A 144,179-nucleotide genomic window follows, 5' to 3' on the forward strand; every position below is an offset into this window, starting at 1 on the left:
TGAGAAGTACAAGGCACAAGTAAAGACCTGTAGAGAATTCTTACAGAATATCCTTGTTTGCCCTGGTTGTTGCCCTGGTTGCCTTTTTTTTGTGTGTGAAATCTGTAACCGATGAAGCCTCAGAGTTTTTGTCTTCATTGGTTACAAAAGCTCTGGAAACACTGAAAAACTGAGCAAGAAAGAAATGGACAGTGAATGACTAAATGATGTTCCAGTTTATGCCTGGCCTCTATCAACATTTCAGATTTTGCTTTATTGATAAATTCATTTTTACAAGCTAAACATTGATGATTAGTCTAGACTGCTAATTAGAAGCTATCCTTTTACACAGAGGCTTGGATTAAAAGCTTTTGTGATTTCGTGGACTCTGGTTTGTGTGAATGTCAATTTGATCCTTTTAGTGCGTTTATGCTAAGTATCAATAAGCTCCAGGGATTTGTGGAAGTGCAGTACTGAACCTCTCAGACGCTAAGCAACAGCTGGGGTGCTGCTTCCGTTTGAAAGGCTTTTTTCTCTCCTCACTAATGGAGGATCAAAAGTCATCCCTTCAATTAAAAACTAAACTCCTGCCTAAAAATAAAGAAAGAATCCCATTCTTTGGCATTTTGTGTCTAATTAAGGATTTTAGTGGGAAATGTACAGTGGTGCTCACTGATTAATTTATCAAACACAAAAATCCCCCTTTCCTGTACCAGTCCAATTAGCCAGGCATTTTATATGGCTGGGAGACTGAAACACTGCTACTACATGGAAACCAGAGGCTCTTTGCATTTGAAATTGCATGGTAAAGAGACTGGAAAATTTCTCATCTAATATCGTGCATATTTAGGGTCTGATCCTGTGAATTATTGAAAATCCCTGCTAAAAAATGTATGACCTACTGAAGGTCCATTCTGGTATGATATTCAATACCCTGAACACACAGAAGCATCAGGGGAAAGCAGAGGATGTTGAATGCCTTGGAAAATAGAGCGTTTACTGTATAAAATGCCCAAAGGGAAGCATGGCTGCTGCTTAGAAGATCTCAGGCACTGTAGAGTATAATTCACATGTAAGCTGCTGCCTTCTTACCATGTGCTGAGATCTTTCCACATTTCATAAACTGGGATTGATCTCTACTTCCACAAGCCACCTGTCAGAAGCAATGTGGAAATATATTATCAATCATTTGTCATTCTCCTCTAACACAAGGATCACGAATCGTACTCCTGTTTGTCAGCTCATGTCCCTTGACTATACATCAGTAGGGGTTATTACCACCTCACTGTTCCTCTGCTGAGAGCAGGTGTGTTAGCCACAGCATCCAGACCATTCCCCCTGTTGCATGAGTGTCTCCCAGAAGTCCACTAAGAAACACAAATAATATCTTTCATATGCTTTTTATTTGCTTATCCTGCATCCCAAGGTGGTGTTTGGTGGAATGTTTTGTTTTGTGGTATATTCTTATTTTGGTGGGTTTTGTTTTGTTTTGTTTTTATTTAGTTCTGATATTTGACAATGTTGTTGTTGTTGCTGGCTTGTTTAATTTATTTTGAAGAAATATGTTGTTGCACTTTTGTTATGGAAGGTGAGATCAAGGGAACATGCTCGGTGTTTTAAATGGATTTGATTTGAATAGCTTTGGAGCATGATGATGCTCAGTAGACCTAGCCTTGACTAAAGAGGCAGTGGGCAACAACACGGCTCTGATCAGACCAGCTGGGAGATGCTGTGGTCACACACAGAAGGATGGATGAATGAGGTCATACCCAAACAGCTTGCAGTGCAAGCATTAGCACTTTTACATCAAGAGCATGCCCTTAAAGCAAACCTCCTCCTTCTTTCCACTTAGTGCCCTTTGGTTTGCATTGTGCAGAGGTCCCAGAGGGCATGAGTTGGGTTCTTTCCAAATGAAATTAATTGAAAGATATGAGTCCTGGCCCTGAGGGCACAAATGGGACATGCTGGCCCTGACCTGCCTCACCTGGTGCCTGTCACATCCCTGCCCATGGAGGCAGAGGCCCCACTTCAGTCCAGCCTGAGGCTGTCAGTCTGTGCCCCATGGTCCTGCCCAGCCATGCCAGGCTGTGTCTGTCCTGGTTTCCCCTCACCAGGCCTGATGCTGACTCCTGGTGGTAGTTAACCTTGGTTAAGGGCTAAGGGCTTCCTCACTGTCTTTCCTCATCAGCACAGCAGGAGAAAATAGGATGAGAAAGCTCATGGTTCAAGGTACAGAGAGATCACTCACCCACTACTGTCACAGGCAAAGCAGACTCGACAGAAAGATAACATAAACCAACACCTTTCCTCTTCTCTTCCCCATTCCCACCTTCACCCCTTCCCTCCCGACTCGTGTCCCCCCCGAGGGGCGGCGCAGGGGCTGGGGCCGGGGGTTGCGGTGGGTCCCCCCCAGCCCCTCTGGGCCGCTCCTCCCTCCTCCCACGTCTCCCTGCTCCAGCGCGGGCCCTTCCCCGGGCTGCAGTCCTTCAGGGACAACCTGCTCCCGCCCGGGCTCTCCACGGCCGCAGCTCCTGCAGGAAATATCCCCCTGCTGCGGCCCCTGTGGGGCCCTCCCCGGGCTGCAGGGGGGGTCTCTGCTCCAGCGGGGTCTCTCCAGGGCTGCAGGGGATGGATCCCTGCTGCGGGCCTGCACCGCCGCCCGCCCTCCTCCTCCTCCTCCTCCTCCTCCTCTGCCTGTGGCGCCTTCGGCCCTTTCTGGAACCTGTTTTCCCCATCTTGGCTGAGGGGCTCAGCTGTGTCCTGCGGTGGGGCCGTTGGAGCCGGCTGGGACCGGCTGGAACCGGCTGTGTCCGGCACGGGGCAGCCCCGGCCTCTCCTCACACAGGCCGCCCTGCAGCCCCGCTGCTGGCGCCTGGGCACGGACAGCCCGTACACCCCCCCCGTGTGCTGATGCCCTGTCCCAGCCTCAGCTCCTTCCCACCCCCAGGAAGGTGCCTGTTCCCTGGGGCTGTAGCTGCCCCTGGCTGCCCCCCAGAAGCGCCATTACTTAGTGCTGCAGTATGGCAATGGGCTCCAAGAACGAACGCAGCAGTTTCTAACCACTAGTGAACCACGACATCCGTGGGATTACAATGGAGTTTGTCTAAAGACGCCCCCCACCCTGAAAATGCACAGTAGGGCCATCTTAGGTCTATCCCCTAATGTACCCAACAAAAAAAGGAAAAAAAATTAAAATCCCAGCCTGGATTTACCACTGTTAGGCTGCACTACATGCTACCGCAGCCTCAGCCTGCTTTCTGACCAGCTGGGCACATGAACACCCTGGTGCAAACATGCTTCCCCATTTAGCAAGGCACTGCATTTCTCTGCAAAGCCTGTTAGTCTGGGCCCATGTAGCTATAATGTTGCTTCTAGAAAGGATCTTGTGGCAGCTCTTCAGGTTGGAAGGCAGGTGAGTTAAAATATGATAAAGGTCTATAAAATCATGAGTGACAGGAGAAGATGAACAGGGAATGACTGTTCACTGTTTCTTCCAGTGCGTGCTGAAGGAGTCATCAAATGAAACTAGCAGATTAAAGAAAGAAACCGAAGTAAACTGCTTGTTGCCATAGAATGGGAGCTCCTTACTGTATTGTGGATGCTGGAAGTTAACATTGCTTCAGCAAACAGCTGGACAAATTAATAGAAGAAAAAATTATCAAGGACTAGGAAATGTAAGGATGCTGGCTCAGGCAGTCTAGGACTGCAAAGAGCTAGAGATTATAAGAGTGTCCTGGGGAGCATTGTGATATGCTGTCCCTGCATGTCACTGGATCTCTTGGCCACTGCTGGATAGAGAATATTGGACCAGACAGACCTTTGGTCTAACCCAATATAGCTGTTCCTACACTTTCACATTATCCTCACTCTTAAAAGCATGAAAGGGCAAAATCAACCTTGGATCTGCCAGTGTTCAAGGCATATGTGCTGCCCCTTGCAGAGATACTGCCATTGCCTCATCTCTCACTGGTGGAAGTTCTGTACCTCCCACTGCACAGATTAAGCTCTGGATGGAGTGCAGGGTGCCCAGAGAGACATTATTTATTCATTTCCTAATCTACTCACCTACACAGCACAGGGGAAAAGTGTGCTAACATGATTAAGTAGGAGGGGTTGGGCATTTTACTAAAGAACCCTTGATTCAGGAAGAAATAATAAAAATAAATTATAAACTTTCTCCCTGCACAAAGAGAATAAAAAGAGGGACAGTAATTTGGATACTTTGAAGAATTTACTGGCAGGGGGTAAAAGAAGTTGACGGGAGAGATTAGCAAGGAAGAGAAGATTATTTTGTTTCTGGAGCAGGAGGTCACTGAAGAGCAAGAAGAATAAGGCCTTATGAGGACAGGAAGAAACAGATTCTACATTTACATTGGCAATTTTGTGAACTTCACTGCTTACTGAGCCAGTTATGGTAGGACATCCACAACATGATTAAAAAGCCCTAGATAACCATGCTGGGGCAAAACTGGAAGCCATGTTGACACCATTGTTCCACTTGCCCCTCCAAAACTTTGTATTCTATCAACTAACACTAAGGACATGGTTTTGGGGGGGCTGTATGACCCTTTCCTTTGTAGGTCATCCCTCTGACTTTCCTCTGCCCTGTATTTTCCATCTCCATGAATAAATGGTTGGTAGTCCATATTTGAACTCCAAGAAAAAACAGAGTAGTAGAGTCAGGCACATTTAGTCTAAATACATCCAAACATAGGATAAGTTAAGGAAGGCTTCTCATGTCTATACCACTGTGGTACTAGGAAAGCAAACCCATAACTAATATGTAGACATATTCAGGCTGGAATTTGGGTCCTAATTAACTCAATTTCATCTCTGTCTGCTGGAATTTAAACTTTAAAGCTCTGGCGGCCGCAGAAGGGAGAAGTTTAAGGATAACTCATATTTCAGCAGCATTTGGGAGACTAAGAGTACCTGTAGTCTACTCCCACAGCAACAGGAATAAATTGTCAATAAAAATACTCCATCTGGACAGGTAGCAGATGAGAAAAGAGGATCTGTCATCCTGGACATGGCAAATCTCTGCATTTTCTATTCTGGTCTACATCTTTTTTGTACATCCTGATGTACAGGTAAGCTGCAATGGCTAATGCCTTCTGTGCAGAAATAAATTCCACCTGGGGAAACCACTGAAGGGTTCTCTTTCTTGCCTCTGTACATATGGCAAACATGCCTTGTTTTCAATGAAAGACATACCTGAACATGGAAGAAAGGCTTCATGTTAATACTTCTCACAGATTAATTTCTTTGTACAGTAGGAAAGTGATCTCGAAGGGTAGAAATAAATATCTAGACACAAAAGGAGAAATTTTACACCCAAGAAATATGCACTTTGACAACTAAAGAGCAAGACCAGTTCATCTGAATTTTTTATGCAGTCCATGCTCTTCAAAAGCTCTTCCAAAACTGTCCAGAGTTTTGGAAATTTCTATTTGTGGTGAGAGTGCCTGAAACTTCATCTGAATATATTCAGGAAACACTGAGTGTTACAAGGCACATACATACCTCTTTATTTCCAAAGGCTAAACAAGCATGACTGCGAACCCTATCTGGCACACAAAAACGTGAAGAGTCACACTGTAAGAGACACTAATTCATGACGGAGGATACTCTGATGTCAGAGTGGCAGATTGGTCTTTTTGCAGTGTGAGGAAAAGATAAGCATACTGACATTGCCTCTTTTGAAGTATCCATCCACTCTGCCATGGTCTCCTCCCTTCTTCTTGATTCCTATTGATTATCTCTGCACTAAAGTTCAGCTGACCATTTGTATTTCAAGTGAGAAGGAGGGAGAGCTAGAGATTTAAAACCATTTGAGCACCTCTTGCTAGAGTCAATGTTTGAATGTCATCGGCAGTTGTCAAGACTCAGGCAATGAAATTCCTGAGGGTGGTTCATAATGATTCAATTTGTCAGCATTTCAGGCAGAAACATGCAGGTCTGATATTCCAGTCCAGGGGGTATAAGCACAACCAAAAGAATGTGTCTGTATGTTACTCACCAGTAAAATGCAAAAAAAGTACATGATAACACAGAGCTACATGTACAAGTTTGACTGATTGTATTGCATGATAAATTGGGGTTGCAGAGACAGAGGCTACTGAAGCATCTCCTTTTTGTGAGAACTTTCTTTATCTGTTGTGTTACTCCCTCTTGCAAAATATACACTTTGATACAGCAATGCTGTGCACATGGGTGCAGGATGCTCTGTGAATCATGTGTAAGGGTATACATGCTCTTTTACATTCATACATATATATATGACCTATGCTCTGTTTGTGTGTGTGTTTTAGGCTTTAAGAGGTCTTCAATAAAATCTGCAGTCACCTTCTGCAGGTTTTTGTGATCTCATTTTCTTATTTTCTTAGAAATGCTGGAAGATCTGCACAGACAAGAGGGGAAATCAAATTACCGCCAGACAGTACAGGGTACTGACTATTCACCATTATTCAATTCTGACATCTCTCCTGTTGCCTGCTTTGTCTTTCCAGACCACGTACCTGGTACACTTTGTGTTGTACCTGTGCTAAATTTGAGGTAGGGTTTAATTTTTTTCTTTTTTGTTCAGTACACTAGGTGATAGATTGGTGACCCAAGGTGCCCTCACAGTGCAAACACATGGTGAAGTGTTGTTAAAAGCACAAAGCAAACAGGATAACAGGAAGGATATTTTAGTTTCTTGTCTCCTTGTGTAAGGTCAGATTTTAGGTGATGCATGCAAGAACAGCAGGTTGAAAAATCCTAAAAAAAAAAGAAAAAGGCATTCCTAACTTTTTCATAAGTGCTGATGTCTTAGTTTCAACTACTTATGATCTACTATCTATGTTTGCTGAGGTTTTTCATTAGACTGTGTCTGCAGGCAGGTTTAAATCTGTGATCTGAGAAACCTGATGGTTTGATGGACTACTCCTAAATAGTATTCATGAAAGGAGACTAAAAGAAGTCAATCTATAGTTTACAAGCTTAAAGTCACTCCTAAGGATCTATGTTTTCTCCCATGGAAAGCACAGCTGTTTCCTGAAATGGAAAAAGTCTTAAAAATTACCAGTTACAAAAACTGAAAGGGTGAACTGGAAACTAATCATATAGACCATATCTGGTCAAAACTTACATATTGAACCCTGTTTGGAGTGTCTGTATACTGAAGTGAAGATAAATAAACATGGACTATATATATGTGAAAAATAGTACTTCATCTCCATTGGATTTTAATATTTGTTTATCTATGAGAATCTTCTATGTCATTTAATGTAATGTGCTTCTCTGTGGTACGTTTTTAATAAAAGTTTCAATATGCTGCTCCTGATACAGCTTATTCAAATAACTGATTAATAAAGCTGCACAAAAAAGAAAGAACAGATTTTCTTTTACTGTGGTAGGATGACTCTGTCAGTGTAGAACCTTTATGCAGCTTCCACTTCCCTTTCCATACACTACTCTCTAATGATTTATTTAAAATGCACAAATTAAAAATAAATTTAACCCAAAACACTCATAAAGCTTGAATCCTTCTACAGATGTGAAGCTTATTCTAGAGCAATTTTACAGGGCAATTTCATTAAAGGGCAATTTTATTAGCTGCTTCTGGCTGATTTTTCAGGATGTAGGAGACTAAAACTATTTTGAAATCATACTAAACAGAGATCTGGAAAGAATGGTCCATGAGGACAGACTAAATGAACTGGTACTCTTTTGTCTATATAGGACTGAGGGGAAGCATAATAACAATGTTAAAATCTGGAAAGAGAAAGGATGGGATTAGAAATACTGAGCTTGAAGTGCTGGAAGAAAAAAAGTATGTCAGACATAAAGAAAAAATTCAGCAATGTTCAAAGGATACAGAATTACTATAAAATAAATATTTATCCTATAAGTATAAAGCAAAGTCCATAAATATTTGGATTCTATTTCAATTTGACACATGTTCAGTAACATTATCTGCTATCATTTTTAAAGGAAGCAGGGCATAATAAACAGAGACAAACTTTAGGCTCTGAAATGGGTAAAAGTAGATCTTTAGTCTCTATAAAGATACAGTGGAGTAAAAGGAGGAACTTAGACACAGGGAAAAGAGTTCCAGAGTTTTAGTGCCCAATTTTGAGAAATACTAAGACACAATGTCATCTTTGATAGAATTCTCCCAAGCTAGATGCTTAAATAAGGCTTTGCCTGTCTGTTTATTTTTCTTTGAAATTCACTTTTAAAAATTCCAGAACTGGATGTTGCCAAGAGCATCTACCACAGAGATCAATAATCTCAGAAAACAGATATTCCCATATATTACATCTAGTTATTTTTTACATGCTGTCATGAATATTATAACATCTTCTCCTTGTACTGCAATAATTAAGGTGGAGATGACATTTCCATTAAAAAGATCATATAACTCAGTGGGGAAAAACTAAATGTTCCAGCTGGGCTGAAGTTCAGCTTTGGATGTATGTTTCCATCAGATTTGGATTTTAAATTGAGATCTGTGTAAATGAAAGTTGTAGAAATTTGTTTTTAGACACTAAAATATCTGTTAAATGCTATCAAGAGAAAAGCATTCTGAGGCAGGATATTTGTCCAGCATAGCTCTTGACATGGAAATTACTCAGTATAGGCCATAATTCTCAGACTTGGGTAGAAATTCCTCTCCTGAACAGGATGAACAATTCCACAGTGAAATAATTGGGAAAAAAGCATTTTAATTGAGATGGTGACTCAGTTATCAATAGATTTGGGCCATTAATGGCTTAAAAAATGCAGGTGGTATTTGAAAAGAAGATCCTGCACAGTTCTCCAGATATGCCTTGATGTTTCCAAATTTCCCTTTCTCCTCCTCTCTTCAGACTGAAGCCAGGCCATGTCTTCCTCGGAGACACTACAGCATTTTCTTTGGTAATGCTTAGTCTAGTTGCCTCTCTTCCTGGCTTGTCCTCCCTCAGTATCTCTCTGCTAGAAGGCTGAAAAAAGGGACATAGCAAGGGATTGGTTTTAAGGAGCAGCGTGACACTCAGGTAGCTCAAGAGCGGAAAGCAGAGAAATCCTACAGCCATCCCAGACCCTCACAGCTAAAGCATCCAATACGTGTAGATTAAAGAGAGTGTGAGCCCCAAACACCCAGGAAGTTTTCTTCTACAGTCATGTCCTGATGGTATTATAAGGAGCAGAAAACCAAAATGCAATCAGAATGGATCTTGATACATTCATGAGAGACAATAAACGATATGGCACTTGGGATAATAAGGCCAGGTCCCAGTGATCCTACCACAGTCTTCCTCAAGAATGATGTAGTTTGGTTCTTACTCTGTCCTAAGGATCAGCCTGGTTAGAGCTGTGAGCATATGTGATTTGTGAGATACGGACTAAGACTAAACTACGTGTCCCTTGGTATGAGATTAAAACAATGACTCATAATCTTGCTGACTATTCTGACAACAGCACAAGGTCTTCTATTATCCCAGATTTTCATCTTTTAGCAGACTACTTGTTATACACTATTTACTTGACGAGCAAAGCAGCCAGAAAGTTTCTTTAATGAGCACAATAGATTCTGATCTCTGCTCACTCCTCATTTATCTCAAATCCATGTTCCAAAGTCAGCAGTGAGTGCAAGAAGGGGAAGAAAAGGAGGAGGCATAAGGGTTAGCTAAAAGAGACCAAACCACAAAGATAACAGAGGCCAATAACACATATGACAAATTTAGACAAAGGAAAACAAGATTAAAATTATGTGAGAGGATCTAATGTAGTCAAATTAAGGCAATCCAGAACAACGGCTGGCGCTTTAAGTCACATTCTGTCTTCATTTGTGTATGAGTTGGATGGGATATCAGGCAGGGCAGAGTCTGGCCATTCATTAAGTACTCTGTACCATACACTGGAACTGCTTTATTGTAGCCTGGTCCTAGTTTTGATGGCAGGTACAAATGTACATAACACGTAAATCTAATATACTTTCTAAATGCAAGCTGGAGTCTAAAATACCTTGTCTGGATTTTGTGTGGTTTTTTTTCCTGTTAAATTTTATGGAATTTATATAGAAATAGCCTCTTCACATCATGTCTTTTAATTTAAATCATTATTATCATTGCAACTTCAGGAAAACTTTTCTTCGTGATACAGAAACTCAGCTGTTCCTTTGTTGTTGTTTGTCTCACAACAGTCTAAATTTTTTCTTCCCAACTCAGCATAAAATTAGCCCTAATGGATATCTAGTTAGGATCACAGTTGTTTGGTTGGATTTTTTTTTTTTCTTTTGGCATCTTTCTTTGCACTTCGCCCCTCTAATAGTTCTCCCTGAATCATTATCCACTTATGGTATATTGTCAAGCTTCTCAGTTAAAAGAGCAGAAGCAGAGATTAAATGTTACTTGTTCTGTTTGCACACTTCTCAGTTTTCATCAAAACACATCATGATAGGACCTAAGTGGTTTTTGCCTGAAATACAAGCATACACACTGAATGAGATCACTAGGGGAGACTGGCAGGAGGGTGTTTGAGGCAGGTCGAGCTAGTTTGTAGCTCCTGCTGCAGCAGAGGTCTCCGTACACCCCTTGGGACACAGCCCTGTGCAGCATCTTATGGAAAGAGCGATGTCCCACTTACACTGGTACCTCTGTGCTGGTTTTGCCTGGGGTACAGTTAATTTTCTTCATAGTAACTAGTATGGGGCTATGTTTTGGGTTTGTGCTGGAAACAGTGTTGATAATATAGGGATGTTTTTGTTATTGCTGAGCAGTGCTTACACAGAGTCAAGGGCTTTTCTGCTTCTCACCCCACCCCACCAGCGAGCAGGCTGGGGGGGGCACAAAAAGTTGGGAGGGGAACACAGCTGGGACAGCTGATCCCAACTGACCAAAGGGATATTCCAGACCATATGATGTCATGCTCAGCATATAAATCTGGGCGAAGCAGAAGGAAGGGGGGCGACATTCAGAGTGATGGCATTTGTCTTCCCAAGTAACCGTTACACATGATGGAGCCCTGCTTTCCTGGAGATGGCTGAATGAATGATGGTAGTGAATAAATTCCTTGTTTTGTTTTGCTTGCATGCATGGCTTTTGCTTTACCTATCAAACTGTTCTTATCTCAACCCATGAGTTTTCTGACTTTTACCCTTCTGATTCTCTCCCCCATCCCACTGCAGGGCAATGAGCCAGCAACTGTGTGGTGCTCAGTTGCTGGCTGGGGCTAAACCATGACACCATCCGAGGCAGAAACCTTTCCTGCTTTTATTTCGTGGCATTTGAACAGTAAGAAAATCCCTTTGATGTCACAGAGTTAACATGATAAACAAGCTGGGGAGATGCACATCCTCTCTTACTAATGTGATATGGGCCTGGATCTTCTCCTGCAGTTTTTCCTGCACCTCAGAATTTAACAGGACCTTTAGGCAGCTCTGGCTGAAATAAGGCCCAGGAACTCTATATTTTAAATCAGTTGCTATGAAATAGTAAGTGTGTTGGCAGCCTGGGGAAGAGATACGCATGCTTCTGCCTCCCTCGCCCGCACTAATGTTTGTTATTATATAGCCACTCATCACAGCTTTTAGCTCCAGCTAGAGCTCTCATTAATCACCACCTGGGAACACCACACACAGAGCAGGCGTACGTGAGCTTTTGTGAGAAAAAGCAGAGGGGAGGACGGCTGCGTGTCGTGTGGGGGTGTGAGTGATGATTTTGGGGTGCAGAGTGAGAGACTGAAGTAAGGAAGAAGTAGAGCGTGTAGGAAGGAGGAAAAGAACACTGCAAGAGCTGTTTGGGGAGATGGAGAGAATGAGAAAACACAGAGGGAAAAAAAGACAACCCTATTTCAAAGAAACTGGGCAAAGGCGGAAAGAGCGCACCACTAACAATAGCCCATTTAGACTGCTCTTGTGCCACAATTACTGTCAAATTCTAAAAGACAAAATTGCAATTAGGCCAAGACCATTTGCCTGTAGCAAAGATGAGGCCAGGAGGAACCCTCCCCCCAGTTCTTCCGTCCCTGCCAAGACTTTCATCTAGAGCTCATTATGAACAATTTTCTTTTTGGTCTTAATTTGTGCTAAGAATGGCTCAGAAAGTATCCCAGGGCAGGCATCTCTCCCATTTCCTGTGAGGTTTTACTCTGATCTCTGGTAATTGGTAGACTGCTAAAAAGGTTATTATTATTTATTATGTTAATTACAGTCATGCCTAACAATCAACAAACTACATGGTTTTCTTATATTAAGTGCTCTACAAACACTTAGTGGTAGAAGGTCCTTGCTTCAAAGAACTTATAGTCCAAACAGAGACATGGGTGAGGCTAAGAGTTTAATGCACGGAGAGTGAAGAGAGTGCTGGCAGCATATAGCATATGGCAATAGCTCCGTGTTTTTATTTCACTCACATGATGAGAGGAATAACTGCAGAAAAGAAATCTTGATGTGCAGAAAGGAAAAAACAAGATGCGTGATGTGATGCCAAGGAGCTCTACGAGTACAAGACAGGTCCATTGAGAGCTACAGATAGGTCTCTCGAATTCCACAGTCCCCTGGAATGGAGGATTCTTCATCCCATTGCTTAGTGTCACTTAATGGTGCTTCTCTACAGACTTTTTTTTTTCTTTTCCTTTTTTTTTTTTTTTTTTTTTTCCCCCTGGGCAAAAAAGAGCAAAAGACCCTACTGCTTGGTAAATTAAGACATGGGAAGATCACCACCAGTTGTTTGCAGGATAGAAGACATAGTCCAGCACTATATTAAGCACAAGGTGGCCAACTTCTCTGCTGCAGATGAAGGCCGATGCTCTTGCAAAGACATTTTTCAGTGCTCAGTCACTTTGCTACTGTTTTCCAGAGTATATATAGCAATATCATTGAAGCAATGCATAAAGAATGGAAAATTCTCTAGTTCTTTACTGATTTGCAGACAAAGAATATTTTTCTTCTGAAATGTAAGGAATTTGTTTTTTTCTCTAACTGGAAAACTGCGTGAAATTGTTTCCTTAAGTCAGAGATACTGTCCTCCTACACATTTAATGCCTGTGACATGGTCCCTCACAACATCCTTCTCTCTAAATTGGAGAGATATGGATTTGATGGGTGGACTGTTTGGTGGATGAGGAATTGGTTGGATGGTCACATCCAAAGGGTAGAGGTCAATGGCTCAATGTCCAGATGGAGATCAGTGACAAAGTGGTGTCCCTCAGGGGTCCATATTGGGACCAGTACTGTTTCATATCTTCATCAATGACATAGGCATTGGGATCGAGTGCACCCTCAGCAAGTTTGCAGATGACACCAAGCTGAGTGGTGCAGTTGACACATCTGAGGGATGTGGACATCCAGAGGGACCTGGACAAGCTTGAGAAGTGGACCCATGGGAACCTCATGAGGTGCAACAAGGCCAAGTGCAAGGTCCTGCACCTGGGTCGGGGTGGCTCCCAGTATCAATACAGGCTGGGGGATGAAGGGATTGAGAGCAGCCCTGTGGAGAAGGGCTTGGGGTACTGGTGGATGAAAAGCTGGACATGAGCCAGCAATGTGCACTTGCATCCCAGAAAGCCAACCATATCCTAGGCTGCATTAAAAGAAGCGTGCCAGCAGGCCGAGGGAGGTGATTCTGCCCCTCTGCTCCACTCTGGTGAGACCCCACCTGCAGTACTGCATCCAGCTCTGGAGTCCTCAGCACAGGAAAGACATGGACCCGTTGGAGTGGGTCCAGAGGAGGGCCACAAAAATGATCAGGGGGATACAACAGCTCTCCTATGAAGCCAGGCTGAGAGAGTTGGGCTTGTTCAGCCTGGAGAAGACAAGAATCCAGGGAGACCTTATTGAGACCTTTCAAAACTTAAAGGCATCTTATAAGAAAGATGGGGACAAACATTTTAGCAGGGCCTGTTGCAATAGGACAAGGGGTAATGGTTTTAAACTAAAAGAGGGTGGGTTTAGACTAGATATAAGGAAGAAATTTTTTACAATGAGGGTGGTGAAACACTGGAGCAGGTTGCCCAAAGAGGTGGTAGATGCCCCATCCCTGGAAACATTCAGCATCAGGTTCGACGGGGCTCTGCGCAACCCGACCTAGTTGAAGATGTCCCTGCTCATTGCAGGGGAGGTTGGACTAGATGGCCTTTAAAGTTCCCTTCCAAGCCAAACTATTTTATGATTTTATGATTACAACTTCCATCAATGCCTGGAAGGTTTACCTAAAGGGGCTCAGAGATGTGGGTACCACTTAACTATGATATAGAACCATGTGTGTAATTCCTCTCATTATGGACAGAAAGTCTATATATCCACTGATAAAGCAAGGGCCTGTGTTTTGGCTGAGAGGACAGATAGCATGGCACAGCTCACATCTGTCTGGATAAAGTCTCTTCCTCTTCTCTTCTCTTCTCTTCTCTTCTCTTCTCTTCTCTTCTCTTCTCTTCTCTTCTCTTCTCTTCTCTTCTCGGTGACTTTATCTATACTAAGTAACAGGAGGAGTCCCTGACCAATGCTATTCCCAAAACAAGTTGGGGAAAAGTGCTAGCTGGCACAGAAACAGTAGGACATTGAAAAGTGTGGATGAGCATGGACCAGCTTTGTGTCCATGTCTTGGCCATCTATAGTCTATAGTATAGACAAAACTGAAAGCACCAGTACTGTAAACCTGTCATAATGAAGCCAGGCAATCTCTTTTCAGTGTAGTGCTTTTATTTCACATCGTCTTTGGTGACTGTGCCTTGACAGAATAGTATTAATTTTTTTTTTAAGGTGATAAATTTGTCACTTATTTTAGATTCTCATCTTTGAAACCTTTGTCTGAACAGGGCATGCAAAATGAATGGCCTTTGCTGAGAATAGTAGCTCCACAATCTGGAGCTGGAACACTTTGATCCTAGATCCTTTGCCTTTTCTTCTATTTCAATCCAGTTGACAAAATCAGTCTAAACCATTTCTGTACTTAAAGCTGCTCAGATGCTTGCTGGATCAGTATGCGAGTCATATTCTTTGACAACAGGGAATGTCAGACTAGTGTGACATGTTGTGTTTCCTTTTAGGTAAAGCTGGCAGTATCTAGCGGTTTGGTGATTGTGGCGGTTTCTGTCTGATTTGTTCAGCAGATGGCTTTGATATGCTGGAGCTCAGTCCTTTGCTTTGAAATACATAATCCTTGGCTAATTTTATGATGCAGAGAGACACTGTAGGACACAAAATTATATACCTTTTATCACAAGTGGCATTACACATTGGGTGGTATGGTGCCAATTATGCATTTCAGGATGTCTTCAAAAAATCGGTATGTGCAAAGTTTTAATTTGAAGGGAAAACTTAAAGATAAATTATTACTCTCTTACTTTCAGATCTGTTTCTATGTTGAATGTTCCATACCACTTGAGTAATGAGATTTCTGCATATATATCATAATTTTCTTTTGAGCTTCGCTGTCTAATTTCATTGCTCATTAAGATTACTTATACAGAGCAGTTCTTTTTTATAATTGGGGATCATCTTTAGTTAGCCTTTGGACCACCTTTATCAGCATGATATCTTAAAGGTAATATATTCTCTTATGCTTTTCACCATTCTAATATCTACATGGTCTGCAGCTAAGGCCACTTGTCAGGTTTTCACCACCTGTTTTCAAGAATCAAATGTTGCCATTCTGTTGTCTTCTGAAGTGGAGGAGCAGACACAAACTCTGCAAAGAAGATTTAAGATTTGGCTTTCTGTACATACAGTCTTTAATGCATACACACCTTCCAGCATTTTTAATAATATCTTTAAAATGGGAAAGGAAGTTATACAAGGAAGAGAAATAGTTGGTTTGTGCTGCTGAATAATTCTTCAGCTCTTAACTTAAAATGAAGATGTAGATATGGAAATGAAAGAGAGAAGAAAACAATGTAGGAGATACAGAAACTCAGTCGTGACTAGGAACTACGAGCCAATTATTGCACTGTAATTTGGAAAACAGAGTAGGATTTTTCTATACAATGCTTATTTCCAGGCTGACAAGGAAAATGCACATTTGCCTTTATCACAAAGTTGTGAGGTACATGTGAATCACTTGTAATAGGATTGCTTAAGTAAGGAAATTATATTTGGTTTTATGCTTATGAACTTCACAAGACCCATAATTAAAAGTTAGAAGGGAGAGTGCTAGTGAGATGTTTATTAGGGAAATGGTAGAATAGAAAGATCTTTGCATTTTTTCCAAGTATGATGGTTATTTTCATCTTTTATTGTAGATGCCTATGAGCAGCTCATAACAGTACAAATCTAACTGATAGTCCCTGCTTTTATTTGTGTTAATTATTTGTGTTATGATAACATTTAGAGTCATGGGCAGAACCCCAGTGAGGTAGATGCTCTCATTCAGGGAGTGGACTGACGTTCCAGCTCTGAAGAGAGTATTTTCTGCTGAGACAAAATTAACTTGAAGGACTGGCGCAGAAGTTGTAGAATAGTTCCCACTCTGTAGAGCGGAGCTGAGGCCCACACTCATTAAGCTATGTGCTAAAAACCATTCAAGAAGTCTGGGAAAGCATCTGGTCAGAGGAGCTGGACTGCAGTTGTTGCCCTGTCTCTACAGTATGACAGTCTGCAGGTACTCTTGGGCTCAAAATGAGATGGCTCCTTCCAAAGCTCAGCTCTGGTATGTAAAGTGGGCAAGGCATAGCACTCATCAACTCAGTAAAATTATGTTTTGGCTCCCTTCCCAGCAACTGTAAGGATAAATCCACTTATAAATCAGTTGACTTATAAACACCTACAGAAGTACTTGAAAGTTAGATAACTTAAAGTAAAGTACAACTACAAGGAGAAACTAACAAAAAATATCTCTTGGTGGTTTTGGCAGTAGACCTCAAAAGAAGGCTTCCAGTATGAAATACAGAAAAAAAGCAAGTACCTGACCCTCATATATTGTCTTCACCTATTATATTGCAAGTAGGACATCCAGGAATACAGATGTAACTGGAGATGGATTTTGCTAGCAATGATAAATATGGAAAGATAATGGTAAAAATGTTGGAGGAAAAAAATAACGCTTAAAAGAGAAGACACATTTGTAATGTTTGTGCCCCAAAGTAAGAATATATAGGAAAAGTATTTGCCATTTAGATATAAGCATTTATCTTTCATAATATTTTATTTTAGTACCTCTTTGCAAGTAAATAATCTTATTGTGGCAGAATGAGAAATATTCATCCACTGCTAAATCCAATAAAATACTATTCAGTTTTCTTCCAACCCTTTATAGGCAAACTTGTTAAAATTTAGTGCAAGCTTTGTGTAAGTGAGAACTTCAGAATTTAGCTTATTTCAGAGACAAATTCATTTAGTAACATGTTCATTTAGGCTTTCATCCTCTAACCAGGTACTTTGCTCCTCTATGTATAAAATACATCAAATTAATTGGATTTTTCCATGCATTGTGTGGGAGCATTGTAGAAACATTCTGAAATTCTGTATCTCATTATTTGTCACCCCTAACTTTTTCTTTGTGGCTGATTTAGGTATATGCATGGGTATGACGGGATCTGAATTAAGTCAGACCTCTGAGATGGACTGAGAGCACACCACAAACACCAAACAGGCTCTCCATCATCACAAATGTGCTTATGAAAACACAAGAAAGAAGTAGCTTTGACAGTGGAATTTTAAAATGAGTGTTCAAATCAAAGAACTCTTGGATTAAATACAATAGAAATAAAAGAGTTTGTAATCAGATCCCCTCTTCTTCAGAGGGTCTTTTCAGGTCTGGTTCTTTCTTACCATGTTGGGCTCCGTCCAGTGTTTTTCAGTACCTTTCTAGGTTGTAACAAACACCATATGAGTAGGATGCATTTGGTCCCTGGAAAAGTCTCTTTTTACTTGTTCTCTAGAAGTTTACTAGTCTCTGGCTTTGCTACAGGTTTTCTGCTGCCCTGCCCCTGCTCTGCACTCCAGCTACTTCACTCAGGTTGCTGTCAGGAAGGGAACAAATTCCCCTGAGTCCAGAGCGTACCGCATCATGCAAGGAATATCTGTCAGTTAAGGCAGGCAAGCAGCTCTCCTTCCTGCACCCCTTTTCAGCAGAACAGAACATACAGTAAAACAGAGCAGACTGCAAGCGAAGAGATTAAACAGTTGTACAACCCATCACCATATCCTTCCTTAATACCGTCTCCCTCATCAGACCTCTTTGAGTTCCCTGCTACTGTTTCTTATATTCATTTGTTTGGTTTGCTGGAAATAAGATTTTGAATTCTTTTGAGCTCAGATTTTATTTTCTTGAGAGTCTGAACAACTCCTCACACAATAGAGCCCAATATTCTTTCACCCCCTTGGCCTCTATCAGAACACAGAATATAAATTATAATTTTAGTATGACTGGGCTGAATACTTTTGGTCCTTTAATAGTCCTTCGTTCTCATCCCTGCTTTGTGTTTCAGAGAGGTGCTTGGTGATAGCTTATAGCAGATTGTGTTGCATGTATGTTAAGAGTGCTAACAGAGGGGAGATAAAAGAATTCTTGTTGAAAAAGTGGCCACTGTGCTCATGGGTCAATGTGCAATATTCATTTGCTTTAATTTCAATTTCCAGTAAGCTGTCCAATACATCTCTGTTTCAGTGCCTATTATATCTGTGTCATCATCTACCCTCAAACTAATAAGAGTAATTTCATTAGTCTGGACATTGAAAAAAGCAAAACTTTTGTCTGAAATTAATAACTCCCACAGATTAATCAAAGGTAATTATATTAGGAGAAGTTATGTCTTCTTGTATCCTGAGTCATAAAATGAAATTCTCATTAAAATTGTATTACATTCATTACCCATGTATACCCAGATTCCCAGAGATATACATTATATAAGAATCTCCATTTCAATATTGCTTGCAAAACTCATTTTGATTCAGGCCAGAGTTTCAGTACAAGAGTGTTCAGTCTGAGGAAACCATACAATTCCTACACATGCAACTTAGATTGTTCTGCTGTAAATAAAAATTGCTGCACTCAGCTTAGCAAAGGCCATAATGTTCACTTTGTCCCCCTGTAAACTCCAACTGATTTCTGACTACAGCTATCAACTGCTGTTTCAGGAGGATAATTAAGTTGCCATTGCACCTCTCCTCTTTTAGAGGATAACCTAAAATCACCAAATTTTGTGTTACATGGTGTTTTTTGTGCTATAAGGCAGCACAGCAAGTTGGGTAGAACCCTAGGTTAAAACTCGTGTGACGAGTGCTATCTTTTGCATTTGGTTTGAATGCACCCCCATTCTGCCCTCTGTCTTTCCTTTCTATTGAGCTTTAAGCAGCAACTTTCTCCTTCCATGAATCTATGTAATGCCTAGCACAATGCAGCCCTGACCTTGGTTGGGACACTGCAGTATTGTGAACAAGAAAAATATTAATTAACTGCTATGTCCCAGCCAAAACATTTGCCCTTCAAAGGTGCATGAGGATTTTGCTCTTCCTATTGGTTGCAATAAGGACTGCCAACTATGTGCTTTTGTGGTGAAAAGCACTAGAGATATATAGTGTTACCTTTTTCCAAGGCAAGATAACTCTTAGCAACGTTGCTCTGAGTAAGAGACAAGGTTGTCTAATCCTTTTCTGAGGCCAATAATATATTAATTACTTGGACAAAGAAAGAAATCTCAAGGAGGGGTATTCCTCTTTTAACTTTGCTCACCATCATCAAGTCATTTAATGATGTGTTTTTCTACCTTATCTCAGAAAATTCCATAGCTGCCACTTTCTTTTGACTCACTTGTGCTCCAGCAAATTGCCCCTGAAGTCCATTTTGCTATTCAAAATACCCCGATAAAGGCTACAGTCCATGGGAGTTGTCAATGAGAATAGTATGGAAACAATTAGTAAAAATGAACTTGGAGTTTGGAGACCTCTCATGTTTCTTAAAATCACCCTATTCTTTCCTTGAGAAGTCCCATTTTCACAGAGCACTGCTGCTGCCTTTCTGCCACCAGCTCCGGTATGAAGTAAATCAAAGAATCAAATTGTTGTTTATTTTGCTAATCTGAAAAATACCAGATTAAAAAAAAGGCAAAACCACCAAAACCAAAGCAATTTTTTTGAAAACACCAGAACCTGGTATTAAGTGGGATCTGTAGTGGTTTATGGAAAAAGAAGCTGTTCTTTACATCTTCACTCATTCTTTTTGGCCAGATTTAGTGCTTGGATCAAAACTGGACACACACTCCAACCTTCATGAGGGGCAGCTCTGGCTCTGGAGCTCTAGTTTTGGTGCATTAGATGAGACATTTTACTTGGGAGTCCTGGTCCTAGGGCTTACTGGGGCAAAGGAGCAGTCAGAAATGCTCCTTACACGCTAAACCAAGTGTGACTGAAAACATTTCACCAGCCTGGAGGTATATCATGAATAGCAAGCTATTGAAACAACCCAAAACTAAACAAGAACAAGCCAATCTGTTCCTGTGATACCGAAAGTTAGGCAGTCCTTTTCTTGTAATGTTTTTTTTGTGGGTTTTATTTACAGATGCAGCAAAACATGCAAGTAGAGCTGATTCAGAGCTAGGAGGCAGAGAAGGGAAGATGAGGCCGTGCTGGGCACCTGACTGCATCACTGCCGTGCCAGCGATAGTACTTGCACTTCCAAGGTGAGGTAGCAGAAGTACTATTGGTGGGATGTAGTTAAAGGTAATTGTTTGTATGCTTCTAATTTGGACAAGATGCGACCCATTTCTTTGAAATGCAGTGAGGGAATATAGTTGTACTTTTAGGTTACCACCACGCCAGGATGCAGAGCCCTATGCACAGATGAAAGAAGACAAGAAATAGAGCACATTTACCACAACATTCATTCCTTTCTTGGCAGGTTACTGCATGGAGTAACTTTTAGAGAAGACAGTTCTATTAATGACAGCTGCTTTTGTAACTCTCAGACATAATATGGTCAGTGGGATTCTGTTGTCATAGGGGTCTTCAAATGCAGTAGAAACATTTCATTTAACTACTCAGTACAGCACAGGACACTTGCAAAAACATTCTTGACAAGAGCACAGGATAGGAACAATCTTGTAAGGAGCTCCTGAGCAGCAGAAGTGGCAGCACATCCGTGACCAGCCTGTCAGCTATAATAGACTGTGCAGGGAAACTTTCCAGGATGCCTTTCGTGACGACAGGCACTGACTGTACGAAATACCCAAACCTGCAGCCTGCAGCTACAGACAGCTAGGGCTGCAAAGGCAGAGACCGTGTCAGCAGCAGCAGGTGTGAGGACATGAGTCAGTCATGCAAACAAGTGTGTATTGCTGTACTGGCCACCCGGGTTGTGAGTTACACAACAGAGTTGTGCTGGAGGCAGGGTTTTGCTCTTCTGTTACAGCATGAGACATGCCAACGATGAGTCTGGTTGCACCTCTCTTGCTTACACCCTCCTTCTTTGTGCTGACCTTGAGATGCTTTCTTTCAACTCCTCGTGTGTTGGAACACATCCCAAGCAAATTCTCCAGAATTTGGCAAAACTAGCTCATGCAATTTATGGCTCGATGTCAACTGGGCTTATTTTTATTCATAGGGAAGCTCGGGGAAGGTGTTGTCAAAAAAGGTGTGGACAGAAGGACCATTTCTACAGATCTGAGAAACTAAAAGTGTGATGGAACTAGATAAAAAAGAAGATGACAAAACTGGGCAGATTTCAGTATTGTTCCCAGCAGCCTTCTGTGAAACACTAGATGGCAACAGCAACAAGTCAAGGGATAATGAAATGGGCATCTTCCTCCTTTATAGTCACTCCAGTGTATCAGAACCTTGTGGGAACTACCTCTGTTAGACTTCTCATTTGTTCCCCAAAACATCACAGGACGTCAAAAAGGTGGTGGTGGTGCTTATTATTTCTTTAACTCACTTCTACCAGTTGAGAACATATTAATCCTATTTAAGAGAGTAACTTTAGCTGTGTAACAGAGAAGCTGAAACTTGCCTAAGTTCATCTCTGCTGTGAAAACTACGGGTGCTTTAATATATATATTTTGTTGCATTCTGATCTACTCTAAATTTATTTAGTATTTGTATTTAACCAAAGCAGGGAAATATCTCATAACTATCCTTTAAAGGAGGGTATCATTTCTACTGAGGCAGGGTGATTTTTTATGATTTACCCCAAGACCCATAGATCATCTTTTAGAGAATGTGGCCCTGATGTGGCCCAGTTCAATTTTCAACCACAAGATCATCTTATGCTAAAGCAAATGATAGCCATCTGACATATCTGAGTCTGTGATCTTTCACTTCTTTTCCCTAGCTTACACCTAAAATACACTTCTGAAAACTGCTTTAACCACTTTTTAAAGCTCATAAACCCCTGACTTTTTTTTCTAATTTAGTTTGGCAGTGCTCGTTCTTCTAAGGAAACATTTGCATTATAGTACCAAAGAACTGAGTAAAATTTGTAATTAAGAAAGGAATCTTCCAGCAATTTTATGTGCTAGATGAAATAATTTTCCAGTAATAAAAGCTTTATTTGCTATCTGTAGCATGATTTAATCATAAGTTACTAAAAGGGCGCTGTGATCCAGACAGCCTTATGTTCACTCTCAAGTATCGAGTCTGTAACACTAAGAACTTTTCAGGCTTTGTAACCTTATAAATAAATGCATGTTATTACATATGAATTAGTTATTGTTGAGTCTTTTTATAGCCTAATCATCAGTTTGGCATATACACCTCTTCCATTTCATTGGAGCATGGGCAAATACAATTTTTTCTAAACCTCATTTCATTTCCAGAAACTTTGCCTTGTTGACAATTCCATGCCTCTGCCTAAATCAGAATAAATTTCTCTGATAGAGCATTATGATAATTATTAACATTAGCAGTAATTGTTAACTGTAACAATAATTATTATTTTCTTGCTTAATTGCCAGGAAACCAGAAATCTCTAGAATGAGCAATTTACCCAAACACAACTTTGGATTAGTGGCAGAATACATTCAAGAATGAGGTCATTAAAAAAAAGATTTTTCTCTACTGTTTTCTATGCTGGATTAAAAGTATGGCTTTGTACCTTCCCATCCAAAATCATTTAGGTATTTTATAAATCAAGTATTGTCTTTATCCTAATTTTTTATGACCTTTTAATGATGTTGAAATAATTTGTTAACCAAAAACGTATTTGCCAGTTTTCGCGATATTTTGAAAAACTCTGATGTGTAACTGATGCACTTGAGAGTAGTACAGTGCCCACTACAGTAGTACACAGTGTCCTCAGCCCATCTTCTACTTAGTTGATGCTGATTCCTTACCACAACTGGCTCCAGTAGCACATTAAGTGATCTGACCAGCTCCTGACATTCACAGTTTGCTCTTTCATGCTCTCCTCAGCAGTGAGTGAAATGCCTCATTTGAGAGAGCCCTTCTTAATTGGTTTCAATATACGTGTTTCTGTGTCTTTATGTTAGTGAAGGCACGGACATTGCAGCTCTAGCAAAAGCTGGTGAGGTTTGTGGTAGTCCTCCCTCAAGATCATTGTCTCCAGGTGGTTATTTAGGGAGAAAGCTAATCCCGTGTGACTCTCTGAGTACTGCTGGGCTGTCTTTGGTACTGTGCCCAGTTGTGAGCCCACAAACCAGTTGTGCTCATCCTGCCTGGTGCAGTGGAATATGAGCTTGACCAAGTTCCCCCAGTCGTGTGTCCATCCTGACAAGCCAGTTGGCATCTTTTGTGGCAATAGCCAACATGCTGGCCCATGTCAACAGGAGTGGCTCTGGGTGTGAGCCTGAGCCCCGTGTCAGCATTACAATACAGATTAAATACTCTGAAATCAGTGCTCAAAACCCAAACGTGATTTGATTTGGTAAGGTGTTAGTGTAGAGGGAGGAGAGTAGTCTTGATATTGTCAGTGGGGAAACGGTTAAACTGATAAAGTTCTCAACCATCCACGCCTCAGTGGCACAGGCCATCTTAAGCACTTTGCCATTTGTGAGGCTGTGGATGATTTGTTGCCCGCCCTTCTCATAGTGATTGGCATCAATTTCATCCCATGTTGGTTGGGGGCATCTGTTTCTATCCTATGCCAAGGTGGTGGCTCTGCCTGTCATGCAAGTGTTAAGTGTCTGTTGTGTGGAACCTGAATTATCCCTAGGCCATTTATTTTCCATTTTAAGTTTTAATAGCAACAGATAGTTCTCTGCCATGCTGTAGGAGAGTAATGCTCTTGCTTGATTCTCATTTGTTACTTTATTTGTTGTTGCTTTATACCTTTGTTCCAATAATGAGTTTATTTAAAATATTTTTCTACTATTCTGTCTTGTTACTTTGTATAAATGACATCTTTATGTTTAGTGACACTAATTAGACCATAACTGACCTAAGAAATTACTAGAAAACAAATTCTACACAGAGGTTTCTCTCTCCTATTTCAGGGGTTAAAGTATTCTGATGAGGCTGAGCTGTCGAAGGTGGGAACAATTTGAAAACTTTGCAATAGTTTGCCTTAACCGAGATCTTTCTAGCAGTCCTACTAAATCACTGTAGTTTCATCAGCGCTGAATTCAGACCTTTATGGAGAATTGAGGACAGTTTGTGTAATGGAAAAATAAAATGCAAGAGTTTATGAAGTTACTTCCTACAAGAGAAAAGGGGTGAAGTTTATAGCAATGATATGATTTCCTCTGCTTTCATAATAGTAGCTGCTTGTTGCAAATACCCTTGCAGTTAAATAATTTTGCCAGTGGATTCTCACGTGTGTTTCAGTACATATGATCTGTGCAGCAGTGTAAGCTTCGGAGGACCCAGCCATCAATCTTGCTTAACAGGGTTGACTAGCTACATTGCTCCAGTGAGCAGCATCCGATGTTTTGATGTCCAAGGACCCAAGTTGAACCTGAGATTTCACAGCGCAGGGTGAACCAGGCTGCTTCCAGGTATACACCATTCACTCATTTACAAAGTGACAGATTATGTAGGATCTTTCACATGCCGGCAGCAGATAATTGAAGAGATGAAATGGGAACAATGTGACATGGTATCCTTTTCCATATGTACGGTTTTGATTAAGTCAGTGGCGCAACTCATGTGACTGAAGAACAGTAGGGAAAAGACTCATAGAAGCAAGATCTAGATCAAAGGCTATTATAAGGGCTCCAGTCATCCAATTAAGAAATTCAGCTCTCAAAGTGCATTTGTTTTTATATGCAGCCACATGGTTTTATGATTGAAACACCCACCATGCATAAAACTTTTGTGAGGAGCATGTGGATGCACAGCTTTTTTTGGAAATGACTGTAAATAAATAGGTGTCTTAATTCTTTCTACCTGTGACAATTTATGGGACAAGGAAAATACTTGAAATTAATAAGAGTGGGGGTCCATTTTCTTAAGCTGTAGAGGAAAAAGTTATAGAAACTTAGCAGTCAATATATTCCTTCACTGTGCTGAGTAAACAGTAAAAAGAAAATGTAATTTGCTCACAGGCTATTTCATTGTAGAAAAAACTGTGGAAAGGGTATATTTTTATTAACTTATAAATATATGTGCATATATAGGACAATTTAAAGACTGGATTTCAAATACTGATGAATGTGCAAATGCCATGTCTATATTACAATGAAATGAATACACATTGGAGAGGATGAAAAGTTAACTTACACATTTCCAACAGTTGCAGTCCAACTTTTAATATAAATATAACACTAATGAGAAGAGGCATTAAATAGTTGGTGCTGAGGGTGTCAAGGTAGAGGTGTTAGAAACACCGTCTTTAAGGAGAAAGTGTCTTTCACCCAGACCCAGATTTATGCTCTGTGCTAACATTTCTGCAAAGTGTTGGAGATAACATGCAGTTAGAAGTGCTGGTCTCCAGATGTTGCTGGAAAGCAATGTCCTTTCAAACTGTCTCCATTTTACATGGCTATTGCTGATCCATGGAAAGTTTTTAGAAAGCTCCGTAGTATCCTGGGTTATCGGTATTCCTTTTCTCCTGAAAGTCATGGGCACCACTTAAGGCTTTGACAAGCTAATGATGAACATTAAGTTATGTTCACAACGTTCCTACACAGGCTTTTCACTGTGGGGTATGGAGAAAAGTATGGTTTACTGCAGAGATTGAACAACTAAGTCATGGGGCTCTCCTTGAGCAAAGTAAAGTCTAACAGCAGAGAAAGCAATTCTGACTCATCTAGTAGAACTGGCCGAAAGGCTGAGAGGGTTCATCAGTATTGGTGGGTAGTTCCTTGCTCGTAGTGCTACAGCTGCCAACTGCCTTCTCCAGCTGTAATACACTGCATAAAATTCTTGTGCCTCCACTAGTGGGCTCCGTGTATGAAACTCCAGAGCTACTGAATTTTGAATTTCAGCTCTAAGTGTAGGACTGTGAAGAGGGCGGGAGGGTCAAATCTTCTGATGCAAAGTATTGCAGCACCTGACTTTCAGGGGTCTGGCCAGCCACGGGAACATTCAGCATCCAGGTGAAGTATATTAGGAGTACCACACATTGCCTGGGAAGACTCAGACCCCTAATGGGAGGAGAAGACATTGCTATCCACTTTCCTCACCCAATAACTCAACACCTAGGGCAGCCATCTAGCTAAAGGGAGATTTGACTCTGCCTGAAGGGGTTTGGAGCCACATTCTCCATTAGGCAAGGTAGTCAGCTACACAGGTCAATTAAATTGCATGTACAACACAAAACAGGGTGAATTCAGGTCAGGGCTGGACAGGAGATCATAGATCAGAACTTGAGACAAGAATGTCATACCTGTAGAGTGAAAAATATCTTCCTCCCTACCTGCTGCTGAAACATCTTAACTTTTTTTACTTGAGGGCATGATCTGAGTAAAGTGAACCTAGACATTCCTTCTTTCTTCTAATTTTCAAAACCACTGTCCCAGTTTCCACCCCCCATAAATATGAATAACTTGGTTAGGAAAGATGGCAAGGATGAGGAGAGAAGCTTATTATCCTCCTCCCCAACAGTGATTTTTGATACCAGCTGCCACTGTGACATTGACACAGTGGGATCAAATATGATGAACCACAAGGTGCCACTTTAACTGTCACTTCAAATTCCTGGAGTCTTCATACATTTAGTCATGTTTATTTATAAGATAAATTTCCTGTTTCTATATTGGCACTGATTTTAAACTGCCTGCAACTAAGCATTGCCTGTCAGAATGTGTCTCTCTTTTCCTAAGTATGTATCATGGTGAATATCATATTCATAACCCAGAAAATGATTCTTTCCAGCCTATGGAACCAAACATCTATTGTAGTCTCATTTACTTTCCAGCCCAATCAACAGCCCCATCTTTTTTCCCTTTTCAATCTAGCAGATATTCCTTCATGTTGCTGTGAGCTAATTTCCAGATTTCCTTGAGTGAATTTCAAATCACCTGACCATCTGTTTCAAATTTAAGCATCCCAAGATGCAGTCAATCTAAATATGCAAGGTATGTTGTAAATTATGTTCAGAGCTACCCTTTAAATTATCTGGGTTTTTTTTGTTGATATTAACTATTCCATATGTAGGGCTATAATTGACTTTAAAATCTGTAACCACTTTATTATCTGGAAGAAAAAACTCAGTGTTGAAATAATCTAGATGAGAGCAGCAAACAAATCAATGCCTGAAGTAGACTCACAGACAGAGTAAGTCCAGAGGGATCAATTAATAGTACCTCACTCAGAATAGGTGAGATTGGTAACTGTGATATTCCAGCTAGAGCTGTGGCACATGGGGGATAATAAACAAACCATGTCCATGTTCCATAAGCAGCAGATCAGTTCAAAAGAAAGAATAAACCTTAACCTGGTGTTTGTGAGTAGGTTAGCTTCTGTTAGGTGTGTTATGTATGAATTAGGATCGTCGCTGAGCCAGACGATGTTAAGTGCCTTCCAGAACTTCCTGTCTAGGATGCTGAGGTCTTCAGTGGTCAGAAGTCATTATTTTCTAATGAATATTGAGTTTTTCACACAAAGTGCTTAAGTTCAGCTTGGTTTTAAATGGACAAGTTTCAAAAGAGCAAAAGTTGGAATGGGTATTTCTTCTGCCACAGAAGTACAATGTATGGACTGACTGGGCCACAGAGAATAGGAGAAACAGATAGAAACTTTTCACTACAGAAGAAAGTACTGTAAGAAAATTTGCTCTGCTCTCTCAACAGACCTCTATGAAGAAAATGAAGACACTGGTCTCCACAGCAGTTAATCTGGGGCCTGGCACAAAACCTAAAATTTACTTTGTGTAACTAAAAGAGAACATCAGGCCTATGTGAGGCTATCGTTAAACGTTCCTTGACTCCAGGGCAGACTTATCTAACGAGCATTCAGACTGAAGCAACACAATTTCAAAAGCATTTATTTTTTTTCTGTGAAGGCTGAGCTCTGCTGCATACAACTGTTTGTGTGCAGGACTGATGAATAAGAACTGCACTTATGGATCCAGGGGGATCAAATAAGTGCCAAGTCAGCAGAGAAAGACCTGCTGAGTGCGTTTGCTCTGTAACCACCATTAAGAAAAACTCAGCTGCATAAGGTGTCAATCCAAGCCAGAAATGGCTTCTTCTAACAATTTAGACAATGCTTTTAAGATGAACTGAACCATAGAATCATAAAATCACAGAATGGTTTGGGCCGGAAAGGACGTTAAAGATCATCTAGTTCCAACTGTCCTGCCACAGGCAGGGACACCTTCCATTAGGTCAGGTTGCTCAAAGCCCCATCCAACCTGGCCTTCAATACTTGCAGGGATGGGGCATCCACAACCTCTCTGGGCAACCTGGTCCAGTGCCTCACCACCCTCACAGTAAAGAACTCCTTCCATACAAATCTAAATCTACCCTCTTTCAATTTAAAGCCATTACCCCTTGTCTTATCACTACATGACCTTATAAAAAGTCCCTCTCCAGCTTTCTTGTAGGCCCCCTTTAGGTACTGGAAGGCTGCTAGAAGGTGTCCCCGGAGCCTTCTCTTCTCCAGGCTGAACAACCCCAACTCTCTCAGCCTGTCTTCATAGGAGAGGTGCTCCAGCCCCCTGATCATCATCGTGGCCCTCCTTTGGACCCTCTTTAACAGGTCCATGTCTTTCTTGTGCTGGTAGCCCCAGAGCTGAACACAGTACTCCGGGTGGGATCTCATGAGAGCAGAGTAGAGGGGGACAATTGCCTCCCTCAACCTGCTGGTCACGCTTCTCTTTATGCAGCCCACGATACGGTTGGCTTTCTGGGCTGCAAACACACATTGCTGGGCCATGTTGAGCTTCTCATCAACCAGCAACCTGAAGTCCTTCTCCTCAGGGCTGCTCTCAATCCATTCTCCGCTCAGCCTGTACTTCTGCTTGGGATTGTTCCGACCCATGTGCAGGACCTTGCCCTTGGCCTTGTTGAACTTAACGAGGTTCACATGGGCCCACCTCTCAAGCCTATCAAGATTCCTCTGGATGGCATCCCTTCCCTCCAGCATGTTGACCACACCTCACAGCTTGGTGTCATCAGCAAACTTGCTGAGGGTGCGCTCAATCCCACTGTCCTTGTTGCCAACAAAGATGTTAAATAGCGCTGGTCCCAATACCAACCCCTGAGGAATGCCACTTGTCACTGGTCTCCACTTGTACATCACAACTCTCTGAGTGTGACCATCCAGCCATGAAAGGAACAGGTACCTCTTCCTAGATCTATCACAGCCCAAACAGTAAGCATGTACTATGATCCTGACCCCACTGCAAGTCCACAGAAAACTCCAATGTGTTTTAATAGGAACTTAAAGTTCTGTGTTAAGAAGTTGTCTGAGGTCTTCTAAAGTATTGGTCAGACTGTGTCAATCACAAAGAGACTTTTTAATCCTCTTTATATTTATCTGCATTTCATGTGAGTTGCTACAAGTATATGATATAGCACCTTTTACACATGGCAAATCTCACAAAGCCAGAGGAAGGGTTGGTTTATTTCATAAAGATGGTTAGGATTAAGTAGGTAGTGTAGACCTAAAATCCATAGTGCTCTACCTACTAATTTCTGTAAGGTGAAAGTGTGGGACATATTTTATCTTTCCCTGGGCCTTTAATATATGTTCTTCAACCCGAGGTACTGGCATTGTAGTAAAGTGATTCCTAACAATAGCACATCAAGACACAAGACAAATATGTTAAAACTTTGCCATTAAATAAACTGTGGTATTTTAACCTTAATTTAATTTGGTATTAAGCTGCAGTTCACTCAGCCTGGTCTCTATGGACTTAAATAAAACACATTGGGTTCCCCTGCTGTAACATACCTTTGATGTCCTTATTCCCTCTTCAAAGCTCTGTCAGGTCCCTTCAGCCCCCACCTACTGATGTCTCGGCAAGAGTTAACATGTGCTGAAGTTGATTCCCAATAACAGATGTGCAGATTGTCTACCTCACACACAAAAACTGGTTGCCAAGACAGACCAAACAAGAATGAGACCTATTAGCTTGCCCTGAATCTTCTCCCTCAGTGTGGTGCTAACTGCTTTCTTATGGATGTGCTGATCTTCAAAAAGAATGGCTGATCATGTAAGAACTGGAATATCTTTGTAACTTGACTCCTTTGGCAAGAAAGGTTGGAATTGGCTACTAGATTCATAAGTTATTGCTAGTAGGGGAGAGGGAATCATTAGACAGACAGGTGGACAGACGGAGAAACAGATGGAGAAACTGTGATCCTTGGGCAAGCAAGTCAAAATTTTACATTAGTTTTATTTTTTATAAAAATTTCTTTAGCAAGAATTGCACTTCCTGATGCTTTTCATTTGTTAATAATACCAGCCAGCAAGACATTCCAGGGTTTCACGGATGGATGGAGACCTCAATACACTCTGCATGGGCTGAATGAAGCAGAACAGAAATTGGCAAAAACAGGGTTATTATCGTTGTTATTTAATATTAATAATAGAGTGATACTCTGAGACTCTTACCAAGTTTATACTGCAATAGTTTTTCAGCTTGGTCTTTTTTCAGCAAGTTTAGGCTCTGCAGTTCTGATCTTACTGTCTAAATAAGGCTCTGAAAAGTCTGTGATTTAAAGAAAGTTTAGGCAAGAAATGAAGATTAATCTTGTACACAGCTTTCAGCCAGTATCAGTTTCCATTTGAGGCTTTCCAGGTGTGAGGACACAAGCAAATCATCACACGAATTAACATAATTTTGGCATTGATGGGAGGCCATTGACAGTAAGTTTGAAACCAGTCTTCCAAGGATCTTAGAAAGGAGCAGAAGGAGACGAATATGTAGAAAATATTTTTGGGAATTGTCCAATTCTCTAAAGCAAGAGCAGAGTGAAGGTGGCACATTGTGGGAGTTGGTTATGTGCCAGAGGCGAATGGTGCTGTTCTGTAGGACATCAAGTATCTGCTTTGGGTAGCTGCATCTCAGCCCTGGATGTACCTATGTCTGGGATGCCAAGTTAGTTTTAACAGCTAAAACTGCTTTAAATATTTCATAAAAGGGACAATTCCACACAAACTGGGCATGTAAGGAGTATAACTTGAGTTGTTTTATTATTTAGGAACTTCAATAAAGGGAAACAGAAGCTTCTGCATGTCACTGAAGAGCAAGTCCAAGCCAACAATCTTTGTTCCTTTTTCTCTGATCTCATTGCTTGAAGACCTCTTCCAAGGTCGTCAAGCTCATGACCCCTAGAGCATGGATTTTTAAGGTATTTCTGCATTAGACACCTTCCTAATTACAGCTGCTTGACCATATTATGCTTCCTGACAAATGTATGTGTAAATCTTAGAAGGGGCATATTCTTCATTCTGCCATATTTCTGAAGACATTTATGTTCTGAAAACAGTTTTAGATTTGAGTTACAGTTAGGGGAGAAATGTTCTTCAGTAAGAAAAACAATGACTTCAAAACAATGTTTTGTTTATATTCAGTCCTTTCTTCATGACATTTACTTGTGCTTGTTTAACTTTCATTTCTTGTAGACTTAATTTCAAACAACAATGATAGCTTCATATTTAAAGTGAATTCAAAAGGGTGGTGGAGGAGTGGGGAAGAGATCTGGGCTAAGAAGAGTTCTGTCTTCCTGACTTTTTAACTCAGTAGATTGAAAAGCTTATTTTGTTTTTGTCATCTTTCAAATGAAACTGGAGCTGCTGAGTTTTTATTTCAGTGAAAGACTAAACAACACTGCATTCATGCTTGAAAAAGGGTTTCTACTGTACTTTGAATCATGTGTTGCCTTTTATTATCCCACAGGAAAGCAGATAAAATACTTGGTGCTGACATCCCTTGTGCATGTCCTCTTCTTTGTTTTGAAAGTTTACTGTTCCATTTTGATGTTTCATAACACTTTAAGCACACATAGACCTTTCTCTCTAGACTGGACTTCTTTCTAGACAGTAGACTCCATAGTCTCATTTTTCAAACTTTATACAAGAGTTGATTCATAGGAGAAGTTGTTTTGGGAAATGCTTAGGGACACAGCTGTCAGAGTGACATTTTCATGGCTTGATTGTATTGTTTTCTAGATATTCTCCATGAGTTTAGACATCTTTTTTGTACTCATGTTCTCTTCATAAAATTTAAGCCAAGATAGACTGAGGTCAGAATAGAGTTGCTAAGATTAATATATCTACTACCAATCTGGATTAGAAAATAAATGGAAATATTTTCAGATATTCTGATGTTCTGCGGGTTTTGTTAATTTTGTTCTTTCTTGTGAAATTTAGCTTGAGGTGTAAGCACATTGCTGGCTGCTCACCCAAGTACATATGGTTTTGCTAACACTATCTCCTGTCCTTGGGATGGAATATACCTTTGGCATGGATGAAGGATTTTTCCTCAGTAACAGTTTTTGAGGAGTTCCAGAATCCCCTGCTATGAATATGCATTTTTTTCCACCAGCATGTCTTCCATCACAGTAAGGCCAAATGAACTGTAGTCTCCCATATCCATTAAAGGAGTGGTCCTTTTGACCACTATTTTTTATAGGCAGTTCTAAACCCTTTACAACTCTGGCTACTAGAAACTGAAATACCAACAAAAATATTCTCAGAAATTAAAAACAGAAATTAGTTTTTTTAAGACCTGCTTTCATGCCCGGTTTTATTTTATGACAAGAATGTTCTGCCTTTTTTATTTCATCTATGAAACTGGTTTTGATAGTGTGTCAGCTTTTGGTACTTGAAGTTATACTAAAACACTCTCATTCATCCAAAAATAGGAACTTTTAAATAAAAAAAATATGTTAGAATAAAAATAAAAGTTGACTTTCTTGGCAAAGTCATATTTACCATTAGACAGCATGTAAGGGAAAAATAAGCCATTAACTATTCTTAAATAGATGTCCTTAGGAATGCAAATATCAGATTTTTTATTTCTATATTTATCAGTTTGTAGTTGTAACTGTCCAATGTTCGTATAAAGACTAAGATGCCAGTATCAGTCGGACTGTGTATTTAACCATTGCAGTATGTAGCACATCAAACTTAAATCATTCCCTGAAAGTGCAATAGGGATTTAAAGAACAAGGAAAAGGGTGTGCATGGGGTCAAATAACTTACCCTCAGGCACACACGAGGTTTATGTCACAGCTTTGAATCGAGCCTGGTTCTGCATGCCAATAGTGTCCTTCACTCATAGCACTTTGAGTCTGCATTTATACCAGCCATTACACATTCAAATAAATGCAGTGTGAGGTCCCATATATACATTCGATTCTCACATTGCATATTCAGAGAAACACACGTTTATTATTAATGTTGATAATGAGATATTAAGCTGTCACAGGGGATTGTGATGAGCAGCATCAAGGCAAGTCTATTGCTAGCATCCACAGTGGAATTTCTGCCAAGGAAATGTAATAAGGAAGATTGGGGAAAAAAAGAAAAGAAGCAACAGCACATGGTAGTGTGAAGGGTGTGTGGGCTGGGAACGCTATCTTGGGAGATAACAGTTCTGCTTGCAGAGATGCGAAGTTTAGCCTGTCATTTATTTTTTTGGTAGATTTCGTTTTGAAATGAATATCATGCTTATTATAGGTGCCAAACTGACAGCCCTTAAGATTGAAGTTCCCTCTTACAAAATCAGGTGTAGCAAGCAGCAGCAACAGCAGCTTTTTCACATATGCCTGTCAATAAATCTTGACCTTGGCCAGGCAAGGATGAAAAAATAGTTAAAATTCATCTTTATTCTCTCTACTTTGCCTGGTAGCAAAGGGACTTTTAGTGACACTTGTGTGGTTTTTACTTTGACTTTGGAAATGAATTGGGATCAAGACATTTGTTTTGGGTCACTAACAAGCCCTAAAGAGGAGTAACATTTGATTGCCTTTATCTCATCTTATTATTGATAAGTCACCCCACCTTTAACACCAACAGTGTACCACCATGATTTACTAGGTAAAAATTAAGTTCCTGAGGGTCTTAAATGCCTCATAAGGAAGAATCTTGCAGAAAAAGCTGAATGAAAAAAAATTCTTGTAGGCCCAAATACATTCCAGTGAATATACTACAGTCCATGTAGCTTTTTTCCCCCCATCCCTTAATGCTCTTCTTTCTCTTGCTTCTTCTAAAAATATTGCTTCCAGTCCCTTGATTCTATGAAAACTGTCTGCTAAACTCCTGCTGGTTTGCCTTTCTGTGGGGTAGCTGAATTGTCTGGTTTTCAGGTGTAGTTTGTTCAGTTCATAATAGAAAACAAGGCAGGAGAAAACCTCCAGAACTCATCTATTTCCTACCTCTGCTCTGCGGAAGTATTCTATCTAGTGTACTACTGATGGATACTTGTCTAAGAGGTTCTCAAAAGACTCCAAAGAATGAAGTGTCTTTATTGCAAGAATGACCTTCCATAAAACACTGTATCACCTAATATAGCCAGTAGACTAGGCAAGACAGGCAACCTTAAAAGTGTGAGTGCCATCAAATAATTTCCTGACTAACCTATACGGGATTTTTTTATTGAAACTGGGATTGTCAGTCCCCTAAGAAAATGAAGCCCCAACTTTCAGTTATGTTTTATTGGGGTTTTATCTATATAAGTACCTATACCCTAATTTAAATCTTTACTTGTCCCACAAAGATATGAAGACATAGCAGCATGTGAAGACAGAGGCTGAGACTAGACATGGGTTAGACTCAGGAAAGAAGCAGGAATGAGGATAGCGATGATCTTTTTAATTCCCTAGGTAACACTTGTAAAAAGGGAACATGATATTGATTCATCTGTCATCTCTGCCTCATTCATCAAGTGCGTGCTGACCTATGAAGAAACTTAGATGCACCCAACTTAGCATTGAAAGGGACTTTTGGACATAGTGGAGCTCAAAGCTAAGGATGTGATTCTCCTGTTTCATGGGACCTGGAGGTCAAAGGCTATATTGAAATTCAAGAACTTGTGAAAGGCCAGATGAAATCTGCCTTCCCTGTGATGTGAGTTACTGTTCTTTACCCTGTGCCAGTGACTCGTTACTTCTGTAGCCTCCTAGAAGATGGAGGACAGCACATCGACCACAAATCTCTTCCAAGCCACAATCTCTTCCACTGCTTCAATGAATTACAGCAGCAACCAATCTTGCCTATTCTCCTCTAGAAACCAACACTGGCAGAAATTGCGTCATTAGCAAATCCACAGAACACAAATCTGTGGAACAGGAGCATTCCTGCAAAGGGTCCAGACCACAGAGCAGTCAAATGCCAAAATCAGAGCTAGCTGTCTCAGTACAAAACTAATTTCTTCATGCAGGTTTTACCACAAAATAGATGAAGTCGGTGACAACCTCTTGATAGCCACCCGAGAGAACCTGTGTGGAGGTATGGATGATGGAAGGGGATGATCAGAACGCTGAGGGGCTCTGTGTACAGTCTTAAATGTTCCTTCTGATTGCGACATTGTAAATGTTGCCAGATTAGAACTGGTGACATGGGAACAGGGAACAGGTACTGGACAGTCATTCTGCCTTTCCATTCTTCAGGCTTTATTGGTCAGAGAAAATGCTAAATTTATGTTTTGAAATGTATACAGAGATTTCTCTGGAATAAGTATCTTGGACTTGCATGTTACATTTTTACGTAAAAGAAAAAAGAAGCAAAATACAAAATTTTCAACCCCCAAAACTCTTCCTAAACTCACATTGTGATGTATTGCCCTGGGAAAGCCTGCCAGACTGTTTAACACCTTTATCGCTTCATCCTGGGAGCTCAATTTGTTATTTACCGATCCTTCTCCAGTCACTGGTCATGACCACATATCTGCTTATATTATTCCTAGCAGGTTCTCCAGCACACATTGGTTCAAAAATCAATCAATTCCTAGACCCATCATTTCTGTCCTGCTTTTGGGCTACATGTCTCAAGTGCTAATCTCCCAGTGGCGGTCTAATGATGATTACAGTAGTACCTACTTCTGAAACATGAGGAAAGAAAGGCTTGCCTCATGTTTCTTCAGCCGAAGCACTTTAAGTAATTGATGGTATGGATGAATAAATACATATATCTCTCCAACAGTACAGAAGTTCGCTGTTGTACATTTATTTATGTTCTGTAAATTTTCACATGTTTTCACCATTCCTCTGGGAAGATCGTTCTTCAAAACATCAATTCATCAGGGTTGGTTTGAATTACCCTCATTTTATACTGCCCTGAGCTTAATTTCATCCTATTACTTATACTCTTATGTGATACTCTAAACCATTCTCATCTTCTTGTTGCTTATTTCCCTTTGTATTACATAATTAGCCAAGATACAGATTTTTAGTTTTATTCATCTTTTGTATTGTTCATTTATTTCTCAAAGTTTTTAACATATGCTTTGGGTAACTCTTTTGATTATATTTTTTCACACTTAAATGTGAAGTCATATCCCAAAAGTACGGAAAATGTCGTTTACCTAAGCACTGGCCTATTTTTCTGCCATATCTCATTGCAAGCTACTGTGCAGTTTCTTGTCATCTTTCTTAGAATTATACTTTCCAAGCTGTTCATCTTTCATGGAGTATTGAATAGTTATCTTATTGATTTTGCTAATTTGCAGTTCCTGTATTGTTCTGTTTTCCTATCCATGTTTTCCAAATCTCTTAATTCAGGTAATTTTGATCCATTTTCCCATTTTCTCTGATGTTCACAGCTCATTTACTGCTTTGTCAGGCTATCAGTGTGCTAAGTTTTGGAAACTTAAATGAAAGGAAGGCCTTAATTTAAAGGAGATGCATAGCGAAAAATTATTTAATTTAAAGGAGATTCATAGCGAAAAAAATAATCGGGAAGATAAATACTCAAACAGGGAAAGAGAAGTTAGAAATGAAGACAGATGAGTGTGGATTACATATTCTGCTACTTAGAGGTATTCTTGATTTCACATCCTCAGTTAGAATTGAAGATGCAGCTGAGATTTTTTTAGAGTTTACTGTTTAATGACTTAAAGGTTGATCAGTTATGATTGTAAGGTCGGCTGTGCACTATTTTAGATACTCCACAGGAATACTCAGTTCTTAGGAAATAATCATTTTTGTGCGGTCTCATTGAGGGCCCTCTGATGTGATCAAAAACACAGCATGGGTGTCCTGGTTTTAGCTGGGATAGAGTTAATTGTGTTCCTAGTAGCTGGTACAGTGCTATGTTTGAGTTCAGTATGTGAAGAATGTTGATAACACACTGATGATTTCAGTTGTTGCTAAGTAATGTTTAGTCTAAAATCAAGGATTTTTCAGCTTCTCATGCCCAGCCAGCGAGAAAGCTGGAGGGGCACAAGAAGTTGGGAGGGGACACAGCCAGGACAGCTGACCCAAAGTGGCCAATGGGGTATTCCATACCATGTGACATCACATCTAGATTATTACATGTGGGGGGGACGACGACACGGGGGATCGCTGCTAGGGGATTAACTGGGTGTCAATCGGCAGGTGGTGAGCAATCGCACTGCGCATCATTTGTACATTCCAATCCTTTTATTATTGCTATTGTCATTTTATTAGTGTTATCATTATCATTATTAGTTTCTTCTCTTCTGTTCTATCAAACTGTTCTCATCTCAACCCACGAGTTTTACTCCTTTTCCCGATTTTCTCCCCCATCCCACTGGGTGGGGGGGAGTGAGAGAGCGGCTGCGTGGTGCTTAGTTACTGGCTGGGGTTAAACCACGACAATGGGCAACAACTATAAGATCCTACAAGCCCTTAACATGGGGAACTGCACTCAGAGAGGCACTTCAGGGAAGAGTTACATCATTGTCATCTTCCAAGGAAGTAGAAGAAGGGTGGAAGGGAAGGGGAAAGCTCTCATAGCCTGAAACAACCCTCTAGGACTGTTTAAACTAAATTAGAATCTTTCTAACTTTCACATAAACCTAGATTAGGAAAACTAAGATGGAATAATAATATCTTTTGTTAACTTTTACAGTGTTAGGAACTATTTTGAGGACTTACAAAAATAGTAGCTAATATCTTGAGGATATGTGTCTTTCTTTTTAATAAGTGCATATATTTGAATACAGTAAACACAACAAAAAGCCTGGTATTTTGGTATTTTTCTTTCAAAGATACAGTCTATGCCAAAGCAAATCTTTAACTGGCCTCTGCTGGAGCTGTTTTGGTTTTGTCTTAGAAGAAAGTCTGGCGAGGACATTGCAGGTTCCAGATTTACTCTGTGATTCTTGCTCATTCCGTGGCTCTCAACTGGCCATCTATTATTTATTGCAGCACAGTGTGTACCTAGATGATCCTGACCAATAGGCAGAGCCTAAAAAACAAACCAGGATCTCTGCTCAGAGGATTTTACAGTCTTAGTGCACTAACTTGGAAAGTTACAGAAAACAGCAGAGATCTCACTGCTGTCACTGTACTGAGCTCAGCAGCTCTCTTTGCATAAGGCATATTTTCCAGAGTTGCTGCATTTCCAGAAAAGCTTCTCTGGCTAATGAGCCACACTCTAAAGGAAAGCAGTTGTTGTAGTCTTTGCTACTCTTACGTCACAAAGCTACTGAGGTTGGAAGGTACCTCTGGAGATCATCTAGCCCACTCACCCTGCTCAAAGCAGTGTCAGCTACAACAGGTTGCTCAGGGCTGTGTCCAGCCAGGTCTTGAATATCTCCAAGGACTGAGACTCCACAATCTCTGTGGGCACAACATTCCAGTTCTTGGTCATCCTCTCAGTGAAAATGTTTTTTTCTTATCTTTAAACAGAATTTCCTCTGTCTCAGTTTGTGCCCATTGCCTCTTGTCCTTTCAGTGGGTACCACTGAGAAGAGTCTGGCTCCCTCTTCATTACAACCCCCACACTCCCAATCAGGTATTTATAAACATGGATAAGAACCCCTCCGAGCCTTCTCTTCGCTGGCTGAACAGTCCCTTCTTTTGCAACCTGTTCTTACATGTCATATGCTCCAATCCCTTGACCATCTTTGTGGCGCTTCACTGGACTTGCTCCAGTACATCCAAGTGTCTCTTGTCCTGGGAAACTCAGCACTGGACACAGAACTCCCAATTTGTAGCATCAGTACTGAGCAGAGTGGAAGGATCCTGCAGCCATCCCCTAAATCTGTGTAGGGGGCTACTTGTCTGTGCTTTGCAAAAAAAAATTAAAAAATAAGAAAAAGAGGAAAACTTCACTGGGAGCACAGTGAAGGCCAACATCAAGGTTTTGAGCTGCCTGGATGGTTAAAGGAGTGTTATCTAACTTTTGGCACTATGCTGCATTGCATCATGTGGTTGCTTTTCAAGCAAACGCAAGATCATGTATCAGTAAGAACGTCATGTCCTCATATGTTGTTCACTCCTGATCTAGATCAGTTTTGTTGAAGTCTGCATATGATTGAAATTGGGTGCCCAGGGAATCTTTTTCCCAGAGAGGGTTCTAAGATTTTTAAGTGCAGCATTGGGGTGTGCCCTGGTACAAAATGAAGTAATGAACACTATGTGATATGCTTCTTTTGAAACACAGCTCTTATGAAAAATTCAAGGGGAAATGCTTTCCTTTTGTTCACTGCTAGTTCATCTAGTTTGCAGCTGGAGAAAAGAGAGATGATTATTTTGGGGTACTTTAATGTGTGGGAGCTTTTAAGTGGATATAGATTTGTTCTGTTTGTTGTAAAGGTGCCAGAAGTTCTTGAAGCCTGATAATGCTCTCTCCATGTTTTATTCAGGATGTCATCAGTAATGAAATATAATTTAATTTTACTTTCCTATTATACTTTTCTCATCTCACTATCAAAAAAAAGTGTGCAGAATATTTTTTTATCACTGCTCACAAACAAGGGAGCTTTAAAAACAAATGTATGCAAAGAATTAATGTTTTTTGTAGAAGAGCTTTAATTTATTATTTAGCTCTATTTCTCCAGTGATAGAAAGAATATGCTTTTTATGAACATCATAGTGCTCTTAATTCTCGAAGACAATTTACACATTAAAAATAAATTGTAAAATCCCAGTAGAATTCAGCATGTTGACATATTTTAGATTAAGGATTGTAATGTTGATGACTGCTAACTTTTAAACAAGTCAGTTAGATGGAAAAAAATGGTTAGCAAGACCTGTGTTTAAAAAAAAGCAGAAAAAACCCATTGCTTGAGACAGTTGGCCTTTTCTTTCTAGGATGGGTTCTCAACACTTTTTCCTTTGCGCTATTGCTAGAAGTCTTGGGGGGAAAAAAAAAAAAAAAGCTTCTTAAGATGACAAGCCGCAGTCTGGAGAGGGACCGCAAATACATTTTCCTAGAGATCTACAAGGTCTGGATATTTGTTGCTGCCCCCATTCCAGTGGGAGCTAGTTAGTGTCTCATTGTCTCTCATTGTCTGCTATTGTTTGTACTCTTTAATGTAGTCTTTGTGAGAGCACAATGTCCAGCCATGAAGCCAGCTGGCTGGCAAAAGAGAAATTGCTGCACTGGTTCCTTCTGGTCAGAACTGGTAAAATTACCAAACAGGATTTCCTCCTGTACCTCCCGTACCTCCAGAGGTACCTTCCAACCTCAGCAACTGTGTGATATAAGAGTAGCAAACCAATGGAGTAGCCCTGTCCTGCTCATCAGGAGCATTGATCCCCTTCAGGCACTTAATCTCTAGCCCCCCCGTGGAAGACCATCAGTTTCTCCCTTCTCCCCCCACCCCTGTGTGTCATCACATGGTCTCATTTTGTGCTCTGCTTCTGCATCATCATCTCCTGCAGCCCTGACACCCATTTCTTAACAAAAATCTTCATCCTTCGCAATCACCCGCATTCATTTCCCCTTAATCTTCCTCATCATGCTCCCATAACTCCTCTTCCTGCTCCCAGAATTGCACTTTCTTGAAACAGATCTTAAAGAGAACCAGCCCTTTGGCTATCAGGTACCTTTTCTGTCCTTTTGCAGATTTTTATTTAAATCCTATTTCTTTTGCATTCCTTCATTAGGTTGCTGTCAAACCTCTCTGCATTTTTGCCTCAGGATAATAGACTACATATGCATAATACATAGTTTGGATGTCAATAGATTTTATTACAGTTTAGGATAGTGGTTCTGCTTAATTTCATGCTATGCACAAACTAGATAGATAGTAAATTGTTGGCTCTGACAGGAAGGTTACACTACAGGCTAAATTTTACCCAGAGTTACATTCAACCGTCTTTCTACCAGAGTCAGAATTTGGACTATAGTGCATTTGGGAGTGCAACACAGAAGTTCTGTTCTCCTTATCAGACCTGATATACAATCCTGTTGCATTACAGACGCACCTCCCTGACAAAAAGAAAATGAAAAATCCCCAATTCATGGTGAATTTATATGGTTAATATTATCTGATAACATACAAGTGAATGAACAAAACCTTGAGGGAAGGTTGGATTGGTGAGGGAGACAAGGCATCAGGGAAGCATTGCTACATGCCTAGCAGAAGGGCAAAAGAGAAGATAAATGTAGGTCAGTGGAAAAGTCAGGAGCAACAGTAAAATATTGAGAAAATTCCAGAAGAAAAAAGGCAAAGTGACCTGCAATAATGCTTATTCCTCATCACATCTCAGAACACAGTCAAAGCAGATGTAAACACCAGAAATCAGTGCAGCTACGTCGGTCCTTTTCCCCTCCTTCAGCAGTGTATGAGAAATAAAGTCGCAATTTTGCAAACTCACCTCTTTATGTCTACTGGGGCGCAAATTCCTGAAACACGCCCCCGCTTGGGAATATCACCACTAATTCTTTCCTATCCACCAAAAACCAAAACCAAGCAAGACACTGATCCAGCCTCACTGTGCAGGCAGAAACACCATGCACACCACTCATAGAAAGATGGCATGTTTCTCACCTGACTTCCTAGTCTTGACTATTGTCTCCTAGATTCCAGAGTTCGGCAATAATAAGTCCTCCAATGTAAGGAGAGGGATAGCACAGCTTGTGTGTGCCCTGGTTCAAGACCAGGCTCCAGCTGACTCCATACAATTAGCTGCTTCTTCCCTTTCCCACATTAGTAATCTAGTGAATGAATAATACAGGGCAGTTGCACTTTTGACATATGCAATAATTAAAACAAGGAGTGAGGAGTGTGAAAAGGTGCACAAGAATTAGGAACACACTCAAAATTAGAAGATCCAGAAAAAAAAAAGAAAAAAAGAATCTGGCTGGGCACCTGTGTCTCTCTCCCTCCCCAATTGCTTCCTTTGATTTAGTTTCCAATAGTCTGTCCCATACAAGCAAAAATGTGTCAGACACAAGATCACTGGGACATTTTCAGGGTTGATTCATCCAGAGATAAAAGATCCCACTCACAAGGATGCATCTTTTCTATACAGAACAGACTTGGTGGTAGCAGATAGTTGGAAGCAATTAATCACACCGAAGACAAACAAACCTAGACATAAATCATTAAACTAACAAGAACATGATCTGCTTTTCTACCCCCTTCTATCCTCGTCTGCCTCCATGCTGCTTTGAAGGAAGACCTCTGGCTTGCAGACAAAATACAATGTTAGCAGTGCATTTTATGGCTTATAATGATAGCAGGAGGGCTTGTTTTATTTTTTTTCCCTTTGTAGTCCCTTTTTTTTCCCTTGTGTGACTATAATGTGAGTATGTCTCTCTGTTGATCTTCCATACTGAGAACTCCAACCATATATAAAAAGAACACACACTGTATTCAACCATCATTAAGCATCATTTGCAATCTTGTACTTTATCATCAGTGTACTGTCCATTCAGCAAGTTTTCATGCTTGAAATACCCATGCTGACCCTTGAGATGTGTCAGCTAGTTTGTGTAACAAACTAGTTCTGATAACATGCTTTTTATTACTACTGTCTTCAGCAGCTCAGCTCTCATTCACATTCATTGTACAATACAAAAGCCTTGCATCTTTGACCTTATTCCCCACAACCTAGTTGTAATACTTTAGATTTAATGGTCTTATCGTTGAGCTGCCCTTGGAGGGATCCTTACACTTTTCCTACAGAAGTCTCCTTGAGATATGGTGGCTTATCACAGCATTTGCACTTCAAAGTACTCTAGCAGGGCCTAAATCACCAGCCATCTCACCAAATATGGCTTCTAACTGTAGGAGAAGTTCAATTGTGTCCTTCACAAAGGACAGTTATTTTAGAAAATGAGAATAAATTACAGAAGGACAGGCAGCAGACCCTGATCTCTGCTTTACTAGTCCATTCTCTTTTGGCAGGTATGTCCAGAAAAGCCCCTAAGCTGGCTGGTGCAGGAAACGTACTCCAGTTAACTCATTACCAGGTAAAGAGAATCCTTGAAATGGAGAAGGGAAGTTCCACAGTTGATTATCTTTTTATTGTTTGTAAAGCAAAATACTGACAATTTTGACACAGATAATACTGAGAAATCACTAACTGGAGGAACCAGCTAGCCAAAACAGAAGTCTTGGAATTTGGCTGGTGTAGACTTGAAGAAGGATGTGCACAAGTGTGAGTGCAAGTACATGCATGGTAAGAGTGCATTAAGAATGCAGATGAAATATCCAGCTACAATATCTCTGTTACAGGGGAATATCTAGTGATGCCAAAGAGAAGACAAGAACTAATTATGTGTAGACTTTTGGCTACTGGATGCTTCAATCCCATGGAAAAGCATTTAGTCAGAAACACGCAGTTGTGTCCCATTGGCTGCAATCTCTGAAAAAAAGGAGACTTGAATTGTTGTTGTTTACGATTAACAAAAGAGGTAGACCCTAAAGAAAGAGCCAACACATGATTTCCTTAGCTCAATATAAGTTCCTTCTTGTAACTAGCAAAGATCTTGTTTATCTTTATCAGAAAGCTAGATGTACCAAATGATAACACCTGACCCCCAAACTTAGGAAACTTGTCTAAAATATAGCCGATTAATCAGTGATAAGGGCCAAGTCCACCTCTACTTAAAGTCCCTTTGGGAAGGACTCTTTCACCCAGCTTTAAACATTTGCAGTGTAGATACCTCTGTCTGAACTAGCTCCAAGTACAGTCAATGAAGAGAAATAAGCACACTCAGGACGTGAATCATCTGATCTATTTTAGCTCTCTACTTTACGAGATGAATCACCTCTTGCCTGCTTGTCTTCGACTACATGGGAAGTCTAGATTACTTGTTCAGATGTAGATGATTACATTGTAGTCGTTTCATTGGAACAGATGTGCATTATCCTTCAGAGCTTTTTGGTAGTTTGTATGGTCTTGTGAAGAACTGAACCTATGTTCAGTTTTTGAAAGCAAAGAGGATTAACTGAGTAATGGCAAGAGATGGCTACAATGACTGATAAAAGAATAGATTAGTCCATCCTCAGTTCCTTTTGAGAGCGCAAAAGACAAAGAAAGAGTCTCTTCATGGCTAGCAGAATTAATGCCACATACCGTGTCACCTACCAGTCCTTGGTGGGAAGGCAGAAGCAGGGTGAATGAGGCTACAGCATGCACCATATTTTGCATTTTGACTTCTTCCTGTGCAAAAACTGTTGCTGCTAATTATGCAGACTTGCCTAGACACTTGAGTCTGTTGAAGTAGCAGAATGAACCAGCCAAACCCTGCCTCAGGTGTATTTTACCAGTCTTTATAAGGTCACCAGTGTAATTCCTGTCTGTGGTGGGGAAAAGAGGAAAGTTTAGTGAATAAGATTAATTAGGAATATGAGGCTGAGTCATGGGAGGACAGAAGAAAAAGAGCTTGTGTTCTTCTGGGAAAGCTGGTCAAGAGGATTTGTAATAGCAGGCAGACAGTGATAGTAAAAGTAAGCAGAAGAAGGAAAACAAAGGACATTTAACATATATAAAAATATAGACAGGGCTGGCAGGGACAGGATCTGGTTTTAATAGTCTCAGGAAAGAAACACAGATCTAAATATAAAATATAGACTGATGAAACATTTACTGCATGTATTTACACTTGTGAGTGAGGCATATGTACTGGAAGCATGAACAAATACTGCCCTTCGGGTCTCCTACCTCCTTCTTTACACTTGTCATTACATCAGGGCTGCCATCTCTCTGGGAAAGCAAACATTGTCCATGTGTTTGTCTGAATCTAATTACATGGGACACTGGCTGTTGGGTACAACCCTAACACCAGTGATGAAAGGAGAAAGAAGACTGACCCAGACATGACCCTCTCCTCTACCCTTTCTTATTTCTTTGTTTCCTTCCCATCTTTACAAATCTGAAAAAGCCACATTTTTTAGAAGAAGCTCAGTATCATCTCAGAATAATTGAGCTTCTCACTCAGAATAAATGGGCTGCTTGGCATATCCTGGCAAAAAAATCCATGAAGTACTGCTAGCATTCTGAAAACAAAATTTGAAGTAAAAAGTGAATCAAAGAGAAAGAATGTGGTCATGTGTGCAAAACCTATCACCATTTTAACAGTCTTGGGCATTAAAAAGGGCCACCTCGCTATGGTCTGAAGGGGATATAGGCTCCAAGAGAAAAAGAGAGAAAATTACTAATATTAAAAATATCATGCACAAGCAAGGAGGTCTCTTTTAAAAAAAACAACAACAACCAAACCAGTGATAGTGGTAATCTGCAAAGAGACAACTGGTGATTAGAAAAGGTTTCCCAAATGCCTACCAGCTATATACAGCACCATGGAAATGTAGCTACTGTCTGAAGACTAACCCCCAAATATATTAGTCACCCTATGGAAGATTAAGAAGAGTGATAATTCGACCAAAGACACATTGGAAAAACTGCTCTCCCTGAAGAACTTTACTGTTCATGGAGAACAGGCATGACTCTACTATCTGATCCACTGAATAATAATTGATAAATTTCATAGACCTGAACTTATGTACTTTGAGGTGTGGAAGGAGTAAATCAGGACGCAGACACATGATGCTCTGGTCTTAGGCGTTCCAAAGTGACCAAGTGTATTGCCCATCTTCTAACCTCCCAGTAAATGCAAGGTAAGAGAAATTTAAGGTAACATATATTACTTCACCTCTGTGGCTTGATCAAGAACCTAAGCCCACTTTTCTGTTAATTAATTATCAGGCTTTTGTTTTCAGAAAAGGTCTTATCTCAAGCATCAACCAAAGTGAAGTAATTGGACTTTAAGAGTGGTTAATATCCAAACCCAGGTCTTTTTTTTCCTCTTTGCATTGATTTAAAAAATACAAGAGCAGACATTACCTGTGGTAGCTACTAAGATCTGTAATGGTCTGAGAGTTTTTCAGAGAATTAAGTCTCCTAGTTCAAGAAGAAAGAAGTCACCTTCAGTAAAATAAATAATATAGCCAAATTTTATAAGGTTGACAAGAATGTTTGGATCCTGCCCCCACCCCCAACTCCTGTGTTAGCTGTCTCTGAAGACACAGCACAAAGGAAATATGGTTAAAAAGATCAATGACCTTGGAACACACAAGTCTCTCAGAACAAAGTTGTTTGTTTTCTTGTCAGTAAATTTAGTATTTCTTTCATGAAACACAATTTAGTCAACTTCTTAAAATGCAACTATAGATCTCATTAATGAAAAGCTACTAATTTAGCTTTTCTCCAATTATAGTGTAAGGTTTGGTGTAGAAAAAAAAAAAGCACACCAAAACCAACTGCTGATTCCTCCCGCCTTTCCATTGTCTGTAGTAGAAAAACAAAATGAAAGAGTTTTCTTCAGGCAACAGAATATGAAAACAATTATCTTCTTCTTCCCTTTTTTAACTTCCCTTTTCCCTGTCTACCTCCCATTTCCCTCTATAGAGGGATTCTCATCAGGAATAATAAAATCTATTCCCTAAGGCCGAAGGAAGCCTTATGGAAGGTGAGATTTGCAAAGTAATTTAGTGTTCATAACCCTTTCCTTCTAATTTAAATCTGTATGGCTTGAGTCAGATCTCTCTTGGACCAGTGTTACACCTGAACAACTCCACTGGGCTTGTTTCTCCACTGCATTGCATTTTGCACAGTGATTTATGCCTGAAAATGGTGAGTGCTAGATGTTACAACCCTTATTTGGGACAATTCTTCATGCACCTTGCGGAGAGGCAAATGATCATCTGCAAGACATAAAGCAGCAGAGATCTAGGCCCTTTGCCATTTATGGGTTTACTTCTGACTTTCAGCTGCACCAAAATCAGGCTACTTTGCATGGATCATTCAGATGAAAGCTGAAAGAATACCCTATGAAAGAGGACAGAATGCATATGAGCACTACTCCTTTCTCCTATCCTGTCCTGTCCTGTCCTGTCCTTTTGCTTTCAAGCTAGCCAGACGCCAGCCAGCAGCAGCCTTGGAGCTGTATAGCTGTGACAGTATCATAGTCTCCCAAGACAATATGCTGCTTCTTTGTGAAGACAAAGCCTCTCAGCAGGACATGGTGGTTGGTCATAGTGTCGCACTAGAGTGGCTGACTGGCTTCTGAAACCACTGAGCTTCTGTTCATCTCAGACTATGTGCTGAGGAGTTTGGGACTGTGTCTGAATCCACCCCTGCTAGATTAGGCAAATGTTTTGCACATGTTCTTCATGGTTCTTATTCACTCTGGGAATCCATTTACAGGTAGGGACCAATCCCAAGAAAGACTTTTGATTCTCAAATAAAGTTTTTTTACCATCCTTGAACTCCTTGCCAGAATAAATCCTGTCTACCCCTGCCATCATGCCAGAGCCTTATTTGGTGTTTCACACTTTATCCATTGCAGACCAAAGCAATCAGGAGGACATTGCACTTTCTTTGCTCTTAGTTGGTTAGGTATGGCAGGCAGAGAAGAGTGTGCATGCAGCACCTGGGGGTGTCTGCAGTGGGCTGTATCACCTAGGGTTTCTCAAGTTTCACAGCCTTCTTGTCACATTGTCCAGCTGAAAAGTGACAAAGGTGTGAAGTACCCTGACCAGTTTTTCACTAGAATGTGGAGAGTGTAAGGTGCGTACTGCTGTCATATACATTGGAGAGTATCGTCAGCAATTCTAGCTCTTAGACCGTGACTATATCAAGCCATAACAAATTCCAGCAACACTCATTTCAACACATCTGTGCCTCTTCAGATAACAGTTTAATTTTTAGCTAATAAGGAATGGAATCTCAAGTTGGAATGATATCTTACAGCCCATGTAAACATGAGAAGGCTGCCAAGTCTGTCAGCATTAATACGTCAGATTGCCGTTTCCTTGTGTTGAGAAAAGTTACTTAGAAATACAGGTGATCCCTCTGCTTTCTGAAAAAAAGTAAGCAAAGGGTTCATTCAGTGTGTATTTTCTGGGAAACTTTCTGAAGACAGAGGTCTGAAATCAGAGTATAAATAATCTAAGACTGCTCAGTGTTGTATGTATCACACACCCAGGAGTCAGGAGGGAGAGCACAGAATACATCATCACCTGTGAGACTGCAGGTTTTGGAAAGAACCAGTTCACCGTGGGCATGCTCAGACACCTATTAGCCTAGTCACTGGTGACTTGATATTCCACGAAACATTAGTTCCTCAACCACTGTAAACTTGAAAATTTAATGCGTTAATCCACACAAACCCTTTACGTTGTAGCTGAAGATTATATCTATTACCCAGGGAAGGAGCCTGCAGCAATAAGTGGGAGGGCTCTGACAGAAAGCTAAAATCAAATGGCCTAAGACAACATCCCTATTCAGCTTTGTGGCCCATCCTTGTTTCAGGGATTTCTACCCCTCCTAAGACAGGCAAGCTGCAACCTGGCATATTAAGCGATGGGATTTCTTCCCTGTCCAATCAATTCTTCCCAAATTCTTCCCGTTCCCAAACAGATGCCTTGATCACCTCTCCCTCCACCTCCTTGGCCCATTTTGCACTAGGTGGTGAAAGTCAGCAACGGGATCTTGAGTGAGACGTCTTTAACCTTTGTGGAATTTCCCATTCACTCCAGTGGGTTAGAACTTTTTTGGTCCAACCCTAGAGGCAAAATGTCAGTCAAGACATTTAACTTTGGACTCTATTTGTCATGTAAGAACAATGGGGAATGTTTCAGGGCCAAAGTCAGAAAATCTTAAAGTATTCTGAGTGACAAGTAAAGGAAAAAACAAAATCCATGATCAAAGGGAAGTACACTTGCCTGACACCTCCTAAGATACTTATCCCTGACAATATGAGAGATAGATGAGAACCTAAATCTTAGGGTTTTTCTTGTAATTTTAAATGCTTGGGCATCTTTGTTCATACATTCCCCGGGTGGACTGCACTTAACCTAAATAACAAAATAGAGTGGAGGAAATGTTGACCTTGTCTTCACTCCCATATTGACAATGTAATACCTCATTACATTAAAATGCACCATCCATAAGTTATACATGGTATAAAAATAGAAATTCTGTTTATGAGCACTTAGCTTCAATGTGAATATAGCATGAGTAGTGAAGTGTGTGCTGCTTGCCTCCTGCATAGTGCCTAACCCTCTTATCTATCCTTATGCTAAGGTGGTAGCACAGAAAAACTAAAACCCACAGTCAACAAGCAAAACAATTACAGGAGGTACTGTGATAAAAAGCCTATGCGTTTGTCAAACCAGGTGTCTGTAATTGCCTAAGACAAGGAAATGGAAGTGGAAATGTGACCCACAAAGGAAAATTATCACAGTGAAAACTCCCAGATGAAGCAGCACTTACAAAGAAGCGTTTTGACAGTTTTGCTAGGGATGAATTGCAGGACAAAAGTGTAAGGTTGCCCTTTTGGCCAGAAGTTGCTGATGAGAATGAAATCGTGCTTTTGGGGGGGGCTGTTCATACCAGCAGAGAAGACCAAATCAGCTGAGATGCTGTGTTAAATTGGTCAGTTGGTACCCTCATAGCTAAGGCTAGCTGGAAAGCAAGAACTAAACTTTGTGAAAATTATCACCTTTTGACATTTCTCTTTCCTCTCATAAAGAAGGATTTTCAGACTTTATTGGTAAAAATATACACCAAGAGAATTACCCTAGCTAGTGTCCAGGCCTGGAGGGCAGTAGCAGGATTAAATGGCCCTGACAGGTAGTTTTAGGAATACACAGCAAGAATAATGGTTTAAATGCCTTCTCTGCATGACTTGGATTTGATCTTCCAGATGACAGCTCATCTCCAGGCTACGGTGTCTGCCAGGCAGGCAGTCAGTCTCCTGGCTAGAGTTGTCTCCTGTTGTATAAATATAAAATGTTAAAGCAGGACCACAAAGGGGCTAATTATGTTTTCCGGAGAATGTAACATCTTCCTCCAGATAGATGGCCCTGATTTGAAACAAACTCAAGACTGTTCTAAAGGATTTTTTTTCACTGTCTGTTTTATGCTTCCTGATTGTTACACACTATTACAGCTCTAAGAATGAAGGTTCAGTTTCCAGAGAGACTGATGGTTGAATCAGATGATGACAAACACAAGGAATATTTATTGAGTTAGACCATCCTTTATTACATAAAACAATGTTTCAACTATTATTGATAATCTTATTATGAGTGCTTGTTATACACAGACGGTATCCCACCTAACGTGTATACTGCAAGAACATGTGCAATCATTCAAACACAAGCCCTGCCAGCACGTTTGCACACCAGCTGCCCTGTGAGGACAGAACCACCACCGACCATCAGCCACTTGGTGTGGCAAGATCAGGGAAGTCATATTCCCGATAACTAGGGAGTTTATCTATGCTGATGGTGGTGGGCAATTGCCAACGACATGGGGTACTCTGACTGGGTATGACAGCATATGTGCTCCTCTGTCCCAGACATGCAGCAAAGACAGAGTCCTCTTCTCTGACTGTCAGTCAGGTGTCTTGATAGGTCTCCTTGGGGTTTTGTCCCATTTATTTTTTTGTCCAGCAAAACCTATCTACCATGGTTCATGCTTATATCAGTGATCTCCTGTCTAGGTGCCACATGGGCCACCAGCCAGGTATTTGCATGTTCATCTTGCCATGATGTTATCAATTTGTCATCAGTGTCAGGCAAGATATTCATTTTTTCTGTTAGTTTCAGCCAAGCACCATCAGGCTTCAGGTAGTTTCCATTTTATATACCAGCCACCCTGCAGCCACAGTTTACATTGTACTCCATCTTTGGCAGACTTCCAGCATCAAGGGAAGGCCTGACATACTCCTCCAAGCTGATATATTTAGACACTTCTGACCAAAGTTAAAAAGAAAAAAGAAAGCTCCAGCAAAAAAAAATGTTCTGTTGAAAAACTCTCAGTAAGCATTTTTTTTGGAACAGTTCTATCACAACCAGAAATTGAGGTTCTTGATAATTTCTTGCATAATTTTTACTCCAAATTATGCTCAGAACCAAATCAATCCCAGCTGGTTTCGGGAGACAGACAGATATTATATTACCTAGGCGTCATAGAAAGTTTTCCTTTTTATACCATCATGGCCAGTGTCAATAGCCACACTACAGAAAAAGCCAACTAAGACCAAGACTAAGCAGCATAACTTTTCCAGTGCTACCTCCAATCAGTAGAGTCTGAAAGCTCAGTCTTTGACCACCTTTAATCCAGATATCCTCCCACTTCCAACTGAGCACAGTCTGACTGAATCAAAGGACTAAAGTAAAAGCCAGACCAGCAATGAACTAAAAACAGTGCAAACGGGCAGAAATCTCAGGTCGTTGTAACATGGCCCAGCTGTGCAGTCAGCTGGGCTTCCCCGACAGAAGCCAAAGTTTTGTGAGCCCAAAGTTAACATCCTGCTTAAATCTCTCATCAGGGGGAAAGGTGGAATTGATTATCACCCTAGTTGGCTCAAAATGAGTAATGACTCCACCATTTGTCTTCCTCATTGTATTTCTCCTCCCCTGCCCTCCCTTCATCCTCATTTCTTACATCCTAATAAGCTTCTCACACACCTGCTGTTACATCATTTCAGCTAAGCATTCTTGATAATTTCCCCTCATGTCTTGCCTGGCCAATCCTCAGATATAAATCTTTCATAAATTTATGAAACAATAGCATGGATTCAGTGTAGAGATATTTTTCCTCCTACAGCAGAAAAGAACTATCTGGGGATGTCACAGATGTATTTTTAATGTTTGCAGTACTGTTAAGTGCAGCTATTTTCCAGAAAAGTCTAATCAGTTCTCTTCTTAAAAATGCCATGGTATTTCTTAGGTACTTCCTAAGAAAGTTTTGATACTTTTATGGGAATTTTTTATATCACCTAGTTATTTTCAGTAGTATTCATCAAATAAAATATAGATATGTGTCACAACCCGTGCTGGACAGACCAGGTTGTGGTGAGTTTAGAATAAACTAAGGTGAAACAACACCATATGATTAGTTGAACATTTTATTCATGGCAGAAACAGCCTGAACTGGGAAGGTGTAATGGTAGGTGGTGGGGTTTCTCGCAAGAGGAATTGGCATGAAACTCTGTCAGTAAACTGTGTAACCCGTGGTAACCATATACATGAATTCAGGGACTAAGGAGAGCCCTCCCGTTGGGTCAGGAGGTTCAGAGCAGACCCCCTTGCTTTCTAGACTCCTTCTCAGAGAAGAGCTTAGGGGCAGCTGGGTCCACTCCTAGTCCCAGACTTGGTCAACGGTTTTATGTCTAAAGGGATAAGGTGTAGGGATTGTGGAAAAGGAGAGAAAGAGACAGAGAGAGAAAGAGGAAATGAAAAGAGAAAGATTTCATTTATTCTGGGTCCAGCATTGGTCCACCAGTCTAGAGGTCTATTTCTGGAGCGTACGCCCACGTGGGGCTTTAATTCGTGCCCTTTTATAGTCTCCTTGCCCCTCCTTTGGGTGGGCACTTGAACTCATTAGGCTAATTTGGTGTCATGCGTCATTTGTACCTTCAGAACCTTTGAGATATGGGTGGGTAGGCTTGAGGGCCATTTTGGGAGTAACTTCTCCCTCCCTGCAGGCATGACTGTTCTTTGATCTTTGGCCATCCTTGGTGAGCTGCCTTGCTCAGCACAGCAGAACAAGGAACTGCACATCCTGTTGCTAACTGGCTTCTCACCTAAGGTTCATTGTTATGTTCGTTGTTATGCAGAACTTGCCCTGCCACAATGTTTGAGACATTAACTCTTTCAGTCTCTCACAATATGTTCATCTGAATTAGTAGCATGCAACTACATTTTATAATCAGTATGATTAATTTCATACTCAAGTACATACCTATTTTATATATAGATACTTCAAAAGGTGAACAGACAGCTCCGATGTAGATATCCACACTGTAGATGATCAAGCTTTAGTGGGATGAACCCCAGCCTTTTTGCTTCTCTAGTTTTGTCGCTTCAGTCATACATAAGGACTGCTAGTCACTGCCCTGCTCTCATCTTCTAGTTCAGGATGCTGATGTGACAGACAGATGTTTGGACTGTTCAGTTTGGATGCAAGAGTTGAAACCAAAAAATTCAGCCAGGAGCTCTTAGTCCAATGGATTTACTTCTAACCAAGTTGTTAAGGATCACCTGTTTTTGGAGCAGAGATATTTTAAGTGCTATCTATCACCAGCTGTTCTTTGACATTGAGTTCTTCTCTGGCACTATATGGTGCTGCTGTAGCCTTTGTAAGCAGGTCAGCTCTTAGCTCACAGAATTCCTCTACATTACCATGAAGTTTCAGCTGGCCAAAGCATACAGAATTATGACAGCTTTGAAAATTAAGACAGCTGTGTACAAAGAGTGAAGCTCCATGCATGAGGCATAAAGAAAGAATTACAAGGAATTGCATTAGAGACAACTTACAAAAACCCCAAACAGAAAACAAGTCATATAAATGCTCATGCACAGGAGCTGTATCCACAACATATTCTCTGACTTCTTCACGTGAGCTAGGCTATGTATTTCCTCTCTAACAGGATTTGGAAACTGCTTGCTATCAGATCTACTTTTCCACAATGAAATCACCGTACAAAAGTATGCAGACTGCTTAACTATTGAGAAGGTTGTAAAATGTGAAGAGGATCTTGTGCAATAGGTGGTGTGGAATTTCATGCTCTTTCTCTTATTTTCTAGGTGAATTTCATTTTCCTTTGTACTGTGGAGCTGGATTGTGATTTCTGTTGGGTCTAATAAGAGCTTTTTGATAGAAGTACCTTTGGCACCTTTCTTTGTTCAGACCATTTGCTTTGTTAGGCAGCTGAGTTTTCTTTCTTTTCCTCCCTTTTTTTAATCAATGCAAAGCCCACTGCAACAAGAAAAGAAAATTGATCCATTTTCCCTTTCCAGCTGACACAGATCTAACAGATTCATTCCTTCCCACCTTCTCCTCCCTACTATGTTTTATTCACAATTTTACCAGTTCTCATTCCTTAATAGGCCCAGCTCTGTGTGTTTCTATTTAATCATAATGCGATGAAACCCACAAAATCCAGCATCCGTTTCCTCTTGCTTCATCATCATCATCCTTCATCAACTACTACATGCCATACCACAATTATCCTACCACCATTCTTTTCCTTCCTTTCTGTTTTTCCTTTGTATCACTTAATGTGTTGATTTGGCCCTGCTGAGTGGTAATGTCAAGACTGCTAGGCTGCTGAGTGACTCATGACTACGGCTGATTGACTGAACATTTCCCAGCTTGCTCCTGCATGGCCTCTCTGTAAATGGAAATTAAATTATTCTTTAATTATGACCAGTATTTCATGCTACAAGGCACCAGACACCCTTTCTCTCTATTTGCAATAATCCAAACTACAAGCCAGTGTTGAGGTACCAGGGACCTGAGCATATGATGACAGATTTAAACCTAAGAGAAGCTATTGCCTGTGGTGAAACAGCTGAAATGGTAGCATTCAGATGGAGGAATGGGGGAATGGGAAAGTGGCTAAAGCTCTGAGAAGCTTCACTGCTGTTGCTTTTTATTCTGTGTCCTGTATAGTGAGCCATTTTTATTGCTTCTTTTTTTATGCTTAATGATGTCTCCGAAGCAGTCACATTAAAGCACTATTTCCTTAGCTGTTCACATTTGTGTTGTGTTTCAAATACTCTTCATGACATGTACTTAACATTTGTATGCAGAAGTCTTCACTGCAAACTTAAAATAACTAAATGAACAGTGTAAGGGTTGTACCTCATGGTGTGATGAGCAAGGTCAGAGAACTGGACTCAGAGCAGTTGTCATAGTGTGGCAACTCCTTCACCAGAAGCTGTGAAGCACAATTAGATCAGCAATATGGACCACAAGTGGTGAAGACAGTGAGCAGGGAGATTTGGAAATCTGGGCTGAGAGCTGAAGCGTGCTGAGAGCGAGGTCTGCGGAATGCCATGGCTCCCATCTCCAGCCTCCCTGCTTTTTGCTTTTGGCAGGTAGTGCTGCCTCGCATTAAGGCCAGATACTATTGATGAAAATACTGGTTGCATCTTGCCCCTTTGAGACAGTATCTCCCAGCTTATGCTGAGTCTCAACAAGCATATTTAACCTCTTGTCTGGGAAAGGAAAAAACTTCATTAGGCACATCATCTTTAAAAGGTGGATGGGTGTGAAAGACGGAGAGACTGTTGAGAGACAGTGAGAGACCGGCAACCATTTTGTATCAAACCACCAAGCAGGTAGCTGCAAGCAGCTGAAACAAGACATGCCCTGCGGAGGTGAGGTAGTGAACTGTTTCTGGGAGGCTTTCCAGTGGTTGTGCCTGGAAGAGGCTTTTCTGGCAATTGTCTTTCTGGGAAGTTTTCTGGTGGTTGCGCTTCGGACATTTTGTCACAGGTTCGGAGTTTTGCCACAGACCCTTATCATGGCAGTTGTGTAAAAAAGTTAAATGGGATAAGAGGGCATCAGTGACCCCCTCACCAATCCCTCCTCAAGAACTCTTGAGAAAACCCCACAACACATGCATGAGGGGCTCTCAGAGGAGGGTATAAAAGAGGGGGGAGACCAACTCCAGGCATGCTCCCACCACCTGAGGAATCCAGACAGCTACTACCGAGACTCTTTCTTCAGTGGATCCAAGGGTAATTGTACTTAACTTTCCTTTTTTCTCTTTCTTCTCTCTCTCTTATCTCTTCTCTTCCTCCTACCTTGTTGTTAGGAATATTTTGCTATGGCTGTTAGATGTCAAGATTTTTCTGTGAAATATCTGCTACGCCAAATTTAGCGACACTTGTGTTATAAGTCAACTTTAAATAAAACATATTTTGAGCAATTAGGAGCCATTGTTGTGACTCCTGCCCTGGAATTCACTGAGCAAAATGGGGTGTTGAAATTTTCCCTGTCCCTCCTGAGTCATTGTCATGACTCCTGTGTGTGGCAACGGACTATCTAAAAGATCACCTCCCTGGAGCCCACTGAGTGGGATGGGACATCGGGTCATCCAAGCACCTACAAGAAAATGAATGTTCTAGCTCTAGACTAGTTAGGAAAGCCAAACCCCACCTGGAGCTGAATATTGATAAGGAATGTAGATGGCAGCAAGAAGGGCTTCTACAGGTGTATCAGCAGCAATGATACAGAAATATGGAACCACTGCTGAATGGGAGAGAGACCCAGTGAAAAAGGACACAGAAAAAGCCGAGGTATTCATTACCTTCTTCATCTAGGTTTGTACTGGTAGGTCAACCTTCAAGAATCGTAGGCCTCTGAGATCAGAAGGAAAGTCTGGAGAAAGGAACACCTACCCTCAGTAGAGGAGGACCAGGTTAGGGTGTATAGACCTACATGAGTCCCTGGGACCTGATAGGGTGCACCCATGAGTGGTGAGGGAGCTGGCCAACTACACTGCGAGTCCACTTTCAATCATCTTTGAAATGTCATGGTGATCAGGGAATGTTTCTGAGGACTGGAAGAAATCAAGTATCATTCCTACCTTCACGAAGGACAATCAAGGGAACTAAAGGCTGGGAAGCCTCACAAGGCAAGAGGCAATGGACACAAACTGAAATGAAACACAGGGTATCTTGTTTAAGCCTAAGAAAAAAAAAAATTTTTTTCACTGTGAGGGTGATCAAACACTGGAACATGTTGCCCAGAGAGCCTGTGGAGTCTACACCCTTGGAGGCATTTGAAACACAACTGGACATAGGCCCTAACAGCCTGGTTTTGCTGACCCTGTTTTGAGAAAGGTGAGGTTGGACTACACAGTCTTCACAAGTGCCTTCCAACCTCAGCATTTCTGTGGAAGTTCTCTCTCCTACCCCTAACTCAGGACAAAGGTGTTTGTCCAGTATGTGAAGAAGTTACAACTTCCTTAAAAAACTTTCAAACCCCTTGTCTCTGTAATAAAGTACAAGTCTGACGACCTTCATGCAGTCTTAAGTAGTTAGCCTATGACAGAAGCAAGTATTTAGATGCCTGCTGTTTCCTGGACAAAGGGTCTGCTACCTCAGGAAAAAAAAGAGAAAAAAATATACTAATATGCCTTAGTGGAGAACGCCTTCTTTCAGGCTGTTGTTTTCTGGCCTGCAAGGCAGTTAAGCTTTGTTTATTTCTTTATTCCTGGACTTTGTTACTCTGTTGCTTTTTTTATGGGCCAAATTAGGGCCTGGTTAAGAGGCTTTCACTGGAATGGCTGTGACTTTCAATGTTCTAAGCTGACATAAAGCTGAAAGATTGCCTGCCTGTCCAGTTTCTAGATGGCTTTTTAAAAAAAACATGTCTTGGGCTGCAGACAAGATAGTTGGCAAAGAGGACATTGCATGAGAACTTCTCCAAGAACCCTAGAGCAGATGTTTCTGCTCCTTTCTGAGGTTCCTTTCTTATGGTCTATGTGGGCACTTTTAATTTGTCTTCCTGTTGCAGATGTCTGCCAGTCCTCTGCACTCCACTCCTGAACTTGTCAGCGGTTTTCACTTAAATTAGAGAGAATGATAGTGCCCCTCTTGTAGGGAAAAAGCTGAAAGCTCTGAGAATCCAGTTTTGCTATCTTCATTAAGCTGCAGGGAAAGCTTTAAACACAACTTCTGTGTTATTAGACATAGGATAATCTACCTAAGAGACACAAAGCAAAGGAAACAGACTGTCATTAATTGTTCTTTACTTGGAATTCCTCCATTTGTTTTCCTTTTTTTTTTTTTTTTTGTCAATTACTTTATACCTGGAAGAGGTTTCTTTGTAAATCAGAGCCTGGGGAGCTGAGCCCTGCAAAGAAGCCACAGACCACTCACTGCTGCTCCAAAGCAACTGATGTTGTGAGAGGGGAGCATCCTCCCCTGGTGCCTGGTGTCACTATAAGATAAAACTGGTTGAGAAAACACACAAATGTGAGCTCTAGAAATTGGAATTTCAGGAGATAGCAAGGAAGATGGATTAAAAAAGTATGAAACCTATGAACCCCAAATTTCTAGATCCACTGCTTCCTGTCATTAACATGTGTACTGTCTACAGTCTATACTTTCAAATCCAGGGTCTTGTTTAATAACAACTATAGGCTTAACAACTTTTCTGTGCAGAAAGTGTTCAGGCTATTTCTATAATAATGACTGCATAATCCTACTGTATTTAAATTGTCTCGAATCTTGTCCATGCCTTTTCTATAAGGTAGATGCTATAAGTGCTGTCACCATTTTGCTGTCTAAAAAAAGCAGGAAGAGTGAAATGCAAAAATAAGCTCAAGGTGAAAAAACGTATTTGCAGCAGAGTAAGTAATTTTACTTTTCTGTTTACTATGTGAGGATGTATGTGCTTCCAAAAGTCAAATTATAGCTAGAAAAGGTCTATGAGATTTATTGCATTGCACCTGACCATTGGATCATCCAACTCCATGTATTGTCTTCTAATTTGATACATGAAACTAATAGTAACAGAAACAAGGTCATCTCAAATGAAAAAGACTCATCTTCTGTGCACAGAAAAGAATGCTACATCTAATCTAAAAAACAGAATTGTTAGCAAGGAACTGTAGCCTGAAAGTATGTGTAGGCAAGGAAGAAACTACAATTAGCTGGAGGGGGAAAACAGTGATAAAAAGAAATAAAAAGGCACAAACAACTTTTTCAGTGCTTTCAGCTGATTAATATAACAATCTGGAAATGATCAGTATGATGTTTGGGCCATTAACAAAACTCATAATTCCAGTTCTGTAATGTTAATCATAGTGCCAAAGATGATTTTGTGCCAAACTTCTGTAACACCTGGTGTTAGGAAAATATGCTTCTTATTTTTCTTCTCTTTTATTAAAAGAAGACATTGCACATTTCTTTCTGCTGAAAGTATGCCATTGTTTCATCTCTGCATGATTATTCCCTCTTTTTATGAAGAAATACACAGTATATATACCAAAATACTGTCACTAATCATGCATTTCCTCTAAACCAGCAAGAAGATGACTTCAAGGTGACTCCCATTTCAGTGGCTATGAAAACCACTTCACTCATGTCAGGATGTATGACCCTGAGTCCTACTGAGGCATAATTACTCATGCACAATTAGTTTTGTTAGGTTTAACTCATTTCATTGGACAAGGGCATGTGACGCTCATATAAAACAGGCCCTGACCTAACTGATGGCCTGAATTCGGGACTTAGAAACATGAAGGTTCAAAACAACAGTTCTTCATTCATTCATGTGTCTACGTCATTCTGATCTGAGCCAGAACCAAAACCAGCGCTGTTCAGATGCTAATATTCATATCCTAATTTTATATAGTCATTTTCAGCAGCAGATCTCCAAACACTACCTAACGTAGTTCAGGTCTATGAGGACCTCTTCTAGATGCAGAAATGCATGTCTGTGGGCAGGAAATGATGTGCTCAGGACCACACAGTTACAGAATCCTATGCAAGCCACTATTGTCTAGTGAGAGCTCTGTATTATATTACTAAACTATAACACAAATGTGGTAGGTTGACCTTGGCTAGCTGCCAGATGCCCACCCACCTTCTCCCTCACTTCCCCTCCTCAACAGGATAGGGGAGAAAATAGAATGGGAAAGCTCATGGGTAGAGATAAAGACAGGGAGATTACTTACCAGTTACCATCACGGGCAAAACAGACTTGATGTGGGGATAATCTAATTTATTGCCAATTAAAATACATTTGAGTGGTGAGAAACAAAGACAAAAACTAAAACACCTGCCCCCCACCCCTACTTTTCCCCAGGTTCAGCTTCACCCCTTCCGTCCCAACTCCTCTCCCCCTGAGGGGCGGCGCAGGGGCTGGGGCCGGGGGTTGCGGTGGGTCCCCCCAGCCCCTCTGGGCCGCTCCTCCCTCCTCCCACGTCTCCCTGCTCCAGCGCGGGCCCTTCCCCGGGCTGCAGTCCTTCAGGGACAACCTGCTCCCGCCCGGGCTCTCCACGGCCGCAGCTCCTGCAGGAAATATCCCCCTGCTGCGGCCCCTGTGGGGCCCTCCCCGGGCTGCAGGGGGGGTCTCTGCTCCAGCGGGGTCTCTCCAGGGCTGCAGGGGATGGATCCCTGCTGCGGGCCTGCACCGCCTCCCGCCCGCCTCCTCCTCCTCCTCCTCCTCCTCCTCCTCCTCCTCCTCCTCCTCCTCCTCCTCCTCCTCCTCCTCCTCCTCCTCCTCTGCCTGTGCCGCCTTCGGCCCTTTCTGGAACCTGTTTTCCCCCATCTTGGCTGAGGGGCTCAGCTGTGTCCTGCGGTGGGGCCGTTGGAGCCGGCTGGGACCGGCTGGAACCGGCTGTGTCCGGCACGGGGCAGCCCCGGCCTCTCCTCACACAGGCTGCCCTGCAGCCTCTGCTGCCAGCACCTGAGCACAGCAATTTATGTCAATTTTTTTTAATAACATCTCTTAAACCAAAATGCTCATCTATTTAAAAACTTATATATTTCAAATGAGACTGTATGTGGAACAGCACTGCACTTTGTGTCTGTGTAGTCAGCCAGTCACAGTGTTTTGACTGAGGAAGTCCTGAGGGACTAACCCTGACAGTTTCAGGACCAGATTCAGGTTTCCAAACACAGGCTCTTCCCTACTCCAAAAACACAGTTAAAATAAAGGCTGATGGCATAACCGCTTACAAGGATAATAGCGACCTTTGCAGTCTGGATTTCACTTGTTAAGGGAATGCCAAAGCCGCTGGACTGTGGGACCCAGGTATTTTTGGCTTGACTGTCCACAGATGAGGCTGCCGCTGTTGCCATCTGTAGGTCTAGCAAGTAGCAAGGATGAGCAGGTATCAAAGATCCAAATCCACACAGAGCAGATACATGCCCAGGAACAACTCTCCAATAAGGAAAGGCTGACAGAGTTGGGGTTGTTCAGCCTGGAGAAGACAAGGCTCCAGGGAGACCTTATTGTGGCCTTTCAGTTCTTAAAGGGGGCTTATAAGAAAGACGAAGACATACTTTGTAGCAGGGTCTGTTGCAAAAGGACAGGGGGTAATGGGTTTAAACTAAAGGAGTGTAGATTTAGACTAGATATAAGGAAGAAATTTTTTACAGTGAGGGTGGTGAAACTCTGGACCAGGTTGCCCAGAGAGGTCGTAGATGTCCCATTCCTGGAAACTTTCAAGGTCAGGTTGGATGGGGTTCTGAGCAACCTGATCTAGCTGAAGATGTCCCTGCTCATTGCAGGATGACCTTTAAAGGTCTTTTCCAACCCAAACCATTCTATGATTCTATGGAAATGGGAATAGGATTCAATAAGAAGACAGCACAGACTGCAGTTCTCCATTTTCCCATGCTTGTTTCCACCCTGATCCACCTTGATCCCACCCTTCTTCACATTTGGCCCTTTGCCTAAATGTCCCATAAAAATTTTCATGCATTCCCAAAATTGCCTCAAAGCATTCCATAAGGAGCTTTATGTAACTCCACAAGCCCCTTCAAATATCCAAATCTGCTTGTTCTTTCCTGTGGGACATGTGGGAAACTTGTTTCCTCCCTTCTTATCAGTTACAAAATTCTGGTTGAACCCTCTAAAGGCTTGAGTCATTTGTTCAATGGCCCCTCAGCCAGTGACCTGAGAGCTCAGGTCTTTGCCGTTGTCTATTATCTCTTGTTTTCCTTAGGGCTTGTAAATCTAGGTGTTTAATTTATTATTTTTACTGCCTCTTATCTTTTACTGTTATCATTGTCTCTTATACTGATAGCTGTTACCAGATGTCCTTATATTCTACATATCCTTGCATCAGTCAGTGCTTGGATTAAAGAGTTTGACTTAAAAAGAAAAAGACAGCAAGTGTAGAGTACACCTGAAAGCATGTTAAAGGCTTCGGCTCCAGGAGCACAGCTCAACAGCTGAATCCTGAATTTCAGTTTACAAGAGCTGCCAAACCTTCTTCCACTCTATGTTTATCAGCTCTTTATATACATCACAGGGAAGACCAAGGCTATGTGGAAATGAATGTGCTGTGTATTCAGTCTGCAATGAGCTGTATGAAGGTTAGTAAGAGCTAGTCCCACTCACATGACATTGACAATGAAATTACACAGTGACAAAAAATAGTATTATTTCTGTTTTATGGCTAAGGGTCTGGGCCACAGAGACTGAATGGCTAATCCTAAATCACTCAGGAATTTTATGATAGACCGAGAATTGGACCTTTCTCCCCCAAGTCTCAACCTAGTGATTCAGACACAGAAAAAAATCCCCAAAGTCACATTTGGAATTGTTTTGGGTTTGTGTGGCAGGGTTTGGGTAGTGGGGAGGGGCTGCAGGGGTGGGTCCTGTGAGAAGCTGCTAGAAGCTTCCCCAGCTCCAAGTCAGACCCGCCACTGGCCAAGGCTGAAGCCATTAGCGATGCTGGTAGCGCCTCTGGGAGAACAGATTTAAGAGGGGGAACCTGCAGTGAGTGAGGGGATTGGAATGTGAGAGGAACCCCTCTGCAGATACCGAGGTCAGTGAGGAAGGAGGGGAGGAGGGGATGCCCCCGCAGCCTGTGGTGAGACGGCAGGCTGTCCCCCCCCAGCCCACGGAGGGGAGCGGGGGAGCAGATGCCCCCGAAGATGGCTGTGACTCCATGGGAAAGCCCGCACTGGAGCAGTCTGTGCCTGAAGGACTGCAGCCCGTGGGAAGGACCCATACCAGAGAAGATCATGAAGAACTGTCTCCTGTGGGAGGGACCCCACGGTGGAGCAGGGGTGTGACAATATGACCCCAATCCCCATTCCCGCTGGGGGGAGGAGGTAGAGAGAACCAGGAGTGGAGTTGAGCTGGGAAGGAAGGAGGGGTAGGGGGAAGGTGTTCTAAGGTTTGGTTTTACTTCTTATTATCCTTGTTTTTTATTTGGTGGTAAATTAAATTGATTTTGTTTCTTCCCCAAGTTGAGCCTGTCTTTTGCCCATGACCATAAGTGGTGAGTGATCCCTCCTTGTCCTTGTCTTGACCCACAAGCCTTTCTTTATATTTTCTCCTCATCCCACTGGGGCTGGAGGGGGAGGAGTGAGTGAGTGGCTTCGTGTGCTTTGTTACTGGCTGGGCTTAAACCATGACAGGAACCTTTACCATATATGAGGGTACCAAGTTAAAAGATGAAATCAGTGCTCTTCCCAGGATACTCCTCAGCTTCCATTAAGGATGACTAATATTTTCTTATTCTTTCAGAGTCCAAAAGGGTCTTCAGAGTTTCCACTCACAGAGAAATCCTTCACCTTGCTCCTAGAGCAGTGCCGAGCTGACTTAGGGGCACATTTGTACCAGTTTATGCTCCAGTAAGGTCTCACCTTTCTCTAGTTGAAGAAGACAGAGCAGAAAATGTCAAAGAAAAGAAATAAAGACACTTTTTCATTCTGTTTTACCCACATGACCTAAATTAAATTAGCACCGGCATGCTGGCACATTCCTCAGTCACTGACAACTTTCTTGTATTGCTGCGACTGTGCTGCTACATGCAACAATGTCTACACAACCCTGTGCAGTCAGCTATTTGGCTGTCGTGTATAACACGATCTCCTCGTCTTCACTTCACTGCCTGTGAAGTCAACAGCCTGTCTGAGGGCAGGTTCCCGTCTGAAAGCCTGCTCACATGCACAAGGTTTTCTCCTGCCCAGAGGCACCTTCCAGTCCTAACTTTCAGGCTTACTGTCAAAGGGGACAGAAGACATAGTCTAGAGGGCAGCTTCAAAGACTAGTGAAGATAAACCAATAAATAAATGCTAAGTTATGCTTTGTGGTGTCACTGACTCTTCCTGATCCCTTATCTGCTGGCTGTGATCTCTTCTGCACTCACCCGACCTCGATCATGGCCAAATGCTCAGCAGCAGCCACCATGCTCTGCCCACAGAGAAATCCAGGCTTAAGCCCTTCCAAGCCTCTTCTAAAATGCAGAATAATTAATTCTCAGACTCCCAGCTTCCCTGAAGAGCACAACTGGCAAATATTAATGTAAATCATAGAGCATAATGATCTGTTAATTTGTCCTTACATTCAGCTCACAGCAATACAAAAAGTGCGCATAAGAAGCTGAACTTCCAGTGGTAAACCAAACTGCCCAAGAGGTCACCTTTAATAATTGTGATGCAATCTACAGTTTACCAGATGATCTTATTCAGAGATTTCCACCCTGTTGATGATTTCATATGAACTTTGTGTGAAATGCAAGTGTTGCTGCTAATCTGTATTTTTGTTTTGTTGTTATTAGCACATTAAAAAAGCATGTGATGGGACAATATTGCTTTGTTGCTAAGTGATGATTCCTGAATACATGCTGGCAAAGCCAATGCAAGCAGAACAAACTGATTTGGCTTGAGTTTGTAAAATCCCCATTTCTTCATAAAAAACTCATTTTCTTGTTGAAGAACGATTGGATAAGGAATAGAAACTTTTAATTTCAATGATCCCTGAACTGTAGGGTTTTTTAAATTGGGAGTTGATTTATCTGAAAATTTGCTTATTGTTTGTATTGGGTTCATGTGGCAAGGTTTTGGTAGCTGGGGGGGCTACAGAGGTGGCTTCTGTGAGAAGCTGCTAGAAGCTTCCCCTATGTCTGATAGAGCCAATGCCAGCCGGCTCCAAGATGGACTGGCCGCTGGCCAAAGCTGAGCCCATCAGCGATGGTGGTAGTGCCTCTAGGGCAACATATTTAAGAAGGGGGGAAAAAACTGCTGCAGAACAAAAAAATGCAGCCAGAGAGACGAGTGAGAATATGTGAGAGAAACAAACAGCCCTGCAGACCCCCACGTCAGTGCAGAAGGAGGGGGAGGAGATGCTCCAGGCGCCGGAGCAGAGATTCCCCTGCAGCCCATGGGGAAGACCCTGGTGAGGCAGGCTGTCCCCCTGCAGCCCAGGGAGGTCCATGGGGGAGCAGATCTCCACCTGCAGCCCGGGGAGGGCCTCACGCTGGAGTAGGTGGGTGCCCGAAGGAGGCTGTGACCCCGTGGGAAGCCTGCGCTGGAGCAGGCTCCTGGCAGGACCTGTGGCCCCGTGGAGAGAGGAGCCCACGCTGGAGCAGGTTTTCTGGCAGGACTTGTGACCCTGCGGGGGACTCACGCTGGAGCAGTCTGTTCCTGAAGGACTGCAGCCCATGGAAGAGACCCACATTGGAGCAGTTCATCAAGAACTGCAGCCCGTGGGAAGGACTTATGTTGGAGAAGTTTGTGGAGGACTGCCTCCTGTGGGAAGAATCCCACACTGGAGCAGGGGAAGAGAGCGAGGAAGAAGGAATGACAAAGGCAGAGATAAGGTGTGATGAACTGACCGCAACCCCCATTCCCCATCCCCCTGTGCTGCTGGCGGGGATGAGGTACAGGAATAGAGAGTGAAGTTGAGCCTAGGAAGAAGGGAGGGGTGGGGAGAAGGTGTTTTAAGTTTTGGCTTTTATTTCTTATTGTCCTACTCTGATTTGATTGGTAAATTAAGTTAATTTTCCCCAAGTCTAGTCTGTTTTCCCTGTGACAGTAATTGGTAAGTGACCTCCCTGTCCTTACCTCGACCCATGAGCTTTTCATTGTATTTTTCTCCCCCTGTCCAGCTGAGAAAGGGAGCAATAGAACAGCTTTGGTGGGCACCAGGCATCCAGCCCAGGTGAACCCACTACATTGTTGCTCACAATCAATTTTCTTTAACTTTTAAAATAAGCTAATGTGTTTAAATATGAACAGCCATAACTAAGGTATCTTATCAATCTTGTTATATTAAGTCTGTCTGTCTAGTAGTGAAAACTACAGAGTATGTAGTATATATACTACATACTACAAACTACGGAGTATGTAGATTTGGGAATCAATTTAATCCAAAGAAAAATTCTAGATATTATTATGCTCTTATTATAACTATGTAGACATTTTCATCCCTCTTTTTTACGCTACTTAGTTTTCTTTTCACTTTTATCTTATTTTTAAATTGCCTAGATTTGGCACATTTGTTTTGGTGATGTTTGTAAAATAATAATAATAATAACAACAACAACAATAACAATAATGTCTTTAAATCTGATACAAATATCTTTGAAGACAGGTGCATGCTCACTGATGTGTGGAGGGAGGTTTCACTCTCAAAATCCACAATCGAAATCTAGAATTCAATTATTTTTTACCAGGAGACAAATATTCAAATTGGAACTATACTTTCCACACCATTTCCAAAATACTAAAAATATAATCTCTAAAGTCAATCAGTTGCAATCAGCTGCAATTTCAGCATCATACTCCTGAACTCCTGAAGTAAAAAAACCCCAAACTGGTAGATCACGATGAAGGAATAGGCATCTTGCTGGAAATGTTTGATAATTGTTTCATGCCCTAACTACTGTTCTTATTCTTTGCAGGTGCAGGTGCTCCTGTTTTCAGTAGTTGGTTTATAGCTAAAATGCTTTAGTTTATCCCATTAGACATGGATAACAACTGTTATCAATTCACAAGCAGACCTTAACTCAAATTTAAGGCATCTACATGTAGATATCTGTAGTGGGTGACTAAGCTGCAGGCATCAAAAAAATTAAAATCTAATCAATACCTTTAGCATGAAACTGGCTGGAAGATATTTTAACCCAGTTTGAGCAATTTGTACTCCTAAGGCAGCCCTCATTTTAGTGAGTGAAAAGTTTCCTCTTGACTATAAAGGAAGCTGAATCATGTCTCCTGTTCTGTTTATACACCAATGCACAGATCCTTCTCTTTGAACACATCTTCTGAGTGCATTTACAGACCTATAACATAGAGAGTGGGGTGATGACATTTGATTAGATTTACATACTTTAAAATCAAATATGGAGTGTGTGCTAATTTGAGACATAGTTCCTGCAAAGTAGTGGCAACCAGGACATACATACACAGACCTGAGAAAAGCCAGTTAGTCTCTTTCCTGGCCTTGTTTTTTTGTTTGCTAGGGACTAATGCTGAGGAACCAGAGCCAGCCTGAGAAGATCCAAACACCTGCTTTTGCAGAATATAGGATATGCTTATCCTTTCTTCTTTGTCCCTCTCTGATATGGTTCAAAGAAAGCATGAGCTGCACCAGCTCTCATCTAGTAATGTTTTTACTCATTAGCCCTAGGGTAAATAAATGGCTGCATGCTGACTAGGGCATGGAAAAATGAGGTCTTTCTTGATGTTTAGCATATTAAATCATTACTTTTCAACTCAAAAATGTTTTCTTTCCCTGCTGACCCTTCCTAATTTTCCAGTTACTGAAGGCAAAAGAGTAAAAACAAAAATAAAAAAAAGTCATGCCTCTGCTGCACCGGGAAATTTAAAACCCAGATTAATTCTGGAGCTGTGGTTTATGTCCAAAGTTCTTTGATAATACAGTCTATAACCAAGGGAGTTACTTAATTCTGTTCAGTTTGCTCATCCCTACTCACACCCATAATGAGTTCCTGCATAAATTAAACAATAATTAATTGTGTGACATTTCAGACCACGTGTTGTGGATTTTAGAGTTAAGATCTCCTGATGGAATCCAATCCATGCGTTTAGTTTCTCCTTGTTTACTATAACAGTTTCCCAATTTTTTTCACACTGAAGTGCCTGCAATGTGGTTCCATGCATAATAATCAGATCAGGGTAAGGTTACATAACAAGAAAGAACTTCACTTTCATCCTCTCTAGGTAATAGATGAGCAAGTCAGACAGGAAATCAGTCTGCTTTCAAACAGGGTATATTTAAAAATTTATGATGCGACGATATCTTATACTCTCTAGGTTTAGAGGAAAAAGCGTGGTTTGATAAAGAGGCATCCTATACCCAAAGCAAAATGGTAACACAATTGCAAGTGTACAGCATGAAATGGAACCACTGACAATATCAATCTTATTATTAATCATTCTGTTGAGAATGGCTATTTATCAAGCAATGAGTCTCCCAGCAACCATGGCTTACATGACTTGAACTTAAAGAGCCCTGAATGATCCTTGAAGGATAAAGGAAATATTAGATTTTCACATAAGTCAAAAGAGCCTTTGCTTTTCTGGGTCAGGAGAAAAATATGAAGCTACCATTAAGGCCATAATGGCTAGGCTTGCGCCTGTTGCAATAAATCAGGGGAGGAGCAACAGGAGAAGAAAGCAGAAAGGTTTCTCTCAGCTTCCCCTACAACTCTAAACACCAGTATCAGAGGAGCAGGCAGCACAATGACTCTTCTTGGAGAAGAAGACCTGGTTGCAGCCCTTCCAACAGTGGTGTTCTTCACCCGCGTGCACACGGCGTCCTGGCAGAGCTGTCGTAGGGCAGAGGAGAGCTCCCAGGCAGTTCGCCTCCTTTCAGGTGGGCAAGCAGATGGATTAATGGGCTTGGAGCCTAACCCATCTTCTCAGGACCTGCTCCAAGCTTCCTACAAATCAGAAGAATCAAAGGAGGAGGACTACAGGAGGTGCTGGCTGAGACAGCCTTCCCGACACAGGCGCCAGCTGGAAGTCAGCACCAGTCCTGATGATCGGAGACTCCTCTTCTGCTGATACTACTGAGGAGAGGATTCTTGTGTGTGGTTAATAGAGTGGGCACTGTTTCCCACTGAGGAGGGGCAGTGAGGAAATGCTTTTGATGCCAGCACATCCATTTATGCATCTGGTATTCAGGAGACTTTTTCCACCGGCTTTAATGAAGAAAAGAGGATGCACTGTGCGATGAGGGAAGTTTGCCCTGCTGGCATTATAACTCTCCATCTGTTCTGCAGGCAGAGTGAAAACTTCAGTGTCAAGAGCGGTGACATCAACATTAAATGTACTTTTTTCTCTCTTTTTCAGAAATAAATAAATAAATAAATAAAAAGAATCAGAAAGAAGTGGATAAAAGTGCATAACTTTCCACAGGCACTTCTCATCTGAAGAGAGAAAACAGTCTGGGTGGATGATGAGTTGAAAGAATTCAAGAGTGAATATGTCAGTTAACAGCTATTTGGCTTGAATGATACCTTCCCAGAGGAAAGATGTAACTCATAAAACTTTCCTTCTGGAAGCTCTCAGATTCCAGCTAATTAATTGCAGTGAGGTATCTCTTAAACTAGAGGTGTGCCAAGGCAGATTCAGTTGATTCTGAAACACTTACTGTTGCCAAGTCTGCTATTATTACTTTAAAGACCAGCTCCAACATATATCAATGCAAAAATCCTTGGCAGTATAAACATAATGCAGAAATACAGAAGGGTTTTTTTTACAAAAAATAATATCTCAATGAAGACAAGAAGGGTAGGGAGCACAGGAAAACAGCTCTTGATATGGAGCCTTTGAACTTGAATGCCTTGGAATAAAGCTCTGTGCCGTGCAAGCTCAAAGGCTGGTGAGCAGTGCAGCTGGTTTGCCAGCTGAACAGTCTAGGGTGACCACATCATCCTCCCTACTTTAAATATATCATTGTACAGGTCTTCAGGGCCTTGGCTCCTAATGGCCATACTTATCTGACTTGGAGAGTGTTGCTTCTTCCTCTGTCTTCTTCATTTGACATGACACTCCATGGGCTGGGATTTGTCCTCTACCGAATGTTCCTGCTTTTACTGTGTACACCTGGGGGTTTTGTAATGCAGCCTGGGCACGACGGTCTATTGACAGAGCGGGAGGGAGGTTTGTAGGCTCCAAGAGTTGCACTAAGGCTGCGGGATGCTACGAGGAGGGCCAACATCATCTGAGTCTCTTTCCAAGCAAAATGCAGACTGTGTTTGACTTTGTTCTCTCATGGCAACTCCTCCAAATGCGCAAGCTGACTGGTGCTTGTTACTTGCTTGTGAAACAAAGTAAATAAAGAAATTCTCCTCAGTAACCTTCAGCTTTGTTCCTGATGGCAAAGCTGGCATAGATGGGGTACATCTACACTGTTATACACAAATTAATAAAGATGGGCTTCTCATTACAGTTTATTAACTCCAGTTAAAAATGCTGTATAGACAAGGACACTTGCTTTTTAACTAACAACAGTTGCAGCTCATGACAAAACCCTTACAGATTATCCTGCCAAACCAAACAAAAGCCTATATTGCTGTTTGTTTCTCTTTGTTTTTCATTGCTATTTTAACCTGCGATAAGACCAAAGCTTTTCTCATGCTGGGTAGATTGACCTAGATTAACCCTTGCCAGGTTTCTGGATCATATAGAAGATGTTCAAATACCAGGGTGATAGCTAACCTTAGAAAAACCTTGATACGTAGCTTGTAATTCATGTGCAATACAGCATGAAAGATTTAAGTCAGTGGCAAACAGTTTTGTTTTGAATCTGTATCCCTCATAAGAAAGGAAAATTAAAAAGAAAAGAGTGTGCAATGACCTAAATAAGCTGTATTTTACCATGCTTAAAAATAAAAAGCAAAGTGGAACCTCCGTGTTTATAGCCCTGAGCCCCACAGAGCCACAGATGGAGGTTGCCACTTTGAATTTTTAAATGAACGCTGGTCCTTAAAAAGTGGAGAGGAATAATAGGTAGCAGAAAACTTGCTCAACTACTAGTGGTGTCATTCTGTTAGAAAGATGTAGGAAAAAGAGATATTAATGATTATCACAAAGTGGGAGAATAAGGTGGAAAAATAAACTATAATTTCAAAGCCATAAAAGCACTTGGGAGGCAGTTTTTCATCCACCTTTTTCTACGTCTGACTTTTGCACATCAGAGCAGAGAGATCTCAATAGTAAGACAGTTTGAAAAGATTGATGAGAGCTAACAGGACCAGAGTTTTCTTTTACAAGTGACTGTGCATTTTGATTTAATATTCAGGCTTATTAGATGCAAGTGTAAAACTCACAGTTTTGATTCAAGACAGAACGCAGGAAAATGATATAGTAAGGAGTCTGAGACAGGGATTGTACAGCTGGGGGTGGCTCTGGTCAGCCTCACCTCCACCTTCCACACTCACACTTCTTCCTGAGGTAGCTGCCTTCTTGGGGTGCAGCCAAATAGGCTGCCCCAGCTGCTTAACTGCCAGAGTTCACAGGCTAAAATTGGTCCTGATTTACTTTAAAACACTAGCTTCTAATTTGCAGAGATTCAGCAGCTGCTGCAAGAGTAGGTGAACCATTTCTGCAGATTTGCTTTAAGAAAGGGGTCAGAATGACAACTGGGGCTGGGAAATATCACTGCTGTCCTGAGTTAAGCTGTATTCCCTCCTGAAACAGAAGAGGGAAATTTGCCGTTATTGAAGGCAGCACCTAAATGTGTGTTTACATTAAGCATGTGCTTAAACTCCATTGATTATAATAGAGTTTAAACGTACATTTAAATATAAACATTACGTGTATGGGACTTCACAGCAGGCATGTGGTTTTGAATCAGTCTAAGGTAATTAAGACAGCCAGCTCATCCTGAATACAGCTTCACTGAAGTCAAGAATACATTTTTATTCTTACTGATACAGAGCACTGAATTTGTATTATGTAAATGTTCCATAAGCCGTCCAAATAGCTTATTCCTGCTGTAGAATCCAAATCTCTTGATATGGGGAGAGCAGGATGAAGTCTAATATAATGCATCCCCTGTATACAGTCCTGATAACACAATCCTCTTGAAATCAGGCAAGCACTTTAAGATTTTACTTAATTAGAAAGTTCTTCTGTGTTTGATGATTAATGAATTACATTGTGATGGTAAAGTTGCAGTAGGTCTTGGCAAAGAGAGGTTAAACCATAGCATGTAGCAACAGCTAGTTCAGTCTAGGACCAAAACCTGTGTGGGTCCACACTAATGCAACAGCCATGCTCACAGTCATGTTTGTAAACAATGTCAAATCCATCAAGGTCCTGTTTAACACTGCAACTTCAGGAACAAAGTCAAGTCTGTACTGTAACACTGTACAGGAACTGTAACAAAGGAAAGTCCTAGAACCTCAAGCACTAGCCCTAGTGACTTATTTTTGCAATATATTCAATAAATATATAGTACCTTGCAGAACTAGTGCACAAATGCTTTCAACAGGAAACCTCAAGCATACTGTTATGACAGCAACATGAAAAGCCTTCTTTTGTCTATTTGTTAGGGTTGGAAAAGTAAAAGTAGTATAGCTATGTGCTTCTCTTTCTTCCTCCTTGGGAGACCCCCAGTTTCTTATCTGAATGTATTTAGGTCCATTTCTGACAAATCCATGTGCTCTCAGCTATTCTCTAAGTTTTCCAAACATTGCTATTTGCTCCTCATTTTTCCCTTAGCAACTCAATGATTCTTTGGTTCCCTCTGCTTCTGAAGTGCTCATACCGACCTCTCTCCTTTACTTTCTTTTCCTGGGAGTTATATATACCTATACTATGGTTTATAACCCTGCAGGCAATCTCTTCAGTCTGCCTAGGAGAATTGCCATTGCAAATTTTGACAGCTTCTCACATATAACCAATATCAATAGTAAAGTCTCTTTGGGATTTTGTGGAGTCTTCTGGAATCAAAGTGCTAGCTGAGCATCAGAAGGAGACATATTTTCTGATCCTTGTTCAAATTCCTGGTAAGCTCAGGAATGTAAAAGGGTGGTCATCTATGGTGTGACACATACAGTGTGAAAAACTATTCGAGTCTCACTTTTCGGGTACACCTGACCAGCGACTGTCTCTCCATTTCTAAAGCTCAGGCCATTTAGTCCCACTGTACCAAACCTTGGTCTTGGGCCTTGGTCATCTGCATGATCCCAATGAAGTTCAATCCCTGTCACAGGGATGTGTAGCTTGAAGGCTGATGTGAGTGGGGTGGGAGTCCTTGACTGGCTTAAGAGTTAGATCTAAGTATTCAAGCTTGCACCTAGGATGGACTGAAAATAGTAAGGAACCTACTCCTGGGAATGGCTTTCTCATGGATACCTAAACCACAGGAAGACAAACAGTTGCATTCTTACACCAGTGAGAAATGGTCCTCATATTCTCTTTCCAGACAGTGAGGGCAACCTAGCTTGGTGGTGACAAACACATGGATTATGGCTGCCAGTAGTCTCCTTGCCTTTTTCAGGCCTGATAGGCTTGGCTCCTTACACAATCGTCATCCTATTATGTATGAAAACAGATGTGGATTTTGCAGTGATAAAGTGTTTGAGCTCCACAGCTCATCTGTTAAAGCAGGAAAAAATGCAATGTAATATCTCAGCCCCCCCAGCAGCTTTGAGATGTGGCACTCCAGTGTTTTACAAGCATCTTTTGTGCACCATAGCAATTTTCTCATGATTTTCTCACTTGAGTTCCCAGCCTATTGTAACAGCTGGGTTACAAGAGGAATGAATTGGCCCTGAGGTCTCCTGTGACCACTCATTCTTACATTGCACTTCTGCACCCTCCCTTTGGGAAGGGAGTTACACTGGCTGCAGCTTTTATTTTCATTCCTATTCAGTCTTTAGCAGTTCCCCTTTGATGCTTCCTGCCATCTCTCTCTTTCTTGCTGTGCTTTGACGGCTTGCTACTGCAGGCACAAGTAAGATCATGCTGTGATGAGCTTCCTCAAAGCAATGTCTTGCTGGTAACAGGTATCTCTGCAGTGGAATCTGGCAGTGTACTGCTGTAGGGAGACAATATGCTCCTCTCTGTCTTTTCAGATTCATCCCCTCTCGGGACTCACAAGGGCACCCCTCTTGACCAGAAATGTCGAACCACAGTATGAAGCTGGCAGCAGATAAACTCTGACAGGGTTCAAATCTGCAAGCCCTGAGAGCAGTAACTCGCATTGATGTGCTTTGTAAAGGTCTGCATCTGCATTAGGAGTGTTGCTGATCTTTCCCCTTAAATGTTTAGCATTTAAAAAGATACCACGGTGAAACACAGAGAGGGGGTATTATCCCATTTCCAAGTTTCTGAAACTCTTAAAACAAAGCCTAAAAAGGATTATGTCTTCTCCTGAGAGATGAAACATTAAAAAAAAAAAAAGAGAGGTACTAAATGTATATGCAGGAAAAAAAAAATTGAGAGAAGGAATGTATATTACTTTTAAAAAATAAGAGTAAGGAGCTGAAATGGTTTCAAGTGCAAGAATTGACTAGGTCTCACAGTGAACAGGAAGAATAACACTCAAAACACACTAGATTAGAGGAAAATTTCTCATGCCTTCTGTTTATTCTCAGCAAAATGTAGTTCCACGCTTAAACTCAGTGAACACCATGAGCTGTAAAAGAGTGAAACATTATTCTGCTCTCTAGGGCTGAGCAATGTCAGAATAAGAACATTACAGGGCCAAAGAATAGCCAGAAAGGGTACAATGCCTCAGCTGATTGCCAGCTAATGTACTCGAGGGCAGCTCCCATGTTATATCCTCAGCCTAGGGAGGAGGAGAAAAAATGCATTACATCCTTCTTTCATAGTATGCAAAATAAACTAAATACAGTCAAAGATCCCCCCCTGCCATGTCTCTGGCTTTACCAATCAAAAAAAGAAGAGAGAGCAGTCCAATAAACTAAATCCTAGCAATATTGTGTGACAGCTGGGCATTTGACAGTCTTTGTACATTCATAAAGCTGGAGTGACAACTGGTTTTGAGGTCAGGCTTGAAACCTGGGGGGGTTCTGAGCAGACTGAATCATACAAAAACTCTTGGAGTTTGTGTTGGTGGTTATTTTTTAGCCAGGCACCTGCACAGCCTGCCAAGGAAGATATGGGAGCTCCCTCATGGTTTTGAAGAAAAAAATAGAGAGAATTGTCTGTCGGAAAAGATGCAAGTAGGGTCTACGATTTTTATTCTATTAAGAGAGTGAGAAGCAGGAGGAGGAGCCTTGTTTCTGCTAGAATATGATAATTTCTTTTGAAAGAAAAGTCAATATTAAAGGAAGGACTGGAGTAGGCCTGGGTCAAGCAAAAGTCCAAGTTAATTTGTATTTAATATTCTGAGACATCCTCTATGGATGGAGGTTTCATCCTGGCATCTTTTTCTGTGAAGATGCCTACACATGCATGACCCCCAAAGAGGCAGTTTCTGACCTTCAGTGACTTGTAATAAGTCATTGGGAGAACAGATCTCAACATAGAATTCTGCTTCCATTTAGAAAACCACAGGAACCATGCACGAAGCATTCATCTGGCATTAATGGAAGCTGTACAAAGGGACATACAAAGGAAAGAAAAGTCCTGAAAATAAAATAAAATAAAAAAAACAAACTACAAATCCACAACAACAACAAAAAAGGTTTAGACAACTAATATTTTTGAAATTGTTTTGGCTGTTTCTTGTTAAATTATGCCTACATACAGATGATCTGGGCTATAAAAATAAAATTGTTCTGCTCTGACACCTACCAACGCTCCCACTGTTAGTAATCAGTTCAAGATATTGGCATCCATACGGTTGCGGGGAGGACTGGGGGAGAGTACTTCACTTCAGGTCAGCCTATTGCTGTGAGTTCCCTTTAAAACACTTTCCTGAAGAGCAAAGCAAGTTGATACTTAAGGCCAAACCATTCCACTGTTAAAATGATACATGCATTTTAATTAGATATCCTTGGAGACAAGATTGTTTTTAACATGTAACTTTTTAACATGGAAATCCTTTGTTTGATGTCCTTGAACATTTCTGCAAAATGTCTTTTGCAAGGGAGAATTTTAAATGTAAGTGTAGGGTTCCATCCAAAGACAGTAGCTGTTCACACACCAACAACCTATTGTTGCTGCAGATACAGACGTTTTTCCTTTGCATTCTGAACTACCACAATTTTGCTGGAACTATTCAAGCTCCTTACAAAGGAATTAAATTTCATATGAAAGCAAATAAAATACTGAAGAAGCTAGTGTAGCATCTTTCTGCTTCCTTTCAACATCTTTCTTTTCTTTTAGCTATCTTTTGTTTCCAATTTTCAAGTCTACCTGAAGAATAGGCAGTGGTGCAGTAAAGGTGTTTCCTTTCTTTCTACACAATATGGTAAGCTTGATGTACTGCTTTATATAAGTGTTACAGATTAAACCTGTTCTTAATATTTATAAGAATTTTAAACCTCATGTTAATATAGCACTGCTCTCCTTAAAGATATAATAAAGCACAATCCTCGAGGCAAAAACTATGAAATAAATATCTTTTGAGATAACACTTTTCTTCACTTCGCATAAATTTAACACTGTGCTCTCTGTACAATATGTGATCTTTTTCCTAACTCCCCATAGACATAAATAGCTCTGGTGAGATGTCATAAAAGTAACAGAAGCTTTGGAAAACACCACACATTAAGGATGCTGAATTTAATTTTCTGCTTTTGTTTTGAATGGCCTACTTACTCTTCAAAAGCCTTGCCATGTCATGTTGCAGAGTGGGGATGAAGAAACTATGAGAATATATTTAGCCACATATTAAACCTCAGCTGTAAACACCCAAAAAACCAATATTCATGGAAGCCTTAAGGTGTCTGTAAACAAAAATAATGGCATGGTGCAGTCACCATTCAGAAGAAGAGTTTGTATTGTACATCATGGTCTACCAGTGGTCCTGCCTCCAGGTATTGGGCTGAGATTGTTATTTTACAGTTGATAAGTATGGAGGGAACGGGTGCCTGCAGAGATCTGCCTGGAATAGCTGTTCTACAGAAGTCACCTCTTGGAGATCTTATGGCTTCTTACCTGAAACTCTCCTTTATATTTTAAGGACGTTAGGTATTTCTAATCTAAAATGCCTTCATAGCTTGGGCACGTGATAAATGTTTCACCCAGATGGAAATGCAAAGTGTACAGGAGGAGTAATCCTGGACAAGATTAAAAAATTACACATGATTGGCCAAATTTAATAAAGTCCAGACTCTCCATGTGCGTTACCAACCATTCGTGATAGTCTCCCTCCCTCCACTTTGCGTCTCCAAATGATATTCTGCCACAGTTTCATGAAGTCATACAGGTTTTACTTCTTGTAGTTCAGTGGTTTCCTACATTTCCTTGGGTCATCCCCTCGGCTAGTCAGCTGCTGACCTTGCACCCTAGAGCAACTAAAGTTTTTGGCTCCTTTGGACTTGCGGACTGAGCCTAGACATTGCAACAGTTCAGATGCAGTTACCTCACTAAACCACTTCCAAAGTCTCCAGGCAGAGAAGTGCCTTGTACTGCAATCCGAGTTTCAGCTTCTTTAATAGCAGGTAGGTTTTATTTGGAAACTGAAGGCACAAGGACTATTTCTTTGCCTTTCCGAGGCTGGGCTCAATGTAATACATATTCAGGTCAATCTCAAGGAGGGGAGCAACTTCCCAATACATTTTTTAATCCATGATCTCTCCTTGATTGACTCAACTGCACTTTTTTTTCAGTCCTTTCCGCAAATCCTTCTACTTTCCTATTACTCTCTTTTCCTTCATGAGAAAGGAAAACAAGGGCAGCAATCTCCCACCAACAGCAGTCTTTCTCTTATTCCTGGTTACCAACGAATTGTCAATGGTTAGCAATATTTTGTCTAGGCTAGATAAGAATCATTAATGTCCCCATCTATTAGAAAACTAAGAAAACTGAGGAAATATACTCTAAGGGTTGGAGGCTGTAACAGTGAATATAGAGCAGCAGGACAATGTGTTCTTCTCTCCATTACACTTTGTGTCTACATTGCTAAGGGCCTGAAGAATTATTGTAATGTTTTTAGACAAACATTTAGAGAATGCTTGTATGACAAACTATTGCTTCCAGATCTCAGTATACCTGCACTGAACGATAAAGAGTTTGTATAGGGGCAGGTGCAGGGCTCCAGGATAGTATACACATAAAAAAGATCAGAGGCTGAACTCTTGACTTGTAGGTAAGAAAAATTATACCAGGTGTCACAGGTTGAGTCACTGTCCCTGCCACCAACTGACCCATAAAGCTGGTGTCTGATTACATGGCCTTAGTTCATAATTGGTCTCCGTTTTGCTAAAATTAAAATGAAATATATTATTATTCAGTAGCATTAATACATTTGCACTAATTTGGGACCAGGTGTTTATGTCTTAACTGGTTTTCCTTTGCTTTGCCAAAGGTTTGGCATTCAGACTTCAGTGCTTCGACTTCAGTTGTCACCTCACTCTTTACTGTGAAGCAGGTCCAAACCTCATTTTCTGGTGTGGCTCAGGGCACAATGTTCCAAACAAACATACAGGACTGAAGGAAGGAAGAGGGAAATGTTACAGTTAGTGAGAAATGTTGTAACATAGACATCCTCATTTTAGTAGCATTGATAAATTTTTGAATTATGAAGCTTGTAACTTTAAATAAACCCATTCCGGAGTGTATGATCAACATACATTTGATTAAATATTTTCTTATTTGACTTAACCTTACCATCAAACAATTTTCTCAGTTCACAAACAAAGTGGAGAAGATTCAGCTTATCTGTATGGAAGGAAAGAGTGAATTTGGGCTGCTGGAACAAAACTTCCTGGTTTGATTCCTCTCAAAAATAACATGAGTAACAAAAAAGCTCAAGAAAAATTCCAAAGGTAAAGTTTCACTGGCAAAAGTAGCATAAGACATTTTTGAAAGATTTACCTAGGTGAATTAAGAAAAAACCACAATAATTCTGAAGATTCCTGCTGAAACATGACCTGAAACTACATGGTATGCTCAACATGGCACTGCACAGATCTAAATGGCTTTAGATCAGATACTAATGAGCAAAACCAGCAATATTAGCCTGTAGTGAATAAAATAATTTCTTACTCATCTGGTTTGGAAAAATTGGCTGTGGGGGAGAATTGCCACTTGTGGAAGAAATATAATTTTTTAAAGTTTACTTAATGAATCTACATGAAATAAATAGTTTGGCTTATCCTGATACATCAATTTAAAAAAAAAATTAAAATACTATTATAAAGTATCTGTTTAGCTTTTTTAATTCTCTTTTTTATTTGGCTACAACTGTTAACAAAATGCATGGCAAGTTTACAAATAAGTATTCTTCTTAAAATCCTTTTTTTTCAGTGATTTATGAATTAATAACATGGAACGTAAACAGTTGGTATGAAACTAGATGAGGTACATTTATTTCTGGTTTGACGTTGAATTCAATAATTGTAAAAAGTAATCTGAGTCAAAATGAAAAAGAAATGTGATCATCTTGGGTCCTGGCAAAACAAAAGTGATATCTAAAATAATTTTCTTTTGATCTAAAACTTTTAAAATATATACTACTTCTATGCTCCACAATGTTTTTTCTAGATGCACTAGTTAGTATAACAAAAGATTTATTCCTTATGAAATTTTACTGCCTATCTCCTTAAACCATTGTTGCTAGAAAAAGTATGGATGGAAAATAAAACTTCGCATTTTACGATGTAACACAAGCTTTTAAGAAAAAAAAAAATACAAAATCCAATAAGCATTTGTGAACTATCTCCCCCTCACCAAAACCTCAGTTTTCCAGTATTTGTCAGCAAATTCCTAGTTTTATTCTTAGTGTTCACCAGCATTAAAATCTGAAGTGCTGCAAATCTTCATGCTTCAGAGAGATACACTTCTGGCTGTGCTCAAGGAGAGTTTGCCTTTTGTGCAATAGCACACCACGGCGATGGGCACTGTCAGAATCTGAGCTTCCCTCCTACTCTCTCCTGTGCTAGCTGCTTTCCCAGCTAGGGTGCATGAAACCATATTGCAGTTCTTATCATTTTAGGCAGATTATAATTACAGCCTAAGTAAACTGACTTTACAAGCGATGACAACATTTAATTCAGTCCATTAATCCACCCCTAACTGTTTCTCAGTTTTACAGAAAAACTCACAGATGTCTCTAATATTTACAGCATGATCAGCTAGAAGGTGACTACATCAGACTCCCAGGAGAAGTTTCTTCTCAAAATCCTTCATATTAGAGAGGTGCAGAGAGACCGGTGTTCTCTGCTGTATCTTCCCATGCAAGCAACAAGTATATCTATCTGCTCAGCCCTTCACACATTAATATGATTTTCAGCATCAGAAAGATTCTGAGAAGCTCTTGCCAAAGACTCAAAATGATACAGTTACACTAAAAACAGGCAGTCACCACAAGGTAGATAAATCCTGCATGACCTACCTCTGTGGACCAGTGATTTCCTTCAAATTAGCCCAATCAAATAAATGTCTTTTAAATGCATATTTCATACACACATGAGAGATCTTGGTGGCAGAAAGGGCCACACTGAGATATATGCAGGTTCACTATAAACATCACAGATCATTGCTTGGAGCCCTCACCATGACACATGGCCAAAAAAACCCCACCCCACATTCCCTGATTCCTGATTCCCTTCCCATGGGTACATTTCCCACTAAGACAAGGAGAATTTTTGGTTTTAGAGACTGAGGACAGCAGAGAGTGATTTTGGGGAGAAACAACTAAGGTCAAATAACAGCACGTGTACAGCTAAGAAAAATATTTCTCCCTGCAATGTCACACACGGCAGCTACTTGTCATCATTCTGTGAACATTCAGTGAGCAAATATCCTTTCTACCTTCTGCTCCCTAATCTCCTCACAGTGCTCCTCTCAGAGCTTATCGCTGCCCATTTTTTGAAGTGAATTCAGCTCTCTGGATATCCCATGGAAAGGGAATTCCTTCTGCCTCACAGCCTTAATGCAACCTCTGCACCTTTCCTCTCATTGCACTCTCACTTCCCAACACGCTTCTGGGGCTTGGGCTATCCCAGAGAGTTGCGATAGTCCCAGAGTCCTGGTTAGGGACACGCCACCCTCTCTGTCACCCTGTAGGCAACTGTTGGCCCCTGAGGAGTTGCATTTCTATCTGGACTGCAGAGTTTCCCATCAATGCTCCATGTGGGGTGGCTGCTTGCCCTTCTTGCGTGCAGAGCCAAGCTCAGCTGATGAGGGTAGATACCTGTTGCTCTGCAAAGGTAGTGGACATAAATGACTGCTTTCACTTGATATGGGATCATGAAAGGGGGAGAGGATGAAAGGCAAGTTTTCCAATGCATTTAAGGAAGCTTTTTCCCATGCTGTATTTTTTTTTAGCAAATATTCGTGTTAAAATCACCAGTGTTATTCTCGTTAGGGAAGCCATCCATTCTGTCTTTCCTTCAGGGTTATCAAGAAATATTGGAAAGAGTCATTAATCAATGATCTGCCAGCCTTAAGATTAAAAGTCAACGACTAAGGGATTTATGGGGCGAAGGAAGAGAGCCATGTCCTGTTTTCACCACCCTATGCAACATATACAATCCAGGGCATGCAATGTGATGATGGCCGTGTATCTGCTCAGTCTTCTCCATCTCAGTGTGCTGCATCTGACCTGCTCCAAGACCTTGCATCTCAGTGACTCCAAGAAGATGATCTGAGAGACCACCCTTCAGTCACCAGTCTGCAAACTTAGGTTTGGTGCCTTCTTCCTGATTTTTTTCTCTTAACATTGAGAATATAAAATAGGGACAACTGGAATATCCCAGCATACAGCACTACAGAACACGGCTGCCGTTCCTCCAGAGGGCTGTGAAGCTCTGTCACAGCTGAGATTTCTCTGAACAAAGCAATAACAGCTCCTATGTGCAGTCCAAAGCAAGCTGCACTCTTGGATGCATGGCATCCCTGGGTCACTGAGAGAAATGTACGTGGAGGGACTTTGCCCTTTGGAAAAATCAAAATGGAAAATCCCCATGTACACAAAATTCCTGCCAATTAATGGCCTTTTTTCTCTCCCAATACAAATGGCTTTGTCTGACTGTATAAATCTAGGGACAAGATATCAAAGTATAAAGTTTAAAATGTTACAATTTAGATGTTAATTTTTTTTCATATCATATTACTCACCTTTCAGGCAAGCTGCTATGCTGAGTCTGCTAAGAAGAGCATGAAGACACAAAAAGAATCTGGGAATCTGGCCTTTCAATTCTTTTTATTTCTTATGTGCTTTTGTGTGTGCTTGTATATAGGTTTCAATGCACATAACTTTCTTTTAGCTGTGGTCCTTGGACTAAGAGCAAGGCTTTATCTCTACTATGAGCATCTGCTAGCACTTGTTAGGTAGGAAAAAGCATGAAATAATCATAGCTCCACCCCACAGAGCCTTCCTGTCCAGCCCCATGGGCTAGCACAGCTGTGAAGAAGAAGAAGAGTCCGTTTTATTGGTCCAGTTTATACTACAGGAGATGCATCCTACCTCAAATAGCAGAGAATTCCCTTCTAACAGTAGATGTTGCACCTTCAAGAGATGCTCTGCTGAACCACAGTCCTGGCAGGAGCTCTCTAGAATGGTAGCCCTTTAGACAAAAATACGTGTTCATTTGTTTAGGGGGTTTTTTGTTTATGTGTTTGTTTTGGTTTTTTTTGTAAGGATGTGTAAAATTTTTAATGAAAGGAGAAGAGGAAAAGAGTAATTGAAACACACATGATGAGCACCAAGAAGGCCTTTCAAAGAGCAAAAAATACTATTGCCTTTATCAGAAACCCCTGGACTGGCTACAAAGTGCTTGCTTCCCGGTTGAGAAGATTTCACACAGACCTGTAGTATTAGAGAATGACAACCACTATTTATCAGCAAGTTCAATTATCAGTGGGTATTTACATGCAAATCATTCAGTGCAGTTCATTACAGACCAGGGAGGACCGACATGTGGGGAAGAATGAGTTAAAAACATCACATTAAGTAACAGGCAGACATAGGGCTGACTAGTGAAAGCTTGCAGTCATATTTCTACCAGGGCAAGGCAGATAAAGTAGATTTTTACTGGATCAACAATTACTGTAAAAGGCATTAAAGGTCAAAATGGATAAATATCAAGTCATACAAAGCCTGTCTTTAGCTAACAGCAATTTGGAAGATTGTGCTGTTTTAATTAACAATTCATTGTACAAAAGCTGCTGGAAATGCATCACAGAGCTCCTGTAGAAATCATATGTTGAGGCTGTGTCTTCCTAGCTATTAATAATACTACAACAAGTATCCTCTTGTATCATATCAGTGGTTTTTAACTGTTCTTCATAAATATTTCTGGAGTTGGTTGAATTAGACTTCTAATGATTTCTCCATTAAATGTGGTCTGATCAATTTTTATGGCATCGCCTGAGGAATGAAATCAAACAAATGTCGTGCTGCACTTGCATTTCCTCTATGGATTTTTGAGGCATTCCTTTAAAAATATATTTTTGTTTGACAGCAGAGACATTGATTTGACAACTTGCTTTACAAAATTAGAGTAGCTTTGAAGTAAGGTAGTTATGCTGGGTGATCCGTGTACTACCTCACTATTATTTGAGGTTTCAACTCACATCCCAGTCACATGGGGCAATTTGTCATTATCTCTGCTAATGACTATGTGAATCTGGATCAAACTGAGTAGCTGATAAATAAACATGTTGATTTCTGGCAAACTACTATCAAAGAACATGATTTTAATATTTGTCATTAAGGAAGTGACACAGTTTCCTAAATGTTACAACATGGCACTGCGGAAGATGAGACATATCACTTATCAAAGGTATCATTTTAAATCTAATTTGTGAGCAGAGGACATGTGAACTACCAGTGAGTCAGGCTAAAGGCCCTCCAGTCCAGTATGTTTCTTAGCCTGGTGAGTAGCTGCTGCTTAGAGAAAGGCCACAGCCACTGTTGAAGTTGACTGGGATAGATGAATATTATATGTTCATCTATGAAATGAGATATCAAGGGTCATTCTAGTAGAAAAATGAAGGGATTTACTAAGCTATATTGTGAAAAAGTTCAGGAAATGTAGGGCTGAGATGAAGAGGAAAATACATTGAGCCTAGCTAAAAGCACCTCATTAAAGCCCTGTTTCATTAGCACAGCTTGTTAAATCAGTAACTTAAGGCTTAACGAAGGTCTATCCACTGCAGCAGCTGTGGTCCTGCAGGGTTCTAGGTAGAACATCAATCGAATTATCCTGACGAACAGCAGAGACGGGTCTAAGAGCTTCCTCATTGAGGTAACAGATACTTTCACTGGTATGCACTGAAAAGATAGCAGGTTGTGCCTGCAACCTTTTTCAAGTCTTGCAAAACCACTGAAAATGGCCAGGTTTCAGCACACCTGAACAATAGCTCTGATTAATTATCTTCTATGCTGCAATAAAAATAATTGGTTAACTACCTTGTCATGGGAGTCTGCGATAAGCTTGCAGAAGACTTATCCTCTCCCCTCTTTTGAAATAGCTTTCCTTGTGTTTAATACTTTTATTAAACTAAATGGTCCTTTTGATTTTACATTATAATTGTGAGTAAGACTCTAAGTTATATCAGTTTTCTGTAGATTCAGGGAATAAGAAGTTAAAGGAGATCATTGTAAACTTTTTATCTTGTCCCACCTGAGCTCTTGCACCAATCCGCTAGCTTTCTGCTGGTTGAAAGCATATTCTTTAAGAATCATTTACGTTTTATTTTAAAGGCATCAAATAAACTGGAAGATGAAAAATCAGCGGTGTCAGCTGTATGCCTTGCATCATATCTACATGATACCAGAGCGCTTTTTAACACTGAAGGGACAAATTCTTTGTCAAAAAAAGAAGTGTGGCCCATTGAAGTACATGGAACTGCATCTATTTCCAAGATTGAAAAATGTAATGTTTTATGACCACTAGCTTTAAAATATACATTACTGTATGACTTCAGTGACTGTGAACCATTTGACACAGAGGTAGAACTAATCCAAAACTTGTACAATGTGAGGCTTCAGAAAATATGTCCAAAGTGAGACAGCTTTAACACAGCATCTGGTGCTGAAATTGCTTTTACCAGGCAGGGAGCCAGTTGTTTCAAAGAATGCCAAAAATCTTGGATTGAGACCTGTCCCTCCTCGTGCCTCCTGTAGTCAACCAAAAAAACTTAAGAAAAGGGTTGGGGTGAGCCATGCCCACCAGGACTGAGCATATAACTAACTCCAAGTTTTAGAGAACCAGACACCTAAACCAGATTGTCCTGAGAAATTCTGATGCCAGTTCCTTCTTCCCCACGGTTTAACAATCACCAGTCTCACAAATGATCCGGCCTCATATTCCTCTTCCATCTATGGACATTCATTCCCATCTTTGCCATAAGGCTCCATGGCCTAGTAAGTGAGAAAGGACCTGAAAGGGAGCTCTGGAGCCTGGAGAAAGAGTCTTTAAAGTTCTCCCATTTAAGCTGTTTCACTTTGATCAGATTCCCTAAATATTTATTGGGCCATCAAGAGATAAAGCTCATGAGACAGATTCTGCAAATGCAGAGGCTGAGTCACCAATCAGGAAGAGAAAGAAACTGAATGCTAATGCTTGCTACAGTTAATAGCAACTACTACTACTGCACCTCCTCAACTATTACTCAACTACTCCTTAAAAAGGGAATGAGCTCTAACAGGAGAGATGGAGTTTGTAAAGGCTTCCTCCAAATACACTTCCAGTTGTGGTTCAGGTTCTTTCCTAAGAGTCAGAGATCTCATAGGCAGAGGGCAGAGATGATGCTGAATCTCCCGAGTCTGGTATTTGTTCTAATCAATAGACTATAGGGTAAAATGTTCTGTACAAAAGCCTGCTCACTGCCCAAAATGCCTTTGAAGATGGGTCTCACAGGTAACAGAGTTGGTGGTATAATGATGTCTTGATTGAGAACTTAAAACAAAGAACAATGATGAGATAGACATTGGCTATTCACAATGGGCAAATGATGTCTGATCCTGGGCAATGTTACTACCAAAACCTGAGATTTTCAGCTCCTTCAGAATTTGGTTAGCAACTGAGGAGCTACTTAGCTTAAATTCTATGATGGCAATTATGCAGCAGTTGGACACCTAACTCCTTCCATGGAATGAGCTCTAAAATAATAATATAAAAAAAAAACACACACAAAAAAAACCCCTTTATTTAAGGCTTCGCACTCACTTGGATGCCTCTGAGATTTTTATCCCTAAAATTTGAGTTCGGTGGGCCCTGATCTTAGATGATCACACACACACAGATCCCAAATATCTTTTGTGCCTAAGGGTTTCCTGTATTGCTAAAAGAAATGATTAAACTTCAACATTAGCCTGCATTTGTTCCAAGACCCAGCTGCTCCCATTTTTTATTCTTTTCCATATAGATCCTATTTCTCATATACACATTTTGGTCTCCATTGTGCCTTGTTACAGACCTAAACTGGAGTTAACTACAGTGACTGGCATTGCCATAGGTTAAAAAAAACCCAAAACCAAACAACAACAAACCAGTCCCAACAGTGGTATGAAGAGTTAAAGTATTTAACACAAGATTCACTCAACTCAAAAAGTCTGCATTCCCAAATGTCTGCCATCCTTTTACATACTTCATAGCCAGACTGGGTCTCCATATGTTCAGAATAATCCAATTCATGGTGAGACTAATCTCCTGAAAACTAACTCATTAAATTAATGTCAGTGATTTTATATGCCTGACTTGGGGAAAAAACTCATGGGGGAATGACAGGTCCTATGTGCTATACTGCTGTGACATCACCACCATTGAACTGACCCCTATGAATAGTTTGAACTCTGCAGGTGAGGTTGGCAACTTAATTTCAGATTTACTGGACTCAGAGAGCAACATGTATGTATCTGCCCTGTCAGGACAGCTTTTGCTGATGCTTATTGGCAGAGGATGCCTTCAGAAGAGAAATATTTTGGCCAGGCTTCTATTTCCACAAGCTATCTTATTGTTAAAATATTCAGCAGTCAAATAGATCATCCCTCAAATGAGTGATTACAACAGCAGTACCACACAGAAGTATTTGGAGGTTAGAAAGGATGTGATATTGAATACAAGCCAGTACTGCAATGCTGTCACAAAGACGCAAAACCTGCACCGGGTTGAATTCATGGAAGTGCAATGTATTAAAAATGTTCAGTAGGTTTTTCACTGCGCTTGGCTTGGGTTAGATCTCAGTGGCAGTGATTTATAGCTTTTGGTTCTGGTGTTACTGACCAAATTAATTGCTGGTATCATGACACTGATTTACTATTTGTACTGCTTTAGAAATAGGTGCTACTCTCGCGAACTGTGGCCCTCTTGTTCTAGGTGCTTTACCACCATGAGATAGAAGTATGGTCTGGGCTCAAACGGCTTTCAGTGGAAGGCAAGAGATGCAGCCAGATGGGAGAGCAGAAGGAGCCAATGCATCGATACCGGTCTCTGTGGTTGGTCCTGGTCTCAGTACAACTGCAGCCCAGCAGCGCCAAGCTTGTCATACACACCAGAGGAATTTTAAGGTGGGATCTGAAGGAGGGAAATGAAATGGCTTTGGGAAATGAAATGGCTTTTTGAGAGAGAGATGCTCCCAAGCAAACAGGGGGTCTGGACAGCTCACATCTGGCACGGGAAGGAAGGAGCTGCCATCTTGATAGAACACAGGCAAGGTCTGGGCTGCGAAGGACCTTGAAAATGAAGAGAGAAGGTATGCTTGATGTGATGGAGAGGGGGAAACTCAAAAAGAGAACTGGGGAGGAAAATGGCATGGTCAAAATTGCCACAACAGGAAAATAATTTTTACAGCAGTATTTTGAATTCGTACAAGAGAATGTGGAGAGATAAGAATATAGATATGACTAAATTGGGTAAGGATGCAGCGTAAGGGGACTAAAGCATGGATGAACTTGTTCCCGGCAATAGAGAAAGGAAAAATGGGATAGTTCCTGGACCATGGTATCTCTGGTTTAGTTCTTGCTGTCATAGAGGAGTCTTGTGCAGTCTTGGGTAGACCACTTCATCCGCCTGTACCTCAGCTCCTTCCCTGTAAGAGATGCATAATAACCTTTGTTGGTTTTGTTTTTAGGAGATATTCCTTTTTGGCAGAGAATGTTCTGACCATGGTTTATTCCTCAGTTAGTACGAGTTTGACCTTTTATCAAATTGGGACTTAAACTGCAGCACTGAATAATAATATCTTTAAAGAGATATTGACAAATCTAAAGCATTTTGTGCAAAAAAGCAGAAGATACTAAACAGAAAAAACCAGGAAGGAGCCACTTTGAGAACTGAAATTTACCCCCAAGTTTTGCATGTTCTCTGTAAGGAAGCCACTGGCGCAAGTGCAGTACTGGCACCACATCAGGCTAATACATCCCTTTATTCATAACATGGATGTCCCAGCAGTGAAGCACAGACACTCAAGTGGATGCTGTCTGCCATGAATGCTGCAATGCCTGAGAGGCTTCCCAACTGTTTTGATGGTTTATCAGTTTATTTTTTGGTTTGTTATGGGGCATTCAGAAGGAAAGGGTTTGTTGTCTTCCATCCTGGCTGGATAATATAGAGAAATGTATACCAACTGCAAGCCAAAAGGGCCGGTGTAGGAAAATTTAGACAACTGGACATTTATAGATAAGGAGAAAATTATTCAGTTTCTTGACATCTTCCTTCTATCTGCCTCATTAACTTACATTGTTTAGTTAAGAAAAAAAGTTTCTGCCTATCTGAACTTGAACACAAAGACCCACTCTGCCTCCAGCAGATCGCAGATGTTTTCCTACTTGATTCCTATTAAGCATTGTATTTGGGTTTATTGAAAAGTTGTATTTGGATTTGTTGAAATATTCCTCTTGCAAAATGCATAATATCTAGGCAAACTGGACTTAAATTGCTGGCCTTTAGCAGAGTACAGTTCTCGCCTTTCTTTGGGAAGTGAAATACTGAGCTGGTTCCATATAGAAATACAATCTGTGTTAAACAACAACGACAAACTTAAAAGACCCTAAATAGGGTGTCCATACTTCAGGGTTTAAAAAAACCCCAAACTATATTAGAAAAGGGCGGTCTCTTCCTTCTTTTCCCCTTCCCTGAAAACACCATTATAACAAGGGAAGAGAGGACAGGTTCGTACCATGAAAACTGATGCTTCATGTAACAAAAAAAAATCAATATCTCTGTAAAAGTGCTTCTAAAAACTGCATACAAGGAGACACTGTAGTAACAAAGGAAAGAAAAAATGAAATCAATCTGGAAAGAAAACTTGTTTTTATTATTGTGATAAGAACATGACTCGTGTTGAGAAATTTAATTCCAGTGAAGAGTTCACGTTTCATCTTCTCATTCATGCATAAGCATTAAGAAAGACAATGTACAACCAAGTCACAAGAGAGAGTCACTTCAAGCATAAGTGCCCAGGAAGACATTAATACAGTAGTTGTTAGAAAAGAATGATGAATATTTGTATATGTTTCAGCTGTAAACATATCCCATTGCTGTCTCAGAGGAAATCTTCACAAATCGAATTACCACGGCAAAGGCTGTGGTTAAGGTTTGTATAGTACAAACCCCAGTTTTTTGAAAGCATGTGATTAATTTGCTTCATATCATAAATCTGATCAGCTGGTAGGATGATTAATCGGACATGCTGGTCCCCTCTCTCAGATCATTCCTTGTTTATCGATTATAGCATGGCTTTTTCTTCCCTACAGTTAAAGCTCACTAGTTTTCACTTAAAATGATCAGATTAGACCTGAAATGTTTACTGTGTGTAAGCTAATTCTAGTCACTTGAAACTTCATGTAGTATATATTCTGGCTAAATCTGATTAGAATGGACAATTGACTTCTGATTTACGCTTACTTCAAGGGACAGGGCAGCAGCCCCCAATGTGTAATTAGACGAAGCGCGTGGAGTCCCCTGTGTGGGAAGAGGCGGGAGCTCCTGGCCAGTCTGCCACTTACCATTACCCAAACCAACAGAGGATGTCACTGAAACAAGAGCTGAAGTCAAAAGGCAGAGACTGAAAGTGCCCAGTCTCTGAGTGCTATAAATGACCTTGAGATATCTCCTGTAAATGTCAGGGAGTCTGGCTGTATTCTCAGGCAAGAACCCACTGTGATGCTTTTCTCAGTCATGAAATACTATTTTTGAAAAACTGTCCTTGTACTTTAAGACTCCGCAGGATAAATAAAATTTGTGGTAGGCAGATCTATTTGTATTTACAGGAGGTGTTGAGCTCCTGAATTCTGGACCATTTCTGGTTGTCTGTGGCTCCTTTTTTTCTGCTCTGCTGTTCAAGGTCTTCAGAGAGCTCTTAGTCATAGTAAAACCCAAGTGGCCATTTCTTCTCATCTGCTTTGACCCTCAGACACTTCATGCAGTCAGATACATTATTCCTTAAAATCAGACTTTTTCTGGCTCTCTGTAAGTAGGTAGCCTGTAACTCCAGGTTCCTCCTTCCTCTTTTCTGCTCATGCTTTCACTCCTTCCATTTTTTAGATTTTACTACTTTACTTTTCTACCTTCTCATTTCTATGGAGTCCTCAGGAGCTCAACCTCTGCACTGGCCATGATTTTACTTAACCAATTTTGACTAGTGCCCACAAGCATGTTTCTCAATCTTTGGCATGTCTCTTCCACCAACCTTCATCTGTGGTACTTCTCCCCTTGCTAGCCACTAAATGTAGCTGAAGCAAAATGGGTTGCTTTGGCCTCTTACCCAAGCCATCCTTTCCATGTGCATTGCAGAAAGAATGTTAGTCTACATTTCACCCCTGACCTCCTGATTGCTACCCTACTCTTAAATCTGATCTCTGATATGCTGTTAGTTTTTTATAGGCACTACACCTCTTTTCTTGAGTCCCTTCACAATTCCTCTGTGAGTCACTGACATTAAATGGAGGCTACCTCTGCAGCTTTGTACAAAAATAGTTGCACTTGCCCTTGTGCATTTTCACGAGCTCCCTTTTCCCAGGTCTCTCCTGTTCACACCACTCTCCTACAGAACCCCTCATATGCTTTTCGACAAGATTCTTTATGTCTAACCTACAACTCAGGAATAATCTCCATCCCTCTTTCAAGTCCCTCTTCAATGTCTCTTCAAGAACTCCCTCCACCTGTGCTTCCCATAATAAATTACAGGGACTGGCCAGAAGACAAGGATCTTTGGCAATTTATCTCTCTCATTCTATGCATTTGACATTAATTTACTAAATTGCAAGTAGATAAGTGTAAAGATGATCAGTCTGAACATACAGCCTTCCTCCTGCTTCATTGTTCTCTCTTACCTGGGCCTTTCTATTGACTGTGACACCTACTTGTTGCATTTTTCATAAATAAGTCATAGCTAATGAGGAAAATGTACTGCACCTTGCACTGAGGAATGTTCCTGACTGGAGGGTCTTAGCTCTTTTGCAGCATAAACAGTGGAAAAAACATAATAAATGGACTATGAATTAAATGTCTTTTTAAAAAAAATCTGGCTTTTGGACACATCCCTATAGATGTGAACCCTGAGAAGAGCTGATATTCACATTATATAGACAACTTAGGATCTAATAGAACTATCTCAATAACAGCAGGATTAGGCCAAAAAATATTTCAATAAGACAAAAAGAGGGAGGAAGTGACCACTTTGATCAGTCTAAGGAAATGAACTGACCCTGCAGTTTTCCCAAGAAGAGATTATTTTTATTATTTATTTATGTAACAGAACTAAATTCCTTTTCTCTTGCTTTTATCTACCAGTAGGAATACAGTATGTCCTTCCACAAGAGTACTGGAGTCTATTTTCTAGCCTCAGAATAACAACAAATCTTGCAAGTGCTTTAAAAATGGATCAGCACACAGAGGCAAGAATAGATGTAAATTTTAATTTAGGGCAGCATTTTTTTATGTTATATTATTACACTATTTCGGAGTAATTTTTGTGGTTTATGTAGTGTTTAAAGTTCTACAGCTGTAACTTCTAAAGAAAAAAAGAAACCAATAAAACCCACAGCAATTCTTTGTCCTATCATCAGCTGTGTTTTTTTTTTTTTTTAAACCTACTATTAGATGTCCAAGAAAAAAATAAGATCATGGGGGTAAATTTAATCAAAATAATTGGAAAAACAAAAGTGAGAAAACTACGGGAAACAATAAAGAGAAAATTATGTTTCTTAACTATAATATGAAACTTCCTATCAATGTGCCTCTCTTCTAACTTGTAAAGGTAATAATCAAAGCATGTGAAAATAGCCTCGTCATTTTGTCATGAGTATTTTCTTATATTGGGTAGTCAACAGCAAGTTTGAAGTGTTGAAGAACAGTTATATATCAGTGGGCAGATCAAGTTAATTGTGTGTCCCCCCCCGCTCCTTTCCTCCTTCCTCACCACACACACTCATCCAGTTCACAAAGAATGAAGACCTGCGGTTTGCAAGCACAAAGGTGGCTTATCCATGCTCCTAAAGACGTGGGTGACCACATTTTCAGCCATGTCTTCCAGCACCAAGGAGTGTGCTGGGGTGTGTCTTCAACTGTAAGATCTGGCACAAGTTTAACAGCTTTGCCAGATGCAGATCTTTTATAGATTAGCTATGCATGGTCCAACTGAGTATAACATCTAACACAGAGTCCTGGAAAGTCCCACTAGAATAGCAGCTGTGCTGAAGACAATTCCCCTATTGGATATTTTGCAAGACGATGCAAAAAAAAAAAAAAAAAAAGGACCAATAACCTTAAAACTGTATGGCAGAAGATTGCCTCATTCAGAGACAGGGTGGGATTCACATAATTTACCTAGATATGTCCATAGGTACACATTCCCATAGTGGTCAAAGAACTTCAGAAAATGGTTCATTGCTTCTTCAAATTGATGTTGACATTTGATCTAGTGGCTCTAAATGCCACTGACTATCAACTGGATCTCCACTGAATAGGCAACAAGCGTCAGCGTGGATGTTGACATCATTGACAACTGAACTTGAGGTGAGGTGGATCCCACTGTAGGTATGGGATTCTGTTGCTGAAACAAAGGTGCTGATAGCACTTCTCTGAGATGTGTCAGGCCATTCCAGACATCTCACTCAGGTGACAGGTATGGGACAGCACTCTTGGGAGACCCAGATCCTTATGAAATTTCAGACAGAGATATCCTAGGGCATTGTACCTGGAAATGCTGATTAACTGGAGTCCAACTCACTTATGGGCAATATTTTGTAACCTGGCATTGGAAACTCAACAGAACTGACTATGTGAGGAAAGACAGCACTTCTAGGAAGTGTAGAAAGCAGAAATAGAAAGCAAAAGAAGATTTTAACAATAGTTACTTTTACATGTGTGAAAGAGCTTAAAGACTTCTAAGATTGCAGGTTTCTCTGAGTGAAAAGGCAGTAAGCTAGAGATGCCCTATACATAAGGACTAGCATACAGTTATAACACAAGAGAGAGGTGAGAAAGTAGAAGCAGCAAGTTTAGAAGAAAGTGCTAATATTTTGCAGCACTTCAGATTTTTTGCATGCTATTGACCTCTGGTGATTTTTCTTAGCTTTGGGACTTTCTTGCCTAGCTTCAAGTGTTGATTTTATGGTTGGTTATGGATGAAATGCTTTTTTATTTGCTTGTTTATATGCCAAATCCCCTGATTTAAAAAGCAATATTTTGTTTTGCTTACATACAGAATACATTTTCTCAGTGACATTTTCCTACAAGTCAATGGCTTAAATTTATATCGGAGGGAAAATAACAGTTCCACAGTGCTTTAACCAAGATTGTGTACTATGATGCTGTGAGAGCAGAAAGAGAGATTATAAAGCTTGCAATAAAGATAGCATATGATTTGTCTTTTATAATGAATAGTTTGATCTCCTTTCTTTCTACGTTGCCATGGTATTCTTTTGTGACTTTATTTATAAGTGCTTTATGTAGAATTCATAGTCAGTAGATTTTTCTCAGGTTGGGAGGGGTTTTTTTTAATCTCTGTGTGTTGCCGAAGTCTCCTCCTGTATCCAAATTTCAAGTTCAAGCATCATTGAGAATGCTCACATCAGAGATTTTCAGAACTATCTATAGTAGGCAACACCTTAGATTTTATAAAAAATCATTGTCTTCAGCACAGATCTTCATGCTGTTGCACTCTGTCTTTTAAAAACATATGGCCAATGAAGCATAGACCTGTTCAAACTCACCCCAAAATCAGTGGAAGAGCTAACTGAAATCTTCAACAGGAAGTTACCAAAGTTCTCCAGATGATATCCATGCATTTTCCTGCACCTTTTTTAACTTCCCAAAACCAACAAATCTTTCATGGCCCAGAAAAAAAGAAAGCCCAGATCTATACACAAATAATTAGATTACTTAGCTGAACTATAAAAGTACTCATTCCTAAAAATTTGGAATGGCACCAAAACAAAAGATAAGAAATTAGCACCAAAGTATCCAGTAGCCTTGTTTGTGGTCGGCTCCTTGCCTGGAGTGTGGGTTCAAAGGTCTCTATAGAAAAAAAGACTCCATCTATACCACCCGCATCATAAATCAGTGCCGTGACCACACTAGAAAGTAGACACTGGCTTGGCTCCAGGTGTTTCTTCTGTAAGATCTCAGCTGTGCTCAGAAGAAAAAACCTTTGAAAATTCTCCTTCAGTCTTCCTCTATAGCTAAGGACCTGAGCAGCATGTGAATGTCAACAGGCAGAAATTAGATGCCTTGGGGATTATACAAGAGATGAACGTGGTCCTGAACGCTTAAAAAGATAGGTTGGTGTTTTAAGGCCACCTAGGCTTCAGTGGTTTATAAAGCTAGCATGGTTTAGGTGGACTGGATTTGAAAGCCAGCAGTATGCAAAGGAGTGATAAGATTAACATTGGTTCCAGCCAAAATTGCTGCCCTGGAGGAGGTAGTCACTCACAGGCAGTGGCAGGCTGAAGCCGAAAAGGGGCTGCTGTTTTGATTGTGTCGTTGTGTCGGGGCATCAGAGCTGCCTGCCATTGCTCTAGCTGCATAGAGTGCTCCAAGGATCTGCTCTTCCCCAGCTACCAGGGGACACAAAATCAAAGGAACATAGAGGATCTCTCTCCCCAGGGTGGTCGCTTCAGGGTTTTGCAGCAGATTGGCTGAAAACTGAAAGTTTGAAGCTGGAGACTGTTCTGACCAGTTGTTACAAAGCCCCATGGTGTAAGTAAAGGGAGAGTTATCATTCCCCCTCGCAAGCAGTCATCCTTTCCAGATGTCAGATTTCAGCAGTGGTCACTACAGTCCGCAGACAGTCCGTCAACAAGATTCAAGGCAAGATCTTCATGCAGGCTTTTACAGGCTGTAGCCATAACTGTTTTTCTTGATTTGAGGGTGACTGTAGCAGTTTTGTGTGGTGACCATAACTATTACTTCTGTAGCCATCGACACTGTCTCTGTCCTGTGGCACACTAATCCTAGAGCAGCACTTTGCCGTTTCAATGCCTGTTTGTGCAGCCATTGCAAGGTTTGAATTGTGAGTCCCCTTTCCTTCCTGCAGAGCCCATGGTGCTAAATTTGTGATGTCTTTTTCTGGGATGCTGCAAGAACAGTCTGCCTGTCTCTTACTGTTCCTGTTATATTTTGATTCTTTCTTCATGTCCCAGAAATACTTTCACAACCAAACCACATATAACAAAGATGCTCTCAGGTATTATTGTTCTCTGCATGGCAAAGAAAGGAAACACAGCAGGTTCTGAGTGCTACTTTCAGATGTTCACAAGGGACATGGTAAAATCTTTGCTGGCTGGCTTAACTGCCTCTGTGATCTTGTCTGATTGTTGTCATACCACTTGCTTTTTCTCCGGAGTATTTCACACCAGTGCTACAATTCATTCTGATTTCTTGTATGCTGAGAAATACATCTGCGGCAGGATCTTTTTCACTTTGCTGTCTCTGTTGAGACAACCATTAATTTATCTATTTTTCTTTATGATTGTTATTCAACTTTTTGTTAAACAGGTGTGATAATTGTACTGACAGTGCAGTGACAAGATTACACAAGTTTGATTAGTACAAAATAAAAATTGCCTGTAACATAAGTATTTTGCAATTATGTAAAAAGCACAATGTCATCTGGGTCCTGCTCATATTTCACTCTTTTTTTTTTTTCTAATAAATGACGAACAGTAATAAAATTTCACTCCATAGTAAAATGTGAAGTACTGCAACAAGAATTTATAAAAAGCATTTTGTGTTTTCTCTGAGCATTTTAAGACTTAGAAATCAGTCCAGCAAATGTTTAGCCTGCTGAGTAGTCCTTATTCACAGAAGGATCCATTGACTTTAATAGCGTGACCTATCTGATTAAAGATTATTTGCAAGAGCCAAATGTTTCCAGGTCTGGCAGAGAATGGGGAGGGATTGATTCAGGCTCCTGCAGAGTAATCATTTCCTATCTTTCCTTCATTCATCTGATCCATGAAAGTACGGTAAATTGTAATGCTCCAGACACCAGTGTATCACATCACTTCTAATACTACTGTTATTTAGTGCATGTGTACACCAAGGGTTTCTGAATAGTACATCCCACAGTGGGCATAAGCTGGCAGCCAGGAGCCTGGCATCCCCTCAGCTTCCCCTCTTTGATCTCACAGTAACACAGCTTTGGGCCACTGAAACCAAGTTCTTGGTTTCTCACGTTAGATACTCAGAAATAAGAAGTGAAGGCAATTAGCCTCTCAAAGACCCTTGAAAATGCTGATGTAAATGACCTGATGAGAATCCCAGTATGAGACGATGAGGGAACTGGGATTACCAGTCAGGGTTAACTGGATCTCAAACTTCTGCTACATCCTCTGCAAGAAAGAGAAGTTTATCTAACCCCTTGTTAAAACAGTGGGGGGTGAGAGAAGGAAGATAATTATCCTTCTATAAATGTTGAAAATTAGGTAAGAATTTCTGACACAAGGGTCTGCTGGATTTGAGCTTTTATCTCTGCAGAATGGTATTCCTTAGGCACCAAAATACATAGTTAGAAAAGTTCTTGCAAGATTCATGTATCCATGCATGTATAATGAATTCAAACAGGAATTATATAAACCTCAACTAACAACTTTCATCTAAGTCTGGGAAGTCCTCTGTGCTTTCACAGTCAAAATGCTCTTTTGTGATTACTTTGACTGGATGTAAAGAATGGCCTGTTTACGTAAAGAAAAATAGCACAGTGTTCCTCTCCAGCTACAGAGAGAGCTATAAAGAACTCTTACTCCTGGTGAACACTAGATAAAGCATTTCTCCGAGCTGTTTGTGGCCCCCTGGGAATACAGTGTCTTCATTTCCCATTGGGAAGATGGCACTGAGCATAGGGCAAAGGGATGATGAGAGGTTATGGAAAAAAAGAAAGCATCGTCTTTGAGGTAGAAAGAAGTCAAGCGGGCAGGCTGGATCACCCCCTTCCCCAGACTCCGGGAGGTCTGTCAGATGAAGATACACTAAATGACAAAGAAGGGTTTATGTCAGTATACCTGGAGAACAGCTCATCTTCAAGTGAGGGAAAAGAGAATTGATTGGAATAAGTTACGGTCCAAAGCTTCCACTTCAATATTTCAATAGGTTAAAAAAAAAAAATAAATAATTGAGGAACATTAGTTACATGAGGTAAACAGAAAATGAGATAAAATGCTAAATAGTTTACCAAGGGTAGATAATGCTCAAATAATCAGATAACTCCCTTTGATAGCATAACTGATTATCCAGACAAAGGAAATTCAGTAGATGAAATCTGTCTGAATTTAATTAGGGCATTAGACATGGTGCCACATGGGAAAACAGTAGTGAGGTAGAAAAATGGAGAATCATTGTAACATCTGTAAAGTGGGAAGAGATTTAGCTAAGGGGAGCTGATAGCCAACTGCACTTCAGCAGGGAGGTGTCATGCTGAAGAGAAGCTATTAGGAAGTTCTCCAGAGTTCCTCCAGACTTGCCATTAATATTTTAATTACTGAACGCAGTATAAAAAGGCTATTGAAATTCTCCATTGACCTGAAGTTGTGTTAAGCACAGATCAGGACTGCATGGATCCAGAGGAGTGGTTGTTCGTCTGAGTCCTGCCACACTAGAAAAGGGGTGATACTCACTTGTACTGAATGCAGGGTCATGTGCTACTGACTTATAACAAGAATTTGTGCTATAAACTGATGGAATCAGCTTGAAACCGTGGGAAGATGTAAATGGAAAAAAAAAAATCAGCTGTTTTACTCTCAGTTTCTCTTAGAGAAGCACTCTCAGGGGGGCAGTGCAAGGAGGAGTAGGAAGGCATGTAGATATTTCCTGCTCAGGCTTCTGTAAATGAGAGAAGAGCTGGAAATCAAAGGAAGGGAACAGAGGTCATCTCAAAGTGTCATTACTGCTGTCAGCAGCTACATCATGGCAGATAAGAGAAATGGATTCTGCAAATGTGGGCAACAGAAACCAGTAGAAAACTATTCAAGCCTTCAAGGTTCCCTCGTTCCCGTGTTGGGTGATGCTTTTCATCAGCATTTGCTCTGCGCTGGGAGACCACTACAGCACTTCGAGCTGTCAATGCCCACCTTTGGTTTTACTCACTTAGTGAGTATCTCTGAGCTGATGTCTCAGTTAGACCCTCTCTGCCACCCGAATATCTATGATAAGTAAAGGTAAAACATTTGTTCATTTTTTTAAACTGTGCATCAAAATGATTTTCAGGCTTTTAGAAAGGCTTTCTGCTGAAGTCTTTCACTGAAAGGCATGAAGAGATCTTTCATTTAAGGTCTTGTGAGAGAACAGTTGTGTTTACAAAAAATTCACAGTCACACAAAGTGATGTTAAAAGCAGTGCTAGACATTTCCAAAATTCATTGCAAAAGTTACAAAAACCCTATGTTTGTCTCTTGTTTCATTTCAGAGGCATTTTTAATAATAATTAAGATGTGTAACCTGTGTTTCTTAATTAAACTGAATCAACTAAACAAATTATATAGTTTTGGGACTATTTCCAGTTCGCAAATTGTTTAAGTCTGTACTAGTTTATGGTAATTCTTGTGTATGAAATGTATTAACCCTGTGGAAAACAAAATACTAACATTTGTTTAATGAAATCATTATCACTAAACACTTATCATCTGTTTAATGAAATTCAGAAATTCACAGATGGTCGTTCTCTTATACAGCAAATGCATGTTTAGCAGAAACAATGTTTAGAAATAAACATAGTAATCAGTATTATAAATCTGTCTTTTTTGCAATAAAACTCAAAACATTTTTTTCAAACATAGCTATGGAGTATGAAACCAGAATAAGATTATTTATCTGCTCTGAAGAGTCCTCTTTAAAATTAAAATAGGAAATAATCTGCTTTTTTAAATAACAGATTAAAACAACAACAACAAAAAAAAGCAGAACGCTATCCTGATCCAGAAGCTAGCAACTATCCAGGCTTCTCAAATCTCCAGCCACCACATGTATAATAAACTTTGGTGAGGCTGATAATTATAGTGAGGAATTATCCAGGATTACAATGGCAATAATTGTTATCTCCTATCCAAAACTGGTATAAGTTTAGCCAGCCTTCATCACAAGTACATTTCTTTTGTTATGCAGAATATACAGTTTTGCAATTTTCTTTCTTCAGTAGATTTGGCCTGCCTGTAGGCATTTACCCCTCACTGCCTGATTTTGTTCTGCTCTGCTTTAGATGTTCTCAGTTATTTAACTGTTCCCATATGAAATTCTGGGTCTGCCTGAAGTCATGTCGTGTTGAACTGAAGCTGAGATGTTAAAGCATGTGATTTAGCCATACAGCATAGCCTCACTCCTCTCCCACATCCACAGAAGTTCTGGGGATAGAGCTTGACAAAGTGTCTACAAAATCAAATTGCTTCTCAACATTTTGTCCTTGGATTTGTTCTTCCCATATACAAGGACAGCAAGCAGGAGAATAACTAATACAGGAAAGGAAGCTGGAAGGGAGCATTTACTTATGGGGATTAAAATGATACAGCATAGTGACTTTGCAATCTGCATTTTAAAGTACCAGATGTCCCATTACAGTAATCCCCTTAATTTTAAGGAATACACGTACGATTTCTTTTTGTCCTCCTTTGCTCTTGTTAATAAATTCTGTGTTGCTGTCCTGCTGGAAAGGCCAAACTTTTCTGTCTATTTTCAGTTGGCTAACAATCTCAGCATGAAAACATACTGTTCTCAACTATGGCTTCATTCAAGAAATAAATGTCAGGTGAAAGCGACTGTTTTATTGAAAACTTGGCAAAAGCTGGCTGCGTTAGACACTGGGTTAAATTTTAATTCATTAAATATAGATTTCATCTTTTTCCATTTCACCACTTTGTGGAACTGGGAGAAGAGCTACATGTCAGAATTCTCTTCCAAACAAGCTACATGTGAATGATTTCATAAATACATTTCATATATCCAGGTTGAAAATTGGCCAGCTTCCAGAGATAACAGCCTGGAATTGCTCACAACTTTCACAATCAGGTGGAAGAACAGATTTCTAGGTTTCTATTGCTGATCTTTCTGCTTGTCCATGGTTCAAGTCTATGGCTAAATCTGCTCTCAGTTCAAGGCAAGGCTGATAGGATGAAAAAGGAAATCTGAGCAGAGAAGAAGGGATGGGATAAGTTATGCAAAGGAGCCATCAGCCCTCAGCCCTGGGGAAAATGGGGGATATTATCAGTGCAGCCAGATTTTCTGTTGCTTTGCTTTGCTATGGTGACTTCCTGTGGATGGAAAAAGTCCTGTTGGAGGCAGCGTAATTCCAGCTGCAGGACTGCCAGAGAGCAGGTGGGAGAAGTGAGAAACCTTGGAGTCCAGAGATAAACCTGACTGTGAATAGTTCTTCTCCTGCAGAGGTGCTGAGGGGGTTGGGGCAGGGGCATGGACCACCTCTCCTTCCACTCTCCAGAGCAGACCTGCTAGCTGAAGAGAAAAAAAAGTTGCAGAAGACATCAGCAATATTATGATCAGTGGAAAAAAATATGAACCCTTTGGATTTCCCTTCCTGAGGAATGTCTGCAGGATCAGTCCAAGCCAAGGCAGTATCAAAGGTTATTTTCTCTCTCTCGTTAAGGGTAGCATAATTAAGGAATTAGGGACAATAGTGGCTACCACACTGGGATCACTAATATTTAGGGATAAATTTCACTTTGAGTCACAACAGTGAAACCAGAGAACTTGGCCCTGCAACCTCAAAGCCTAGGTAATTACTGTGCATTTTCCTTCCAAGTGCTTCTCTGCCACTTTGTGTTTCTCAGACTTGTATTACTGAAAGGAAAAAAACTGAAGGGCATTTTCTCCCCTCTACAGCATGGTTAAATCTTTGAAAGCTTTCTATTTTCATCTAGCACAGATCCTTCTCAGACTTATCCCTGCCCACTCTCCAAGCAACAGCAAATCCAGATTATGTGTTAAAAACATGAAGCGTTCAGTGAATATGCACATTATATTTAAAAGATTTTTCTTTCCTGACATTTCCCTTTAAATCTTGTCTTTTTTCCCTCTGGGAAACAAGCCTATACTTTTTTCCCTTCTTTGTATTTTCTGAAGGCCTTTAACTCATTTCTCTTAGCATTGCCATGCATTCAATTTAGTTAAGCAAATTTAGTTTGTATCAGTTCGTTTGCTGTTCCTGCCAATCTACTGAGCCTGCTATTAGTTCACGGACTGTAGGAACAGCACTGAGGTTTTAATCTGGATGTCCAGACAGCAGAGGAATTTACAGCACTGGCAGACCCTTATGTTTGTGCCAGACTATGAGCCATCAATCATTTTCAGAGGCTTATGCCAAGAAGGTGAGTGGCCAGATGTCTTATTTTGGTAAGTTTATAATTCTTTCTAAACAGGGGAATAATATTTCTCCAGCAGACACAAGTCTCCTCCAGAAGCATCACCTCTAATTATGAAGCCCCACATAAGACAGTTCATTGGCTTTCAAAATACCCACAGAGTTCAAGTGTCTCACCTCCAGTAGATTGAAACAGTAAGATTTAGCTGATGAGCACATTTACAGACTGAAGTTTACTCCATGAGTTTTGATTCAAGTCAAAAATCTAAATGTGTGCTTTGTAGAAATGTCTACATTTTGAATTTCTAGAAATTTTGGAGCAGGTTTACATCACGAATCACAGCAACTTCAACTCAGAAAGAATCAGTTGATTTCATTGTAACAGGAGACAGGGGACACTTCTTCTGGTCAATATATTTCAGTAAGTCTGAAGTCATGGGACCACTGAAGATTGTAAACGCTCCCCAAAACTCCACTACCACCCCAGGAAAATAGCACTGCCAGCTGCAGCAATGCCACTGTCATAAATGAATTTTTCCTCATTTATTTTAAAATAACATCAAAAGAATGACACAAAGCCCACAAAATAATAAAATAGAAAATTCCAAAACCATTTTTCAAAGTAGGTTTTCCCCAAAATCCAGATCCCCAATATTTTAATTCCAAAATATTTTCCCTATGAGATTTTTTTTGCAACTGATACAATTTCAGAAAAACTGCTTCAACCTACTTTGCAACAACAATAAGGAAACAAAAATTGGAATTTTTCCAACCATCATACCCTGCAACTAAGTACTCATTGTGCTTCCTCACTGGTCTTATTACAGCCCTGTGAATGAATGGAACTGTTTGATTCAGGCGTGTTCTAACAGAAGAAAAAGACATCTTCACTGCCCCATAAATCTTGTAATCTTAATACCAATTTTATTCTTACATGCATTCACAAGCAGCTGCCATTGTCAGCAAGCAGAGTAATTTGTTCAGCAGAGAGCTGAGTCTAGCCTTTAGCCTAACTTGAATCTGCTCTCACACACCTCTGAATTGAAAAGCAATGCAAACACGTCTGCTGTAACTGGGTGCAAGGTGATGTAGCAAACAGAGTAAATATATTTCTATACTTTGTGGCTGAAATGTTGACATCACATAAATGTCAGGAGATAAAAATGGTAGACAGGAGGGGAGAGAATAATATAAGAATCACATCTGCTCAAAACATAGTCTTAAAAGTGTGGTCTGCATTCAAGGGATAAATTAGTGCTAATTTTTCCCCCATATTTTTCTTATTGTATAAAAAGCAAGTAATAACACAGTATTGGCATCATTTGGTGAGTGATCTGATCAATGATGAGTGAGGCAATGAAGACTGGAGCTCATTGTTTGAGCTGTTGTATAGGTGTACTGAAAAATAGAGCAGTAACAGTAAAAAGAATAATAGAAGAGGAGAAGAAAGAGTTAATTATTGTACATCCCTGAGGTGGAGTTTAGGTGGAGAGAAATGAAAGGTCTTAAAGGTTTTTGACAGAGTCTACTGAATAACCGAGTATTGGATCTACAGCTTCCAAATCCCTATCTGTGTCACAGTTACTGGCTCACACCACCTTTTATAATACATAACAAACCTATGTTAGAAAAAAGATTTTGTGGATTTCTGCATACTGTGTGTTCTAAAGAGCAGCTTGAAAGGAAGATGAATCATAGCAATCAGTTGGCAACTTTGTCTCCTGTTAATTGAAGTGCATCGTTGGAAAGAGAAAACACTTATAACAAATATAAGTTGGATGAGCTATAAAGTTAGTATACTCCTTTAATAACTGAAACGGTAAAACATCCTGAGAGTAAAGTTTTGACAATGCATGTTTTTTGGACAATTGCCATTCTCTCCATTGAATTAAACCCAAGTGACTGACTGAGGTGACTGAGCAAGACTCACTGGGCACTGGTAAAGCTTCTGGACACAGGGTCCAGCACAACTGATTCATTTTCTTGGATGCAAAAACTATTAATAATCTGTCAGTCATTTCAAACAGAAACAAAAACCTACAGAGTAATGTCATGCATTCAGGACTTGGTTCATCAGTTTGTACATGTGCACCTGCTCTTATTCATATTTACTATATATTTAATTATACCTCTGTCCACATTTACACAAGTTTCTTGGTCTGTTACAGCTGTGTTTCTCAAAGTGGCTCCACATTTAGTACCGGTGGTGTTGTTGGATCACACTGAAATCTTCCTTTGGTGTTTTTTTAATTAGCAAATTGAACCGTGCCACAATGACTATGGAAGGACAATACTGTACTGCCATAAAAACCTTTCCCTGTGCTTATTTTTTGAGCATCTCTTGTATATTTTTCCTTTTCAGTTCCTCAAAGAATATTACTCCAAATGCAATCTAAGACATGATATGATTTGTTCTTATGTTCAATTGGCCTAATGTGTTGAGTGTTTTTGCCAGGATTCTTGCAATAGGAATTAGATAGCCTTTGCGTAGTGTAAAAGTCACAAGAAGGGAGGGCTGTGAAAATAGCAGAGAGCTTTTAACTGCAAGCTGAAAATAGAAACCACAGCACTTGACAATCTTTTGAGCAGAAGGGCTTTTTTAAAAAGAGCAGTTTGTAAAGGGAGAAACAAAGGAGGTCAAGCAACAAAGTACAGGTCTATGTGCAGGGAAAGCAACTGAAAAGTGAAGGTACTGCACTGCAAAGCAAACAGTAAAGGAATTTGCTGACTTTACAAATCCTTCACCAGGGACCCTGCAGAGAAGTTACATTTTGTTGCTTTTCTCTTTGTTTTGTTGGGAAAAAGGAGCATATACCTTTCAGAGCAGTCCAGTATGCTGGTAGGCATATTGCACCATTTAAAATTGTCTTTATATCCCTCACTTACTTCCCTTATCATGATTCAGCAGGGTGCTTAAAGACACGATGAATCCCTTTGCAATCAACTGAATGACATGCTTAAATTTTGGCAACTATTAAAATACCTAAGTGAAATGAGGCCTTAAATGAGATTTTGTATGTGACTTAGGCCTTCCAGAGATATGAAAAGATGATATGTAATGGTCACATCAGTTTCTGACATAATAATATAACTCCATGGATTTCAAAGAAGTCACACTGATTTGTGCTGCTAAAGACTTGTCTCACTGTATAGATCATATATATAAACTGTATTTTTGGTCTGTTAAATAAATATCACTTTTCAGATGAATGGAATGCTACATCAGACAGTATAAATGCAAGATTCTTTGAAGAATAACCTATGACAAGGTCCAGAACAGAAGGTTTTGAGCAAGCAAAGTTAATTTTTAAATTATCGATTAGATAATTTACATTTTTCTTTAATTTTTGAAGGGGTATATGCCATTCTTGTCACATGTTGTTAGAACTGGAACATCTCATAGTTGAGAAATGCAATGCCATCAAAGTGCAAGAGAAGCCAGGTAGGTGGCAAGAAATAAAGAAGATAATCAAAGCAACTGTCTACATGCTGAATTTGTGCTGTGCTCTGTTTAGCACAGACCCATTCTTGGTTGGTCCTATTGTGAAAATTCATGACTAATAATAACTTAGAATCATAGAAACCTGGAATAACTCAGGTGGGCAAGGACCTTGGGATGTCTCCAGCCCAGACTCCAGCAGGGTCAGCTATGGGGTCTGTCCAGGTTGCTCAGGGCTTTATCTAATTGTGCCTTGAAAACCTCCAAGGATGGAGATGACACAACCTTGCTCAAAGCTGAATTTTGCTTTTTTTTTTCTTTACTGTCAGGGTGCCATGAGGGTAAACTGCTCCCTGAGGTCTGGCAGTCAGTAGCAGCGTGGGCTCCCCATGGGGGTGGGCAGGGCATGGCCTCACCAGCCAGAACCTGTCCCACCACCGCTGGCCAGGGCAGACTGGTGGACAGTCAGGTACAGCCCCAGGTAAGAGCATCAGACATCTCTGTAGGGATGGGGATGGACGAGGCCAGGCCAGGGCGTTAGCCCATGATTGGCGCCTATCTCAGCAGCACCCATGGCCAAGGACATGCAGGGCTGCAACCCAGTGGAGCTATAGCTCGGGCAGGGACTCGGGACCAGAGACGCAGGATAAAGCAGCTCCCCTGAGTCAGAAGTCGGCCCTAGAAGTGGTCTCCCCACAGTACAACCGAGCAGATTCTCCCCACGGTCACCCAAGGGAAGGGGCCACCCTTGGTTGTGCTGGCTCTGAGCTGGCCCCCAGCTCCAGCACTCAGACTTCCTGGCAGTGCCAACCTCTGCTTCTTTTTAAGAACTCTTAGGTTGGGTTTCATCAAAAGCTCAGTAAATTTCTTGCTTAGAAGAATGGCTCTGAAGTCAAATGTGCATAAACCAAGGTATTAATTTCCTTCTGTCCTCCATCACAACTAGGAATCTTCAGACAAGAGAGGCAGAGTCCCATGGGAAGATGCAACAGACTTCTACTCAGTCCATTCTCCAACCTGGTGGAGAGCTTTTACACCCAGAAAATTTAATTTCAGCCTCATGAAACCTGGGGCAGCCTGCTCTGTTCTAGAAGCTGTACTACTTACCACTTGTGAAGTTTGGAGCACACATCGTTGCTGTTTTGGTTAGCTTTCCAGCAGAATGTGAACATATCCTTTGTTCATTCTGGAAGTAGAAGATCTGTCCGTATCAACAATCTACTGCATACCCACAGTATTCTCCGCATAAGGATGTCAAATAATAGTTGATGACACTCCGCAGTGCACCTCTTGACATTTTTATCTCCAGATAGGGAGATTGTGACACCAGTTCATGTGATACAATTGTAGAAAGACAAGTGTAGAAGTAATAATAGACCCTCTAGGTCATTCATCCTCAGAAATACATGAGTAAGTCTGGCTTCCATCACTCATAAGATGTCTGAAGCTGTAACAAAAAGTAAGAACACTTTGTTCATGGATAAACACAATGCATTGGATAAAAGTTGTCAGGTCTTATCTCAAGGGAAATCCTGTTTTACCAACCCAGTCAGTTTTATGGGGATTCAGTAAGTATATGGCTAATGAAGATGCAGAATACATTATACATCTGGATTTTTAAAAAGGCTTTTGATAAGATTCCATTACATTGTTAGAGAAACCAAGTTGCCAAGAGATCGCTAATCCAAGTTTTTGGACTGAAGCTGGTGAAATTGTAGGAAGTCACACTTTTCAGGAGCCAGCAGTGGGGATCCCTGGGATCGTTAAGGTAGTAATTCTTAAAAATAAGCAGAACATTTTGGGTGAAAATAAGAAAGAATATGAGACAGTGAGTATACCCTCTAAACCTGGAAAAGTATATTAATACTCCAGTAATTTAGAAGACGCTTCCCTGCTTCCTTCCCAGGCATTAGGAATTATCACAACCCTTACATCTGCGAAGAGTTTATAAGTTAACTGACCATGGCTCCCTCTTTTACACCTTCTCACAGCTGGCTAGTCAGACTTGGAGACTGCATTTTGGACATATACCTCTGTTTTTCTTCAGGAAATTGCAGTTCAAGTGCTCTCCTATGTCTCTCATCTCTGGTCATAAATGGGCCCTACGCTGGACTCCTTCAGTTAGGCTGCTAGTGTCAACACTCAAGTAATCTGAAGTCCTTACCACTGTACAAGCTAATATCCTCCTCACTGTCTCAGCTTCCCAGAGAAAAATCAATATTATAAAGAATCACATTGATGTCTTGCCCACAAATAAGCCCTCTGAGCAGAAAAATGCTTGTTTCTAGCTGTTATAGAGTCGAGTCCCTTATTCCAGCAGTACAGGCTGCCATTCAAGGTTACTCACCTCCTCCCCAGATCTGACATGGTTCTTTTGCCATTACCTTAGTAGACTGCAATAACAGCTTCTTTATTATTAAACACAAATATCTCAAAAATCAACATACATAACATGCAAACAGCATCCAGCTCAGTAAGTTCCTCCTACCCCACAATGCTTTCTTCCTACTTGTGTCATTGGTCTATCTGGATTTCTCATAAGTGTTTCTTTTCATCTACCAATTACCCCTTCAGTCTCTGAAGATTTAAACTCCACACTCCTCACCTCATATCTTCAGGTAAATTCTGAGTACAGAATACTGTAAATAAATTCTGAATACAATATGCATAGCACAGCCTGCATATGTAACTATTACAAACAAATATGAAATAGTCACACTTAAGTCAACAGAATTAAAAACTCAAATGAAACTGTATTATCACAATCAGTAACACATTTAGATGAGAATTCATATTAAGTGCAATATGAAATATGGGTATCGTAACAGCTGAGCTATTTCTAGATGTCTTTCAGGTTGATAAATAATAACATGCTGTTAAGAAATGCAGATCCATACCCTTCTTCCATTCCAACAATGCAAGAATAGATTTCTTTTTTGTTCAGTGTCTCATTATATCTATTTTGTTGTAAATAAATTTAGTCCTATAAGTTCTCTGTGATGATAGCTATTTACATTGTGCTTCTGCTCATCAAAGTGACTGTGGAGCTCCATAAGCATAGGGTGTCAGTGATTTTCATATCAAAAAAGTGCAGTTTAAAATTTGAGGGTTTTTTTCTTCACTGCTTCCAGCTCTACATAGTCAAGCATGTGCCCACACAGTGATAACCAGAGCTGGTGTCTTCCACAGCAGCTGCCACATGGACATATCCACCAAGGGTCTGGAGGCTGTGTTTCAGGGCCATGTGTGCTCCAGTGTGTACTTACACACCCAGAGTATCTGACTCCTGGAGTCATGTCCCCAGGAGCCAGCTCTGGTATCTAGACCCACTGAATACACATGGCTCAGATGCTTTTATCTTCTTCCGTATCACCTCTGGCAATAAAGGTGGTGTCACATTTTTATCCATACTGTCTTCAGGTTATGTTCCACTGTCTCCACAGGATGTTAATTTCCATTCCTACAAGGACATTTTCTGCAGAGCAGTTTTCTCTTGGTGTAACTCTGGGGACAAGCAAATGGCAATAGGGTTATGGAGGTGTTATTGAATTGTTACTGCTGGCAATAAAGTGCCAGCAGAGAAAAGCACAGTTTGACTGCCATATTCCAAACTGAGTTACCAGCTCTGACAGCTAAGGAAAAGAAATGAGTATATATCTTTTTGCTGGTAAAGTGATCACATTTGACTCAAAGCCCCTGAAACACTGTGCATTTGGAATGATACGTTACAGCTTTTATAGTCACTAATCAGGGGAGATACGTGATTTGGTATAACTTCTTATAATGCAGACATCTGGATGATATAAGCTAACTGCACTCAGAAAATCTTACAAAAACGGAAATTCTGATCCAAAGTTTTGTAATAATCATACATGCTTACAATAATAGCTCGAGCTCCCTAATCTTTATTGCACGTGTAGTGCACCACTGTGGTAGAATAGTATACATTACAGTCATTTGTTTTTCAGCACTGAAAATTTAAATAATGTTAACCTCTCTTTAGGCTTGATGTAAATTTAACTTGCTTATATAGCAAAATCCAATCTTTCCCTGGATAAATTCTGCATTCCTCTTCTGTCTTGACCTTTGAAAATCTTCTCCATGACTACCAATCAAAACACTCTATACATCAGAAATTCTTTCAGATCTTGCCGGAAAATTAATCATTCTGTATTCCAAAATATTCAGTTGAGAGTCTTTTAGTTAGTTAATTTCCTCAAATCACATTCGAATAGTGTCTAAGTAATAAAAATTGGCAGAAATTATTAGTGGCAGTATCCTACATTTGCCATTGAAAAGGACATGAATACTTTCTCAACAAAGATTCATTCCCTGAAGTGTGCTTTTTGCTTCCTAAGCTAGATCCAATAAGAGTCCTATGTCTGGAAGCTAATAGATGACATTTAGAGGTCTGATTACCCCTAGGCAGAATCCAGAACTCTTTGCTGAATGTCTGGACTCTGGGTGTAAGACATAGAGAGTAACATACCACAAAATGAGACTCAGCTACTGTGCCGAGCAGAGAGCTGACAAGAGTATTTATGCTCAGAGTGCAGCCACCTAGGTGTTGTCAATAAAAAAACATTGTTGGGGTAACTCTGGACACAGCTTTAAAATGGTTTCAAAAAACCTCTGCTCTGGCTCCTTACACAATCTAGCTTCTTTTCAGGAATACTGAGAATTCAAAGGTAATCCAAATATGAGAGTAGACAGGTTTAAGAAAGGGCTGTCAAGCTATATCCACAAACTCCCCCAAAGCACACTGGCAATTAGCACAGACACACTCCAAACAACCTACCAAATTCAAGCCTTGCCATACCCAAGAATATGGGATGAAGGTGCATGTGTGTCTTTGTAGAGAGTGTTCATGCTGCCCTCAAGTCCCTGCTCCTTCATCTGCTGTCTGATGGAAGGCAGAAAAGTAATTCGATAAGAAATAACCAAAAAGGGGGCTCCAGGATTTGCTGCTCTAACGTGACGCAGCCACTCGCACAGGGGCACGCAGTTCCTGTGGTCACTATTCCACAAGTCTAGTTTCTGCTTTCTATTCCATTGGAAACATACGTGTCCAAGGGAAGACTCTTTATTTAAGCAGAGGGAAACAAGTCTTTAACAGCAGGGTCATTTAGGTGCTCATCCCTTAATCTCTGCACTGTTAGCCAGAAAGTTCTTTTATTTTTAATTCCCCTGTATATCAATGATTCATCATATAATTATGTTTGTAATAATTCCTCCTTGGAAGGTACCAGCAGGGTTCTTCAAGAGGAAAGACACTTTAGAAAAATGTTAGTTATCATTGTGCTATTGGGATTTTTCATTTGGAAACTGCACAAATAACAGTCTTAGTAGCTTTTCCTAACTTTATGTTTGTGGTCCCACTAATTGATATCTCTCTTGGGATTCTTCACCACCAGATGGGTGACCATATGGATAGGGACACTTGTTTATAAACCCTGTTATTTATGCACATATAAGGCTACCTAGGTAAAATAAACTTCCCCTAGATTTTATTAGGGAGACAGACATTAACGTATTGTCATTCCATAGTGGTAGAAATTGTGGGGGTTTTGTCCCTTTTCAGTAGAAGCTAGAGAAAAAGCTCAGGCTTGGATTTTTATTTTTTTTTAATAACTTCTCAAAGAAAGTGAGGATTTAAATCAGTAGTAAGGTAAAAAGCTATTAACTGTGCAACCGCATCATCTTTCCTTCTTCAAAGAAAGAGCACAGAATGGTAAAAGGGAAAAAAAATGTGTCTTGTAACAAGACTGACTTTAATAAAGAATAGTGTGTTTGACTATTGTAGAGTGCACCAGAAATACCAGCTGGAAAACCAGCAAATGAAACCTGCATTTTAAGTCCCACCGAGAAGGACAAGGGGTCCAGATTTTGTTCTATTACATCAGTTAATGTTGAGAAAAAGTTTAGTAGCTCTCAGTCAAGAGTTATCTACATTCATGCCAGTGTAATTGAGATCAGACCCTGGCCTGGAAACTGTAGTAAAACTAATAATATTAGAATAACACTTTAGGCTAATGATAATTTACATTACTTAATTTGCCGTTTACCTAAAGCAGTTTAATCCACCAGAAAAATTAATTCGCTATTAAAATACCTTTTATATCCCATTAACTTCAATGGACATTAGATAAACCTTTATGAGTTCACAGCAATTTTCAAAAGGAAATGAAGATAAATAGTAGCTAGTTTTAATATTGGTCAATTGAGACAGTACAAGTAAAGAGTACTATGAAACAATTTATACCAAATCATTTTTACATAACTCCTGTAAGTCAGCAAAAGAGTCTTTTCTAACATGAAGTTAATTGTATTACTAACACATGCAACAAATGCCATTGCACAGGGCCTTACACTGAAAACAAATGCAGCCGTTTTGCATGTCGTGTGTGACATCAACTGTGTATTGAAACACTAGATGAGTAAAACCTGCAAAACCATCAGCCCTTGCAACAAAACATCTATTCATATTTTTCTGTAAACATTAAACATAGTCTGATGCCGTTGTTGGACTGAAGGATTGAAACATGGGCAAGCTGTATAAGCAATAAAAGGCAGAGTTCTCTATTCCTAGCAGGGCTGTTACGTTCATTTCTAGGCATCATTGTCCAACCTCCAAGGCCTCATCCAGTTTCTCTTAGCCCCTGATCTTCCAGGCTAGGAACCTTACTGGGCCCTGCTGGGGACCTGTTTGCCTTCTGTCGCAAAATAAAGTGGTTTGGACCACTTAAAGAATCACCGTTAAATGTATTAACAAAAATAATTTAATAGGAATTTATATAAAAGCACAACTTCACAGAATTCAATGGCAAGGTTTGGTCTATTACTTAATACATGGATGAAACGTACACAGGAAATACAACTCAGATTGCTGGAGGTTTTTTGGTTTTGTTCCGGGTTTTGTTTTTTTGTTTTCAGATATAGCTCAAGAAACTGCTTGATTTGTGTTTAGCCTCTATAGCCACTTAAAAGATAGGTTATAACAAAGCATAGCTTACTTTTTCGAACTGTTGGTTTCAGCAACACAGCACTGCAGGGAGTTTTCACAAAGCAGCTCACCTTCAAAGTACAGAAAGCAGGAATGCCTTATTTCACTTTTGAAGCCCTGTAAGGGAAATAACAAGATGGCATGAAAGGGGGTAAGTATTCCTCTGCGCTGCAATTCTCCACTTAATTTGTCTGAAATTCTGCCTTACTTCAATATCAGTCGAGTTTTAACACAGCTGTGAGATTAAATTTAGGTAGACGGTTTGGACTGGCACTTGTCCCCCTTCCCTATAATTCCCAGTAATACTCATAGCAAACATAGCAGCAGGATGGCTACCAAAGTACTAATTTCTCACAACTACTCAAAAGATCTACACTTTCAATGATAGACTAGCGCAGAAAGTGTTTTCTAAGGTCAAAGGTTTCTTTCTATTTACCCAATAGCCACATTAATGTAACTTTCACATAGAATTTACAGCTACGTCTATACAGTACATTAAACAGTGCCAGAGAACATTCCCGGACGCGGGTATTTAATTCTCTGTATGCACTGTTAAATCATTCAGATGGTCCCTGGTGCTGTTTTGGCCCATGCCAAATAGCAGTCCCCTAAACAAAGTCCAAGAACAGTTTGGGAGTTAGCACAGGCCAGGATCACTAAGCCTGGAGGACTAAAAGGAAGTTTGGATATAGCCACCCTGTTTTGGAAGCTACAAAGCTTCAGTAGTGTGGATACTAGCCATTAGCTTCAGGGGCAGATAATGGTCTTGGTTACTTTTGACTTGTTAGAATAATAGTAGTCTATGATTTTGTTGTCTGAAAATGTCCATGCCAAGAAAGAGAGGCTTACAAAAGAGCAAAATTTATAGCCATCATATATCATAAAAATCACATTTCCTTTGTAGTAGCCAGCAGTGCATGTTATTAAAGCAGTTTGTGAAAATAGTGGATATAGGAGATGAAGATAATTCCAGACAAGATGGATCCAACAGGTACAATGTACTGTGAGGGTGACCGAGCACTGAAACAGGTTTCTCAGTGAGGTTGTGCAGTTTCCATCCTTGAAGATATTCAAAAGCTGTCTAGACATGGTCCTGGTGTCTAGGTCTCTAGGTGGCTCTGCTTGACCTCCAGAGGTCCCTTCCAACCTCAACCATTCTGTGATTCTGTGATTCTAATGAAGAAAAATAATTTAAAATTCTTCTGTTTTCATTGTGTCAAAGGCCACAAAGAAGATGAAGGAAAATGTTGCTCCTTCTGGACTGTTTTGTAAGAGAATTGATTGTCTTAGTGTGACTGCATAAGGCTTAGGCAGCAGAGAGGTTGACCCATGAAAACACCGCTCCTGGATATGCTCCCATACTATAGTGCACAGGAAAGTGGGAAAGAGACTGGTGAATAGGTAAGCTAAGAGAGTTGAACAAAAAAAGAAAAAATACCTTTGCCATCTTTCCCTTGTGGTGATAAAACAGCAAACCCTAGCATTGACTAACTCAAGCTGGAATGCAACTTTTTCATTGAAAGGCAGAATGTATTTCACACAAAAGGTGATGAATTGTCCAGCTTCTGCACAGAATAAGAAAAGCACAGGGAATAAAAAAGAAAACTTCTTTGTCGTGAATTGACAAGCATGTTATTAAGGCTATTTATTCTGCAAATATGCCTCCAGAAGAAGTAAGTTGTCATCCTGTCATCTGAAAGAACTGCAGAGGCCAACAAGTAGACATCTGACCACTGGAAACAGGGCTGAGACCACTGCACTCACTTTTGACCACAGGTTGAGGATAAAAGGTCCCATATCCCATAATTCATCAAGCTTATCAAGTCAGAAATATGGCCCCATCTGTGGTCCTATTTACTGAATGTGGTTGAGCATTAAAGCACCAATAAATTGACTTTTAGGTAAAATCTGCAAGGGAAACATTTCAGATGTGTCTTTAATATTCCACAGCTTGAAGAGGGTTATTGCCCTCTTACTTCTCACTTCTCAGAAGGTTGAGAGTTTGAAAGCCATGTCTGTACCACTTCCTTCTCATATCAACTGCACCACATGTTATTCTCTCTAAATAACTTACATTCTGGATTATACTCATCAAACGTTTCTTGACAACTAAGTAGAAAGATTTTGACCCTATTAGTAAAATAAATATTTCATCACTTTTAAGAAATCTATATGAATGGATTTTTTTAAAAGTGCCCTTGGACACTGGAGCAATTGATGGTACTAGGGAGAGCAACAGTTCTTACCACTGAAAATGGGCCATGGATTCACAGAGGTCACTGCTCATTAAATGACTGGTGTAAGAGGAATTAGAGCCAGATCAGGGTTGAGAGGGGGGAAAAAGGTGTTGCTAAGTAAAACAGAAGTGGAAGGAGTAAATCCAACATGGGGTTCAGCTCAGCTGATACCTACCACTGAAACACCTTCTGCAAAGCAGGTTTATTGTCCTGGCCTTGAATTCACTGTGCTTGCCCAGAATTGCCCTGGTTAATCAGATAGGTCCTTACCTCTTGCTTTCTACCTGGGCCGTGACAGGGTAAAAAGAGTAAGCAAAGTAGGTCCACAGTGCCTCGACAAGCCCATCTGGTCTGTTCAGGGTCACATAATCAGCACACCAACAACTGTCTGGAAGCTGCAGATTATGTGTATATTTTCAATGATACCTGATGGCACTACCAATATTTTCTATATGTTGTATCACTTAGTATATTCCTCCCACGTAGCAGACTATGCTAGCTGGGGAAAAGGTTTTCTGTCCCTATTGGTGGCTAGAAAGATGTTTGAACATATGGGTGTAGCTTCTTCAAAACCACCGTGGCTGAGGAAAAGCTTGGACCAGGGTCTCACTTTGTGGGTAAGAGCTTCTAACCACTTGTCTTGAAGGTAAAGGAGTGACTCTATCACTGCTTCTCCTTCCTCTTTAAAAAGACAAGAGTAAATCACCATCACATGAACTTTTTGAGAGAACGATTATAGGGGTTTATTCTAGAGAGGACTTTGGGCTCTAGCTTCCAAATAGCTAGGTAAATCTCTCTGGAAGTCCTCTGTTCAGACTTCTCATCTCTGGAAGATAGTCATTGGTGAAAATACATCCATATGCTCAGCAGATTCAACAGACTACATGAAGAGAGGTCAACCTGAGCTCTGAAATGGTTGAGTTGATCTAACAGCTCACCATAATCAGAGGAGTAGCCTACTTATGGTTATATGTTCTCATTGCACCTTACGTTCATGAGACACCTTGCACCTCACTAATCTAGGAGAAAACTGTTCACTCGTTCTTCTTAGGGCAGGTTTCTTCTAGCATAAGGAAGGAAACAAAGAGAGAGGAAGGGGAAAAAAATCTATACCTCTGGCTGAGTTTAGCCTTTTTTCATGAAACCTCACCCTCAGAATGCACATTCTTAACTTGCTTTCTCTGCCTAAATCTTCCTGTACAGCAGATAGAAAGTCAAACCTCTGAGATCTGGCTGCAACCCTAGCCATCAGGGAACTCCACTTGTAGGTACTTAAGTCTTATATTGAATTAATTCAACAAGAGTCAATAGGCTACTGTTAAAAAAATCTCAAGGCTCAGTAACCACAGGTTAACCCAAAGTCAACAGATCTGAGCTCTGTTGAACTTTTCTAATGACCCTCTGGCTGAGTTAAATTTCCTTCTTCATTTCTCAAAGGCAACTGTGTATTTTGTTGTATAAGCAAAAACTATTTTCACTATCATTTTAAAAATAGGCCCTTGTGTAAATCTGCAATAAACAAATTGGCGCCTAACCTGTAGAATCATAGAATCATAGAATAGATTGGATTAGAAAGGACCTTAAAGATCACCTAGCTCCAACCCCCCTGCCATGGGCAGGGACACCTTCAACGAGACCAGGTTGCTCCAAGCCCCATCCAACCTGGCCTTGAACACTGCCAGGGATGGGGCATCCACAGCCTCTCTGGGAGACCTGTTCCAGTGCCTCACTGCCCTCAAAGTGAAGAATTTCTTCCTTACATCTAGTCTAAATCTACCCTCTTTCAGTTTAAAGCCATTACCCCTTGTCCTATCACTACATGCCCTTGTAAAAAGTCCCTCTCCAGCTTTGTTGTAGGCCCCCTTTAGGTACTGGAAGCCTGCTATAAGGTCTCCCTGGAGCCTTCTCTTCTTCAGGCTGAACAACCCCAACTCTCTCAGCCTGTCTTCACAGGAGAGGTGCTCCAGCCCTCTAATCATCTTTGTGGCCCTCCTCTGCACCCTCTCCAACAGGACCGTGTCCTTCTTATGTTGGGAGCCCCAGAGCTGAACACAGTCCTCCAGGTGGGGTCTCATAAGAGCAGAGTAGAGGGGGAGAATCACCTCCCTCAAACTGCTGGTCACACTTCTCTTGATGCAGCCCAGGATACGGTTGGCTTTCTGGGCTGCAAATGCACATTGCCAGGTCATATTGAGCTTCTCATCAACCAACACCCCCAAGTCCTTCTCTGCAGAGCTGCTCTCAATCCATTCTCCTCTCAGCCTGTATTTGAGCTTGAGATTACCCTGCCCTATGTGCAGGACCTTGCATTTGGCCTTGTTGAACTTAATGAGGTTCTCACGGGCCCACCTCTCAAGCTTGTCAAGGTCCCTCTGGATGCCATCCCTTTCCTCCAGTGCGTTGACCACACCACACAGCTTGGTGTCACTGGCAGACTTGCTGAGGGTGCACTCAATCCCACTGTCCATGTTGCCGACAATGTTGAATAGCGCCAGTCCCAATACCGACCCCTGAGGAACGCCACTTGTCAATGGTTTCCTCTTGGACATCGAGGTGTTGACTGCAACTCTTTGAGTGCCACCATCCAGCCAATTCCTTATCCACTGAGTGGACCATCCATCAAATCCATGTCTCTCCAATTTAAAGACAAGGATGTCATGCAGGACAGTGTCAAATGCTTTGCACAAGGCCAGGTAGATGACGTCTGTTGCTCTTCCCTTATCCACCAACGCTGTAACCCCATTGTAAAAGGCCACCAAATTTGTCAGGCACTATTTGCCCTTAGTGAAGCCATGTTCGCTGTCACCAGTCACCTCCTTGTTTTCCATGTGCCCTAGCATAGCTTCCAGGAGGATCTTGCCAGGCACAGAGGTGAGACTGACTGGCCTCCCTTGGTCTTCCTTTTTTCCCTTTTTAAAAATGGGGGTTATGTTTCCCCTTTTCCAGTCAGCGGGAACTTTCCCGGACTGCCACGACTTCTCAAATATGATGGATAGCGGCTTAGCCACTTCAGCTGCCAGTTCCCTCAGGACCCGCAGATGCATCTCATCAGGCCCCATGGACTTGTGTGCCTTCAGGCTCCTTACATGGTTTCAGGCCAGATCTTCTCATACAGTGGGTGGTTCTTCATTCTCCCAGTCTCTGCCTTTGCCTTCTGTGTCTTGGGCAGTGTGGCTGGAGCACCTGCCAGTGAGGCAAAAAAGTCATTGAGTACCTCAGCCTTTTCCATGTCCTGGATAACTAGGTCTCCAGTTTCTTTCTGGAGAGGGCCCACATTTTCCCTAGTCTTCGTTTTATCACTGACATGCATGTAGAAGCTTTTCTCGTTGTCTTTGATGTCCCTGGCCAGATTTAATTCTATCAGGGCTTTAGCTTTCCTAACCTGATCCCTGGCTGCTCGGACAATTTCTCTGTATTCCTCCCAGGCTACCTGACCTTGTTTCCACTCTCTGTAGGCTTCCTTTTTGTGTTTGAGTTTGTCCAGGAGCTTCTTGTTCATCCATGGATGCCTCCTGGCATTTTTGCCTGACTAGGTGGTCAGCTTTGTTGGGATGCATTTCTCCTGAGCTTGGAGGAGGTGACCCTTGAATATTAACCAGCTTTCTTGGGCCCCTGTTCCCTCCAGGGCTGAATCCCATGGTACTCTACCAAGCAGATCCCTGAAGAGGCCAAAGTCTGCTCTCCTGAAGTCCAGGGTATCAAGATTGCTGTATGCCCTCCTTGCTGCCCTAAGGATCTTGAATTCCACCACTTCATGGTCACTGCAGCCAAGGCTGCTCCTGAGCTTCACATTCCCCACCAGCCCCTCCTTGTTGGTGAGAACAAGATCCAGCATAGCACCTCTCCTCAATGGCTCCTCTATCACTCGGAGAAGGAAGTTGTCATCAACACATTCCAGGAACCTCCTGGATTGCTTATGCCCTGCTGTGTTGTACCTTCCACAGATATTGGGATTGTTGAAATCCCCCATGAGGTCCAGGGCTTGTGAACGTGAGGCTGCTCCCATCTGTCTATAGAGGGCCTCATCTGCTTGGTCTTCATGGTCAGGTGGCCTGTAGCAGACCCCCCCTATAATGTCACCTGTCCCTGTCCTCCCTTTAATCCTGACCCATAAGCGCTTGGTCAGCTTCTCATCCATCTCCAGGTGGAGCTCCATGCACCCCAGCTGGTCATTGACACAGAGGGTGACACCCCCTCCTCCTCTCCCCTGCCTGTCCTTCCTAAAGAGCCTGTGCCTTTCCATTCCAACAGTCCAGTCATAGGAGCCATCCAAGAACATCTCCATGATGTCAATAAGGTCATAGCCCTGCAGGCGTGCACATGTCTCTAACTCCTCTTCTTTATTCCCCATCCTATGTGCATTTGCATAGAGGCATATAAGTTGGACCCCTGATGAAGCTGACTTACTGGCTGGAGTGGCTGGAATTCCTTTGTGCTTCTCTTCAGATGCTCTTCTGCTGACTTGTGATCCCTCTCCAGGCTCTCGGCATCTATTACTGGCACTGGCATCAAAGTGGTAAGAGTAGGATGGATTGAGGTTCCCCTCCCCTGGCAACTTTTGTTCAAAGCCCTCTTCACCAGCTTGGCAAGTCAATGACCGAAGATGCTCTTCCCCTTCCCTGACAGATGGACCCCGTCAGCCCCCGGTAGACCAGATTTCTCAAAGTGAGTCCCGTGGTCTAAGCAGCTGAACCCCTGGCTGTGGCACCAGTCCCATAATAATTTTTTGATTTGCCAACTTTGACTGGCCCTTTCAAACCCCTTCCCTTTGACTGGGAAAGATTGATGAAAAAACTACCTGCGGTCCAGAGTCCCTTACCACCGCTCCCAGGGCTCTGTAATCCTTCTGGAGATTCCTCAGACTGCTCCTGGCTGGATCACTGGTGCCCACATAAAATTACACCAGTGGAAAATAGCCTGTGGTCTGTGTGAGGCTTGGTAGTCTCATGGTGACATCCCTGATACAAGCATCCAGTATTGCAGCCCACCTCTCTAGAGAGTGCATCGGGTCATGAAAACATGACCTCATGAAAACAGATATTACAATGGATAACCCAACACTTCAGTAACTTGGTTATTTACCATTTTTATTCTTGTTATTAATAATGTTTGCACCATTATTCATCCAGGACCTTATTTACTTTTGCATCATTAGGATTAGGTCAGACTGGAATTCCATTTTTTTTAATATATATTACATGGCAATTATTGCTCTCACGAAGGTAATTCCTAATGGAAAAGCCAGAAGAGGTGAATGTCTGTGCTCTCACAAGTACACTGACTAATGGAAAAGATTGGAGAGCTGAATGAGATAAAGAAGGAGTAAGTAAAAGTGGAAGAGGGGATTTTGAAAACAACATATTATTTCAGCATTAGTCATCAATATGCATAATTTAGAGTTAATCAATAGTGGTAATTACAACTCCTCACTGACCTAACCATTATCAGATGGCAATATTACATAAATATTCATGTTATTGGAATGGATTACCATTATTATTCACAGCTATATTAATTTTTATAGTGACATAATGGTCAAAATCCTTTTCATCCATGTGTGGCATATTAAAATTTTAGTTTTGATAGAAAGAGATCTGCTCCATCCATCTTAGCACAGTTCAGCTGCTGATTAATTTTCTGATTACTTAACCCTGAAGAAATATTCCTGCTAAACTGCCATTTTCTCTCCTCTAGTCACAATCTACATTTCAGAATAACAGAACAAGCACTGGGAGGTGTCAAGCATTTATAATTTGACTTCAGTGAAAGTTACAGATGTTTGATACTTTTCAGGTCATGAACCGACGTCTGGTTCTCTAGCTACTGAAACACTGATGCTGTCCACTGTAATTTGAGTTCACTTTCAAATCATGGATTTGATTGTCAATTGCTGGAGTTAATGGCAGTCTTACCATTTATTCCATGTGGGCAAGAGAGCTACGTGCAAATTAAAATAGAGATGTATTTTTCATGATTGCATTGAATATTCTGTGAGGGAACTAAGTAATAGTAAAACTGTATTTATAGAACAGATTTTATACACAAGTCATAGAAGTACTTTACAAACAGCGTAGGCCTACGTTTCATGTCCAACTCTTCCAGCAATTCAGATAAACTCTTGTGGTAAGATTTGTTTAGCCTTTGCTCCAAGTTCAAAGCTCCAGGTACTCAAAAAAGTATTTGTTTATCAACAAAACAGAAGAAAACACTTCTGGAAATAATTATTTAGTTTATTTATCCAGTAAAATTAGCCATAAAAATATCAAGTCTGGTTTTTATATTTTATAGTTAATTAATCAAATTCCAGTAAGTATTGGCATACAAATAAGTTGAAAATCTGAAAAGACATGAATACACAAAGACATTATTCCAGTGTTCACATATGGACACGTATTTCTGTGCCTAGAGATTAGATGGTGTTTTGGAGAGGGTCGCATGCATTTCAGATATTCATATCTGGGGGTCTCTAGTATTTCTGATAAGTATTTTCTAGGCAGAAATGCAGAGTTGTACTGGCGTTTCAGCAAGATCTGCTGCACAGATGTTGTCCAGCTGATCTATATTTGCATAACAATTCTGAAATTTCCCAAATGGGCTGACCATTCAAGGAGTGGAGGCTATGAGTCCTCCTGTGTCTGAAGGGACACTGAACACACTGCAGTTGCACAATGTTGAGCAAAATCTTCTAACTCCACTCAAACTAAAGTTTCAGGCAGAAAAAAAGATGTGACTGAGAAAATGTCAACATATGGTAGCCATAAACCACTGGGCTCTGCAAAGCAGAGATGCGAAGCAGCAGAAGAAGAAAGGTGAATTAAATGCCTTGCAAGATGTTGCAAATGAAAAATAATTCCATTAAAAGTTGAGCATTAAAGAAATCTCTCCAGTGGGGTGACAATGACAGTGTACCACTGTCAAGTTCTCCACAAGTTCACAGCTCTCTATTTATTGTAGTTTTTGACGGATTTTGATCCTGAGAGATCTTCATCACTTATAAATGAACCAGTCATTAGCAGTCTTTTATGTATCTCCAGAGAGCCATCACAGCTCTCATTAACCGCTATATCTAAACAACTGAAATCTCCTGTTCCAACAGCATGTATTTTCAAGTCTGAATCCTTACCCGTTACCACGTCCTCTCTTACAGAAGCAGAATAAAGCCTGAATAAATTAGGGTAAACCGCAAATCTTTCAGCACTGCCTCAGTTAATGTTTAGGATGTATACAAGATATATTGAACTTAGTAGCTCAGTCTCAAAGACTTCTTCAAGAAAATGAGGAGAAAGTAAAGGGCTGTCACAAAATATGTCTTCTGAGCTGACAGAACTGGTTTTTTTCCACCAGTTGTTGGTGATCTAATTTGTATCATTCATTTGCTAGCTATGACTGTGATCATTTAGGTCAGAAAAGAAACCTGTAATAAGAAGGTTTTTATGCAAAACCAGTTTGTACAATTATTGAATCCTATCAAGAAAAGCAGCTGTGTTGATTGTTCTTTTTTGCCATAGCTTTCCAGGGGAAAAAAAAAATAAATCTAGAAATGAGTTGTCACCTAATTCACAGCTTCCACTGTGCCCTTTGTATGGTTCTGTCTAAGACTGTGTAAAACCACTGTATGTAATTAATTAATGAAATAATTTTGCTTCTCTCAGTCTTACTACTATCCTTTATTTTAGCTAGAAATGTAAAACATATCCATACTGAATTAGAGAAAAGGCCCATCTCGCTGAGTCCTGTCTGTGACAGTGGCCAGTGGCTGCTGTTTATAGAAAGGTATAAAATCAGACTAAGGATCCAACGGTGTTTTTCCTCATCCACCCTACCAGCTTCCAGCAAAAATATCATGGGGTTGCTTTGTACTCATCTTTTCACCCAATTTCTTCCCTTCCTGCTAACTTGAAGGATTTTATGAAGCACTATAACTACACAATCACTGTCCTCTTTTATGGGCACAGAAAACATTTCCCCCCACCCCCTCTTTTATTACGTTTATATTCTTTGCCTGCCAAGATACTTTTATGGCGGTGGGAATGATTGCCTCACTCTTGATAAAGTCTGGAGTATCCCTTGGTGCTCCATATAACTTGTCACAATATTCTTAACAGCTCGTTGCGTATTCCTGAGCAACTGACGCTTGCTACCAACTCCCCTGATGTGCTTTCTGACACTGTTAAAAAATATTCTTCTTTACAGCATCTCCCACACAGTGCTGTGCACAAGTTCTTTCCAACTTCTGCTCTTGGTTTCTTCACTTGTCTTAACTCCTGGGCTTTTGCCTTTGGAGACAATGAAAATTTATACATTTGCTTTGCACAGTAACTACACCAACAATTTGAAGCAAAATATTTCCTTCGCTGCGTCACATTTCTGTTGAGAGTGCTGTGTGTGTTCTTGTAAGGGGTATATCCCTGACACTTTTTTTTAATGTAACTAGAAACCAGGCATGTTTACCTCAAAGTATCTTGTAGAGAGCAGCTTGCACTGTTACAAAGCCTTGGCTTTCCATTCAGCTCAGCCTTGCTGCCTGGTTCATCTGCACTTCCAGCTCACAGAAGATTACATGCATACTTTCTATACTGAAACGTGTGACCTAAAGGGAATAAAAGACCAAGCAATAGTATAGATTTGGTTCTTCTTCAGAGATCTAAACGGGAAAGAATTATTGAAGATAGTGTTAGGGCCCCTTGCTGAATCATCAAACTATTTTGCAGTGGTAATTGAGGCAGCATATAAATACTGCATAGGTATCTCTTCAGGCCCTCTTCATAGAGCAGTTATATTCTATTAAAGTGCTTTTCTTGTACAGGTTAATCTCTCAGAATAAAAGTGGAAAATACAGCAACAAAACAAGATGATATTTTCACTACTCAATAAACCTCTCTTCCCTTGTCTGTAAATAAATGATTCCCAGAGGCATCCCCTCCAGGGCTTCTGAAAACTCAAAAGGGCAAGGAAAGGGATTAAAAAAATATCACAGCTTGCTCTGACACATTCATAGTATTTATTAAAAATAAACAAACAAACAAAACAGCATGTCAAAGGCTGTCCTGCTTTATACTGCACAGAGCCTCACTGATTCACACTGTATGCAAGTTAAATCAGATTTGGACCCAGTCTGACTGTAGGAATACATGCCTTGTACTCCCATTGATTGAGATAAAGCTGAAAACAACCTCCCAGTTGATATGAAGCAGAAAAGCTGGTTTTTTTTGAAAATGAGAATGGCAAATCAGGCTTGATGATCAAGACAAATCCAAAGTGTGAAAGAAGCAGTAGAACAAGCTGCAGTATCACCTCTTGTAATTCTTTGTACATCCCTCGCTTTCTTTTTTATTTGTTCTGTGATTTTGGTTTTGGTACCAGAACTATATCTACAGCAACTGAAAAGCACCTGATGTATTTTGGATACTATGATAGTGTAACTACAAGTGACAAAAATACATTCTCGTTGCAGCTGCACACATAAGAAAGTATTTCAACACTCAGTGTTGGATTGATATCACGTTATAGGTTAAAAAAATACAAATGTCTCTCCTAAGGGAAAGCCTGCAGTATGATGGCTGGATTCCAGTACCAGGGTACTTAGATAAATTGCATTTATTTATAATGTATCTAATTATATACTATCTGCCGTTCTGTTTTGATGCCTTTGTCCTTCTCTTCCTGTCCCAAACTGTTGTATAATAGCATTGCATATTTTGCCAGGCAATTGTTTCTTGCCCAAGCAGTGGTCACATTTTCTTCATGGGCCTTGTATTTCCTCTCAAAAAGGGTGTTTAAAGGAGTTCGTAAAATTCTTTGGGATCTCGGGGGGATGAAAGGCACTATATAAATCTCAGTTATTACTATTAAAAGAGCACTGAGTGAGTTGTCTAGAGGCAATTCCAGTATGTGGTTTGGCTCTTTATTGATAAACTATAGAAACCTGCATTACTGGTCTGCTTTACTGTATATGAAACAAGTGTTGGATGACACCTTGTATTTCACCAGCTGCTTTCCTGCAATTTCTCAAAGAAAGTAACACAATATATGGCCCACCTGCTGTGAGAACATCTGAAATACCACAGACAGTAAAAAACCTTTGAGTAAAGTTCTTCCAGAGAGTCTTTTGTTTATATGGTCTATAGCCCTTACTCAGTTTTCAGACAGTATCTCTAGTTTTCCATGGAAAAGAACTATGCTTATATTGCTGTTCATTTTTTTAAGTGCATGAGATTTTGATGAGAATATTTTTTAAATAAATGTTCTTTTTCCTTTTGTTTTAGGTGTCTGGGGTTTTTTAAATTTTCATTTAGTTCTGCACAAGGGATCAATCAGCCCATTATTACCTCATTGCTAGCAAGTACAAATTTAGCTCCTGCAAGAGTCCTAACAAAGGACTAATCTTGTATCCTTCGCTTATGTAAGTAAATTGTAAGCTGTTAGTGGAACTAATTACAAGAGCATTGCTTTCTGCTTTCATCAGGACTTCAAGGCCTGATTGAAGCATGGTCAATATACAGCACTGTCTTCCAATAACATCTTTATTCCAGATGTTGATTTAAAAAGTAGTGTCCTCTTTGAAGAGTGTGAAGGAACTTTATAAGCATTAATTCCTGTAGTGACCTGGAAGGGGTCTACAGCCATCTTACAGGTAGGTCAACAGAGTCGCAGCAAGGCTGGGTGGTTTATCCGACACATCATCATCAGCGACTGAGCCACATTTTCCATAACCCACACAAGTCTCATCATTAAATTCCACTCCATTCCCTATAAGCACTCTGTGCCTTTGATTTATACTCAATTCCTTTAGACCCACAAAGCAGCCACTAATTGTACTCTACATACACAGTGGAATGGGACCTTAAGGGATAGGTTTTTAGTAACTCTGATGACACCTTTCTAGTTAGTGTGGTGTAGCAGTATCCTATTTAAGATTGCTTTGTTTAATTATTTAAGAGCCATTATGGTAACTGAATATACTCTAACTGTAATTTATTAACTCATACACTTGAATTATCCAAGTCTCTACATCCACTTCACAGAATTGCAGAGGAACTAGAATAAGGTAATGGTATCAAAACACTACAGAATATTCCCTCTGCTGAGAAGTACGGAAGCTCTCTTATCTCTCATAGCAAAGGGGTTCATAAGCTTTTTAAAGCTGTTCACTCAGACCATAAGAATAATTTTATACCAGCAGCAGTTGTTTATATAGACAGTATTAAGAAAATGTGTGCATTTTATATATAAGTACATGTATATGTATGTATAAGTAAATATTTACACATATAAATGCATTCATAATATGTCTTCAATGTAATACTACAATTTGCTTCCCATTTTTGTGTAAAAAATGATACTGCATCCATCTGTTCATCCTTCTTTCTCTGCTCCTCTGAGTATGCTTCTTCACACCCTGATCCTTCTCTCTTTTTCTACTCCCGTGCTTCCTTGTTGTCTACTTGTCTTGTCTAAGCTAGGTTGCCATGTTAAATGATTCCTTTCTCACTGGAAATACTGCCCATTCCTCTGAATCCCTCTTCACCATCATCCTCTGCATACACTGCCTGTCTGCCTCCCGCCTGCCTGCAAGGGACATCTTTTTTCTCTGGAAAATGACAGCTCTGGGAGCAGCACCTTGAGAGTAGTTCTTCCTTGCTCTGATATAGTGTCTGTTCTTGCCATCAGCAGCTAGATTCTCTTCTTGCCATTCAGGCACTTTTATGCATCTCAGAGCTGTCATTTCCAAAAAGAATAGAGACACAGGGAGCAGCAGATGAAGAAAAAAACATCTAGACTAAGTCATGTGAGCAACCAGCTCCCTGAAAGCCATAGCAAGCACTCACAGACCATCTCAGTGTCATAAATTAATTTGGAACTGCTTAGGAAGGAAAACTTTTAGCACTCAAGATTCTCACTTACAGCAGTCTCTTCAACAGAATATTGCTTTAGTTACAGCATGGATCTTTCGTAACCCAAGATGCTTACCAGAATTCTGCTGTGCTTCAGACAATATGTCATAAACATCACGAACGTGCAGAGCCATTACAGGTCCCACATTCTGGGCTGCAGAATCCCTGCTGTTCAAACACACTGGCACAGGACAGAAAACTGATAACAGCAATTCTACAAAGCTTTTGAGCCAGAAGAAGAAGAGGATTGCAAGCAAATACTGCCTTGGAGGCTCAGATGTTCTAAAGCAAAAAGGGGGAAAACTTGTAATTTACCTGGACTGACTACTCTTGCAAGAAAAAAAGTAATTTGGTCTAAACTAAGAGCTTGCCAAAACCAAAAAGTTGGGCAGGCATGTCTGAGAAAGATTATTAGCAGATACAGAATGTTTTCCTGCACAAACAGAATGGTGTAATCACTAATGCACAACATCCCTCTTACACTTAACCTTTATGTGCTACCAAAGTACACTGTCAAGATTGTCCTTCCAGCACATGTCTGTAACTGAAAGCTTTTAATATCCTCCTTTCATCTCCCTCAAAGCCAAGTTATCAGGAACATAGAAAGATTTAACCACTTATTAAACAGCCCTATCTTGTCAGGCAATATGTTCTTTTCTGCAGGGCACTAGTGAATTGAATGTGCAAGAGAGACAAAGTGTCTAACAAAGAAAAAGTTGCTGCATGACTAGGATTGCTCGTCCTCTCCCAAGGAACTCGACTAGCAAGGAAACCTCCTCGCGGAGTACAAAACAAAGCAATCCTACGACAGCAAATAAGGCAATAGGAAATCACACAAATAAAGATGTAGAAAGAGACTGGTGGACATGAAATTTGTAACTTTTGTTGTAAATATTGCTTCAATAATAAATGAAAACTTGGGACCTAATTGCTTTGATTACCTGGCTCATGATGAACATGGCTTTTCCTCCTTCTTTTTCTGCAAAGTGGAGTTAGAAAAACCAACTCTCGCTGTCATGTTTTACACTACCACTGCACGAACATGGCACACAGCAAGCCAAGTACAGAAAGCAGCTAAGAATCAGGCCTTGTGGCAGGCACTCGTATGCTTAAGAACATGAAATAAATACCATTATATAACTATGGGTATTTAACACTGCAGGAAAGCTGTCATTGGAGGTTGCTCCAGTGAAAGAAAATGCAACAAATAGTTCTGCCGTAGCAATATTAACACATCTTTATTGCAGATATGGATGCGGGCATGTGTACTGACATAGAGAGGTCAGAATGAGCCTGTATCTGGCTTTACTACCCCACGGCTTCAGCGTATTGACACCTGGATAGTCCGTGGAGACAAAACACTGCAAACAGTTCAGGACTCCAACATTTTTATGGCAGTAACTCTCATCTTCCACTGACACTGCTGCTGATACAGATTCAAACTAGCTCACATTTGTTTCCTGTCTTTAATGCTAAGTCTAAATCCATAATTACCAGTTGATGTATAGTTATGAGTCATATATACAAAAATCACCAGCACTTCTGGGTTCTTCAGTTTCTGAAACCCAACATAAGACATGCTGACCAACCTACAATAGCTCTACTTGCCTCTGCAAAACTCTGCTAATTAGAGAACACAAGGGCTTGGTCATATTCCTCTTCTTCTTTTGGACAGAATTCTACCCAGAAAAAAGAAGATGCAGCCAAGAATGTATGGATGCATGGTAGCCTTGAGTTTTAGGCTTCCATGCTTAAAATGGTTAGCTAAAATCAGTAATTGTTTTTAAAAATGTAGGCTGTAACTTTAGAGGGCCTGGAGCATCCAGTGCAGCTGCTCTCACATGGCCAGATGAGATCCTAAGCATGGTCCTAAGATCAGAAAGAAGAAAAAAACCAAAACACAAAGTAACCCCCAAAACTACACCTCCAAACTGAAATACATTGTGATTTCAACAGAAAACTAAAATTTGAATATAAAAATTCAAAATTAACTATACAGCCATAGCATTAAATTCACACAGTTAATTTAGTTTTCTTGTGTATTTCACCTTTAAAAAAAGGGGAATTGTTTTATATTCAGTAAAACAGGCATTTAATTAGTCTCTGTAATTCACATATAATTGAATAAAATACATGGAAAAGGGCATATCCATCTCAACAGATTTTATACCATTGTTTGAATTAATACAGCACGCCTCCATAAACAGCAGCTATAGCCTGACAAAATGGAAGTATATTCTTTTAAAATGAAACATTGTTGCATATTCAATCATTTAAGCTCCTTTCCTTATTTCCACATTTAGCATGAAGGGAAATGGCTAGCAGAGGCTTCTCTATCACCCTTTGTAAAGCGTTACATTTCTCATCCAACATGTGCCAGGCAAAGCTGACAGCCTCTGAGACAGGATTCTGGAAATTATCTGAAATACCAGTGTTGGTTTTAAACTTCAAGATCTCACTTTCCAGGGTTTACAAAGAAAGTTCCCCTACACACTAATTGTGTCCTGTGCATATTCATAGCTGAGTGTCTTATCTCATTATATACACATAAATATGGCACATGTGTCTATAATTTGATCATATCTTAAGATTTTCAGTTACTTAATACATGAAGTGTTAAAAAAAAGAAGCTGGCTATGAATGTGACAGCGGGAGCTGCCGGAGTGAGTGCCCAAAACTTTACAAAGGCTGACCCTTCTTTTAACAGTGACTTTCAGCTTTTGAAAAGCTAGTCATCTCGCTGAGGTCTGAGTGATTCTGTCGTCTTCGTGCAGACAGGTCAAGTGGACCCAAGTGCTCTTGGAAAGTCACAAGCAACACAAAAAAGCTAATGCATGTAATTAAGTTGAAGGATGTACTCATTAAATCATTTCTGCAAAATGATGAGAAGTTGCTAGCAATTAGGTTGCTCAATACGCTGCAAAAGAAATTGCTCTGGACCCAAGTTTGGCTTAAGGAATATAACACTCTGTGCATCTTCCTAAATAAAAAATTGCCAAGCCAGAGCAAGAAGCAAACAGCTTGGTTTTTGGTCTGAGTCTCAATTTCTGCAACTGTAGTGGGAATAAACCTATGAAAAAGTCCGAAAAAACATCCTGCAACTGCACATACGGATGTAGCGATGTCTTCTGGTACACAAAAAAGCAGCGTACTTTCTTGCACGCATTTACCCTTCCAAACACAAAAGAAACAACGCGCTGTATTTCAGCCCAAACCCAGCTGTAAGATTTAAAGGCATCGGGACTGAAGGAGTGAGGAAGCCACCGGGAGGCAGTGTTGTCCCTTAGCAAGGACCCGACCGAAGCCTTCCCTGCTGCCGCAGGTCCTCCCTCCACCATCGACAGCACTGGGAAGGGCAGCGGAGCAGCCTTGGGTGCCGGTCAACTTCCAAGCAAGAACATCCAAGTACAGAACATACAGCACGTCGGGCTATTTAGAGGCTGATGCATTCGTACCTACCTTGAATGGCATTGAAAGTATTCGCAATAAAGGTGATGTGTGAGTTTTGCTAGTTGCCCAAGACTGAAGTGGTTTGGTTCGGGTTTTTTTTTCGTTACAGCATCAACGATCTTTATCCTGAACAACCGCGGTATAAAAAAAAAAGAGGGCTATAATGTACAAACCAAAATTTTATGTGCTTATGAAAGAGTTTCTTTGTAAATTAGAAATTTAAGCATGCCTACAGAATGAATACTTATCTTTCAAAACTGCAAATTGCTATGCAAAAGAAGAAACTGAAAGTAGTGATTTGACTCTCCTCTCAGCTGACAAAAATCCTTAAATTTGTGTTTTATTAATTTTTCACTTATCAAACCCCTTGATTATAACCTCACAAGAAGAAACGAAGCTATGTTCAGCACAGATGAAAATCAGAAACCACAGAATCCCATGAGACATCCTGTTCTTATAGTGTCTCTCATCAGAATAAAAGTCCACAAAATTCAACTTCTTTTTCTTCCAGATACACCTAAGTAAAATCTTTTTTTTACATAATTAACAATTCTTTTGCAACCTGAAGAATATTGTAGGTCTTCTTCACCCCTGCGTTCCCTGATTCTGAAAGAACTTCATAAAAAAATTTGACTCTTACTTATATAGTATCACAGTCAGAGAAGGCTTTACTTAATATTGTTGTCTTATGCATTTATTATATTTTTAAAAGCTGCCATAAACTTGGGAAAATATAGCATTATTTAGGATTTTTGTTATTTTATAATGAAAATAACATAAGAAAAATGCAGAGAGCATGCTGATAGCATGAAGTATAGAAACACTTATAATGTAAAGAACCCAAAGCGAATGATTTTAAGGCGCACTATGCTTTGAATTATTTAGCTTACTACACAGAATACATTGAGAGAAACACAATACACCTCTCAATTGAAACTCCTCTTTAGTGCGAAGGTTTTAATGTTAAAGTGCGTCTAGTAGGTTAATCTGTGGGAATATTAGATGTCACTTGGCATATCTGTCCGTGCCAAGAGAGTATGCTCAGGCAGGTGGAAACATCTGGCTTTAATTTTGCTTCCACTCAAAGCTAGCAAAATGCAAATCAGCTCCAGGTTTGATAGCTGTGCTCCTGTGAGAGTGTGTCACCTGAGATGATGGATACGAGCAGAAACCTGAGCCAATGACATTAAATAATTCTGCTTTTACACCTGGCTTGCACTCTGCTGTGCTCCAAGGTAGGCAGAGTTAGCCCAGGTCAGATCATGAAGATACACCAGGGCACCAGAGAAAGACGGTTTGCTAGCTGAAATGTAATCCGCTGCTCTGTCATAGCTTATCTTTGGATAATTTTCTGTGCTTTGGATCTTCGTCTACAAAAGTTTAATTCTCTAATTACCATAGTATTGCAGAGATAAACCAATTTATGACTGTCATGCACTTTGATACTGTTGTAATGAGGCTCATATAAAATACTTCAGAGAGGTCCTTAGAGCTATCTTCTACAACAGTGCAGTAAGCTAGACAGGCAGAGTTTACACACCTCAGGCATGAGACACCCAGCAGCTGCAGGAAGAGGAAAAAATCTGTTCATTTGATGTATTTATTTATTTATTTTTTATTGCTGGGCAAAAGGAACAAAGGGTAATCATTTAGTTGTACTCCAGAGAGAGAGAGAAAAAAAAAAAAAAAAAGCAAAGTTCAACCACTATTCTGGCTGTTTGCTTCTACCTTTATACAAAACAACTTGTGAAATTATAAAGTCACGTTCGTTAAATGTGGGATTCAGACCAACTTGTGATTCACACAGTCAGTGGTTACAAAGCAGCTCTGCCCCCCCACACTGCTTACTGTCTAGAAGAGAACTGCTGGGAGTCCCAAAGAGTCCACTTGGGAACCTGCGATGACATGGGCGTGTGCTTTCATTCCTGTATTAATGAGAGTTAACAACAATACAGAGAAAGTTCATTTTTAAAAGTTGCCATTTCCAACCTTGATGTCAGAGGTAACCTGCAGGTAGGAAATAGTTTCACTGATGTTATTAAACAACTTAGTTGTTCACTTAGCCTCAGACTTCTGGGGTTACGGGCAACCAGAACAGGCTTCTTGAACCATTTGCACCCAGCAGCTCATCAGAGAGCATACAGCAGATTATATTTCCAATGTCGTTCCTACAAATTAAGCCTTCTAGGGAAGACAGTTCCATAGAAATCCAGAATTTGACCAAATGAAACTCAACCTACCCTCATTATTAGAGACATGAATGTGTACAGGACCAAGTATTCTTGGTTCTTTTCTTTTTTTTCCCCTAAAGAACAATGTTGTTTCTACAAGTCTGTGGGAGTGGAAACCTATAAACAACTGTTGATTGGTTGCAAATTACAATCCTCTTCCAGCTGTACAGAGTAATAATTGTAATTAATAACTCAGTAATATTCTGTACAATGCCATGACCTGGTAGAAGGTCTTTCATCTGTAATTAATTATACTCCTCATTTTGGATAGATATTTTTTAGAAACAGGGAAGACAGTATTTGTCCTGATGTATTTAACTGCTAACATCACTCTAATTTAATTCACAGTGAAATTTTGTTTCTGATTTGCACCAATGAAAACAAAATCAGATGCATAATTCCTGAAAATTACCTAAAAAGTAACTAAAGCTTTGCTTGCTTTTACCAAGGCACAGAAATAGAATTTTTTTCCATATAAAAAACCTGCTCACCTTTACCATCTGGAAGATGCTGTCCATTTCTTCCATTTTGATAATGCAGTAGCTGTAGAGCTAAAAGATAGGCTCAGAGGACATTTGTTTTAAAATTTACCCTTTGGAGAGCTTTTGGATTTACATGCTTTTTTATGGAAAAGGGCAAAACAAAAACGATGGTGAAAACTAGAATGCATAAATAGACCATGTACCTAGTTATGTACTATAAATCATGCAGACGAGTACTTTTAACTGGGGAAAGGCAACACAAGAACAATGAAGAAATGTAGCTGTTTCTAAACCCTAATGTGAGGATACCCTGTTGTTCTAGAGACACTAGAAATGCACATATACACAGAGACTTACAGAGTTTTGCTTACCTCTCAAAGGGAATTGATAAATGGGGAAAGCATCCCAAGGGGTTCCCTTAGTTTAACAAAACCAGAAGTACTTTTCAGTACATTGCTTTTTCTTCACGTCTTCCCTCAAATAAAAAGAATTATGCACACAGATTGTTTATTGTCAGTTTACATGATGTGGAATTTCTGTTGTAATAAATGGGGCTCTGAGGACTTCTCTGTAAATGCTCTACCTGTTTATTTATGTGGTTTATATCAATACAAATCCTTATTTCAACCCCAACATTTTATCCCCTTCCCTCCCTCCCCAAAAGACACATTATTAATTTGGAGATGCTGAGATATGTTGTAAGTTGCTGTCTCTCTGTATCTTTCCATCTGCAGAGCAAATGGAATAGGAAAGTTTACATTCCTGCAGGATCAATTGTGAGATTTTTTGCATTCCTTATATACTTATAAAATGGATTTCCTAGGTGTTTAAGTTAATTTTATAACTAAATTAGCTGTAGGATTTAGGAATAGTCATGCACAATTAAAAAGAAAAGTGCATATAAAAAACCAACCTTAGGATATTTTTATGGTAACTCCATTCTGTACACAAATATGCCTTTTTTTTTTTTTCAAGCAGGTGCCGTTCTGCCTTCTTACCCCAATAGTCCAAAGCATGAGCTTTGTCAGGATCCAGAAAATATGTAGAGCAATGCCTAACACTCAAGACACCCAGTCTGGAAGATGTCTTCTGAGAATGGTGCGGACACATACTCAAAAGGACAAATGCTGCCAAAATGCACTTGTATCTTCTTTCTTTATAAAAACCCAGCGGCAGCAATATCTATCATTATAATAGCTCAGTAGCTGCAACATTGACCCAGAAACTGTTGAGAACTAACTTGTATGCTTTGGGAAGATTCTCCCCTCTCAGAAAGCTCCTCCAGTCAGTTAGCAGTTCACTCTGTCACATCCTTTCTCCTCCTGCCATATGAATCTTTCCTCCTTTTCAACACAGGGGAACGCTTTGAATGTACCTACAGGCTACTATGTTTTGCATTCAGCACTCAATGGATTTAAAAAAGAAATAATCTTGAGGGCAAGTCAAGACTCCAGAACTCCACACTCTTAAGTCAAGGCATTAGGCACTAGTGTAAAAACATCTCTGATTAAGTGTTAAAACCAGTACATTATTTAGTACAAGGAGGGCATCACAGTGTTTTTAGCACAAGATTTTTTCCGCTGTTTCAGATAAGGCACCTTCTCTCATGAACCAGTTTTTTATTTTGGACTCTGAGGAGACTGTGTAGCATCTCCCTTGCAGAACTGTCCTCCTAAGTGCGAGGACACAAAAATTGGACTTCTCCCATGCTCAGAATTTTCTACTGGTAACTGCTGAGGTACTAGTAGTGCCCTAGTGAATCTGAGGGTCTTTGGATTGTCTCCCCAAGTGAACGAGTTCTCCCCACAGCATTGCACAGAAAGCACATGGTGGGCTTTGGCTTCCATTTCTTGGGACCAGGCACCTAAAAAATAAGCATTGCAAAAAATCACTGCAGTTCTTTAGTGGTGGTGGGAGACAATTTTACTCTTAAGTTGCTAGTACTGAAGGAGTCCTACTTCACTGAAGTATTGCCACTGAAAACAGCTAGGCAGAGAAGCTGTTCTTGGAGGATATCTTTGCTCACTGAAGCAGATTATAGTACTCTACAGATTTACGCAGTTTTGAAAAAGAAGATGCAGAAAGCTCATTTTGGCTAATGTTTCTGTGGTTCCCTGTCCCCATTACAAATGTGCTCGTTAGAGGCCATCATTAAGAGGTCTGCATATATGTTTGAAGTTAAACACCTGAACAACCTTGGGCACAATGGGGTCATAGCTTTTACCAGTTATGTTGGTACTCATTTTCATCTGCTCTCATGCTAGCTTGTCTTCTGTATTTTAAAGAGGTTACCAAAGCACCATAATGTCATTAAATATTGTCAGGACATGAAAAGCTTGGTGAAGAACTTCAATTCCTACAGAAAAAAAAAGAAAAACTAAGCAAAAGCTGTATCACTCCTTTGTCTGAATATTGAAATAATGTAATAAAACTCGGGATTTCAACTATTACTACTACAGAAAGACCTATCATAACAGATTTCAGATGATGATTTATTGCGTGTTGCTCACAGACCCTATTATGAAGCAAATAATGAAACCCAAACCAAACTGTCCTACATTGTGCTCATAAAAATCATCTGGCTGCTTTACCAAAAGAAATCAAAACACAGGCTCTAAAACCACCAGATAACCTAGACCGAACATAGCACAAACAAGGTTATCGACCCTTATTACACCCTAACAGTCTCTTGCTAGTGCCACGTTGTCTTTAACTGTAAGATACAGTTTTATCAAACACTACCAGCTCTTCATCCCCTATTCCCAGTGTGTTAATAAGGTTTAATTACCAAAACAACCACTTGCAGTGGAACTACATTTCCCAGAGTGTTCTGCAAAGCAGTTATTTTTCAATAGTTCTCAAGACCCACAAAACAACAAACCTCCTTTTTGAACCTTTGTCAGGGACTGGATTTTAAGACCCAGTGGAATCAGCCACTACAACGGGTACTGCAGAGTTGTTCACAACTCAGGGTTTGCAGGTATTAGTAAGCAAAGACAAAAGATAAGTTCTTTTTTATAGGGACCTTATCTTGTCTCAGCTTACTCTACTGTTGCAATTTGAAGGGGGAACAAAATTTTCTAAGAATTTCCTCACCACAGGAAGTGTTAAATGACATGTAGCAGAGGAAACATCTATGCCTATATTGAGAACTCAGCTCTGGGGGCCTTAAAAAATCTTACAATCCACAAAGGATTTGTTAATACAAGATAACATGGTTTTCATATTTTTAGTGCATGTTAACTTTTATTTGTTTCAAAATTTCTAATATTAGAGCCAGTCCCCTTTTTGGTGGGTTGGTTCTAAGGCTCTGGAGGATCAGAAATGGATTAAGAATTCCAGTGTTGCTTCCTTCTCAATTTGGATAAAGAAACATGTTACAAATATCACTAGCTGTGTGTGAGGCTTGAGAGTTTTGCAGTTTTTATGGGTGGAGGTTGATGGCTTTTTTAAAATCAGGTTAGAAATTACTCCAGTAAAGATTGCTACTGTATCAGCAGATCTGGATGAAAGTAATCAGTATAAAATGATGTATTGGTTTCTTTTCTTTAATAAAAAACCCCAAACAAAAGGAAAACAAAACCAAAAAAACCCAAAAGAAAACAAAAGTTGAGAGCTCAGTGTAAGTAAGAAAAATCTAGCTGCAATAAAGATTATATGAACACTAAATTAGCTTGTAATTTACTCTCTTTTCTTCCTGTGTCTCATATGCTTTTGAAATTACATAGTCAATGTAATTTTATGTCTGTGAAATGAATATGTGGATTAAATTTTCTTATTTTTATTAACAATAACTTATACAGTTTAAAATTTTCTTCTCCTGAAGGCCACCTAAAATATTAGTCCTCTCAATCTCAGGACACTCATAGCAATGAAATGCCGTAAGTCCAGGTCTTTTAAGCTCCTTGTAAGATTTCAGCCACAAATAGTCAACAGACTTCGATTTCATTCTTTAAGAAGATAACAACTTACTTGTTTCTCAAATTACAGTGTTTGCTTTTCTCATCTGATATCAAATCCCTTTAAGTTTTTGTAAGTTTACAATAGAAAAATTAGACAAGCACACCTCTTTTGACTTCCTTTCCTTTTTTTATTGAATTAAGATCTTTTATTTTACCACTACTGTAGTAACTATACTCTCCATATCTATTTTCTGAGTCCTTTCCATTTGGAGCAATTTTGAGATTGAATATTGTTTTCTGAATTTCACCCATCCCATATTGCAGTGCAGACTAATCTAACTAAAATGACTGAAGCATTAACATCTTAATTATGAAGATTTTATTCAGAATTTATTCTTCAAAACCCCATAACTTTTATGTTAACCTTTCACAAGTGCCTTCCTCTGGCCTTTACATTTACTGAGACACAGAAGACAATTAGTCTGCAGCAATTTTATTGCAGTAGGTTTTAAAGAAAAAATAGACTAACCATTAACCTTTTCAGCTAGAAAAGGGGTTAACTGGGCAACAGTATTGCTAGTATTATTTTCATAACTGTTGAGGACAGAAACATGTTAGCAGAGTGCTGTGGAAAACACATGGACTCTTTCATGTGTGATTTACTCATTCCACATGTAAATAGATATGGCAGTGTCAATTCAGTGTCTTCTATGAGCCCTGAATTAACTTGAAAAAGAATTCATACCATGGAAAATAGTATAGTGGGGGGTGAAATTACATATTTATCTTAGGTTTAATATAAGAAAGGGTAACTAGACACTTGTATGGAGACTTAGATTCTAAAAGCATAATTACTTGCATTCTTTAGGATGGGTGAATATTAACAAACAAGATGCAGGATGTGTAAGAGCAACCTGCATAACCTGAACAAGTGGGATAAACATTATATACGTTGTCTTACAGCTTCAGGGCAAAGGCTCAAGTCTTACAGTGAGCTCTGTCCTGGTGCACTTGCATCCCGTAACGCTTTACATCAAAGGAGATGTCTGTAGGTATAAGAAAAGGACATTACCAGGGGCATTGTATCCAATTTTCTGGCAAGGCAGTTCAGCAGATATTAGTGTCCCCTGGACATTTTCCTTGGGCAAACTATTGGATTAGATGACCTTGTGGGGGGTCTGTTCCATTCTGGTTTTCTTCAGTTCTGTATCATCAGCTACCATAAGACTCTGTTGTCAAGAAAAAAAATCATGCTGATTTTTTTCCTGCATGTAGACGACATCAGCATCTGCCAAAGTAATCTTTTATAAAGCTGCAGTTGACCACTGTCCCATTGTGTTAAAGAAATTTGAATATTCATATTTTCTTCCATATGAAAAAACAGCAAGACTTTAACACTGCCATAGTTAAATAACATAAATCTTGAAATGAAAGCATATGTTTCTTTCACACATTCCCACTTTTATGTTTTAATTTGTCCCAGCCTACCTGAAGTGTTTTTACTCAAATTAGATCTGTTACTAGTATAAAATTTATAGCTGTTCTATTTCTGTGATATAAAAAAAAATGCAATAGAATTGTATCTGGGTATACTTAGGATTGGATATTTTTAGGATTGCTTCCTAATTTTGCTGTGGAAATCTAATGCAATATAGAACATAAGAGTTCATGTTATTATCCTTATAGCTATAATATAGGCAATCATGAATAAAAAAAAAGATACAATAATGAATATTAAAAATCTAATTATTTGTGTCATTTAGAACATTGTATTTGTTTTATAATGCAACCAAGAATATGGCGCATTTGTGTAACACATTCTGTTTATTGAAAAACAAATACAAAACGAGATAATTTTAACTGCATATTGTATCATGGGAACAAAAGATCTGTGGCAAAATACCAGGAAAAAAAATCACAGTAATGAATGAAAAAATCAGTAGCTGAGAAACTTACAGCTAGGGACCCATTTGTTCTTTAGGATTGTTATGCTAATTTTCAAGACTTGCTGCAGCAGCAAATTTGAGATTTAGGATGAATGCATCAATTACTAACTATTAATGCTATAAAGGTATCCTTAGCTTCTCAAGGTAATTTAAAAGACCCATTCATATCCTGCTTTTCAAGCATTGTACTTTTACTTGAATTCTGTAAGAGGTAAACTCTTCAAAAGTCAATAAAACTTAACAGTTTCCTTAAGAAAACAGAAGTGGTTTCTTTGGGAACTATAATGTTCTAATTCACCACTAATTAAAAAAAAAATTAAAAAATCTATCTAGAGGCCTGTGAATACAACCCAGAATTGAGGTATTAGCCCACTGATGTATTATTTTTAAGAAAATGTGTGCTTGGATACATTTTAAGCCTTACTAAGCATTTCTTACCCGAGCTTACGTTCATGGCTGTTCACTGCCAAAATAAGACAGTGCATCAATAAAATTCAAACTACTGATTTTTAGCAACTTGTTTTTGACAAAAATATATTTCTCAGTTTAAGTCACAGAACTGCATTAAGGCAATATCCCAAATTATTAAGGAAAATGATTGGGTGAGGGAGGTAAACAACATTTAATTAAAATATTTTAGCAGGAAAGCAAAGGCATATTTTTGTCTTAACATTTCACTTCATACACTGATCTATAATGAAATAGTCCTGCTTCTTACTTCCTCTCATTTTGCTAAAACTTAATACATGGACAGAAGTGCTGTGATATTTGTGAACATATGGTCAGGAATATTGTTTCCCAATTGAGTTCTAAATGAAAAATCTGAAATCAGGTCATTGTCACCCACTGAATTCTCAGGCATACTTTGTAGAAACAGGTTATTTTTTTTTCTCAGTGACTTCTCTTTCTCTTCTCACAGCCATATTTCCTTTTACCATCCTCAAAAGCATCAGCTCTCTCAACTCTTCTTATACTGCTCTATTCTATGTGTTCTGTCTTGTTTCCACAACACATTTAGGAGTCACAAATCTGAGACAACCTCTAGAATTGCTCTTTAAGTCTCAAAAGCCAATCTCCTAATATACAACAGCCAGATTGTATCCCAGAGTGCCTTCCCCTGGGATTTATTAGCGCTCAGATATTTTTTAAGAATGTAACTAGATTTGATACTTTTGTAGATTTTTTTTTTCTTGTTACACCATAAAAATTCCAATACACTCTTTGCAGTTATAACCTGTCCTTCTGGATTTTTTTTTTAACAGGGCAGGTAAAACTGATTTTCGTCTCTTAAGGTGAAATTTTGAAATTACCTAACCTTTTTAAACACTCCTAAAACTGCATGCAGTAACGGAGGCTGTAAGACAGCTAACAAGATACCACCTTATAACTGTAAAACTAACATAAGGTTTGTGACAACTGTTGTAATAACTCTCTCCCCTTATCTCCTTGTAATGCTATCTGATGCTGTGACCACTCAGCATTTAAACAATGCATGATACAAATATTGTTTTCTTCCTACAGTGAGACAATTAATGGGAGGAAGAATATTGATAAACAATTTTAATTGATCCTTCCATCCAGACTACTTTATCTGAGATAGAGAAATAAATATATGGCTATGTATTTCATATAATTATTATACAACATATAATTATTACAAAGAACTCAAGATCACTGTTCTAGTTCAGTACCATATTGCAGAACAGGCACTTTAAATTTCAGTTCATGTCTGAAATAAAAGAAAACCTAAAAATGAAATCAGACTGTTACTGAAATGGGAATTACCTAGTCTAAAGCAAGAAATGCTAAACTTAAAGATATAATACTTAGTTTTCTTACTGAAAAAATTTAGAAAAAGTTAAGTACAGAAACATTTTATTTTGAAATATAAGACCAAAATACAATTATTAGAACTTCCATTAGAACTGAATTTAAACTTACCATCTGATGGCTTTAAAGAGTGATTTTCTTGTGAGACAAAATGCATAAATATCGTATCTGACACAACTCTGCCTTGCCGCCATAGGTACTCTCTTTTTCTGTTACTAATAATTATCAATATATACACAGCTGGAATGTTTTTCAAAACAATTGTTTTGCATATATTGGCTACCTGCTTTGCGATATTACAAAATTAACCAATGAGATACATAGGTAACACTCACATCAACATTTCAGCATGGAGCTGGTATTGATAGGTGGCTTGAAAGCAGTGGGCCCTAGAAAACAGAACAACTACTTTGTGTTATAAGTGTAAATGACCTTATTTTATTTGGAGCTACATATGAAAACACGCTAGCCTTTTCAGCAATTGCTAGTGAGCTGAGAAATCCCTGATGGCAACTGTTCGATGATTCTGTTTCTGTCCCTTAACTCTCTGCACCACAAAAGATACCAAGAACATAGGATACTGAGAACTTTTTACACTGTTTGATCCTTCCATTGTAGGACATTTGCCTGGCAGAGTGGGAGCACTTACAAAATCAGTGCTTCACATACTGATTTGCCTGTATACTTTGAGCAGGAGCTGAGTCTTCCTGTCTTTCATGGAGAGTTCATCCTCTTTCATCTGTTGCCTGTAGAAGGTGCAGAAGGAGCACACTCCCATTCCTAAACAGAAGATGAACAGGTTAGAGTGCTTTATGCTTTTTTTCCCAACAGTTCCTTTGGGGCTTTTCTACAGCTGTTGCTTCGCTTCATAATCTCACTTCAGATATGACCTCTTGAAGGTCACTTAAAAGCATCATTATTTTTGTGTCTCATCACAGTCTGCAAAGATTTCATGAACTATGCTCTGGCTCATTCCCATAGAAGTAGCTGGTGCAGGTGAGGACCTGGACTAAAAGCCTCCATCTTCCAGCATTTTAAACAAGATTTTTTTTCCAAAAGAAAAATGGACATTTTACTGTTATCCTTCCTCACCCTTAAGAGAAGCTTAAGAAATGCTTTTTATAAGACTGCTTCGTGATTACTGACTATGTCTGAGTTAACTCTGTTTAAAAGCAAATGCAATAAACTACCATCACCAAATGGCCTCTACTATATAATAACTTCAGTTTACCCTAGCTCTCTGAGGATCTGAGCCATCTGAACAATATTTTCTGATATTTTATATGAAGAAAAGAAACTATCTACAGTTTTCATGCAGAATATTGAAAGAAATGGGCCATGGGTAGATCAGAAAATAAGTATTGCAGAAAATGGTGGTATATAGAAGATATTAATGCAGCAGATTTCTTTCTTTCAGGGTTGGAGTAGATAATATTCTTCACCCTGAATAGCCACTCATTCCACTAGGGAACAAGGAAAAAGGCAGGGGTATTTTCAAAGCTCAGGTATCTAGTAAACTCATACAAGCAGACAGGAAGACACAGATTATCATTCTGAATTGAGTTCTCTTTCTTTTTAAAGAAAACATCACCATACAAAGATAAATGTTGTGAGACACATCAAGGTCTTACTAAGACAACTGATAACTTATGGCTGATGAGGCCTTGGTAGTTAGGAAAAACAGTCTGTGAAAGACAGGCTTTTAATGGAATTGAATATAAGAGAAAAAATTAGTAACAAACAATTTCACACTGGAAAAAGCTGTCCTAAGAACAAAAGAGAACATTCATTAGCACACAACACAATGTGCTAAAAGACGTGCAACCAGGAAGAAGACAGGTATAACAAAGGTAAGGGCGTACTGGATTTGGCATCACCCACATTCAGAGCAATAAAAGAGGTATGTGGGAGGACCAGCTGCATCAAGGTTTGTAACACACGTTGATTGTCCAGCACTAGAGAAGACAGTCACAAAGTGCACAAAGCAAACCACTTTTACAAGTATACTACACAGGAAAATAGGAAAGTAAAGAGCATACAATTTTGCAAAAGCTCCTAGCAGAGGAATTTAGCAATAGTACAACAGTCCTTTATAGCTACAGTACAGCATCAAGAAAGGAGTAATAAAGAAGTATTTATATCCAAATATGACACAAGAGAAAAAGAATATCCAAAAAAAGTCTTTTCACCATGATAGCATTGACATCTTTTGCACCATTAGAACTATATGAAGTAAGTATTAGCGAGTGTATAAAGGAAAATGTCAAAATCTAGATTTTTGATAAATACATGTACAAAGCCAATACTGGGACAGAGAGCTGTAAAATTATTGCACCTTATTTAAAATAAAATTAGAAAAGACTCTTTTAATCTCAGAAAATACTTCAGAGCAGAAAAAATAATGTTTGTCATGATGCCTACAGGCACATCATATGATCAAGGTATATATGCATGCAGTTCCAGGACTATGTGCACTGTTACAACTGCCATTAGCAAAATGCCTAAAGGAAAGAAAAAAGCCTTTTAGATCATGGCATACATGAATATAATGAAAAAGATGGTGAACTCACTGCAATGGATTCCCTCAATTACTGCACTAGAAACTGGAGAGACTGTTCTGATACAGCGCATTAGCTTTTAAGACCTAAAAACAACAATAAGGTGGAATGCTAAAATTTACCTGCTACAGATGATGTAATCTTTTTGCTGTGCAGGTCTCACACATTCTACATACTATGTGTTCTACCTGGATACCAGGAGTTCAGGCCAGGCAGAGTGTAGCAACCCACTTTTCAGCTCTCTGGAAGATGGCAGGTCAGGAAAATGCTTTTTATCATGACATGATATTTTTAAGGAAGGTGCAATGATATACTAGAAGGACTGTGTGGAATTAGCCATTATTGATACTATATTCAAACAACAGCAACCACAAAAGATTATGTCAAAATCCCAGTGTCACAGGCAAAAGATACAAGGAGATGAAATCTAAAATTCGATTACACTTGATGGAAAACTGGTGTTAATCATTTTGGTTACATCTAGGAATGGAGATGTATCTAAATTCTGAGAGTTAGTACTTAAAGCAAGTAAAAATATTTTCTTCTTACAAGACCTGAAGAGCATAATGAAGATGATGACTAAGACTGGCAGAAATCTAGAGCAACTGCAGAGGGAAGGATGAAAATTGTATTGGGATCACAGTCTGAATGATTTCACAGATGATGTTTTCCTTAACATGAAAGATTTAGTCATTTACTTGTTCTACTGTAGTATCTTAGCTCATTCAGGGAAACACACTGTAGGCCAATATATAACAAGGAGAAGTTAAGAGTAGCCTTTCATTAATGTAAAATTATGGTTATCAGAATAGTAGTTACTTGTGGATACTATTCATATTCTTTTTTCATCACAGATATGGGTACACAGGAACAGTAGAAACTAAACATAATCAGTTCAGGTTCAACAAAAATCTCGATAAACCTTTGGCTCTTCCAGTGCTGAGTCTATAACACAGTATAAAAAATACAAATGTACAACCTGAACGAGGCATTTAATCCTTAAAAAAAATCTTTTTTTGCATATCTTTTGTACAATACAGAATCTCTGAGGATGGACAGCACCTCTGGATGTCATCTGGTCCAAATCCCCTGCTCAAGCAGGGCCACCTAGAGCCAGTTGCCCAGGACCATGTCCAGATGGCTTTTGAGTATCTTCAGGGACTGGAGACTCCACAACCTCCCTGGGCAACCCGTGTCAGTGCTTGGTCATCCTCACAGTAAAAAAGTGTTTCCTGATGTTCAGAGGGAACATCCTGTGTTTCAGTTTGTGCCCATTGCCTCTTGTCCTGTCACTGGGCACCGCAGAAAAGAAGAGCCTGGCTCCACCTTTTTTGCACCCTCCCTTCAGGTATTTATATACATTAATAAGATCCCCCCTAAGCCTTTGCTTCTCAACAGTCCCAGCTTTCTCAACTTTTCCTCATAGGAGAGATGCAGTGGACCCTTCATCATTTTTGTTGCCCTTTGTTGAACTCTATCCAGTATGTCCACGTCTGTCTTGTACTGGGAAGCCCAGAACTGGAT

Source organism: Buteo buteo, chromosome 3 (assembly GCF_964188355.1).
Source record: "Buteo buteo chromosome 3, bButBut1.hap1.1, whole genome shotgun sequence".
Lineage (NCBI taxonomy): Eukaryota > Metazoa > Chordata > Aves > Accipitriformes > Accipitridae > Buteo > Buteo buteo.